This window comes from Rhinolophus sinicus, chromosome 3 (genome assembly GCF_057876585.1).
Source record: "Rhinolophus sinicus isolate RSI-liver-muscle chromosome 3, RSI-T2T, whole genome shotgun sequence".
Lineage (NCBI taxonomy): Eukaryota > Metazoa > Chordata > Mammalia > Chiroptera > Rhinolophidae > Rhinolophus > Rhinolophus sinicus.
In genome coordinates, this window is record NC_142503.1 from 6,524,834 (window position 1) to 6,669,012 (window position 144,179).

General features: G+C 43.9%; 2 protein-coding genes across 3 annotated transcripts; both read left to right on the forward strand.

Moving 5' to 3' along the window:
- Positions 1-32,543: 32,543 nt before the first annotated feature.
- MARCHF6 (membrane associated ring-CH-type finger 6) lies at positions 32,544-93,046 on the forward strand. Its single transcript, XM_074329077.2, has 26 exons — positions 32,544-32,792; positions 46,791-46,887; positions 48,552-48,625; positions 50,014-50,157; positions 54,823-54,895; positions 58,932-59,100; positions 60,560-60,749; positions 62,131-62,192; positions 62,826-62,858; positions 65,261-65,312; positions 69,297-69,355; positions 70,572-70,652; positions 70,903-70,971; positions 71,051-71,125; positions 71,973-72,107; positions 73,870-73,989; positions 74,750-74,850; positions 75,863-76,000; positions 77,191-77,395; positions 79,343-79,412; positions 82,646-82,827; positions 84,172-84,306; positions 86,556-86,645; positions 88,610-88,742; positions 89,716-89,851; positions 92,640-93,046. Exons 1-26 carry the CDS (start codon positions 32,774-32,776, stop codon positions 92,728-92,730), a joined length of 2,733 nt encoding a protein of 910 aa, XP_074185178.1. The 5' UTR covers positions 32,544-32,773; the 3' UTR covers positions 92,731-93,046.
- A 9,007-nt stretch (positions 93,047-102,053) lies between these two features.
- On the forward strand, positions 102,054-117,420 carry ROPN1L (rhophilin associated tail protein 1 like). Of its 2 annotated transcripts, XM_019746029.3 has the most exons (5): positions 102,054-102,184; positions 106,570-106,693; positions 107,888-108,049; positions 115,403-115,578; positions 116,554-117,420. In XM_019746029.3, the coding sequence occupies exons 1-5, from the start codon at positions 102,054-102,056 to the stop codon at positions 116,612-116,614; spliced, it is 654 nt and encodes a 217-aa protein (XP_019601588.1). In that variant the 3' UTR covers positions 116,615-117,420. The 2 variants fall into 2 exon arrangements, with proteins under 2 accessions (XP_019601588.1, XP_088652557.1); XM_088796431.1 differs by lacking the exon at positions 107,888-108,049 and having other exon boundaries at positions 116,554-116,721.
- The last annotated feature ends 26,759 nt before the right edge of the window (positions 117,421-144,179 follow it).

A 144,179-nucleotide genomic window follows, 5' to 3' on the forward strand; every position in this document is an offset into this window, starting at 1 on the left:
ATACGTTAGAATCAAAGGAGGAGATGTAAGAAGGGGGGTTACATGAAATCCATTGCTGGTAGATTTAAGGGGGCTGAAGAAAGCAAAGGGGGTGGGAACCTGTGGTGTTGGATGAAAGGAAAATGGAGAAATATATGCTTCCTTTACATTTGTAGGTACAGGATAGTTAATAATTAACATTTACAGCACATAGAGATGGTATCCCGGGGACAAGATAGCAATGAGGGGTTCTGTGGGCTTGTGCTCTGGTGTTCAGCGGTTGTGGCTTGAGGGGTCGGGAAAAGAAGGTTACCCTGACACTTCAAAGGTGTGCTACCTTAGATGCACAAAGACAAGAGACAGGCTCACTGAGGTAAAGATGGACCTTTGTCAAGGACGCTACAGGCCTACACAATTACCCACCATAACCCGCTCTTAGTTAGGAATTTTTATGTTTAGACCACCCTATATGATGACTTTTGTTCTCTACGAGTTTGTAGCATCCACCAAGCAGGCCTTTCCTGAGCTTGTCAGGTTTAGTATGTGGCCCCTTTTTCGTCCACGTAACCAATTCAATTGGCTACAAAAGAAGGTTAAGAAAGAAAATAAGAAGAGATGTGATTAGGAAAATAAGTGACAGCAGGAAAAGGAATAGCACCTTTCTGATGCCACAAGGATTTAATTTAAAAACTTAGGACCCCAGCAGTAGAAACTTATGAATTTAGATGCTTCTGTGGATGGAAAAAAGGGTTCTGTGGAAAGTAACCTCACCAGGAGATCTGAGCATGGCTTCCTAACTGGGCAGGTCACGGTGGGTGGTCACGCCCCAGGCCTGTAACTTCTTTACTGAAAGGTTAAGCCAGCGCTGTCCTTGTTCTTGTGTGTTCAGGTGGACACACCGTTGACATGCCAGCTGTGAGTGTTCTCCCCTGAAAACACCAAAGCCCAATGGGTGGGCTTTGCCCCCTATCCCTGTCAATTTTCGTCAACCCCAAGACAAGTTCCTTCTTTTTGGACTCAGTTTCCTTAACTATAAAATGAGGGAGTAGAAGAGATTTGGTTCTCTAACTTTAGCCATCAGAGTCCCCTGAAAGGCTTGTTAAAGCACAGAGTGCTAGCCCCAATCACAGAGCCTCTGGTCCAGTATGTCCAGGGTGGACCCCAGGAATTTGCATGTCTGTTAAGATTCCAGGTGACAAGGCAGAAGCTCCTGGTCCAAGGACAACACTTTGAGAGCCACTAGACCAGAATCACAGTGACTAATAGACCCACTTGACTGATCTAGGAAACTTGCAAAGTTCAGGTGTCCTGGGCTCAGACCAACTGAACCAGAATCTTCAGGGAGGCACTGTATTTCAAAAAAGTTCCCTAGATGACTCTTATGGTGGACCAAGTTTAAGACTCAGTTGAACGAGATAATCTGTACAGGACATGTCAATGTCAGCCTTCCACAATTTTACGTTATAGATCCAGTAAGAAAGGCCCAGCTGAGGGGGGCAGGTACAACTCTCAGGATGGAATACTTCTTGTAGCTCACTCAAACTGGAAACATACAAGAAAAGGGAATTCTGGGAAAAATAGCTCAGCCTGGCCAAGTGGGCACATTACCAAACCATTGCAGCATAGTGGGTGCTCTCCAGCTTTCCCCACTGCAGAGGTGTTGTCCTGGGGAGATACAGGTTTTACCATCATATAGATCCCTTCACATCTGTGGGGACAGAACCAGGAGTGCAGTTTCCAGGCTCTCGGCCTCACATGGAAAGGTGCTGGCTCAGGTAGTAGTAGATGGCTATCAGCCGTGATCAGATGGCCATCAGCTGTGACCAGTTAGCCATCAGCCACTGAAATAACTGCTGTGGCTAAGCTAGCAAGGGCAGATTGCAGTTAGCAAGGGGTTTGGTTGGTTGGCAGAGAAGCAGAAGGCAGGCTGCGGATCATGTGGCTCCTGCTTCCTGTGTCTCCAACTCAGCCGCCAGCGAGACTATAGTGGTATGAACCCCCATCCACGGCTCCATTGGTGTTCCTATTTGGCCTCACCATATCCTGCGTTCTTGTGCAGGGAGTGGGACCAGAGACCCCGCATGCCACCCCGCGTGACAGCGTCCCACTCTGAAACATCTGCAATCAAATTATTTCACTGCCTTCAGATTTTTCCAAAATAATGGGTAGGTGGTTTTTGTTTTTGTTTTTGTTTTGTTTTTTTATATTTGAATAATTAAAAGAAGTCACCAGAGTGTTATTACCCAGAGAAAACTGAGGACCTGAACGTAAATTCTTGTTTCTATCCTAAAGCATACAGACTACTTGCAACACCCAAAATGGCAGTTTTTGCAGCTTCATCAGTTTTAGTTCCAAAGTCCTCTGGAAAATTTATCACACAAGATAATATTTAACCCAGTCTCCAAAAAAAAAAAAAAAAAATTAAAGTTACATTCTTATAGAAACTCTTCTTGTAAGGAAATACTAGGATTTCATGGAGTTCCTTAATAAATGTAAGAGCTATGACTCAGCAATCACAGCTGGTTATCCCTCCAAAGTTGTTTTATTTTTCATTATGAAATAAGGAACTACATTCCAGGGACTGAGTGAGCCCAAGCTGAATTAACAAAGAGAGCAAAGGAGAAGTTAAACAAAACTGTTGACTCTGTGATTCGCACTGTGATTTCACACTGACCTTGAAGGCAAGGTCAGGAAAAGTATTCCATGGAACTGCTCCTCTAAAGAAATTTTGGATCAAAATCAGAAAAAGTGCTGGTGTGTTTCAGAACATCTCAGCAGAATACCTGAGGGAGAACCTGAATCCAGGTCATCTGTTACCGTTTATGGGACCTGTTGCTGACTCAGCCCCCAGACTTTGAATGCAGCCATAGTTCGTAGGTCCTACTGAGTTTTGTGTGAGGGGCAGACATTCCTGGTGAAGACAGGTCAGAGGCTGGGTAGAAAAGCAAGTAGCTAGCTGGTTTCTAGAAGATTCTTGAACCAATAAGCCATCACCTCGACAGACAGAAAGCCGAAATTCGCGTTTTTAACTTTTCATTGTGAAGAGTCACAAATATGTAAAAACTAGAAAGAAGAGTACAATAAACTCCTACATACCCCAGACCTACATATAATTGTTGTTCATAGTTTGCTAAATTTGCTTCATCAATTTCTTTTTTTGCTGGAGTATGCACATTATAGACACATGACATTTTGCCCCTAAATGATTTTGTGCTTATCAGCCTCCAAGATGATTCCTGCCTCTGAGAATTCATACCCTTGTGTCGTCCCCTCCCACGCTGTCCCAGGGTTGGTCTGTGGGGCCAGTGGAATCCAGAAATGGTGATGGTGTGTCTCTTCTGCTGTGCGGTTATGAACGACACTGTGGCTTCCATCTTGCATTTCTCTCTCTCTCTCTCTCTCTCTCTCTCTCTCTCTATCTCTCGTTACTTGCTCTGGGGGAAGTCAGCTCCCATGTCATGAGTAGCACCATGGAAAGGTCCATGTGACAAAGAAAGCTTCTGACCTACAGCCATGTGCCTGGGCCAGGCCATCGTGGACAAGGATCCTGCAGCCCAGGAAAGTTCCAGATGACCGCAACCCCAGCTCACATCTTGACGGTAACCTCCCGAGAAACTCTGGGCCAGAACCACGTGGCTGAGTCACTTTCAGATTCCTGACCCTCAGAAACTGTGCTTGATAATAATTTCTATTGTTTTAAGCTGCTAAGTTTGAGGCTACATTGCTACACAGCAACATATAGTTAATACACATTTTGATACTTGCAAGTGGAGAGCTCTGTGACCAAAAAACCTACAATGTGGGAATGACTTTGAAAGCGGGCAGTGGCATTGTTGAGAGTGTGAGTGAAAGCATGAAGTGCCTCGAAGAAAATGTGAATAAAAGAGTCAAGGTCTTTAAAGATTCGGGTAAGAGCTGTTAAGTCAGGCAAATGCTGTTAAGAACCGAAGTAGGGGGATTCTGGTAGTGTTGTTGCCTGCAGTTTGTGGGCAGAAGGAAGCGGGCCTAATGGACACACGGCAGGTTAAGGAGATTGGGGGTCAGCGTGTTGAAAGTGCTGCCTAGTTTTTCCTAATTGTTTAGTGTTTTCTAAGGTGCTAGAGGAGAGAGATACATGAAAGGAAGGGCCGTTAATCAGAAAGAAGTTATGACTGGATGCTTTTGAAATTCTGTCTTTACAAAAGGCAAATTATGCTAGAATTAAGGAGTGGCTTCCAAGCAAAGATCAAATGCAGGGCCCTGCCAGAAAAATGGTGGTCCAGAGATAAATCCTACAGTGTACCTGTAGAATCATTTCTTTCTAATTTTTTATTATTTTTTTCATTTTTATTGGGGAACAGTGTGTTTTTCCAGGACCCATCAGTCATTGTCCTTCAATCTAGTTGTGGAGGGCGCAGCTCAGCTCCAAGTCCAGTCACTGTCTTCAATCTTAGTTGCAGGGGGCACAGCCCACCATCCCATGCGGGATTGAACTGGCAACTTTGCTGTTGAGAGCTCGCGCTCTAACCAACTGAGCCGCCCCTCTGGCAGCTCGTTGTCTTCAATGTACCGTGTTTCCCCGAAAATAAGACCTAACTGGAAAATAAGCCCTAGCATGATTTTATTTTAGGGAAAACATGGTACTTGTGGAGGGCGCAGCTCAATGGCCCATGTGGGAATTGAACAGGCAACCGTGTTGTTAAGCGCTCACGCTCTAACCAACTGAGCCATCTGGCTGCCCCTGTAAAATCATTTTTAAGAGATTCAGGAAGATATAAGGTGGTACCCCAGAGTATTATTCAGTCAGACAAAAGGGCCTCTAAGGAGATTAGAGGTGTGCCTCACTGGCATGGTCTGAATGTTTGCATCCCCCCAAATTCCTGTGTTCAAATCCTAATCCCCAGTGTGATGGTTTTAGGAGGTGGGGACTTTGGGGAGCTGGTTAGGTTAAGAGGATGGAACACCTCTGAATGGGACTAGAGTTTTTATAAAAGAAACCCCATACAGCTCCCTGGTCCTTTGCACCATGTGAAGACACAAAAAGTCTGCAACTCAGAAGACGGCCCTCACCCGACCACGCTGGCACCCTCCAGAACTGTGAGAAAGAAATTTCTGTGTATAAACTGCCCAGCCTGTGGTGTTTTGTTATAGCAGCCTGAATGGACTAAGACTTTCACAGACCCTGTCAATCAAAGGATGGTACTCCTAGGACGCTCAGCTGTATTGTCCCTCAGCTGTTTGCAGAAACCCCACACGGAGAAGGGCATAGCTCCAAAAGATCTGTGGGTGTGGCCTTTGTCTAATGGAGTGGGTTCCTGTGAGATTCACAGAAAATTCATGAAGATTTTAAGAGAACTATACATACAGAATCATCACCAGCTTGGACTGAAAGGCACCACGCAGTACCAGATAAAAAGAGGCCTGAGTACTCTCAAAATTCTCCTTGCAGGAAGCAGTCTGAGACTATGACTCAGCTGAACCCGTGATACCTTTCGTGAAAAAAGAAGGAAGGTCGCAGGGAAGAACCAAGAGCCCAGAGGACAGGCAGAGGCGGGAGCCTTGGAGTATAGTTCCCAAGCCTTGAGACAAGTAAGGGATTCACATTTGTTTGCCTGGCTAGATTCTAGAATCTATATGGACCAGCAACTTCTGACAGGCTCTCATCTTCTCCCTTTTTGAGCAGGAGTGCCTGGAGTGGTTATTCCACGTCTGTCCCATTGTACGTTCAGTGAGCAAGGATGCTATTTACTGAACGTTTGTGTCTCCTCAAAATTCATATATTGAAGCCCTAACGCCCAAGGTGCTAAACTTGGAGATGGAGGCTTCAGAAGTAATTAGGTTTAGGTGAGGCCACGAAAGTGCGGTCTTCATGGTGGGATTAGTGCCCTTATAAGGAGACAGCAGAGAGCCAGCTCTCGCTTTGCCATGTGAAGATACATCAAGTAGGCGGCCATCTCCAAGCCAGGAAGACAGTCCTCACCAGAATTGACCGTGCTGGCACCCTGACCTTGGACTTTCAGACTCCAGAGCCATGAGAAATAAATGTCTGTTGTTTAAGCCCCCAAGTCTATGGTATTGCGTTATAGCAGATCAAGCTGACTAATGCAGAAGGGACATGGGGGGCAGATCACTTGTCAAGAACTGTTCTGGAGGAACTGTATTTAAGGAAATATAATCACACCTGGACCCGGTTTAGATTATGAGAGTCGGGACATTGAACAGATACCATAATGAGATGAGACTTTGGGGAACTTTGGGAGGGGTTGACTATCTTTGGCATGTGGGAAGGGTATGAATCTTTGGTGGATTTTGGTAGTCTGCAAGTGGCCCACACTGATCCCACCTCCTGGTATTCATGCCCTCACATGGTTAGTCAGTGTGACCAACAGCATACAGCAAAAGTGATGCTATGTCATTGTGATGTTAAGTAATTCTCATACGTGTGGCTTACCTCTCTCTGTCAGATTGCTTGCTTTGGCAGAAGCCAGCCGCCCTGTGAGGAGGCCAACGTGGGGAAGAACTGAGGCTGCTGGCCAGAGTCAGCAATGAGTGGAGGCTTCTTTCCCACAGCCGTGTCCCTGGGCCACCTTGGACACAGATCCATAGACCCAGTCAAGGCTCAGAGGACTGCAGTTCTGCCTGGTGTCTGCATAGGGAGCTCCTGAGAAACCCTGAGCCAGAACCACCTTCTGGCTAAGCCACTCCCAGATTCCTGACTCTCAGAAAACGTATGAAATACTTAAAAGATTTTGTCACTATCTGTATTAACCATGCAATTCTGATGCTTTGACATCTGGGGCCTTGCTGACCCTGGAGAGCTGGGGCCTCTCAGGGCTGGCCAATTCCAGAGATAGCACTCGCCTTTCATAGGCAAACTTGCTAATCCAGAGCCCAACCACCTCCTTTGTGGGACTCTCACACTCTGGGCTGCTATCTGCCTGCACTAATCACCCGGGGCCAAGTACCAGATACCTAGAAATAGCACCTGTGCCCCAGAGCCACTGACATTATTCAGACTAGCCGATCCTAAGCCTGCCTACCCTCCCTCACCGCTCCTCCCTGTGGAAACCACATTAAAGTCTCTTGCCCACATTCCGCCTCCCCTCCCCGCACCCCGCACCCCGCTCCTTCTGCCTCTGGATTGACCCTGGCTTCACCTGTGGCATGGTGTGCCCACTTCTCTTGGGATGTATAACAAACTATCTTTTCAATGGCAGTCAACTCCTGATCTGTTGAACTTGCCTTATCTAAATAATAGTAAAACTTACATTTAAAATACTGGAGTGATTTGTTACATAACACTAGGTAACTAATGCATTAAACATATGTGTATGTATATACTGTTCCTTCATACCACAATGTCATCTTCACACCTAACAAAATTAACAAGTATTTCTCAATAGCATCTAATGTTTTGACGATCTGATAAATGTTCTCCATCTCTCCCAAAATGTCTTTACAATTGGTTTGTTGGAGAACAGGATCAAATAAGGCTCACATATTACGTTTGATGTTATGGTTTTCAAGTTTCTTTCTAAAGCAGAATTTTATAAAAGGCAAAACCTGAGTATCACATAAACATAAAGGAACTAGGTATCTAACATCTCATTGACTCACTAATGAAGGACGCAGCAGGATGGCTAAGTTGTTTAAAAGAAACTTGGAGAAACTGAGTATAGATAGACATTGGGAAATGACTGCTAAGCTAGGTTTTAAAAAAAAAAACACAAAAAACTGGTGAATAACCTCCAAGGCAATAAAACTGATAATCAAAACCTTTTTGATTTTTGCTACCAGACAGGCATCTCTACCAGACAATATTAATCGCAGGTAAGACTCATTTGCACCACTATCAGTTTTGTACATGATACCAGCTTCCCTCACAGAATTGTAAAATATCCTAATTAATCTTAAATAGTCTGAAATAAATAGTCCAACACCCTAGAGTGATAGACGGTGCCCCAGCATGACACTGAGGGACAGAACTTAAGTCATCTGTTTTCTATTTCCAAGTTTTGAGGGTTTTTTTTCTCTTAACACTGTTTTAATCTAGAATAGTCTTTCCATTGGGTCGTTATCCTATAGAAAGTCCCACATCTAACTTTATTTGCTTGCTTCCTTCTGGTGTACTTCCATCAAATGTGATTTTTAAAATCAATATCTAGTTGCTAAAACTAACACATATTATTAAATAGATAACAATGTTTTTGTGTGTCAACAAGATTTATTAAGTCATTATGGGATGTTGAAACAATGTTTTGTTAGTTTGTTCATTTTATCATTAACCTCAAATTCTAACACATAAGATTCCCTTTGGGTACTCTCAAGAAGGGCAAGTGGGCTTGCTTTTGAGGGCATGATCCTGGTCTTGATTCAATTGTGGACCTCAGACACGGTTCTCCCCTCATGTTCACCCAGGAATCCGTCAGCACTTAACAGATGGAGGTTTCCTGGTGGATTTCTTTGAAGCCCTGGGCTGGACGTTTGAGGGGCTCTCTGTCCCCACCGTTATAGCTCACTCTTCTGCCTCCTCAGACTTTCATGACAGTCATGGAAGTTCTGCTTTTTGTGAAGTACATTGGTTTTTTTCCCTCGATACCAATTTCTGATTTGTTCTGCTCTTTCCTGTGCCTTTAAGGTCTTCAACAGGGCTTTGTTGCCCAGTTTAGGAGAGGGATCCCCACAAGTACACCGGGTCTGTGTACACAGTTCCTGTGTCTCCTTCGTGAAGAGAGTCCCGTGAAGCTCGTGTGTCACCCACTTGCGAGGAATATTAGCTAAAAGGAGAGCATTTACTAAGAAATAGAGGTTCTTATTTCCCTTGTGACAGCCTAATTCCTCAGTCTTGAATTTGAAAACTTCACCCTGAATTGGACTCCAAATTATCCTAATGTATTTATCTACTTTTGATTTTGAAAGTATAAAAAAGTTAAGAATTAGTGCAATGAACACATTTATATTCTCCACGGAGATTCAAGTGTTACTGTTGTGCTTCATTTGTTTTCTCTTTTTTTCTAACCTGTTTGAAAATAAGTTGCAAATATCATGACATTTCACTGCTAATTACTTCCGTCTGCATCCTCTAAGTATAAGGACCTTTTCCCACATTGCCACTATCACATCTACGAAAATGATCAATAATTCCATAATTCATCTAACATTTACTTCATATTCAAGTTTCCCCAATTGTCCCCAAAATGATTTTTATGGCTTTAAAAAATAAAATCCAGAATCCAGTCAGGATTCACACATTGCTTTTGGTTCTTTTATCTCTTTTAACCGAAAATCACCCCGGTGGTGATTTTAAAATTATGTCCGCAGATTCTTTGATTCTCTCTATTCAAAAGATGGAACTTCCTCTTGCGTGTGAGCTGTACTTAGTGACTCATTTCTACTAAACAGAATGTGCCGGGAGGGCCAGCTTGGACCTTCTAAGACCAGGTCATGGGTGGCATTGTGCCTTTCTCCTTGCTCTCTTTGGACCACTGTGTGAGATAATGTTCATTGTTAAGTAGCTACTTTGGGAGCCATTTGTTCCTCAGTCACTGAGAACTGATACAGTGTCCATTTAACTAATTCCTCTACCACCCCCTGTATTTCCTGTGAACCAGAATTTAAGTTTAGAGGGTTGATGAGGTTCTGGTTAAACATTTTTGGCAAGAATCTTTACAGGTTGTGTTAAGAACTTTGTGCCCTTGTACATCAGGACGTACGTAATGTTCGATGCCCCCCACGGAGTGAAGCGTGATGACTTGGCCCCATTACTAAAGATCTTGTACCATGTGGTAGATTATTGTTCAGACGTCCTCTCCCACCCACCCTACTTCCATAAGAGGAAGAAGTGTACTTCCCAGCTCCGCTGATGCTGGGCTTGGCCGTGTGACATGCTTTGGCCAGTAGGATGCTAGCACACATGATGCAAGTAAAAGCTTGAAACATGCTTGCAAGTGTGGGCCTGCCCTCCTGTGCTTCTGCCATCACCATAAGCAGAGCTTCGCACAGGTATCTGTGAAACTGAGCCCCAGACAGTCAGCCCGTAAAGCAGGACCATCCAGCCAACCCCAGCCTAGATCAGTTGGCCTGTAGATCTGTGAAAATAAATAACTGTTGTTTTCAGCTACTTCATTTTGGGTTCTTTTAGGCAGCATTTTTGAGGGGACACTAGCTAACTAATATACAACACAGACAAACAAGACTGCTATTGCTAGTAGACATTGTTCAACACCAGCTTTTCTGGGAGAATCAGCTTCGTGAGGCACAGACATAGCATCTGCAGACATGTTTAGATTGCAAGATCCTGTCCCCAGGCCATGATGGGCCAAACCAGGGTGGGCGCCTGACCCAATGAAGGCCTTAGTTTGAGGGTGAGTGAAAACTAGGTGGTTGCTCTATGTGGAATAGTAACACATAAGTGCAGGAGCTATGGGGGTAGCCATATTCTCCATGGAAGCCAGTCTAAAGTGAGAAAAAACAATGAAGCAGACCCAAGACAAATAGGGAGCGTCCTGCCAATTCTGGGTCTCATCCCTTTCTCAGGCCCAGATCCTTTCTTTCTTCTCTCTCTCTCTCTCTCTCTCTCTCTCTCTCTCTCTCTCTCTCTCTCTCATTAATTGGGGAACATTTGGGGACAGTGTGTTTCTCCAGGGCCCATCAGCTCCAAGTCGTCCATCAATCTAGTTGTGGAGGGCGCAGCTCAGTTCCAAGTGCAGTCGCCGTTTTCAATCTTTTGTTGCAGGGGGCGCAATCCACCATCCCATATAGGAATTGAACCAGCTCATGCTCTGACCAACTGACAGCCATCCGGCTGCTCCTCAGATCCTTTCTTGACCTTCAGTCCTCTTATTCTTACAAGTGCCCATTTTATGCAAGAGATAGTGTCACTGAGTTCCCATACTTGCAACTCAAAAGTCTTAATACACGTGCCTAAACCTATCTCACCCAGGTGTGCCCCTGGACACACCTGTGTTAGTTTCCTGGGCCTGCCATAGCTAATACCACAAACTTGATGGCTTAACACAACAGAAATGTGGTCTCTCCCAGTCCTGAAGACCAGAAGTCTGGTGGGGCCGTGCTCTCTCTGAGGTCACTAGGGAAGAGACTTTCCTTGTCTCATCTAGCTTCTGGAGGCTGCAGGCGTTCCTTGGCTTGTGGCTACACCACTCCAGTCCCTGCCTCCATCTTTCCATGTCCTGCTCCTCTGTGTCTGCGTCTTCTCCCCTTCGGTCACTTGTAAGGACACTGTCATTGGATTTAGGGCCCACCCAGATTATCCAGGAAGATCTAATCCCAAAATCCTTAACTTAATTACATCTACAAAGGCTCTTTTTTTCAAATAAAGTCACATACGTGCACAAGGTCTGAGTATTAGGACATGGGTCTCATACCTCATGTAGGCGTCTCAGCTGGCTAGTTGAATAACCTCATAAATCGGTACCTGTATGGTATCCAGGATCCAACTAGATAACATGTTAAATACCCATGAAAATGGTGTGTGGTCTTAAAAAATAAGAGAAAGCAAGATTCCAACAATTATAACATTCTTTTTTTAAAAAAAAAAAAAAGATTTTTTATTGGGGAAGGGGAACAGGACTTCATTGGGGAACAGTGTGTACCTCCAGGACTTTTTTCCAAGTCAAGTTGTTGTCCTTTCAGTCTTAGTTGTGGAGGGCACAGCTCAGCTCCACGTCCAGTTGCCGTTTCTAGTTGCAGGGGGCACAGCCCACCATTTCTTGCGGGAGTTGAACTGGCAACCTTGTGGTTGAGAGCCCACTGGCCCGTGTGGGAATCGAACCGGCAGCCTATGGAGTTAGGAGCACGGAGCTCCAACCGCCTGAGCCACCGGTTCGGCCCCTATAACATTCTTTCATGTTGAGAGGACCTGGCATATACATAGTTTAGGATCCCACTTAAAGTCAATAGTGTTTGAATTAGCAACGTGTTTAAGGGGAGCATAGGAATATGGGCCGCACCCACCCATGTGCCTTCTTCAGGTCATGGAATCATTGAAAAAACAGTTGTGGAAAGGTCTGCGTGTGACTGTCAAGGAGTGAGAGGTCCACTTGAGATCTCAGCTGTGTCCGGACTCATGTTTGCCTGCAGCCCCTGCCCTGAATAGCCTGTTTACTGGGGCTAGCATCTATTGTGTGTAAACATCTCTTAGTCAGGGAAGATTTATAACTAAATATCAAAAACTTTGAAAATCAAAACCATAGTACTGATATAAAATTTGTTAAGTAGGATGTGTGCATACTTGTTGTTTCATGTTCTTGGAAGAGTTAAGAGAATTCGACCTACCAGAAGGTCAGCCATGTAACAACAATTTAAGATGTGCAACTAGCAATTTAGACTTCTGATTCGAGGATGAAGTCTTCCCAAGTTGACAGTGTAGAAATGATTATGAGAACTTAAGTTTTGCTTCCTTTGTAAATTTAATTTATTAGATTTCCTATAATTATTTAGCATTCAGGAATGTTTTTTTGTTGTTGAAAAAATAACAAAAAAATGAAACACTGAAAATACTGTAAAAGGAAATGAATCACATTCCATTTGCAAATGCAGTTAAAAAGATTTGAAGACGGTTAATTAACGAGGTTAGTAAATGGGTTCAAGTATTATCCAAAGACCTCTTAAAAGTGCTGCCTCAGATTTGTTAGATGTGTAATAAGAAAAATGAGATCTGTAATCTCGAATTTAATAAGTAATAAGAGAATAAGGATTTAGGATTTGTAACTTTCATATATTGAAAATTAAAACGTAAAGCCAAAATAAGCATCTGACAGCTCTTTCTGTACCCAAAGCTACCCTCAAGAATTGTGTGCCAAAAACACGTCAGCAAATCCACAGCATTTCTTGTCCATCTCTAGCTGCCAATATACTAAGTACTTTCTAAGGTCAAAACAAAATGTATCAAGTTAAAACAAAATTTTGTTTCCATCTCTCCATCTTCAGATCATGTATAAAGCTGCCCTGCTTCAAACCACTACTTTATCGTATTTCTATCTATTATATGGACTTGATCTTACTTTTTGTCTTGAGTTGTCCTAATTTCTGGGGACATATTAAGTCGTGGTAGTTATTTTATAAAAAGGTATTTATCTAATAAAAGTGATGATGCAAAGGAAATGCTTATTTAACCCCCTCAAAAAACCTACTAAAATAAACACTTTAAATAAATATCAAAGTATCATAAACTACAGTTGAATATTTCTGTTGATAAAGTTGTTTTGAAATAGACAGCATTACAGTTTTATGAATTAAAATAAAGAGACATTTGTAGCAGCTCTGTTTATAACTGCTCCAAACTGGAAGCAACCTAAACATCTTTCAATGAGTGAATGGATAAACAAACGGTGATACATCCATACAATAGAATACTATTCAGCTACTCAGATATAAAAAGGAGCAAACTATTTGTACACCCAAAAACATGGATAGATGCCTGAAAGAAGGCAGACTTAAAAAGCTACATACTACATGATTGCATTTATATGACCTTCTGGAAAGGCAAAACTGTAGGAAGAGAGAACAGGGTGCTTGGGGTTGGGGGTTGGGGGTTGGCAACAAAAGGGCACACAAGGGAGCTTTCTGGGGGGATGGAAAGGTTCTTGATCCCGAGTGTGATGCTGGATACACGCATGTCCACATATGTTAGGACACACAGAACGGTGCACCACAAGAAAAACTTGACAGTATCTAAATTTAAAACAATTTAAAATGCATAAAGAGACAAGTATCAAAAGATCTAAACAGTAATTTCATAACTCATTCTTTTTCTGTAGTATTTGTTGTCCAGTGTTCTGGCAAACAGAGAAATAAATTCTGTTATGAAATTCCTTAATTTCAAGAGAACCCATGAAAGGAACATTGTCCAGTCATGTGTTTCTTTTTCAATAAAAGAGCAAAGAGGTCCTTCCTGAAATCCTGATATTGGGAGATAAGTTTTAATTTAAATTCCTGCAAGAGAGAAAGGTCGTGATGCCAGGGTGAGAGCACAGTGTATACTTGTGTGGCGAGAGCTGCGGTGAAGGAAGTATTAGTCTGGAAAGGGGGTAGAAAGGAAAGCACAATTTTGCTAATTCCAAGCCAAGGGCAAAGGAGGACAAATTCAAACTCCTTTGAATTAGAAGTCAGCGAAGCCCCGGGTAAGGACGTGGAGAAGCAATCACTGATCCCACTTATCAATTTCTTTCTCTTTCTCCCTAACTAACTCTTAATCTGAATATTAAAACTCCTCAGGTTTTTTTTTTTTTTTTTTTTTTTTCCAATGGGTAAACAGTATTGGCATTCAAACCTAAATTCACAGACTTTCTGGAACAACTCTTTCTTTATTTCAAAAGTGAAAACCCTACCTGACTGCTCTGAAAAATGGGGAAATGTCTCATTTGTTTTTAGCGATGAGGTCTATTTTTATAGAAAAAGACTTCGTTCTGTCACCATATAGGGTACTACTTGTATTGGTTACCTATTGCTGCATAACAATCGTCCCTAAAATGTTGTGGCTTAAAGTAACAATGTATTATTTCTCAAGCTTCTATGGACCTCCCCTGGGTTCAGACAGCTGGTGGAAATGCTGAGGCTGGACAGTCTAAAATGGCCTTATGTCTTGGTCAGACTGTCCGCTGGGCTTCTCTCTCCACATGGTTTCTGGGTATTCCAAGAGACTGAACTAGGAACATACATTACCTCTTAAGGCCTAGCCTCAGAGGTTGCACAGCGTCACTTCTGCTGTGTTCTATAGGTTCAAGCAAGCCCAGAGTCAAGGGGTGGAGAAATAGATGTCACCTCGATTTAAGGAGGAGCACGAAGTCCCATTGCAAAGGGTGAGGGCACAGGGACACCATGCTTTGGGGGCCCATGACTGTAACAGTGCTATTATTAATGATGTTTAACGCTTATATAAACATTAATTACATTAGCGCTTGGCTCTGAAACTGTAAGCAGAAGGAAATCAGGCTAAAGATATATTTTGGATCAGGAGCTCGAATTCATTCCAGCTTTGATGTAATGAATCCTTGTTTTAAAACTATTAGAAACCACTTACAGATGAGTCAGAGAAATTGGACCCTGTGGTTTTTATGGGGATTTTAACCATTAACTAAGAGGAAAGTAACATGGAATCCATTAGCTATTTTAAAATGCACTATTATTATCTGATTGTATGTCAATGCCCACAGGTTTCCTGATGTCTAAACATTTCAAAATGTTGTAGAATTATGAAAGGATCCAATTCCCAAGAGGATGTAGGCAAACCTGAACTTAAATGTGAACTAGAGCTGGAATGCTGGTCGGTCTCTGGAGCAGAAGGCAGAGAAAGGCCAGGATAACGACCCTGGTGCCCGCAGCTCAGACTTGGCCCTCTGCCACCACCGCGGGCTGCCAAACCTGCCACATTCTGGCAATAAGGAAGGATGCTTGGATGGGGACCAGGGCCATGCTGATGTCTGATCACGTTTGCAATCTGGGCTAATTCCAAGAATTCCCTGGGAAGAAAGTGCCTATAGGTTCAAGTCCAAATGCCCTGGCATTGAAGTCAAGCCTCAGTTTACCCTCCTGGGCCTGCCTTCCCCACTCCCATCCTTCTCCTTTCACCACTGCCAAGTGCACCAAGCACTCCCCCGGGGCTGGGCTTTACCCCGTGCTGTTCTCCCTCCCTCCTGCAGTCTCTTGGAGGTGGAGGTAAACATTATTTCAGCTGTAAAGCCATGCTCCTACCCATCCCCCACCCCAAGCAGCCACCGATGGGTGTTCCTGTGCTCTGCTCTCTGTGTAAAGCCTCAGGAGTGGGTTAGAGCTGGGCGTTGGGACGTCTGTCTCCCTTCTCCCTGGGAGGAGGATGTGCTCACTGGACCCAGCCCTCCCTGAGCTTTGTCTTATTCTTCTGAGTACACTGAGCAATTCCTCTCATAGGTCTCCACAGAGTAGGCTTTCGGTATAGAAGGTTCTCCGTCAACACCTGGGAGGTCGTTTATCCAGTGCCGCTGCAGGCACATTCAATTGCTTTTTGAACTGGCCCTACCTCCCTCTTCCCAAAATATCTAATATTAGGTCTTAGACGGTTCCTTCAAATATAAGGCTTCCGGTGGCCATATAACCCAGCATTCCATTCCCAGGTATATCGCCAAGAGAATTGAAAACATACGTCCATGGAAAAAAAAGTATACATCAATGTTCACAGCAGCATTATTCACAATAGCCAAAAAGTGAAAACAACCCAAACATCCATCAAGTAACAAATTGAGAAATAAAATGTGCTAAATCCCTATAATGGAGTATTATTTGGTGATAAAAAGGAATGAAGTATTGATATATGCTACAGCGTAGATGAACTGTGAAAACACTGCGCTGAGTGAAAGAAAGAAGCCACAAAAGATCTTATATGGTTTCGTTCATATATGTGTGTGTATATATATATATATATATATATATATAGAGAGAGAGAGAGAGAGAGAGAGAGAGAGAGAGACAGAGACAGAGAGAGAGAGAGAGAGAGAGACAGAGACAGAGAGACAGAGACAGAGAGACAGAGAGACAGAGAGAGACAGAGAGAGAGACAGAGAGAGAGAGAGAGAGTAAATTAGAGGTTGCCAGGGGCTGGTGGGGGAGGCAGAATGGGGAATGACAGCGAACCGGTACAGGTTTCTTTTTACAGGGGGGAAATGTTCTAAAATTGATTGGGGTGATGATTACACGCCTCTGAATATACCAAACCACTGGATTGTACACATTAAGTGGATGAATGGTATGTATGGTGAGTTATAGCTCAATAAAGAGATGTTTCCCCATTTTTCAGAACAGTAAGGTAGGGTTAAAAATAAATGTCGTTTGAACACTGTCCAGGGGTATCTAGGCCTTAAAGGATCGCATGTTCTATATCATTTCTGCTCCAAGCACAAGCACATCGCCTTCGCCACTCGGCCCTTGGGCCCTTCGCCTCTTCTGTGGGCCTCCATTTCCCTTTCCTCTTCCTTCTTCCCCTCTCCGATGGGGTGGGTCGGGCAGAGTTGTCAGCGCCGCAAGGATTGGCGAGGAGCCTCTGGTCCACGTCCAGGGGAGGCCAGGGAGGACCCCCCCCCCCGGCGACCCTGAAAGACGCCGGGTGGGCCTGCACCCCTGCCAGCCCCCAGAGGCTGCGATCCCGGAAAAGGCTGGCACCTAACACTAATAGACCTCTTTGTGCCAGACGCTCGCCCGCGGCCCCGGGAGATCCGGAAACCAACTAGAGCCCCAGTCGAGAGAGGGCGTTTGAGAGGGCGCGCGGGTGGCGGCCACCAACGCTGTCGGCCACCGGGCACCCGGCACCTGGGTCCCGTCACTGCGGGGTAGCTGCCGACCTCAGGCTGCGGGGAGGAAGACGAAGAGCAGGCGCCGTCGGGGGCCAAGACCGGAGATATTCTTGGGTGGGCGCGATGCCCCTCGAGAACCATCCGGGTTGGGGTTGGGGGGCCGGAGAGGGAAACGCGGGGCAATAATACGGGGTGCAGAGTCAGCGGAATCCGCCCTGACTCTCCCAGAGAGACCTGACTCAGAATCAAAGGGACGGCAGGGGGCAGCAGGTTTGGAAAAACAGCAGTGTTTGTACTAGGGAGAAAAGCAAATAGGAGTGTCCGAGCAGCAGGGATTCGGGGGCGGGAGTCGCCGAGAAAGCAGAAAGGAGGCAGCTAAGAGCTAGCGTGGGCGGCGGGGGCTCGGCGGAATCTCGAGGGACCCCTGTCGGGCCTGGGGGCACAGTGGGCAGGACAGGCTGGGCACAGGCCAAGAAGCCGCAGGAGTGCGAAGGGAGACGGTGGTGTAGACGAAGCGTGCAGACCCGTAAGATGCACGGACGCGGGTTAAACACTACCGTCGTGTGCTTGCAATCCATCTACTGGGATGGAAGCCGCGTCCCAGGCGCCCAGGGTGTCTGGGTTTTGCCTCTACGATGCGTGTCAGCTGCAGAAATCGCAGAGACTGGCAACGTGGGGACGTCCTGTTCTTTGCCGTCTGGCGCCATTCACCCGGGAGGCTTGCCTTTAGGGCCTCCTTGGGCCACTTTGTCACATGTTGCTTCCTCTGCTGCCCTTGGGACAAAGTGGCAAGGATGTTTGTTAATGCTCCAGGAGCCCGTGGCAGATGCCTGCAAGAGGTGTGCAAGAGGACGGCTGTCCACCTGGGCCTTCTGTCTTAGCGCCTGTTTATTGCCAAAATAATTTCTGTCCATTATTTAACAACATGCAAAATACACTGTGATAGAATAATGACCCTCCAAAGTTGTCCACCCCCAAGTTCCCAGAACCTGTATATGTCATGTGGCCGAAAAAGCGGAGCTAATGGTGCGTGTGTAGCTGGAGGGAACAATGAGGGAATCTCAACGGCTGTAGCGATGAGTGAAATAAGTCAGATGCTATAAAGGTCCTACTGTCTGATTCCATTCATATGAAGTTCAAAAGCAGAACAAACTGATGGTGATGGAAGTTGCATTCCTGCCCATGGGGAATGAGTGAGCATTGGGTGGGAACGGCAGGAGGGAATTCTGTGCGGTCCTGGAAATACTATCTTGATCTGGGTGTCGTCACATTTTTAGCAAGATGTGCACTTAAGTTTTGTGCACTTGTTACTGTATATGCTTATCCTCCGTTTAAAAAGGTTAAGACCCGCCCCCCATCCCCACCTTGGCGCAGCTGCACTGAGACTGCGTCCCTGTTAACACGGCATATACACACATTCAATAGATTCGATTTACGTTGTTTGTTATTTCGTTGCTAAGCAACACTGTCCAAGCTGCCCAACCAAGTGATGCCAACCGTTAGCAGCCGACGTGGTGGATATGCTTAAGCCAAGGATCGGAGAGCGATCGACCTTTCTGCTCTGAGGGGACGGGCTGGGGGCGAGGGGGGTGGGGCGGGGGTTGCGCAGCGGGACGCGGCAGCAGGCGCGGCCCCGCGTGACGTGGGCTGGCTGCAGTGAGCCACTCGCCAGCCTGCTGCATCTATCCCTATGGCAACTGCTCCCCAGTACTGGGACTAAAATGAGGCTCTGCGAGTCACGGCAGCGATTGGAGGGCTCACCTGCCGTGGAATCCAGTGGCCTGATGAGGAAATAATGAGTCAGTCACTGCAGGAAAAAGCTGATGCTTGTTGCACAGGGTCATTCTGGTGGAAACGGGACAGATATGAGGCTGAGGGACAGGCCTCGGAGAGAGTGGTGAAGTTTATCTGAAGGGCAGAGGTGGGCAGGGCACTAACAGAAAGATCTAAGGACCAGTTACAACTAAAACGATGTGGAACGAAAGATCACCCAAAACGAGAAAAGCACAAATTGTTTACTCAGTTTGTTATACAAAAGGAGCCGGCGCCTCCCGGGTTTGGCGGAGACTCAGAGGAAGGCAGAGGAGCGGGGAGCTTCCCAGTGGAAAAAGGCAGCGCTTCAGACGTGCTCTGATTGGTGGCTGTTGGCAGCTGGAGGAGGGCTAACTAGAAGGGAACGTCCCATGTAATTGGTTAGGGGAGCACATTTGGCTCTCTCTGGTTGGTCCTAAATGGAAACGGGGCCAGAAATTAAGGAAGCCGGACAGTCATTGATCATGTGCTGAGGTTCTGGGCCAATTGCTGCAGAGGTGTGTTCTGGCTTCCTGGGCTGGTTGCTGCCAGTGTGGGGCAGAGATCTGTTGTCATACATGGTCTGGCTTTGGCCCTTTTGAATATTCAGCCTCTCAGGAGCTACCAGAAGTTAGACAGGTCACGAGAGTGGTCCCCACCGTCTTATTAATAAGGAGGTGAGGCATTGTGCAGTGTAAGGACACAGCTGTGAGGGTCTCCCTGGGAGAAATGGGACAGAGCATCAGAAGGAGGGAAGTAAGGGGGGTAGGTGAGGTTAAACTCCCGTTGAACTCAGAAATATGGGGAGCAGGGCCACCTCTGATGGAGACTCACAGAGTTTCTCTTGAGAGCCTGGGCTGTGTTCCCAGCACAGCCCTGGAGCCAGACGCTGAGGGCAGCCACTTCGGAGGTGTGTGTGGGAGCTGGGAACTCACTGAACCTGTGTTCTCTTCAGCTCCTACCTCATCCGACTGCTGAGAATCGAATGTGTTAACCAGCATCAAGTTTGTTGGACAGTGCCTGGCACTCAGCTAGTACTCAGTCAATGTTAGATACATTATTTCAGAGCATCTGAATAACTGGTCCAAGTTTAAATTAAAACATCATTAGAATCAATGTCAGACTGTTGATGTAACTGAACTAAAGTGTCGGAAGCCTTCACACAGAGAGCGATGGAGAAGGGTAGTGAGTGGATTGCAGGAAGTAAAGCACAGCACCGAGGGGACATTGGGTCCAGCCCAGATTGCATGTCCTCCCAGGGGTGGGGGAGGAAGAGGGGATGGGCTAGTGTGTGTGTGGGGGGCTGCAGCACCCCTAGAACTCTGCATTTGGACTGAGGGAGGAGCCGCTCTCTAAGAGAGAGACAGGTGGTGTTACCAGAAGAACCGGGGTGGAGAACGTCACAAACAAATATAACACCTACCAGTACGTGTGTTCATCCGCATCAATGTTTGTGGTCCAAAAGAAAACTTAAACCTAGGAAATCCAGAAATTCTAGTTAGGCTTCAAGTTCAATCTAAGCAATCAGAATGGTGATTATCACATGGGGTCTCCAAGTGAGGCTGTAAAAAAGCTTCTTTCTTGTAAAACTAGGCAGTCGTCCCTTCTTCAATGGTGGCCTTCTCTGAGGACAGGAATCAGGCCTTGGACCTCTGTGACCTGCTTATCTCCAGGTCTAACACAGCATATTCCATAGAATAAGCACTCAGTAAATATTTGATGATAAAGAAGACATACAGGAGCATAACAAAAGCAATGCAGCTTCCGAGCATAACGGTCTCCATAAATACAGGGGTGGAAGGTGCCAGATAATCCCTACAGGTTCCTTTGGGTTCCATGAGTCTAAGAGAGAATCTGCAGGGAAGAGCTTCCCGTTAGGGCAACTACACAGTTTCAGGTTAGGAGCCAAAATATCAGCTGGAAATGTGCATTTCAAGAGACTCATTTGTCAGTTAGCGAAAGAAGCCCTCTGGGCCTGGAGCTGTCCTTGACCACTGCGTGTAGCGGTGAGTGGGTTGAAACTAGAGACTGGGCCACAGCCTCTGGAGTGTACATGTCCATGTTGAAGTCTAAACTGCTGGTGAGCGTTAGTTTTCTGTGGCTGCTGTGACCAATTGCCACAAACTGGGTGGCTTCAGACAGCAGAATGTGTTCTCTCACAGTTCTGGAGGCGGGAAGTCTGAAGTCAAGGTGAGTGCAGGGCCACGTTTCCTGCAGCAGCTCTGAGGAGAACTGGTGGAGGAGAACTCTGAGGAGAATTGGTGAGGAATGGTCCTCACCAAGTCAGCTTCCAGTGGCTGCCACCATTCTGTGGCCTGTGGCTGCATCATTCCAGTCTCTGCCTCCGTCCACACATGACTTTCTGTGTGTCTCAAATCTCGCTTTGCCTCCCACTTGTAAGGGCACCTGTCATTGGATTGCTGGTCCACCTGGCTAATGTAGGATGATCTCATCCTTAATTTAATTGCATCTGCAAAGACCGGTTTTTCAAATCAGGTCATGTTCACAGGTTTCAGGGATTAGGACATGGGCAAATCTTTTTTGGGGGCGGGGTGGGGGGCACCATTTAGCCTACTACACCACATCCCAAAGGGACATTAGGAAGTTCGCTCCTGAAAATGCTTGACTATCTGGAGCTGAGCCCACGAGCACACACTGGTCAGCCTGGCACCCACTCTCGGAGGTGGGCATCCTTGCTGGCGTGGGGTGATCTGACTTAGCTTGGGAAATCCAACACAGCTTCAAGGAATTCCTGGGCTAGGATCCTCTGGGTATGGAAGGTTCCACAGGTGATCTACATGCTTTTCTACTCTCAAGGGTGGACCTCTTGGTTCATTTATCCTGGGGGTCCACGGGGATTGTGTAGTTCAGCATTTTGTGGAGTGGATGCTCAGGCACTCCAGCTCTGTGAGATGGCCCCTTAAGAAAGGGTTCAGTGGCCCTTTTATAAATTTTAATACAGTAAAGGCACCCAGAAATCCTATTGTAGCAAAGTCTAGTATTTCCCAACTTGCTGGCAGCTCCTTACAACTCATAAATCACATTTTGCTTTGGAAGGGAGGTCTCCAAACAGGAAATGCATGGGCCTGTGTTTCCACTGTTTCCTCTGGGTTGACAGAATGAGGGAGTGTCAGATTATGCCTCTTTCTGACCCTATTTGCACTACCAGGGCTGGTGCCAACTGCTGACTCTAATGGGCTCTGTTCCCTGCTAGGCACGCACTCACCTGCTGGGGTTTTGCCTCATTGCAGGGCTCAGCCGTGTTTGTCCAGGGCTTATTGATCTGGCTCATCGAGGTGGCAGCCGAGAGCAGAATGCTCAGTTAGGCTGAGTCCCCCGCCGCCCTCCCCAGACTCTGACTTTTCACAGTCCTTAGGGAACATGCCCTGTTTGTGGGCGAGCTTTTGCATATGTGTGCACTAAATAAAGCATCTCTTTTATCTGGCTTCATTCAGTAATGAGGCCAGAAATGTGGCAACTCGATCAGAATTTATTTGTGGCTCACAAAGGGGTTTCCAGCTTCTCTTTTTTCCTCCTGGGGTCTCTTCAGAAGGAATTCTCAAGACCTGCTCTACATCATATGGATGGACGCTGTCACTCAGGAAGAACTGTAGTAGTCAATCGTGATTTGTCTTTCTTTTATTCCTTTTATATTTATTTATTTATTTATTTATTTATTTATTTATTTATTTATTTATTTATTGCAAGAATGAGGGCATTGACACAAACAGAACAAGGTTTTATTTCACTGGAAAAATCATGGAAGAATTTTGTAACAAAGAGCTTAGAAGGTTTTGTAAGATACGCATCATTATGAATATCAACAAGGATGTTTTTAATGATGACATGCAATTTCAAATTTTAACATTTGGCCGTCCTTAATGGAGAAGGTATGAATGACAGCATGGGAAGGACTGCGGCGTTTCTGTGTTACTGCACGTATTATTAATAAATGGTAGCCATCACCGTAACTCAGCAATCAAACTCAGCAACACTAGCAGTGGTCCAACCTGACTTTCTGGCCTCCTAATCTGCTGCCATATGAAAAACACAATGTCATCTCTGAAATAGTCTTGCCAAAAAAAGTTTAACTTGAATCATATCAAGCCTCTCAGCTAACTTCTGGTTTCTAGGAAATACAGGGGCTAAAGGAACATGTTAAATGACACCAGGAGAAATCAGGACAAATCTAGAATAAGGGATAGTGTATAAAACGATTGTCCTGTGGTCTTCTAACAGGTACTGTCATCAGAAAACTAAAGATACAGTGACTGTTTTAGAATGAGGGAGACTATATACAGACTTATACCAGCGGCAATGCATGAAGCTAGATTGGATCATTGTTCAAAAAATAAAATTCAAAACAAAACTATAAAAGACATTCTTGTGATGATTATAGAAACTTCAGATTCTAGATATTATTATGGGGTTGGTAATGGTTACAAAGAAGATTATTCCAACTCTAGGATATACGTGCTCCAATGCTTAGGGGTAAAGATGTTCAGACACATATTTCCAAATGATACAGAAAAGGAAAACTATAGTTAAAATACATATGGCTAAATGTTCGCAATTGTTGAATCCAGGTTAAGAGCGTATAGGAGTTAACTGTACTATTCCTTCAACTTTTCTGTGTATCTGAAAATGTTCGTAATAAAAGTTTGGAGAAAAAAGAACTGTGATCTTAAAGGCCTTCATCTCAGCAACATTTTGGCTTAAATTATAAGTAATTTACATGTGAACAATGTCTGTGGAAACGTTAGGAATAAGAAATAGTTGGGACTCTATTTTGATAATTTGATTTGACTGTACATTTTTGTTGAGAACATCTGCATGAAGTATTGAAATTGAATTTATTACAACCAAGAAATGCAGATACGAAAGTACAGACACACTAAAATTAATGTATCATTGTTGCTCAATTGATATTTCAGCTACCATATGAATAAATGCCAAGGGAGGCATTTACACCTGTTGCTTTTTCAGCAATAAAAGTATCTCCTGGAAAAATATAGTTTATCGATTCAGCCTTTATTCACATGCTACACAGGTCAAGGCCTGTGTTGGCCTTAGGGAAATATCAGTAAATGGAAAGTGGCCACGGCCAGAGGAACCACAGGCCACAGACCCCCCCCCCCCCCCCCGTGCACACGGACAGATGTAGCTTCATTCATGCTACCAAGCCAAGTTCTCTAAGGATTTTACTTGCATGTCCCCTAAAACATTATATACACTTTTAATTCTTGATAAATAACATTTTCCACTTTATGTTTAAATGGTGGCAAAAGATAATATTCTGGTATAAAATTGATATTTTAAAATAAAATTGTTTTATCACTGTCGCGTCCAGCGCAGCACGGGCAGTGAGGGTGCGAGAAGGGGCGGTTTGGGTTAAGTTTTTAAGAAAGAAACAAACAGAGACTTAATGCAGTTAAATCTCTCCGAAGGCCAGGGGTCTCTCAGTCTCAGAGGACTGGAGCCCAGAATAAGGCCGACTGGGGGTTTTTATTGAATAGGTATACAAAAACAAGAGAAAGCAATATTGTTTCTTACAAGGTTTCTGAAACTCACACATCACAACAGAGAAATATTTATCTCAATCACCCTTTGTCAGTCAACAGCTGAAGCACAAAGCCGACAACAGCTTTTCCCAGGCAGGGGGAAGGGGAGGCAAGGCCCCTTCCCATATTTTTCTAAGGCAGCTCATTGGGGGTCCCCACTCGGTTCCGCCTGGCTTAGGTTGTATCTCCCGTGAGATATCTTACCCGTCTTTGGCTGCAAACCTTCTTTTGGGGACCAGACAGAGAGACATAAGGTGTAAACATAAGGATGGAACAAAGTCCCAGAAAGGCACAGTCTCACAGACTCTTCTTTCCTTAAGGAAAGACATGGAGGGACAGTTGGCTAGGCTGTTGTGTGACTACATATCACTTTTTAAAAACAATCATAAATCTAGTTTCTTTATAATCTGTCTGGTAATTTCCATACCCAAGGTGTCTTTGTGGGATGGTTTCAGCACCTGTCGTCTGTTAGTTCTTGTTCAGGTACCATGTTTATCCTGGTACATATTTGGTTATGTTTATTGTGTGAAGCTTATTCTCCCTGTGAATTTATTTGTGGAGGTTACCTTGAGGGCTAGTGTTATGAACTATGTTCCTCTAACATTCATTTGTGGAAGCCCTGGCCCCCAAAGTGACTATATTTGAAGACAGGGTCTTTAAAGAATTAAGGTTAAGTGAGGTCTAAGTGTGGGGTCCCAATCTGCTGGGACTGGTGTCCTTAAAAGAAGAGGAAGAGACACCAGGGATGCACGTGCACAAAGGACTGGCCATGTGAGGTCACAGTGAAAAGGCCCATCCACAAGCCAAGGAGCGAGTCTCAGGAGAAACCAACGCTGACGCTACCTTGATCATGGACCCGTGAGAAAACTAATTTCTGTTGTTTGAGCCACCCAGACTGTGGTGCTCTGTTATGGCAGCCCGGCTAAGATGGCTGGGAAGCAAGGACATTCCTCTAGAAGGAATGTGTGCTTGCTTCTGCCAGATGCTTACAGGTCCTAGCAGTCCAAGATCATTTTGAACTAAATTCACTGGGATATTTTTGTCACTAGAGTGACATGAATTTGGGGTACAATCCATGCCAGGGCTGGTTCATGGGTACAATTTTTCACTAAGTTGCAGCTGAAGACAACTTTTCATAGCAGTTGGAGAGGGGTCAGGTTTACTTCTGGCTCATCTTTCCTCTGAGAGAGCAGTCCTGTGGGCCTTGGGGAGGACCATGGAGGAAAGTCTCTTAACAAATGCCTCACCTTGGGCAGGCTTTGGGCTTGGATAGCCATTCTTTTGGCCTCTAGAAACTGTTCAAACCCAAGTTGAAGTTTGCCTGGATCAGTAGAGCAAAAGGAACTTCCACATTTTTGGAACTCCTCTTGTCCTCAGGTTTTGGCCTGGTAGTTATTATACTACCTTTTTTTTTTTTTTCTTTTTTTTTTTAACTTTATTGGGGAAGGGGAACAGGACTTTATTGGGGAATAGTGTGTACTTCCAGGACATTTTCCGAATCAAGTTGTTGTCCTTTCAATCTTAGTTGTGGAGGGCGCAGCTCAGCTCCAGGTCCAGTTGCCGTTGTTAGTTGCAGGGGGCACCGCCCACCATCCCTTGTGGATGTTGAGGAGTGGAACCGACAACCTTGTGGTTGAGAGCCCACTAGCCCATGTGGGAATTGAACTGGCAGCCTTTGGCGTTAGGAGCATGGAGCTCCAACCGCCTGAGCCACTGGGTCCGCCCCTGCTATACTACTTTTGTGCTTTTAAGAATATGCTTTTTATATTTTATCAGGTATTTTCAGTTGTTGGTCTAAATAACCTAGCCTGCTATATTCTTGGAAAGGAAAGTGAACATCATCATTTTTATCAATACTTGAACTGAGAGGTTCTTTGAACCTGGGGTTTGTGCATGGACTTCAAGGCACCCATGAATTCCCCTGAAATTGTGTGCACATTTTGTGCTTATGGAATTCTTCTGGGAAAAAAGTCCTTAGATCTCATCAGACTGTCAAAGGTGTTTATGACTGATCCTGTAAATTTGAGACCATTGCTTTGGAGTTCCATCAGCATTTAGCAATTTTAATTTTAAAGAATGATTTCAGAATAATTTCAAGCTCATAGAAAAGTTGCAAGTACAGTACAAAAACACCTCCATATTAACCACCCCCACAATTCACCAACTTATAACTTTCTCCCCTGCCTACCATACACACATACTTAGTCTTTTTCTGAACCACTTGTCTACAAGCTTCAGACCTGATTTTGCATCACCTAAATAAGCACTCCCAAGAAGTCAGGAAATCATCATTGATACAACACTATTGATACAACTAATAGGGCCATTCAAAGGCAAGATTCAAATTTCAATTTTGACAATTGTCCCCCAAAATTCTTTTTTAATTTTCTGGTCCAGGATCTCATCCAAAGACATACAAGGTCAGACAATTAAGTTCACAGACTCATCCTAGAAAAAGTGCTACACACCTCATTGCTGAGTATCACTATGGTCACCTTCAAAATACTCCCCTTGGGAAGCTATGCACCGACACCAGTGCCTAGTCCACCTTTCAAAGTAATTTTGGAACTCTTTCTCTGGAATGGCCATCAGAGCTGTCGTCGTAGTATTACCCTTGACGTCCTGAATGTCATCAAAATGTCTTCCTTTCAATATTTCCTTTATCTTCGGGTAAAGAAAGAAGTCATTGGGGGCCAGATCAGGTGAGCAGGGAGAATGTTCCAATACAGTGATTTGTTTACTGGCTAAAAACTCCCTCACAGACAGTGCCATGTGAGCTGGTGCATTGTCGTGATGCAAGAGCCATGAACTATTGGTGAAAAGTTCAGTTCAGGTCGTCTAACTTTTTCACTCAGCCTTTTCAGCACTTCCAAATAACAAATTTGGTTAACTGTTTGTCTAGTTGGTACAAATTCATAATGAGTAATCCTGTTAATATAAAAAAAATGTTAACAACATTGTTGCAACAAGTTCGGGAACTTAATTGTCAGACCTTGTACATTGCATTCAGTTGTCAGGTCTCTTTGGTCTCCTTCAATCAGGAACAGTTCTTCGGTCATTCTCTATTATGCCCTTGAGAGTTTAAAGGGATACAGGCCTTATATTCTGTAGGATGACCCTCCACCTGAGTCCTTCTGATGTTTCTTCATGCCCAGACTCAGGCATGCATTCTTGGTAAGCTTTGCTTTTCTCATGTCAATCTTTTCATCACTGGTGATGTTAACCTTGACCATTTGGCTATGCTGATGTCTTCACTGTAGAGTTACTATTATTCTTTTGTAACTGTTGGAAAATATGTCAATAATATGCAAAAATCCTGTTCTTTTTCGAATTTCACCCAATCTTAGCCTCCATTGACAACTCCAGCCTGAAGCGCTATATGTTTGGCAAATGATTTTCTATTTATATCATACCTTTTACATTTATTGGTTGGCATTATACTGCAAAGGAAGAGCCTTTTCTTTCTCTCCACTTATTTATTTGTATCACTATCAGCTTATAGATTTCTATTTTATTTGATACATTATAACCTGTAACTGTAAATATTTATTTTCATGCTCAAATTTTCCCCAATTGGGGGAAGGAGAGCCCATTTGAGCTGGTTTCTGTATCCTTTAAGCTGTTCCTATTAGTCTTTGAGCACTTCCTTAATTTTTGTCACAGGATGTTCTAGGCTCATCTTGTAGTTTTTCTACTCTAGCCCTAAGATCTGGTATTTCCTCAAAGAGTCTTTGTTCCTTTTCTTCCATATAAATACTTAAAAAATATACCAGACTTTATTTATTTATTTATTGAGCAGTTTAGGATTCACGGCAGGTTTGAGAGGAAGGTACAGAGATCTCCATACACCCCTGGCTCCCCCACAGGCACAGCCCCTCTCCCCCATTATCAACATGCCCCCTTAACAGTGGGACATTTGTTACAATTGATGAAACCATACTGATACATCAAAATCATCCAAATTCATAGTTTACATTATGGCTCACTCTTGGTGTTTACAGTCTGTGGGTTTGGACCAATGTGTAATGACATGTTTCCATCATTATGGTATCATACGGACTTGGTTCCTTTTAGTGGAGCATGGTTTTAGAAACCAAAATCCATATACTCAGTGTACTCAAAGCCACTGGGATATTACTGCATATAGACCTCGTCAGAGGACAGAATTAGGAAACGCATGTAATTCCCAGTTTTAATATCTAATATCTAACATTTTAATATCTAATATATATTACATGTAATATATAGACTCACATGTGTATATATATATACAGAGGGTGCCAAAAAATGTATACACATTTTAAGAAAGGAAAAAATGGTACCAAAATTGTAATATTCAATATATACCAATAACAAAAGAGTACAAGTCGTGTGCATACCTTTTCTTTTGGCACCCCTGGTATTTCTATGTTTGTTTATATATTTTTAAGTGAGTCCATAGTGATACCTACATCTCTAATCCAACACGTCAGCGTTGTTTCTAGCTTTCGCCCTTTCCATCTTAGTATTTTCTCCAACGATGGGAAATCTGCCCTTCATTGTTATCAATACCTTTACTCATTTGCTCACCATAATCAATTGTCCAACCACATCAGTCTTCTTCTCTCTCTGCCACCTGCATGCTTCTCCCTTTAGCACCCATGTTCTCGCCCTGTTGTGCCTCACTGCAGGAAGGGAAGAGAAATAGAAAAGATGGAAAGAAAAGGAAGGTAGGATGGGAAGGGAAGATAGGAAGGAAGGGAAGATGAAAAGGCAAGAGAAAATAGGAGGGAAGAGTTTAAGATAATGCCGTAAATCACCTGCAATAATTTGTTTATGGTAGTAATTTTAAGCTTATAGTAAGGCCCTTTGCCTAATTCACATATCTATGCTTGTTCAGCAGCAATTCTGTGCAACTGTTGCAAAGTCACGAGTTTCTGTATAAATATGGGCTCACAGTAGAAAGTTGCGAGTTCAATGGCAGTGTTAAGAGGGTGGCTGCTAATGGCAAATTGGTGAGGTTTAACACTCAGAGAGGCATGGAGTTGGACAGCCCTGTGCTTTAATTCTGGTTCCTCCTATATGCGTATGGCCCAGAGTTAGCTACCGATTAGCTGTCAGGCTCACATTACTCACCTGTGGAATGGGTACCATATGTACTTCACAGTTTTGCTATTGATGTTCATTGGACATAATAGGGAGTTTGGTTAATTATTGTTATTGTTAGTTTGTTATAGTTAGTGCTCAAAAAATTATACTGTGTCTTCTTACACATCTCTTCTTACTCATTTTATTGCTGTATGAAAACCCAGCATTACTAGACTATAGTACCCTTATGGCACAGTAAACACACACACACACACACACACACACACACACACAAATGAGGCTAGAACATGTGAATGCTATACCTTTAAATGTGTCTTTTAATCAAAATAACACTTTTTTTTTCCAGAGTGAAATTCTGTACCAATTCTAACATTGGTTTCCTTGGATAAAAGTGTGGCAGATGAAAATATTTCTATGTAATATTGGTGTTCTCATTTGAAAACAAGGAGAATTCTAATACAATGGACATCTATTGTTTTGTCTTTGCCTTTCTTGTGGGAAATGCTCTTTCCTCACCTGAATAATATAGTTCAGTGGCAGTGTCCATGTTCTTACACATCCTAGTTCTTTGGTACCGTCATTTGGTTCAGGGGTGGGCACCTAGCTGGACCCATTAACTATCCTTCCCTGGGAATTTTTAACTTGGGACAAGAAGTTACAATCCTCAGCCTGTCTGATGGTGAGGCTGAAGATGTGACCTTGAGAGCTATCCATGGGCTTGTCTCCAGCCACTTGGAGGAAGCTGGTCTGACAGCATAAAGCTAATGTGAAGACAGAAGCAGAGCTTCGGGATGGGGTAGAGAGGGGGACTCTGGCAGAGAGCAGTCCCTGAGGCCCCGTGGACCACTATTGTCCCAGTTTATTCATAGCAACAATATATTCCTCCCGTTTGCCTACCAGTTTAGTTGGGTTCCTGTCAATGGCAACCAAGAGAGGTGTGACTGACTTATGTAATCTGTCATGCGGGACGGCCTGCGGGGTCTCAGCTCCTGCTCCCCACATAAGAACGCAGGACATGGTGAGGCCAAAAAGGAACACCCACGGAGCCATAGGTAGGGGACTCATACCACTATAGTCTCACTGGCAGCTGGATTCACATGACTTGCGACCTGCTGTCCACTATTCTGCCAACCGACGGACTCGACTCTCGACTCCACTCCCCGGCGCAGCTGCGGCAGTTATATTAGTGGCCAATGGCTCAAGGGTTACAGCTGACAGCCATCTACTACCCGAGCCAGCACCTTTCCACGTGAGGCCAAGAGCCTGGAAACTGCTCTCTGGGGCTCTGTCCCCACAGTATCTCAAAGGGCTGTCGTGAGGACCGGTGCCTGGCCATGCAGGGACTCAACAAATGTTGGTTTATACTCTTATATTCAACCTTCAAAGGCTGAATGAAAAACGTGTGGGGCAATTCTCAATTCTAGAAGGAGCTTTCCTTCGAGCATCACTAAGGAAGACACCTAAAGACGAAAGGAAGGAACCCTCCATCCCCACTCCATAAGTATACACACTCCCCTCCAATCCTAAAGTGATTTGGCTGCGTGGAGGTTCACATACCTGCCCTGAAATACTAGTGCTTCCTTCAGCAAATCTCGAACTCCGTCTCCCTCTCTCAGAATCCTTCCCCGTTTTGCTATAGGACATGAGACTGGGTCTGGGGGTCCTGAACTGTGTCTCTGGCCTGAGGTGATAGCAAGTGCTCTGCCATTGGCTTTACAGGGGTGTGAGCACATGGGTGTGTGTAAGCTCATGGGGGGTGAACTCAAGTTGGGGTTGCCTTGGGAGATTGGGGAATGAGCCTCCTTCAGATTCAACATCAAAGCCTTAAATAAGCTCATTTCTCTAGGTCAGAAGCCATTGAAATCAGTGGCTTTATTGTGTCAAGAATGTGCTTTCAGCCTTGGGTAACATGAGTGACATTCGTCAAATTCTGAGTCTCATTCGGATTGAGAAGGCCTTGGGGGAGGGGTCGTCCGAATGCCTTCACTCCCGCCGCCGGCATTCTCGAGTCTATCTCTGCAAGTCACCTGCATATTGTTCAAAATATTTTTTATTGGTGTTGGAACATCTTTACTTCTGCTCAGGCAATTCTAAGGTGGTGGCCTTTCTAGCTGTCCTTTCTAACCAGTTCTTCATTTACAAAGCCAAGATGAGGAGGAAAAGCGGTGTATGGCGGCGGCGGAGCCAAACCTCCCCTCCGGCCGAGCCGCTCCGGCCGTGGAAGCGTCCACAACGTGGTGTATCAAGCTCTGTCCGCATACGAATCGGTTTCTTCGGTTCGTGTTTCACCCCCCAACCTAAGCAGTTTAGTGCAGTCGCCCTGCCACCCAAATGCAGAAGTGTCCCTGGGCGGAACCTCGGCCGAGTTAGTGCTTGTCTTGTGTTCGGCGACGTTTCAGTGCTTCCTTTCACAGTTAGTGCTTCCTCAAAACGTGCATCAGAGCTACTCGGGACCCGGCACCAGCGCACCTTCCGGGCGGGGGTGGGGTCGCGTATTTCCACCGGCGCCCGGAGAAGTCTGAAGCCCCCCAGGATCCGCCTCCGTCGTGCACCGCGGCCGGGGCCGGCGCTGGGGTCGCCGCCTCGCCTCAGGCGCCCGCGCACGCTGCTCTCCCCTCGCGTTCTCTGTCGCCTTCTATGGGGCCACCAGAGCTCAGCCCCGGCTTAGGTTCCAAGCCCACAGCTGTGCACAGCCCTCGGGACAGGCCCTGAAAGCCCGGCGCGCTCGCAGGAACGCCGTTCCAGCCCGGGTCCTGCCCTCACAGCGCCCAAGGCCGCCACCGGAAATGACGGCACCGGTCGTTGGGGTGTTCCCGCCCCTTCCGGCCCGCGCCCCGCCCAGGCCTCGCCCCGCCCTCCCCCGCCCCTCCCCCTCCCAGCTCTCGCCCGCTTTCTGTCAGCCTCTCTCCCTCTCCCTCTCCCCCTCTCTCCTTCCTCTCGCTTCCTCGTTCACACCTGAGCCCACGCACCTGCCGGGGCCCGGCCCAGCTCCCTCCTCCCTCCTCCCCTCCCACCCTCCCCGCCCCGGCCGGAAGGCTCCGGCCTCGGCCGCGGGAGCCTCGCGGCTGCGTCACCACCGCCCCCCCAGACAAGATGGACACCGCGGAGGAAGGTAAGTCGGTAGCGCCCGCGCCCTTGCACCAGCGCCGGGGTTCGGGCCCGGCCCCTGCCCGGTCCGCGGCGCTCGAGGCGGGCGGCGGGGCCCGGGCGGCGCGGCGGGGCGCCTCCCTCGGGCAGGGGCGCGCAGTGACAGTGGCTGGGCCGGAGCCCGAGCCGTTTGCCCGCCGAGCAGCCGGCGCGAGGGGCGGTGGGCCGCGGGGCGGGGGGAAGGTGACCCCTCGGCGCCCCCCCGCTGTTTCCCGCCCGCGCGCGCGGAGGGCGGGGACCCTGCCCGGCGGGGGCGTCCGCGCTGCGGGACCTCGGCTGGCCCGGCCCCTCGCCCCCCGCGTTCGCCAGGCCCGGGGACGGGGCTGTCGCCGCCGCTCTGAGTCGGGGGGCGGTGTCCACACCCTCCCCCGCTCGGTTTTGCCTTTCTTTCTGTCGCGTTGCCCGTCGCTGTGCAGGCCCTACCCCCTCGCCGCGGAACTTCTTTGTTGACTCTGAAACTTCGCGCAGAATCCCCGCCAGGTGACGGCCGGTGACTGCGCTGACCCCTGTTGAAAACCTTGCACCCTGTTTGTTTGCGCCCCGAGAGAGTGTGTTTACCGGCCGCAGAGGAGGAAGGTCCAGCGAGGTTACTCGGGAGGGAGGCTCCGCAGAATCCTTTTGTTTTGGTTGGTTTTGTGTTTAATCCTTGACACGGAGACACGGGTGTGTGTGTGTGTGTGTGTGTGTGTGTGTGTGTGTGTGTGTGTGTGAGTGAGTGCGTGTGTGTGGACACGGTGTTTTGGAACAAGCCTACCCGGGTAAACTGAATACATAAGGTAGAAACATCTGTGGGTATCGAAATGCGTTTGCTTATCCGGAGACTGAAGGGGGTTGGTTATTTTTAAGCAGTTTTATCTTTTTACAGTCTAGCAAGTAATTTAGTGAGTCTATGGAAGAAATCACTAAATTAATACTGTTTCTTGATGTTTTGGTCATCAGTGAAGATACATTTATGCTTTGGGTATATTTATATGGGGAAGTGATAAGCAGCCTTCAACCTTATCGGTTGCAATTTTGGTGGTTTTAGATGAAAATCACGGAGCACTGACATGGCGTGCAATAATGAGTGATAAAAAGCTTGATGTTGTCTATATATGTGATGAGGTGACAGAACTTGATTTATCATTTTCTAAAGCCTTTGGTAATCAGTAAGAACCTCACCTGGAATGACATTTGCGTGTGACACTTGGCGGCTTTCAAAGCATACTCAGATGCATTCACATTTGATCTTCACAAGAACCCTGCAAAGTAGCTAGGTATTATCTTTTATAGGTGTGGAAATGCAGGCTTAGTTGTATTAATAGCTTGTCCAAGTTTCACACACTGGTAAGAGACAGATTTGAATCTAGGCATTCTGGTTATAAATAAGTTTTCCTTTCATGATGCCTCAGTTGTTTTGACAGAATATTATTTTGCATTTGTTTTATGAAACTACTAATCATGAAGTGAAAATGAATTTTAATACTCCTCATGCCTACTTTTGCGAAATTCCAAATTAGAAGTCTTCTGAAATTTTCAAAATTAATTTAAATTTAACTTGAAAAAACACTGCAAGGAAAGGGAGGGTTACAGAGAATTTCATGTTAAAAGTGATAAAGTCAAGATGCCAGAAAACTTAGAAACAACTTCTGTTTGCTACATTAGTTACTACAGATTTCTTAAGTTTAAAAAAAATGCAATTGGGTTTTTATCTGACTACCAAAGAAAACATTTTTGTAGGAGACTTGGAAAATAAAGTTAAACATAAAGAAAATTAAATTGGAAAAATTTTTAATCCTATCACCCCTTATTGAAAACACTGATATTTTTTTATTTTCTCTTTAATATGTTAATCTGAGCAAACAGACTAAGAATGGTGCTAAAATACCAACCATGCAGAGTGTAACTCTTACCTCTTTTAAAAATAGCATGTTGCTTTCCTCTAGTGGTACCATATATGATGTTGTAATGCTCAGGTTGTTTTGTATTTGTAGTAAACAATACTGAATTTTGTTAGAAAGTTGGTTATTTGCCACATGGATTTTGGCCATTCATATTAAATGTTTGCTAGAGTTTAAAGATCTCTTAAGTGTTCAGTGTATTAAGTTTTATTTTTGTAAAATCAACAGGTTTATAGTCTATTTTCATAATACCAGAGGATGGATGAATTATTGTTAGTATGTAATTTGTATGAGTGCAGACGTGTTACATAAACTGTTACCCATCATCAGACCTTTAAACTTCAGACCTGGAGGAGACCATAGATACAGTAACAGCTTTCTCATTTTATGGATTAAGAGTGATCCTACAATGCACTGAGATTTTTCAGTTTCAGGGAAAAAAACACACCTGTCCTTTGCTCAAGAATATGTGTTTTTTAAAAGGAAAAGCACCACACTATTGGAATAGACGTTGCAAGCAAGTATTGATGTGTGAAAGTCTCGAAAGATATTAAACATTTTGCCATAGTAGAGTGCTCTCATTTCAGCCCAGTGATACGTAGAGAGCTGATTTTTATTTTCGTTTTGCCAAATTACTGCTTACACTAGCAGAGCATAATACAAAATCTTACCAGCAGTTTTTTTATGGAGTGCCAAAGCAGTTGTTCTTTATGAAACTTGTTCATTGAGAAGGTATGAAGCTGAAGTGTATTGCAGTTGATCATGTTTTATTTACTGTGACAAAATTTGAGGTGACTTAGATTTGGAAGAAATGAGCTAGAAGGATGAGATGTTGTCAGGATCAGACACAAAATACACAATTTCCCCCTTAAGCACCCCCCGCACAAAAAGTAAGAAATTATAAGTCACAACTAGAAGTTATAAGTGCTGTGGAGAACAGTAGCTGGCGAGGGAATACAGAGGATATGAGGACCAGGTTACAGTTTTAAATATGGCAGTAAAGGAAGGCCTCATTGAGAAGGAGCGAAGGAGGAGAGGGAGTCAGACATGCAAATAAATGCTCTGTGGGCAGAGCATTCTAGGTAGAGGGAAGAGCCAATGTGATGGGAGTATGCCAGGAATGGTCACGAAACAACCGGGAGACTGATGTCAATGCAATGGAGTGAATGAGTTGGTAGAAGAGTAGGTAAGGTGAGGTCAGAGAGAGATCATTGACCCAGTGGAGAGTGGAGAGAGGGGGTGCGAATGTGTAGGACTTACATTGACTTTTACTTTCGTGAGGTAGGGAGCCCTGGGAGGATTGTGAGCATAAATTGTCTTGCCACTCTGTCACTGGCTACTTTCCTGAACCTTTTCCTGCTCAACTCTTAAACCCAAATTTCTGGGAGCTAGAATCTGTTTGGCCCGACTTTGGTCAGGTGCCTGCCTCTGATCCAGGTAGTTGGGTGGTGGTGAGAAAGACAATGTAAGAATAAAAATCATGTCCAAAGGTACAAACTTCCAGTTATAAAATACAGCCTAGGGATCTAATGTACAGCATAGTGACTGTAGTTACTATTACATTATGTATTTGAAAATTGCTAAGAGTAGGTCTTAAAGGTTGTCGTAACAAGAAATATAATTTGTAACTGTGGTGATGAATTTGACTAGACTTATTGCACAGCATGTATATGTAGTGAATCTTTATGCTGTACACTTGAAACTAATATAACATTATGTCAATTATGTTTCAATGAAAAAACACAAAAGAACAAGAATAAAATCATGGCTGGCTGTGTCCATTCTTGATCTGGGCAGACATCCCAAAAGTCGTCTGCTGCATTGTTGAAGACCTTCTAGGCTGGAGTGCTGTGAGTGATTAATCCTGGGCTGCCCTGTGTCCTCTTCCAGACCAGGCTGATTTTAGTGGGTGTTACTTTTCTCCTGGAAGGACATGAAGAGCGTTTATTTTTAGTGTAATACAGGTAGACTGGACAGAGTTCTTAAGGGAACAGGAAGTAAGACCCTAAGGAAAAACGTATTAATTCAGACTACATTTTAGAATGCTATTGCAGTGAGGTAGGCAAGATATTACAGGCAGACCTTGGGGATGTTGCAGGATCGGTTCCAGACCACGGCAATAACGCGAGTCTTGCAGTAAAGCGAGTTGTAATCTTTTTGCTGGTGGAGGGTCTTGCCTTCAATTTGTAAAAAGCACATCTGTGAAGTGCAATAAAACGAGGTATGCCTGTATAGAAGTTTAAATTAGGATAGTGGGAATGGGAAGAATGAGAAAGAAGAAGCAGATCAGGGTGGAATTAACAGAATAGTGATCGATGAGGTGATGTAAAGGGGAGGAGCATTTTAAAATGGTTGATTTCTAGTGTAGTTTCATCAACTGAATGGGAAGAGAGACGTTCAGTTTTGAACATTGTATAGTTTGCAAGGGTTGCCATAACAAAGTACCACAGACTGGGTGGCTTAAGCAGCAGAAAGTTATTTTATCACAGTTCTGAAGGCTGGAAGTTTGAGATCAAGTTGTCAGCAGGATTGGTTTCTTCTGAGGCTTTTCTCTTTTGCTTGCAGATACTCGTTTTATCCCTGGGTCTTCACCTGGTTTGCCCTCTGTGCATGTCTATGTCCTAATCTCTCTTTGTAAAGGCACCAGTCATATTGGATTAGGGCCCACCCTAATTACGTCATTTTAACTTAATTACCTCTTTAAAGACCTTGTCTTAAGTGCAGTCATTCTGAGGTACTAGGGGTTAAGACTTCAACATACGAATTTTGCTGGAGGTTGGGGGAACAACACAGTTCACTCCATAACACATGTGATGAGTTCTGGGAGGCGTGGAAGACATTGAAGCATTTTTGTCCATTTATTTCTTCTTTCTTAATTTCATTATAATATCCTTTTTCCTTTCCTGTCTCTCTTCTTCCCTATTCCCACCTGACTGTATTCTTCAATGATAAGTTAATAAAATATAGTTTACACACAGTAGAATTTACACTTTTTAATGTGCAGTTATGTTCATAGTACTTCTGGGATGCAACATTTAGAGATTGCTTGTCTTTTTTCCCTTCTCTTCTCCATTTACCAGATATTGAGTGCCTGCTGTGGACTTAGGGCCCTGCCAACAGTGTGTGAATTTCACTCCCCCCCCCCCCCCCCCCCAGACATTGCAGAGTTCCTTAGAGTCACTTTTATTGAATGGAACAGTTTGAAGACCATTGGTCTTAGGATTCCTTTACATTCTTAAAAATTGAGGATCCAAAGGACTTGTGTGTGTGTGTGTGTGTGTGTGTGTGTAGTTTTAGAAATGAAAACAACTTTAAATGTAATACATGTGTTAAAAATAACTGATAAATGTATCTTTTTGAGACACAAAACTAATGAGAAGAATAGTACTGTTTAAATTTTGCAAATCTTTTTCATGTCTGGATTATTAAAAGACTGTTGGATTTTCACCTCTGCTTCTGCAGTTACTCTGTTGTCATATGTTTTAGTTAAAGTATATGAAGAAGGTTTGGCCTCAACAGTTTGAAAAGGGAGACATATTTTCAGATAATTTTGGATAGTCTTATATTATGCCCAAACTTGACAAGTAATAGTTTCTTAAGCAGCAGTATATCTGAAAACACATCAATCAACTTTTTAAATATAAATTGACTTAAATTAAAATCCACTGGTCTGATGGTTCAAGATAGAGCCCAGAAAGAGAACCATACATATATATAGATGTGATAAAAAAATTTGGTGAATGTTTAAATTTTTAAAAAGTACAGTAAAAGACACATTGTCATTAATCCCCCTCGCTCCGAACACACTTATCCCATCATTCTTGCCACTTTCTGAAGCAGTTCTTGAAGTCCTCTTTCATAAGTGTCGTTAGTTGCACTGTCGTTGGTGCCTCGATGTTCTGAATCGTTTCAAAACGTTTACCTTTCATTGGTCATTTTGACTGGGAAAGAGCCAGAAGTCACATGGTACCAGATAAGGTGATTGAGGACACACTGTAATGTTTTTATTTGTCAGAAATTGCGGTACCAGAAGCAATGTGTGACATGAAACATCATGATAGAAACTGTCCATTTCTCAGGCCATTTTCTACGCACATTGTTTCTTAAATGCTTGTAAAGACACTCACGAAAGAGGACTTGCAGAAGTGTTTCAGAAAGTGGCAAGAACGATGGGATAAGTGTGTTCCAAGCGAGGGAGAGTATTTTGAGGGAGATGAATGGCAATGTATCTTTTACTGTAACAAATTTTCTTATTTTAAACATTCACCATGTTTGTTGATCACCCTCGTATAGACAATTGATTTTTGACTAAGGCACAAAAGCAATTAAATGGAGCAAGTACAGTTTTTCAACAAATGGTGCTGGAATAATTGAATATCCATAGGCAAAAGTGAACTTTGACAATACCTTGCACCATATACCAAAATTAACTCAAAGGGATACTAGACCTAAATGAAAAACCTAAAACTGTGAAACTTCTAGAAGAAATATAGGAGAACATTTTTGTGATCTTGGTTAGGCCAAGATTTCTTAGGTACAACAAACACTAAAAGCATGAGCCATAAAAGAAGAAATTGATAAATTGTATGGCATAAAAATTCATAATGTCTGCTCTTTAAAAGACACTGTTAAGATAATGGAAGACAGGGCACAGCAAGTGTTTGCTTGCAAAATACGTATCTGATGAAGGACACATTTAGAGTATATAAAAAGTCTCAAAACTCAATAAGAAAATGAATAACCCAGTTTAAGAAATGGTCCAAAGATTTGGACATACACTTCACCAAAGAATATATGCGCATGGCTAATAAGCACATGAAAAGATTCGAAAGCATTATTAGTCATTAGGTACATGCAAATCAAAACCACAGTGAGATAAGGCACACCATCAGCATGTAGCTTTTTTCTTTTAATTATGGTTAGCAATGGTTAACTATAATCCTAGGTTTTTGTTTTGTTTTGTTTTTTTTAACGGCGGGCACAACTCACAGTGGTCCATTCGGGAATGGAACCTACAGTCTTGGTGTTATCAGCCCCATGCTGGAACCAACTAACCAGCCATCCAGGATGTAGCTTTTTGAGTCTGGCTTCTTAACAGGATGCTTTTGGGATTTACTCACATTATTGCATGTATCAGTAGTTCCTTCCTTTTTAATTGCTTTTTAGTGTTCTCTTGTAGGGTTGTACCACAGTTTGTTTATCCATTCCCTGGTTATAGAATACTTGGGTTGATTGTTTCCAGTTTGGGGTAATTATGAATGAAACCATTATACATATTCACATAGATTTTTTTATGTGAACGCAAGTTTTCATTTTACTAGGTTAAATACCTAGGAATAGAATTGCTGGATCAAATGCTAAGAGTTTTTTTCTTTTTGTCATTTAATAGGTATGTAGTGGTACTTAACAGTGATTTAAATTTTTCTTTTTTTTTTTAAAGATTTTATTGGGGAAGGGGAACAGGACTTCACTGGGGAACAGTGTGTACCTCCAGGACTTTTTTTCCAAGTCAAGTTGTTGTCCTTTCAGTCTTAGTTGTGGAGGGCGCAGCTCAGCTCTAGGTCCAGTTGCCATTGATAGTTGCAGAGGACAGAGCCCACCATCCCTTGCAGGAGTTGAGGAATCGAACTGGCAACCTTGTGGTTGAGAGCCCACTGGCCCATGTGGGAATCGACCCAGCATCTTTCGGAGTTAAGAGCATGGAGCTCTAACCGCCTGAGCCACCGGTCCTGCCCTAAAATTTTTTATTGTGGTAAAATATGCGTAACAGAATTTACCATTCTAACCATTTTAAGTGTACAAGTCAATGGCATTAAATGTAGTTACATTGTTGTGCAACTATCACCATCTCACTGTGATTTTAATTTGCACTTCCATAATGACGTCAGCATTTTTTCATTTGTATACCTTCTTTGGTAAAGTACCTGTTCAAATCTTTTTTTTTTTTTTTTCCTTAAGACACAAATTAGTAAGCTGGACAAAGGACTTGAACAGATAATTCACAAAGAAAATTTAGTAAAATGTGGAACTGTCCAGCTTCATTAGTGATAAAATTACTTTTTAATTAACTACTGTATTACCTAATTATTTTTATCCTTATATTTCAATAATATAATGTATTTTGCAAGAGGGAATAGTCTACTGTTCCAATGGGAGACTATAATAAAGTTGGAGGAGTAGATAGTGAAATTATATAGAATACTGACATTAAATTGTGGGGAAAAAACATTCAAGAAAACTTGATCACACAACCAAGGTGGTTGGGGAGGAAGTAAATAAAGTCAAAATCATTATTCTCTTGGAACTGGGGCTTAGGTTAGAATCCTCATTCCCTCATTAACGTTGTTGATAATTTAGTTAGGTCTCAGTAACTGAAATAGAGTTTAGCGAATCTAAGACTACTCTCCACTTGGCCTTGGCTGGCAGAGATGGTGTTGGGGCCGCATTTATTTCCTGTGATGTTTGCCTGGGGTAAAGTTTTCTGTTTTGGTAGGTTGTCTCTTTCCTGGTTCTTTGGCTAGAGAGAGCAGACTTTTGGGGGAAAATTTTCTGTCCTCATTGGTGTTTGTAGGTTGCCAGCTTCTCCACCTTCGCCACCAGTCCAGGCTACAAGAAGCAAAACGCAAACCCAGAGAACTGCCATATGGGCAGTTCTTGGGCCCCCAGCTGCCTTGTTGGTCTGCGTTCTTGTTGCCTTTTAGAGTCTCTTACGTTTGTTTTATGTATAATGTGTTGGGTTTTTAGCTGTAGTTGGCAGGAGGAATAGGGAGAAGTGCATCTTATTTCATCTTGGTTTGGAACCTTACGTCCTCTTCATCTCTTCTTGTGGTCTTTACTCTCCCTCCCTTAGATGGAACCACTATCTAGTGATACATGTTAGTGTTCCCTGTGTTTGAGCTTTTTACATGTGGGATTGTAGTGTAGGGTTCTGTGTGTCTGGGTTCTTTATCACTCAACATCTCTGTGTGATAAATCCAAATTGTGGTTTATTGTTTTAATTGGTTTATTATCATTGTCATACAGTATTGTGTGAATATACGAAGATTTATTTATCCATTCGTACTGTTGATAAGCAATTTGGGTATTCCATTTTGGAGGTATTATGAATAGTGCTGCTATGAACTTTTTGTACATATCTTTGAAGGTAAGTATATAGGAAACTATTGATTTTAAAAGTTAAGATACTAGCAAAATACCACACAATTATATACTATAGATGCAACACATACAAAATAAGGAAGAGAGTTCTTTTCCCCAACCCTGATCCATCAAAGGTAGCAGTAGTTTCTGATATATAGCAACAGTTCCTTATGTATTCTTCCAGAATAAATGTTTAGCTCTGTAAATTTATGCCTTGTTTCAGATTTTTTTCTGCTGAAACGTGGATTGTTAGGGAAGCTTCCATTCCTTCCAGATTACACACAGATTAGCTGAAGAAATTTAGCTGAAGATATAGAGCAAGAGTAGGTGCAGCCTATCTTTGGCAGCTTTTCTTGGCCTCTAGTTCCCTAATAAGGTGTGGATATGCCCATGACACAGGCTGAGCAGGGCTCAGAGCTTGCTAAACAGCCAAGTGTTTGCTTTACAAGTGTTTTATAGCTAGGGCTTATCACCGTTCTAGTTGATTTATACCAACAATCTTTGCCTTTCCATTTAGGGGAATATTTATACATAATGTGCTCTTGTGCAAAACTCATTTAGTTACATCTTCATCATGTGGGAAAAAACAGTTGATACTACAAAAGAGATTTGTGATACTATTTTTTAGAACAAATTCCATATTAGACTTTTAGATTAAATTGTTTTCAATTGGAATTGAGTTGTTGGTTGCACAGACATGGGCTTTTAAGACTGTTGAAACATATATTTAAATCTGATTCTGCTTTCTTACCCTGATGAAGATACAGCCAGTTTAATTTTTATCACATTTTTAAAAACATGACCAATGAAATAAGAAAATTGCTAACATGAGTTTTCAAATTTGTGTGTGTATTATATAAATCACACGCTAAGCCCTCTTGCTAAAGCACTTCATTGATAAAATCAGACTTGGTAGTGTCAGTAAAACAAAAGTTCAGCTGTGATATTTGCAAATTAGACATTTAACCTTTGCTTATTTTTTTTAAAGTTTTAGTATGTAAAATTTCCAACACTCACAACATAGACTAATTTAATAAACCTCCATGTAACCACCATCTAGATTCAAAAGATACAAACTGATAATTCTTTCATCTTAAACATTTCCCTCCCCCCTTTCACACTTGGATTATTTTAAAGCACATCCCAGATAAGATCTTTTCATCCATAAATACTTGTATATTCTAATAAATAACTTCTTAAAAAACACATAGCCACATTTCCACTATCATACTACTTATTGCCTTTATCCTCCAAGTACTAAAATGACTACTGATGTATTGCTATTAGTACAATGATTACTGAGGTTTACAATTTTCTTTGCAGTTCCTTCTTTCTTAAGATACGGCCTACTGGGGATGTACGATCAATCATAAAGTCTGTAGAATAATTCTTTTCTGTGGTTTAGGTTGATACACATAGGTTCATGTGTTTGATTTATTTTTGATTTAGGGGTTGCTTATTTTTCATTTTGATACAATTTTGTTTTATAATTATGTAAAAGATTTCTGTGCTTCTAAAACAAGGTAATTCAGATGTCTAATGTTCCCTTCTCTTTCCTTTTATAGAATCAATGGAGGCTTCTGAAGCCACTGATAAAATAATGAAAATATTGTATATATGTGTATTCTGAGAGAACCATAGTTTTTCTCTGATTTTTCCCCCAATGGTTCCGTGAGCAAATACACACACACACACACACACACACACACACACACACAGGAGCCACTACTATCAAGCAGTGGTTGTCTTACATTTTTAGTTTCAGGATCCCTTTACACTCTTAAAACCATGAAAACTGACATCTTTTATTTATGAATTCTTTTTAAAATTGAAAATATTCACTTAACATACCCATTACGTCTTAACATAATTTTCTTTCATGAAAATAACTATATACTCTAAACCCAGGATATTGGTGAGAAGAGTGAATTTGTTTTATACTTACAAATCTCTTAAGTGTCTGGTTTAATGGGAGGCCCCTGGGTTTTTTCATGTATGGCTGCATTTAGTCAGTTGTCTCATAGCATCTGGAAAACTCCCACCATACACTGGCAAGACAATGAGAGTAAAAGACAATGTCTTAGTGTTACAATGAAAATAGTTTTCATCTTGCAGAGGCTGGGTGAGTCCCAGTTCTCTAAGCTGGGTTCTGTGTTAAGCAGAGCCTTGGGGCTTTAGATTTGTTGTTTGCTTAGGTTTGTGTTTGTTGGTTTGTCATTCAGAAGGACGGGGGGTCTTCTTAAAATCTGTGTCCTGTTATTCAGGTGTGTTTCTCAGTCTTGTCCGCCACCCCCCACCCCAAGCTGGCCGCTGCATGGTTGTTGCCACAGCTCATTCGTGCCTCTTGAGGCTGGTGCATATCGCAGGACGAGGCCACCAGAATATGGTTCCTACCCATGTGGATGTCACCCCAATGTAGTTCCTGCGTCCTGGTGGCAGTAGTGTATCCACAAGGTCATCCCTGCCTTATGCCAGCCCATTGCTGCGTGTGCGGTGGCCCACTGGGTACCATGTTTTTGGAGGGCTACTAGGTGACTCATTCGCCTGAGCGCGGTGCCCCCAGCGCCTCCCTCTGCACTGTGTTCTGCCCACAGGACACCCCTTGCTACTGCTGCTGCACCCCATTTCCTACATCCGCAGCTTCCTGAGAGCTGCTGGGGAGACCACCTCACTCTTTTTCTGACCATCTCACCCACATTTGCACCCAGCGGACTCTGCCTGGGTGATGCTGCGGTAGCATGTGCCTGTGGCTAAAGTTACCTCGGGGATCCAAACACTTGAGGCTTACGTTGTGAATGGCTTTGAGCTCTTGTTCCACGCCTACCGGGATAACTGATAATTCTAGAATTAATCCATGCCCACGGGCACCAGCGGCTCAGATGATTCTAGATAACCTAGATGGATTGCGCATCCCATGGCCCTATCACCCACTTTCGGGAGAGGTCTAGTGCCTTAACGTGATGGGTGATGACGGCGGCAACTGGGGATCTGGGTTCGGTTCCACAGAGGGAGCCTCATGGACTTGCCCGACCACGGAAGGCTGCAGACATGTGTTCTCCCTCCTCGCGACCCAGGAGAGAATGATACAAACAGTGCTAGACTCTCTCAAGATCCTGTCATTGGAATGAGCCCCCTTTTAAGGAGGACCTGCTGCTCTGAAAGTCTGGTGCTGGCAGCTGCGGTAATCCCGTCTTCGGCGCCAGGTGTTGAACTCGGTGCAGTGGTTTGAACACTGCTTGGCTTTCTGGCGCGAGGCCGCCGCAGGGGAGCCTCCTCCACGCCCGGCCTCGGCTGAGGTGTACGCTTGGAGAAAGTTACAGTGCTCAAAGCGGGCGCCAGCTGCCCGCTGGGAACCGGGGACGGGGAGCGTGAGTCTATTGTTTGTGCCTGAGCTTTGCGGACGCCGCATGGCTGGGGCGTTAGTGTTGCACTCAGAGTCTTAGACCCGTGCAAGACCCACCAGGGCGAAAGCTTTTTGCCAGAAATGCTTTCGTGAAGGATGAAGGTGAAAGTGGGAGGTTTGAAGAGGTGCAGCTCTCCTGTAGTTCTCTGACTACAAATGATGCAAACCGCCAGCGTTGTTCCCATGACTTGCCGGCAGCTTCTGGGAAACCAGACCTTCGGGTGGTGGTAGCTGGAGGGTTTGGTTCCAAAGCTGAAACTGAAAGGCATGGCAAATGGAGTCTGTGCTTAATTTAAATCACTCCAAACAACCCGACCCCACTTAGGCACGGAGGAGATTGGCACATCTGTAGCTCTTCCGTAGGCAGTGGTTGGCGTGTCGCTTGTGGAGTACTTGTCTGGGTCATCCGTAAGCAGGGGCGGAGTAGCATGCCGTAAGCATTTAGGCCATCCTTAGCGCTCAGTATCCTTCAGCTTGGACCAGTGGCGTTCAGCTGCCCGAGATTGAGCCGTCCTAAATCTGTGATGCTCTTAAATGTCCAGGACCATGTGCCACACCACTCAGCGCGTGCGCGCCCCAGTCCAGCGGCTGCCAGGGACCCGTGAAGCCATTAGTGGTGGGCTTGGATTGCAGTTATTTCACATCAAGGAGGAATTCCTGTAAGAGTAGATCAAAACGTTGCGTTTAAGTCTCCTCCCCTTGTACGCACTGCCTGTTGCCCCTCAGATTGCCTACTTGGGGTTGGCACTTGGTCTAAATGAAAGTTGCAACCAGGTTTGAGTGGGTGGTTCTGCAAGAGGAACATTAAGGAAGGAGTGAGCAGGATGGATCTGTTGCGGCTCCTCCTTCACCCGTGTGGGGCCACCCCAGGCCAGAAGATGTACACATGTGCCCCAGAGCGGGGTGGGATGGTGAGGGGTGAGCTGCTGCCCACTGGCCACGGATCTGATAGCCCTGGGTTCCGGTAGCTTCTGCTTAACGTGGCCCCTGGCTCAGCTTCTCCCTGGCCTGGCATCTTTGTGGTCTGTCCCCTCCCCCCCATTGTATGTGTCTGTCTCTCTCTCTGTCTCTCTGTCTCTCTCTGTCTGTCTTTCTCTCTCTCTCCCTCTCCCTCTTGTGGAGTACAGTAAAGCTAAAGGACATCCATTTCTGCCCACTGTTACTGTTAAGTCCTTAGGTCTGTTTTTGTAGAGTGTAAACTGTTAGGACACTAACAGTGACCTGATTCAGCGTGTTTCTACTTAGCATGTGTTAGTTATGGAACAGTGCAGTTTTAAATAAAAACCTGTTATTTTCAAATCTAATATACTTACAGAGCTCTTGTAAAAAAGAACAGTTGACCTCATTATATATTAGAAGTTTTTTAGTTATGATATATAGTATTTGATTATTATCCGAATCACGTTCTAGTTCTGTGCTGTTCATTAATGTTTTACCAAGTGAGTCTTGCTTTAACATGCAATATTTTAGTTTTTGATGGTCTATTATTTTTTCTTAAATTATAACCAAACATAATTCAATTTTTCTTTTTAATTAACAGACATATGTCGGGTGTGTCGGTCAGAAGGGACACCTGAGAAGCCTCTTTATCATCCGTGTGTATGTACGGGCAGTATTAAGTTCATCCATCAAGAATGGTGAGTCATCCTTTTAGAAAATGTTCTGTCTGAGCTTCAGTTTTGTCAGCTATGCAAGGGGGATTGTTTTAGTGAACTTCCTCTATAATTAGTTACTTTTTTAAATTTTTGTGAAAATTTGGAAATGACCCATATTCCTTATTACCATGCTTTGTTATGGGGTATATTGTCTTCCAGGTGCATGAGTACCATTTGTTTATTTCTACTGTGAAGAGATTATTTTGTTCACTGGAAGGGTTAATTAAGGTTTCTAGTTTCACTTGGCATAATAATAGCTTACATTCTCAAATGCTTTGTTCCGTGTACTGAGTGTTCAGTGCTTCCGCACATTTTAATCCTTACAAAAACCATGAGGTGGAGTAATTGTTGTTGTTATTGTTATTCAGATGAGGAAACTGAATAATTCAGATGAGAATAGAAAGGTTAAGTCACACAGCCAGCAAGTTAGGGACAGAACCAGGATTCAGACCTCGCCCCCTGGGTGGCAGTATTATCAGACCAGTGATAGAACTGATGTTGATGTCTGAAGAGATTCTTCCTATTCAGTTAGCTTTGAGGAGATTACAATTTAGATTAATCAAACCTTTTTAATAGGAATACATACAGAGGGTGCCCAAAAAATGTATACACCTTTTAAGAAAGGAAAAAACAAAATTGTAATACTCAATATATACCAATAACAAAAGATGAATACAAGTCACGTTTGACTTCTGCGACTACAAGAGGAGCTCAGAGTGTGTACCATCAGCATCCAGACACTTCTGATGACGGTGAACTGCTTGAGCAACGTTCACCAAAGTGTCCACTTGTATCACTGCGCATGCTGTTTCAATTTCTTCCAGAAGTACCACCAGTGTAGCCGGTTTTCTACCATACACTGCATCCTTTAAGGTCCCCATAGGTGGAGGTCAGGGGGTGTTAACTTGGAGGTTCTGGTGCATACTCATGCCTCTATCTATTGTTGTCGTACTTCCACAACGTTCTTTTTTTTTTTTTAATTTTTTAATTTTTATTTTATTAAATTTATTGGGGTGACAATTGTTAGTAAAATTACATAGATTTCAGGTGTACAATTCTGTATTACATCATCTATAAATCCCATTGTGTGTTCATCACCCAGAGTCAGTTCTCCTTCCATTACCATATATTCGATCCCCCTTACCCTCATTTCCCACCCCCCACCCCCCCCGCCCCCCTTACCCTCTGGCAACAACGTTCTTGAATTTCAAATACCACTACAAAATGGACTTGCGCTCCTCGGACGACAACCATGCTTTCGCCATTTTCGTTGACTGTCCTGCCTGTCGCATGGTGACGCTAGCATTCATTTGATTAACGCCATCTTTTGAGCAACCATCATACTACACATTGGTACTGTAATTCAATTCAACTTTGAAAAGTAATACATAGATAACATCTCTTAAAATATGTATACATTTTTTGGCACCCCCCCCCTGGTATTTTTATCTTTATTGTAAGTTATTGTTTTGTGCTCTTAGAAGGCATCTGTTATAAAAAGTTCGGAATAGTCTAAATTTGAAATTGTCAATTGTAGAAGCTCTATGATTTGTAAACTTTTAATGGAATAGAACATTAGTCTTCAGTCAGACCTTAAAGTTGCCTTGTTATAAATACTGTACTTATGAATGTATTTGTAATTGCAGCTTAGTTCAGTGGCTGAAACACAGTCGAAAAGAATACTGTGAATTATGCAAGCACAGATTTGCTTTCACACCAAGTAAGTATTTTAGTTTTCACTGTATTTTGGGGCTATAACTTGGCCACATGAAGTTGTTCAACAAGTGTAAAATATTTTCAACATAGTTTGTCTTTAATAGTGGGACGTATTGCTATAACATTTTAGAATATATCTTTCAAAAATACATGTCAGCTTTTAACATACATATGAGAGAGATTGATTTAATTTGTGGGATTTTTTTCATTTTTTTATTATGGACAAGTTCAAATATATGCAAAAGTATAATGAGCCCACATGCACACATCAATCAGTTTGACCCATTTTCAACTCATGGCCTTTACATGGCATTAATTATGCTCTTGAATATCTTTATGAAGTTTGATTCATTAGAAATATTCGCGTGAGCCTTTTGACTTGGAGCCCAATAAAAGCTTGTGTTTATACATTTTAGTTTGCATTTATCAGTCATAGGTTGTTTTCTTCATGTTTCTCAAAATCTATTTACTGGTTTAATGACTTGTTCTTATGTATCAAGTATCTTCTTAAAGTAAGTGATCTCTGTGGGTATGTTGTAAAACGTTGCTGTTTGTTAATTGTTTATTCCTTCATGTTTGTAGCTAGAAATCATTGTGTGATAGTGCTCTCATAAACTTTAGGCATTGATTTTAAAACTTTATATATCATAATTCCTTGTTTTGGCCTCACTGGAGAAAGACGTTTATTCCTCCTCTTTCTTTGGGAGGTAACCTGTGGTAGAGCAGTGGTTTTCATTGGAACCATTTAAAAAAGGAAATCTTTGTAAAACATGGCAAACCCTCTTTCTCTGAATGTATTGAACCACATCTTGCAGAGAGTAGGAAAGACCTGAATTTACCATTTGGAACGTTGATTATTACGTTAAAATTAGGGGATGGTGGCTAACAAATGCCAGTGGGCTGTTTGCTCCCGCATACAATGGCTCCACTGGAGACTGTTGTGCTTTTTGAGTGCTGTGTCTAAGGCTTGTATTTGAAGGAAGGTTTGTTATTAATGATTTGTCATTAGCTTCACCTTTTATTCCTTTTTCTGTATCTGATCTTTTATAATTTGGGAAACCAGATGATGACATTTTTGAATGCTAAAGTATATGTAAATTGGTTTTGCATGAAGTTCATGGCTATGAGTGAGGGAGGTGGACTTCCCTTGAATCTTTTTCCTGCTCAAAGGCCGTTTGTATTGGCTTCTACATTTCACATGATTTGCTCTATAAATGACTTCTCGGTAAATGTGGTATTATTATAAGTATTTGGTTGACTTTTTAAATAAAATATATTTAAGTGTAATACAAATATTGAAAGTTAAGATAGCTCTACATGCCTGTTTTATATTTAGGAATTAGGCTATTTTTAAATCTTCATGAAATTATATGCACTTTTTTCCTTTAATAGTTTATTCTCCAGATATGCCTTCACGGCTTCCAATCCAAGATATATTTGCTGGGCTGGTTACAAGTATTGGCACTGCAATACGATATTGGTTTCATTATACACTTGTGGCCTTCGCATGGTTGGGAGTTGTTCCTCTTACAGCATGTGAGTATTATTTCTTCTCTGGTTAGAGTTATTTAAACATTGTGTAACTATTTAGTATTATACAGTAATATTGCATTGTATTTCTGTTTGAATGATATTTAATTCTTTGATGTTACAATGTCGTATGTTAGGAAAGCCTCACTTACAAAACATTCATCTGAATTAAGAAGTATTTTTCAACAGGTCAGTTTCTTGAATGGATGTAGGAAAGAAAAATACAGCGTACAGGGCTGGCCTGCTGGCTCAGGTGGTTGGAGTGCCGTGCTCCTAACGCTACCACTAAGATTGTGAACAGTGGCTCTCCCTGGAGCTGGACTGCTGTGAGCAGCTGGAGGTCGTGAGCTGCTGCGGGCTGCTGTGCTGCCGTGGGCTACTGTGTGTTGCCCGGAGCAGCCAGTGACCAGTGTGAGTGGCCGGCAGCCGGCGACAGCTGCTGTGAGACGCTGTGGGCAGCTGACTGACTACCAGCGACCTACTGCATCAGCTGGGGAAGCACAAGGCTCATAATACCAGTATGGGCCAGGGAGCTGTGTTCTACACAACTAGGCTGAGAAACAACTGGCTTAAACCGGAGTGGCGGGGCGGGGGGGGAGCAAAAAAGGGGGGAAAATACAGTATACAGAGGTTAATAATGAAAGAAATGAAAAAGCAAAATCAAACCATAATTGAAAGGAACTTGAACTTTATTGCTTGGAGTGTGCTAGAGCTTTCAAGGATTGCAAAAGATGAATTCTTTTGAGATTCCGCGCCCCCCCCCCCCCCTTTTAGGAGTCACTCACATATATAATGGACCTGAATAATTGGGAGGCTTATCTTTCAAATACATGCGCTCTTGGGGAAGTTGGTGCACTAACCCTTGGTTGATAACCTTTTGGGTTCTTTGTTGTTCTTAAAGGCATGGATGGGAATATATGGTGCCAGAGTATATAGATAGGATTCTTAGGAGTTAAAAGCAAACAAGATTTTTGAATACATGTAAATATAAGTAATGCCCTCATGTTTCCTTAAAATAAAATAAACTTGATCATTTATAAAAATGAAATCTTGGGCGATACACCAAATAGCACAATATAGGTACTTAGAAGAGTGAATTAGTGAGCTAGAAGATTGAGCAAGTTCTCTAGGATGTAACTCAGAGACAAGAAGCTGTAAATATGAGGGGAAAAGTTGAGAGATGGAGGCTGCACTGAGGTCTAGTAAGTAGCTCCAGAAGATAAAAGAGATAATGCAGATGAGGATATAATAGGAGTTATTAGATTGAAAGAGAGAGGGAGCTGATCATGATAAAGGAAAGAGACTCAAGAGACCTAGAGACATTCTAAAGTTTTCCAGTGCTTGGTAGAGTGGTGTATAGGTGCTACGCTTCCAGATTATCCCACAAAGTAATGAAAATCAGATTAGTGTCAGACTTATAATCAGCTTTGGTTTTTTCTTTGCTGAAACTAGAAAACAGCAGAAACTTCAAATTGAATATTAGAAGACAGAAACCTGAGAATTTGACAAAATTTTTGAACCTGAAATCTTTCACCCGTCAATCATTCTCAGATGGAAGGACAAAATACAGACATTTCAATAGATGCAAGGGCTTAGAAAGTTTACCACTTCAAACTATGAAATAAAACATTTGAGAATATGTTTTACTAAAATGAGCAAGGAATCAGAGAGAAAGATGTGAGCTACAAAGAAAAAGAACAAATACTTATAGCTAAGTCACAGTTGTTAATCTACAGTAATCAGTAATTTTTAGTTAATAACAACCTCGACAGTCTTAACATGGGAGAAATTGTAAGGTGAGGATAGAAATGAGAGCTTTTTAAGCAGAGGCCACTGCTGCTCAGTGGAGGAAAGATGGGCTTTTCAATAAATGGTCCACTGTCAACTGGATGTCCATATGGGGAAGTATAAACCATATCATTATCTCATACCTCACACAAAAATTTATTCAAGATGGATCAGAAGCGTGATCTATGAATGTTAAGACTAAAAAGTTCTAAAAGAAAATGTAGAATTACCATAAAAAATACTGATCAGTTGGACTTAATTACAATTAAAAACTTTTATTCATGCTCAATACCTTTAAGAGAAAGGCATACCATGTTGTGAAAGAAGATATTTGCCGTACACATATCGAGCAAAAGACTTGTTTCTAGAGTATATAAAGAACTCTTATAAAGCAGAAAAAGGCAAACAAGTTAAAAAGTGGACAGAAAGTTCTGTCCAGTTAAAAAGTGGACAGAAGATTTGAACAGGTGTTTCTGGAAAAAAGATTAAATGGCTAATAAGGACATGAAAAGATGCTCAGTTCTACAGGCCATAAGGGAAATAAATGCACAAGAAGATATGCTGTATATGCAGCAGAATGGCTCAAATTAAGACAAGACAGAGCCACATGTCTCTTAAGGTTGGAGCTCTGGACACACATACACGATGGTGGGAGTAGCCACTTTGGAAAACTGTTTGGGTAGTACCTGCCAGTGATGAACTAAATACTACAAATACCTTATGCTGCAGCTGTTCCGTTCCTGGGAATGTAGCTAACAGAACCCAGAGCCTGGTGTCCCCTAAAAGACGTGTGTATCAGAATCATCACAGCAGCTCTGCTAATAGTGTTAAACACTGGAACCGCCTAAGTGCCTGCCACCAGCAGTAGAGTGGATACATTGTTGTTTGTCCATACAGTGGGTACTACGCACCAGTGGGAAAAGCTGACTCTTGTGACATGGGATAACATGGATGATTTTCACTTTTTTGAAAAAAGGAAGCCAGGTACAAGAGTATGGATTGTATTATTGCAATTATGTGATATTTAAAAATAGGCCACATTGGTCTATGGTAATAGAGATCAGAATAGTGGTTACCTTTGCCAGAGATACTGACTGGGAAAGGGTGTGAGGGAGCCTTCTGGGGAGCGAGAAACAGTGATTTGGTGGCAGTTATCTGAATATATACATATATAAAAATTTACTTATACACTGAAGATTCATGTAAATTTTACGTTAATAAAAAGTAACACAACAAAACTTAAAGGTAACTGCTGGAAGAATAGAAATAAGACAATTGGTTTTATCCTGGAGAGTAAGAGTAGGACACAAATAAAATTTGGAAAGTCCAACAAAAGAGGAAAGATAGGAGCGGGGGACAGGAGGAGGGAAGTAAAAGAGAGGAAAGGATAAGGTTATAACATCTGTCATCATAAGGGATTAGATGTCTCTATTGCAAGACAAAGCCTCACAGTTATGAATGTTTAAAAGTGTTGCACTATGAGAGATAAGTACAAAGCAGCCCAGATTCGTGATAGAAGGATTTGTTAGCAAATGCTAACAAAACACAGGGATGGTCTTACTAGGAGGCATTCAAGATGAAAAGCTTTAAATGGAGGAAAAGCATTATATTTCATATTAATAAAAGGTACAGTCTACTGAGAAAATAATACTTAAGAACTTTTATGTATCAAAAAATAGGACTTAGAAATATGGAGAGCATTCACAGTCGTAGTGGAAGACTAACACACCTCTCCGAAATCAGTTGATCAAATGATCAAAAACTAAGTAAGGACTCAGAACATTTAAGTAACATAGTTAACAAGCTTGATTTCTGTTCTGACTTGTTCATACTCATACAAACACACACACACACACACACACACACACACACACACAATCTACATTATGTTGCACAATACATATTCTGTAACTTTTTAAGTTAGCAATGTACCATGTCTGTTTTCATGTAAGTACATGGTGAGTTACCTTATTTTTTAATGGATGTATAGCACTCTGTAGTAAGGAGGCCGATAATTTATGAGCTCATTTTTCTATCTACAAACATGGTTTGTTGTCAGTTTTACTTTGTTACAAACATACTTGCTTTGAATATTTTGTATACAGATGTAAGTAATTTGTATTACATAGAATCTTTTCCTACCATCCCATTTTGAGTTGGCATTTGAACACAGCCACTGAAGTCACTGAAAAGTTCTGATACAAGGCTACTGGGAAAACTTAAACTAATATATACAAGCTCTGGTTTGAAAGAAAATTTCGGCTGTTTCCTCTTGGTCCTCATTTCCAAATCTCTTTCTGCCTTGTCTGAGGTTAAGGGGACAGTGGCTGTGTGTTCACCCACACTTCATTTTTCCTTTCCTGGCCAGATTTAAGATTTTCTCTTTCTGAGGATCCTTGAATTTGTTTTTTAAAACAATGGTTGTTAGTTTACTATTCATGGCATTGGAACATATACTCTCTTGGTAAGTCCTCTTTGTTGCAAAAATGTATACCCCCTAAACTGAAAACCTTTATTTCCGTGAGCAGATGCAATGGATTTTAGAATTCTAGCTTAAAAAAATTCTCCATGTTATAACTTTGGAGATATCTTTACTTTAGATTTCTTTTCCTTTTTAGACATCTAACCTCTTTCAATAAAAACAAGCAAGTGAATCTAGAGAGAATCTAAACTTTAAACATTACTGTGTAAAATTGACTGTTCACTGTCACTATATTCATGACCATTTTGTTTTAAATTTAGTGTTTTGAGACTCAGCCTTGTGAAGACTGAAGGTTTATTTCCATGCCAATCATGGTGTTCTGCTCACCTCTGTTAATTGAGCGACTGTATGAGTTCTTGGTGAGAGTCATGACCGTGAGCTGTCTTGTCCTTTTTTGGCAGGCCGCATCTACAAGTGCTTGTTTACTGGCTCCGTGAGCTCACTACTGACACTGCCACTGGACATGCTGTCCACGTGAGTATGGAACCTTGGGACATAGGCGGGCTCGTTTTTCCTCCACATGTTTATTTTTGTTGTATTTTGAAAAGTCCTATTCCAAGGACAAATAATAATTTGTATCTCTTATTCTCAGTTATAGCAGAAGTAGCTGACATACATATGCATGATGTTTGTTATAAATCATACCTGTCTTAACTGTTTTGTAATGGAGGGACAGCTTGTCGTTCTACTGTATCTTAGTTTGACATTAAGCACTGTAATTCCATTTTCTTGGGAAAGACATACATGTGTTTTATTTACCACTGATGTCAGAATTAGAAATGCTATAAAAAAGTAACTATATCAAGATTATTAGCGTATTAAGCCTGCAAAAGATTGCACCTGTATTTGCTAAACCTTATTCTGTGCCCAGCTGCCCTGAGGTTTTTGGACCCTGTGTCAGTCAAGGCAAGTGGAACAGAAGCGCTCAGGGTGTACCACCGTCAGAGTAAGCCAGCTGGCCCAGAAGTGAGCCGGAGAGCACACTACCTTCCTGATAGATTAGGACTTTAGGCGGGGATTTGAAGTCTCGGTATCTTCACCGGTATTTTTAATCATGGTTGAAAATACTTAGAAGCATTAGATGTGTCTGTGACTTGGTTTTTCTACTTGCTGGTTATATATCTTTTTTTTTTTTTTTTTTTTTTGATAGAACAGGTGAGTTATTTATGTCTGTTGCTTTGGCATTGTAGGGCATAGATAAAATAAAAGGTTTTGAATTTGAACCTTATTTATGTTGGAATTGTTTTTTCTTTTCATTATTGAAGAACAGCTTTGACTAAGTAATGTTTAGAAGTAGACAAGGGCCTTGAAATTAGGGCACTATGACAAAAAGGAGAAGCAGTGATTTGACACACTTGAAAGTTTGGAAATGGTGTAAGAAGATAATCTGTTGTATAAAAATATAGACCTTCTGAGAAGTTGTGGAGTAGAAAGAAATAGGACAGTATTCCTACTTCTAGACATCAGATGTTGATCTCAGCCATCCAGAACACAGTCTTAGTATAGAAGCAAGGAAATCAGAACTCAATGGCTCAGCCGTCATTCATTGAGTCTCTGTATATGACAGTTCACCTCTGGCTTTTATTTAGGAATCGTATGTAAAATAAAGATGCATATTAGAAGTAGTGAGGGTGGTCAGAAAAAAGCAAGGGTGACTGCTAAGAGTGATGAAAGTTATTTTTTAACATCTGTAAAAAAATAAAAGATTGTTAAACAGGACAATCCTGTTCCATTTTGTTCAGGGCTGAAATTCCAAATGTCATTGAAGTTTTTCAGAGTACAGAGTAGCAGCAAGTCAGTATCTCAGTTGTCTAGAAAAGGTGACTTGATTTCCGATCTGTGCAGTTTAATAAAGCAGAGTAATACTCCTTTTTAAATAGTTTCTGTTGTTAATGGCTAAATATGATAATATTTACCAAATCTTACATTGGTAGGCTTTGGCTATATGAAAACAGGTGTTCATGGAAGCCATGTAAGCGAAAATGCTGGACAAACAAGGTAGTACTCCACTTGCCTACCACCTTTACTTCTCGTTGGTGGAACCATTGAACACGGTTGTTTGGCAGATGTGATCACTTAGGTGATCACTGAAGCAGCTGGCTTGTAACAGAAGGAACCCTGGCATTGGAATAAATAAGTTCCTGCATCTGCTAGTTTTTGGGTGAACTTGCGCACATTATTGACCTTTCCGAACCCGTTTCCTCATCCATAAAATGAGAAAGATTATGCTGCAGGGATTTGAGTGGGCCGTTCAAAGATGAAATTCACAAATCTATGTAAAAACTACATGTGAATTTTGAGCACTATGTTAGTGGATGATAAGATTATCACCGAAGCTCGTCATTGCTTGCCTTATGTTGGCAGGCTCCCCTTTTCTCTCTGACCTGGTTGGTTAGTGTGTCACCTGAATTGCCTTCATGAGACTGACTGCTCAGTGACATGGGAGGGATGCCAGAGGCATGTTGGGGACAGTCAAAATAAATTGTAAACATGGCTTGGTCTTCTAATCCCATGCTGCCTTTTACAATTTGGAGAATTGAGCCAGTTTTTCTGAAAATACTTAATACTAACCTATTTTTTCCTGAGTAATGTTTTATTTTCCCTATAGTATTAATTTTATTTCTGAAAATTTACTTCCAATTCTTAATATTGTCATAGCTACTACATGTTCTGTAGCTCACTTCTTCCGGTCATTTCTAGGCACAGCATATCAGTTGACTATTGCTTTAAAACATACGGTCCTCCAAAGCTTAATGGCTTCAAACAGTGAGCTTTTTTTTTTGCTCATAATTCTGGGAGGTCAGCACCTTGGGCTGAGCTCGGCTTGTCAGTTCATCTGTTGGGCTTTCCTCAGTTTCTCATGTGTTTCACTGGTGTTGGATGCCTAAGACAGCCCCAGCGGGGGTGCTGTGGTTCTCTTCCATGTGACCTCTCATCTTCCAGAAGGCTAGCGGGGTTTTTTTACATGGTGGTCTCAGGGCAGCATCCTAAAAGGGTGAGAGTGGAAGCCAGCAAGCTCTTCTGGGCTCTAGGACTTAGGCGACATCATCACTGGTCCAGGCAGTTCACAATACCGGCCAGATTCAAGGTGAGGGAAAAGGACTCTACAAAGAGTTTGTCACCATTTAAAGTCCCCAACTAGTAGTCGTTATTACAGCTGATGACGAGGAGGAGAGGAAGTTTTAACCCTGTAAAAGTGTTAGTATCCGGAGGGTTCCTTAGCAAGAGCGTGGTTAGGATTCCTCTTAATCAGGGTGTGTTTCAGGTAATATCCCAGGGCCACATCAATTCAGTTGAGTTTGGAGCTACTAGGCCGCGAGCTCCCAAATTGACCCTTCCTCAGGTTTTCCATGGAGGAAAAAAGTCATTCCATAATGACAGTGGATTTCCAAAGGCCACTAAGATTCTTGAGTTATCTTTGAATTATTCTGAACTCAGACATAGACTAGGGAAGAATAAGCTCCTCCAGAGAGAAAGAGAACAAAGGAGGTCTTCAGTATTATAATACTGCATGTATCGTCATGTACGATTATAAAGGAACCATACTTTGTCTATCTGAGCTTGTTGAGGAGCTGACGTACACTTTTGGTGTATTTGCATCTAGCATCAAAATTTAATCTGCTTGCTTTTTTTTATTAAATTTATTGGGGTGACAATTGTTAGTAAAATTACATAGATTTCAGGTGTACAATTCTGTATTACATCATCTATAAATCCCATTGTGTGTTCATCACCCAGAGTCAGTTCTCCTTCCATCACCATATATTCAATCCCCCGTACCCTCATCTCCCACCCCCCTTACCCTCTGGCAACCACTAAACTATTATCTGTGTCTATGAGTTTCTGTTTCTCATTTGTTTGTCTTGTTCTTTTGTTGTTTTTGGTTTATATTTTAATCTGCTTTCTAAGTGACAGGTCTCTGAAGTATGTTACACTTGGTCTTACACATCACATACTGAGTATTTCTCGGCCATCTTTTTACGTTGTCGTCAGGTCTTTCTGGAAGTGCTTTTCCACCTTTCTGATTTGTTGATTCTGTTCATTTGTTGGGGTCACGTATCAACTAACCAAGTTTGTTAAACTTGTGTGTAAAATAAAGACAAGGAGATTCTTAGTAAGGATTGACTAGAGTTGCTCTCTTTTAGTAAATTGTATATATAGTTGGCCTTTTTTGGCTGTTTTTGGTTGTTTGCTTACCTTCCTGTTTCTAAGCTGTGTTCAAAGAGAGACGATGCAAAGCTAATTTCTGTATAGTTCTGATGTTATTCATTGCCCACTAAAATATAAACACATATAATACAAATGGATAAAATATATTTGGCCAGCTTATAATATAAATAGAATTTCATCGTCCTTAGAAATAATTCTTTTTGAGAAACTGGTTTTAATCCAGAGAATTATGAGTTTTCTGGCTGTCTTTTCTGAGGTTTTACTGTAAAATGAAATATTACCTGTGGTTTCTTAATTTTAGGTGTTCTTTGGAGTAATGTATATAATTTTTTTTTAATAGGGACAATTTATTGGCGGATTGTTTGCAGGGTTGCTTTGTGGTGACGTGCACACTGTGCGCCTTCATCAGCCTGGTGTGGCTGCGCGAACAGATTGTCCACGGGGGAGCGCCGGTGTGGCTGGAGCACGCCGCTCCGCCCTTCAATGCTGCTGGGCACCCCCAGAACGAGGTAACGCCCTCACCCCAGCTCACGTTGTGTGGGCAGCACACGGAGTTACTGTCACCCTCCAGGACCCTTGACTCTTGTGTCCCTCATTACAAAGCAGGATAGTGAAAAGGTTTGGAAGGAAATAAGGGGTGTGTGAAAACTCAAAAGAATGCTACTGTGACTTTGCCTCTTCATTTTCTGGTGAGACTGGGAATAATATTGAGGGAATAGTGAGGTGCCCTTTCCTTCCCTCTGCCTGGGTTAACTGCTTAATTCAGGCCTGGACGATCAGATACAGACTTCTGCACATGCTCCTGTCACACTGGGTAACATTAAGGAGGCTGCCTACCTTTTTGTTTATCAGTTTCTTTGTGAGTAAAATGCCCACCTTCGCTTCTCCCAGGAGGAATAGTCCTCAAAGTCGAAAAATTGGAACCCTGTTGATAACAGTCTTGTGCAGTTTTATTTTTTCTTTATGAGATGACATGCTTAGATGCAAGAGCATTTGCTAGAGACATTAAGATGATATAAATGATGTTAGTATTTTGCTTGCTGAGAAATTATGGGGCTGAAAATGTCAAATATTAGCTACTTACATATGAAAACAGTGTACACTTCATAAAATTTTATTATGAAAAAATTGACTGTGATATACCCAAAATGATAATTCACGACTTAATTTTTCATTTTATGACCTACTTTTGTAAGGGTGTAGATTGAGTTCATCAAATTTTGCCATACCTTTTTCTCTACAGAATTTAGAGTGCAACTTCTCCTTTGAAAACTACACATAAAAAATGGGACTATAAGGAAAGGATACTGTTCTTATCCAGCATGAATACTTTTATCGTTGTACTGCATGTTTTGAAGCATTTAGTGCAGTTCTTTTAGAAGGTTCAACTCCATGGGAGTTGAGTATTTGAATGAAGTACAGCTATGTCTTTGCTGTGTAGGTAGGAGAGCTCAGGAAGAGCCAGAGAAGAGGCATGTGGGAACTAGAAAGTCTGTCTGGGCAGCTTACCTGCTGAGCAGAAGTTAGATGTGTTTTCCTCAAATGCTTAACTGATAACTGAGAATTAAGTTACGTATCTGTATGTATGTAACCAAATAGATGCATAAATAAACACATGTTCATTCCTGAAGCAGTCGTTAAAGACCGGGGATGTCTTACAAAGAGGGAGTATAGAATGACGTATTCAAGATAGCCCGATTTGTTAAGCAGTCTTCTACAATGCTTTATGAAATGGTAATCCCCAGATTATGCTGAGTGGCTATAGACGCTGAAGGGATTCATATCTTTATATGCCAGGTTGGTGCAAGGTCAGGTGCCTTTAGAAAAAATGAGAAGTGTTTTTTTGAATTTTAATAGTTTGTGCTTGATAGCTAATTTTTTTTCCCTTTTTTTTAAGAAAGCAGAGCACAATTTGGAAATAGAGTGAGACTGAGACACGTTAGTTCGTTAGCTCTTCTGTCATTTTAGGCTCCAGCAGGAGGAAATGGTGCTGAAAATGTTGCCCCCGAGCAGCCTGCTGACCCAGCAGCCGAGAACGCGGTGGTGGGAGAGAACCCGGATGCCCAGGATGGACAGGCCGAAGAGGAGGAGGAGGAGAACGAGGAGGAAGATGAGGCTGGTGGGGAGGACGCCGCCGATGCCAACCCCGGGGCCCAGGGTAAAGGCTGCCTGTCCTCGCCCTCCCCTCTGGGCCAGGCGCCCACCCCCAGCTTGCCTGGGGAGAAGGGCTGAGCTTTCAAAATTTAATGGGTTTGAAGTTCTGTTTTTAGCCTGTTTTCACTTTATTTTGGCAAACTTGCATTTATGACTATACATATGCATTCATTTTGTTTTTCTGTGAAGCACAACACATTTTCTGTTTTAAAATCCTACTCGATACAGGACTTTTGTAGGATGGATGAGAAGAAATTATTTGTAAGTTGGAGTAGACCCTAGTTTTTTTAAAAAAACGGAATTTGATACAGATTTGCCTTATTATTTTGCCATTTCTATGGAGTCAGTACAGCTTTTAATATGAAAGAAGAATTCTCGGAGTGTATGGTATAGGGCGGAAACCACCTAAAGAAAGCAGTTGCTCCTCTTCTGGCCGTGAACTCCACAGTGCCAGAGGAGATCGAGACTGGCCCTCAGGACTGTCAGTAGCTCAGAACCTCCTTTTCTGTCCTCTCACCCCAGAGTTTAAGTGCTACCCTGTCTCCGGGTCCACTTGACATTGCTAACATCTGTGCTCCAGGCCCTCGCACCAGGGGCCTGCCTTCATGGCGTTTCTGGCCTAGTGAAGAAGTAGGAAAAGCCAAGTGAGCAAAGTTAGCAGTACACATTGATCGTTGTTATGCAGGTTTCTGAGGGTGCCACTGGGAGACACCTGTTTTAAACAAGAGTCCTCAGGTAGCTCAGAGTAAGTGCTATTTGAGCTGAGACCTGAAGGATGAGAAGGCGCGAGTTGTGTCGGGGGAGCAAGGGACCTTTGCAGGGAGACGCGAGTCTGTGTCCAGAGGCTCTGAGAGAGCAGCTTGCTGCCTGCGAGCCTGGTGCCGGCCATCAGCTCTATGTCTTGGTCCAGTGCAGTAGCTTCCGTTCTTGCTCCACATTGTATTTCTATTGCTCTCCTGCCTTTAAAATCTTTCAGTGTTGTTTCCATGATACTACAGAACAAAATGAAATCCACGCTTCACGTTCCTCCTGTGTGAGCGGATCCCTGTCTGTTTGTCATCTGTACCTTCTGCCTCCTCCTCACCCAGCGAACTCCAGCCCCCTGGCTTCCTTACTTTTCTCATCCACCACCAGAGTCATTCCTGATTCAGAGCTGTTGAATTCCTCTCTCACAAAACCCTATTTATTTCCTTTGTAGCACTTACCACAATCTAGAATCACGTATTCTTACTTACTGGCTAACAAGCACATACTCTTACGGAAAAGTTTTAAATGTGGTTTAGCTTCTCAACAACAGTTTACAAAACACCGAATTAAGAGAGTGCATTTTATCATTTATAGTTCAGGTTCCGCCAGTAATCTTTAAACTACAATTATGTTTCCAGACGACATGAACTGGAATGCATTAGAATGGGACCGAGCCGCAGAAGAGCTGACGTGGGAAAGAGTGAGTCGGACTTCTTTCTGTCAAGCATCCTAGGGTTTTAATTCTAAAGTGTTTTCTAAAGTTGGGCATATTTAGATGTGTACACTAATTTTGTAGTTATTAATAACATTTGATGAAAACTTGAATAGAACTTTAATTTCTAGAAAAAATTAGGTGATGTTTTGTTTATGGCGACAGTATTAAAAATATTAAGATGAATATTTATTGATGACTGTTTTTCTGTCTTCTGGACTTTTAATACAAATCTTGCTCTACCAAGAGAATGTTTAACCTGAAATTGTGGACTTTTCAAAAAATTAAGTAACAGTTTAAATTTGAGTATTATTCTGTTGCTTCAGTTGACATTGTAATGTATCATGAAATCTTGACTGGCTTCGTATCTAATGTCAGAGTAAATCCCAAAATGCAATTTTTTTGACTTTATAATCGTGATTTGGAATAAAAGGAGACCAGAAATATAAAAATCCCATAAACAGAAATTTCTTACTCTCTGAAAATGATAGGCCATATTGGAAAGTAGTGGGTAAGGATTATGTTTAAAGATCTTGAAAAGAGAAGGAGCCTTTCTCATAAATTAAAACCTATTTTATCTTGAATTAATTATTAATTAATGCATATTATTATTTATTTTAGATGCTAGGACTTGATGGATCACTAGTTTTTCTAGTAAGTAAAGCTATTTTTTTAATAATAGAATTTTGACTTATTTGTCTTAGTGATTCAGTGATTTAAGATTTGCAATATGTGCTAGCTCTTAATACTAAAGCTCAAAATGCCCTTTGATTTTTTTATTACTTGATACGTTGAAAAAAGTTTGTATGTATTGAAAATATTGGCAAAGTGTAAAGGTAATACTATTTTAAAAGGAAATTACTAAATATTTGATTTTTAGAAAAGAAAACGAAATACAAAATGAATGGTAGTTAGGAAGAACTTGGTCTTGTAACGTTCCCCCTTGCGTGTTTAATGCATGATCTGGTGGGAGTGGAGCAGCGTGGTGTTCACAGCGGAGCCTCGGGCTCATAGGTTTCCACTTCTTGCTGAACCCACTTTACCTTGTTAGTAAAGAGTACAACTCAAAGGCGAGGGGACAGTTCTTCAAAGAACCTGTTCTTTAAAGGAGAAATGATTTTTTTTCCTTTGTTTTTTTTTTTAAGGTTCTGTATTATAAAATCTCTTACCATTTTGGATTTTTAAATGGCTTTGGCTATCAAGATGACTTTGGCTGCTGGTTGCAGAAACCTTAGTGACCGAAACAATAACATAAAAAGTTCAGAGGAAGGATGGGCTTGAGGGGTCCTTGATCCAGAGGCCCAACAATGTCATCAAAAACCCAAATAATTTCCATCCATCCCCTCTCCTGTTCACAGTGTTGGCTTCCTCCTTGGGCTGGCTCCAGATGGGAGCCAGACTACTATTTCCCCAAAAGTAACAGTATTCCCCTAGCCGGACCAGAAGTTCTAATGCATCTTTTGGATTAAAAATTAATATAAGACCTGGCTTATATTATGTGAGATCCGGTCCTATGTTATATTAAAATGAGACCAGGTCTTATATTAATTTTGCTCCAAAAGACACATTAGAGCTGATGGTCCGGCTAGGTCTTGTTTTGGGGGAAACACGGTAGGAAGTTGAGGTGAATAGTTATACTGAGGAATGTATCTGGTTACCACCAGATAATTCACAGATTAGCGAGCTCCTATTCAAGGTTTGATCATGGTCATTGTAGAAAGTATTATTTGGCTACATACTCATTTAGTATGTCTCATGCCTCGGCAATTCCTCATAGATGAGTGACAGAAGTCATTGAGGCAGTGGTGTTGACTCAAACCCATTCTCTTGACTGCAAAAAACCATTTACAGAATGCCGTCATTCATTCATAGAAAATTATTTTTAGTATCTACCGTGTCCCTGCCATTGTGATAGTTCCTGGAGATTCAGAGGTGAATGAAATAGGGTCCCTTTTCTCAAAGATGCTTTATAGTTTAGTCAAGAGAAATGAACGAGTGAATACAGAACTTTAGAGGTACTGTGTGTTAAAGACGCAGGAGAGAAGGTGTGCATAGGACTCACGAGGTACAGAAGAGGGCCTGATCAGGTGTTTCGCGGGGATTTGTCAGCAGAGAATTTTTAGAGAAGGTAACTTAGAGGTTGAGGTACAAAAGATGCTGGGGATAAAAGGACAGTTTCGGAGCCCTTAAGGCAGAGAAGCTGAAAAAATTGAAGGGCTATGAGACGGCGTGGGGAGTAGGAATGTGGCAGTTGGCCATCTCTTAGACAAGCTAACCACCCTTCCTGCCCCTTGGGTTTGCGGCACGTTGGGGACCTGATCAGAACAGTCTTTCTAGAAAGAAAATCTCACAATGGTGGCCCCTTTGGGAAGGGTCATTTAACTCGCTATTTGGGGTGCTGGGGAGGTGGTGGACCTAGACAAATGAGCTTGGACATTCTGGTGTCAGCATAGAGCACGACTAAAGTGTATGACGTGGCTGGAGGAATAGATGGTAGCGGTCATCTTGGAGGTGGTGACACATAACTGGAAGTGGACCGATGGCCCAGTGAGAATGAGCATTCTGAGGCATGGACAAAGACAGCCAGGGTACCATGGGGAGACACGGGGCCAGAGAAGATCGAGTGACCTTGTCAAAGTCACGAGAACAAAGTGGACATCGAAAGAAGCACTGTGCAGTTTACTTTCCTATGTTTTTAAGAATTAATGTGGTTTTCAAATTTTTTCCATTTGGAGTTTTTCAGTGTCATTTGAGTTAGTTTAATCTGGCAGTTATTTATGAGAATCTGTGTAGTTTGTGGTGGATTATTAATTTCTGAAGAGGAAATGTTTAGTGGATTGATTCCTTTGATTTGTTTTCTACATGTAACATGAACTTTGAGTTTTATTAGGTTTAGTTTTATAAGCTATCTAATGAAAAATGTAAAGTTGCATATAATTTTTGGAATGAAATCTTAATTATACAGTGACAATTTCAGTCTTCTAACTATGTGGAGCTGTCTAAACATAATATCAGATAGGAATTTAATATGTTTTATTAATGCTCTTTTCCTTTAGGAACATGTCTTCTGGGTGGTGTCTTTAAACACACTGTTCATTCTTGTTTTTGGTAAGTGGTGTTTATGCTTTTGTTTATGGTATTACGGTAGGAGTTTAGTTTTCTAGAAGCCTTCTTATGTGTAGGTTCTTGTTTTGTTTGTAAACAGGAATATGTGTAACGATTTTAGGTAGGAATCCTGTGCAGATCTTTTGTAAGCCGCACGGACTTCAGCAGCCTGTAGTTACCTGCTGTCTCTGCTTCTGTTGAGTATTTCTGCCTCTTTGTAGAAGCCGATTTTAGACTGATCTGAGAATATACAATATCCCATGTGGGGAATTAATTTTGCGCTGATTACCTGTGTGCTCCTTCATATGGCAGAAGATGTTGTTGCCATCTGTCAAAATCCTGACCAAGGCCTTACCAGAGACCCTGGCTTGGGACCTGTCACCAGAAATGGATGTGGGCTTGAGGGACGGCAGTGAACCTTCCCCAAGTGTGAATTCCCCTTAGAACCAGATCTCAGTGAATGCAAAGTCTCTTCCAAACAGTTTCACAACTGCAGCTGTGAGGATTCTGTGACAACACACGGGTCCCTCCCACTGGGAGTAATTAGAGAAAGGAAGGAGGATTGAGGAGACTCAGTGGACAGACTCTTCTGCTTTGGGAAAGATAGGTAAACTGAGTCAAGTAAACCAAGGCCTTCGAATTCCATTCCTGCTTCTCTCAAGGAAGAGCAGGTGGAGTCTGATGGAATCAGGTTATGGTTGGGCTGTGCTATGACTGTGTCTCAGAGAGAGAACTCAGGCTCCAGATCTTGATGGTCTTTGAGAAGTCCCTTCCTTTAATGCAGGTGAGTTACTTCAGTTCTGCTGAGGAGGAAGGAGTAGATTTCCCAAGATTCCTCCTCTGAATTCAAACGGCTTTGCTTCCTGTTGAGGACCACATTGTGACCCAGAAAATAGTGTCTTTAGCAAGAAGCCACGTGGTCGAAAAGACATGGAATATGTAGATTGAGAATGAGACAAAAGTTAATATCTGAGTATTATGTGTACAGAGCAAAAGAAAGTTACAGGTAACTTGCTGAAATAAAATATCTTGAAAAAAAGATGGTGCAAATTAACAAGAAGCTCATTCTTTGTTTCCCCTTGCATATGGGGGTGAAAATGTGTTTGCAGATTATTCTGTATTTATTTTTCATTATGTAAAATAATTGGTATATAGAGTATGAAACTGTTTTGATCTTGACCAAGTTTTATTTGAGAGAAAAAATGATATGATCTATTGAATTTAGTCTTTGCTCTTGCAAGAATAGCTTAATACTAAATTAATGTTTGGAGGAACAAGTCACCTTTAAAACATGAATTATAGACGTAAGAACTCTATTTAAAGTAAATCTCACCTAAATAAATTTTTTTCTAATCTAATTTCCTTAGCTTATATAAACTTATATGAAAAAAATTTGTCTTAGCAAACTTACATACATTATACTTAGGAGGTCTTGAAGTGAAACAAGAAGTTTTCTTCCTTTTAGGGATATAGGTGAACACAGTCATCGGGATTGTGCATAGTCATGTTTCTCTTTCCTACTTGAGTTGCTCTACTGCAATTTTCCTCTGGCAGTTTTTGGACTCTTGTGGTCATGTACTTTGCAGAAATAAACCCTTACAACACTACTGTCTTCCAGTAGAAGAGAATGACCCTGAGAAACTGACCTTAGTGTCAGGATACCTCTCTGGTAGTTACTGTGTAATGGGATAGAAACTGATTGTTACAGCTGGTGCTCAGGTTAATATTTAATCAACCTATTAATTACTGTAATGATTAATAATACGTATGTAAATAGAGTTAAAATTTGGAGGCCTTTCCCAGGGGCCTTTTTGCGTTATCCTGAGTAGGGTGTGAGAACAAAATAGGAAAAATTATGCATATGTTTTCTTATTTCCGTTTAAAAATTTCTTGTGCTTTATAATACACATAATATATATTAGTAAAATAATGCATGTGTCTAATTTATAATTAAATTCTAAATAAATTTTAGACCCATAAATAAATTTCCACCCATCGAATGCTTGATCACAATTGTTTGGTGGTAGATCCCTATAGGTTCACTCTAACTTTTGTCTTACTGTTTGAGACCCCCTCCTCCCTTCCTTAGTAATCTATGCCGTTCAGTTTTTTGGCAATAAATAAAAGGTAATTAAATTTTATTAAGAACAAATTTAAATTTTATTAACAGGGCAAGAAAGACTTGAGGAAAATAAACTGAAAATGCTTACTATAAAAATTTTAAGGATATTTTCTTATTTAACCTTAACATCATTATCACACCTTACAAAATTACCGGAATTTAATATTTCCTAGTAATCCAACATATTAAAAATTCCCAGATTGTTTCCTTAAATGTCATTTTATAATTGGTTTGTTTTAATGAGGATCCAAATGAGGTCCACAAGTTATTTTTGGTTGTTAATCCTTTTCATCTAGAGTATTCTTTTGCGCCTCCACCACATTTTGCCATTGATTTGTTGAAGAGACTTAGGTCAGCTGTCCTGTTAGTGCCTGACAGTCTACATTTGTCCACCTGCTGCCTGATGATGTCAGCTACCTTGTCCCCTTTTTCTCCGTGTTTCCTTTAAACTGGAAGGTAGATTCAAGGGCCTGATTAGAATCAGGTTCAGTAGGTTTGGGACAAATCCTTCATTGGTCATACTTTGCCTATTAATACAACATACCAGGAGGTAGATGATGTTTCGTTCTCCACCTTTATCTGTGGTTCATGTGATATCATTTTGAAGCCTATACTGGTAGCTTTCATTTTTCTCTTACCCATCAGAAAGTGATCTGTGTGGGTATTGATCCGTGTGATCTGAGTATTTTATTTTATTTTATTATTATTATTATTATTATTATTATTATTTATTGGGGAAGGGGAACAGGACTTTATCGGGGAACAGTGTGTACTTCCAGAACTTTTTTTTTTTTTTCCAAGTCAAGTTGTTGTCCTTTCAGTCTTAGTTGTGGAGGGCACAGCTCAGCTCCAGGTCCAGTTGCCGTTGCTAGTTGCAGGGGGCACAGCCCACCATCCCTTGCGGGAGTCGAGGAATTGAACTGGCAACCTTGTGGTTGAGAGCCCGCGCTCCAACCAACAACTGAGCCATCCATGAGGCAGCTCAGCTCAAGGTGCCGTGTTCAATCTTAGTTGCAGGGGGCACAGCCCACCATCCCTTGCGGGACTCGAGGAATTGAACTGGCAACCTTGTGGTTGAGAGCCTACTGGCCCATGTGGGAATCAAACCGGCAGCCTTCGGAGTTAGGAGCACGGAGCTCTAACTGCCGGAGCCACCGGGCTGGCCTGATCTGAGTATTTTAGTATCATGCAAATGTCTAGTGTTCCATCAGCATCTCACCTAATGATTTTATTATCCTTTGATGATAATTGCCTGAAATTATTAGGCACTGCAAAATGATTTTTATCAAATTCTGTCATTTTTTACGTTTATTGGCTGGCTTTTCTGTCAAGAACTGATTTTTATCAGCTCGAGCTACTTAGTTAATCCAAACTTGTTAGTTCAGATGGAGCAGGACAGATGCACACTTCTTCCCCTTTAATTACTAGTTTTCAGGGTAAGGAGTTGGTGCACTAACTACTTCATTGGTGATAAAAGTGTTTTTTGTTATGTTGGTTTTACTCCCTTTTGTTTTTGTTTTTGGCCTGCCACATTTTGAGTATTATGATTCTCATGGATTTGTATGTGTCCAGTGTGTTTCCATCAGTTTTGGCTACTACTGTTATTTTTGATACTCATCTCATCTTTCGCCTGTGACACCCTCTTCACAGTGATTTCTGTGTTCTTTTGCCATGAGCTTATTAGACCTTGATAACTTTGTTGTTCTCTAGTTATAGAGAATGTCCCAGGAAGTGTGTTTTTGACCCCAGCTCTGGAATGTTCCATTTGCTTAAGAAGCTCTGGTTCCTTTTAGTGGTTGATGGTATTAGAAGTTTTCATTGTTTTGATTTTGAAGTTTTCATTGAGTTTTTTTCCTCCCTTTTAGCATTTTGTCCTTACCACATTGGTCATTTCTCTCTTGTTGGTTTGGGATTTGAAGAACATGTGAGTATAATACTTTTACAAACTTACTTTCATTACCCTCCCCCCCAATGTGATATTGTCGAGCAGCAGTAATGTTGTGAAGAGTTACTGATTTCTCAGTTGGCCTCATACAAAGAACAGTCAGCCAACACGTCTTGTTCTTTTAAAACTGACAGTAGGTCATGACACGGTAGGTCATGTTGCCAGTTAAGAAGATGTGCTCAGTCTCCCCTCCCGTTGGGTGGGCCAGGGGCACACCGGGACATCTTTCTCGCAGGCTGACGTGGACCAGTTCCGTGAATTTATGTGGCCCTTCTCTCCCTCTTCTCCTCAGTGAATTTAGGAAAGTAACAGTGTATCAGTCAGTTTGAAAAATGGTTTGTCTTGGAATGATGGACTGGAGTGTTTTCTAAACAGTTTGCTTTAATTTTGACATTTTATCATTGTTTTTTAGAAGTAGTTAAATATTTGGATGTACGACTACTATTTTGGGGTGGCACAGAAAGAGTTCAATCTTAAGGATGATCTAGCATGTCTGAGATACTGTGTTCAATTTGTGCTGTGAATCCTAAGAGATCACATTCTGGTGTTCTGAAAGCGCAAAGAGAGATGTCCCGGTATTTAACATAGCTCTCTGAATTCTTACTAGTAGAATGCAGGAACTTGAAAAGTTAGGATAAATTCTTTGATAAATTTTGACTTTCCAAGCGATAGCCACGTGCTATCTGAAATTCAGGAACCAAAAAGATAGGCAGTATTTGTCACTATCAAACTATTACCCTGTTGATTGAGAATGGGCCAGATTTGGAGAGCAAGGGAAACAGCTCTCCGGTCACTTCTAGTGGCAGAAAGTGAGGCCCTGGGATGCACTGGGCAGGTGGCCAGCTTGCCACCGCGCTGCTGCTTATAGCTCAGCCGTGAGTACGTCCGCTCCAGGCTGGAGTCGAGTGCAGACGAGTATTACTGCCTGATTCCTGTAAAATTTAATTTACTCTTTGTCGGCTTAAATAAAGTGTTATTCTCTAGTTTTTCCTTGTCCTTTCACAGTACATAGCAGTCAGTGGGAGAGTCTTGTTTAGAGAAAGATCATCCAAAGGGGATTTTTACTGTTGTTTTCTAGTTATACATTGCATAGCTGGTTTACTTGTAGTCTACTTGGATTGTTTAATACACTGTTAAACGGGGGTATAGGTTGTGTGGTACAATTAAAGTTTGTTTATTTTTTTCTTATTTCCAGGTCCAAGCATCTCATTTTGAAGGCCTAATCACAACTATAGTTGGGTATATTCTTTTAGCAATAACACTGATAATTTGTCATGTATCCTTTAATAAACCAATTTGGGTCTTTAGTAATAATTCATAACAAAGAGTTGTTCCTATTAATGACAAACTATTTCTCTCCCCTTGTCCTTTTCGTAGAAGTTGTAGTATTTGTAGTGATGATAAGGGCAGACAAAATATGAAACAAATTAATTTTGTTTGCCAAGTAATACTAAGTATTGCCTAAATTATTATAGGTGTTTACTGTACTTTGAAATGCTCAGTTTTTCCTTGACCAGATGCTGTAGGGCTTGGCCACTCTTGTTAAATTTCATAGGTCTCGTCGCTTGCTTGGAGTCTGCTATATTGTTGTTAAGGTAATTCCTGTCATAAATTAAAACTGGAAAACAGTTTATCCTCATTTGGGTGATATTGATCACCTATATTTTTACTTAGGTCTCTTTGCTAGTAGTGGTGGAAATTGGAGTGTTCCCTCTCATTTGTGGCTGGTGGCTGGATATCTGTTCCCTGGTGAGTTTATTATTTATTATCATAACAATCTAATAATTTGAAGGCTTCAGAAAAGACATCTTTAGAATGGGCTCCTTTTAAAGGAGAGTCAATATTGGATAATTGCTTATTTTTTTCTAAGAATATCATTGTGGAGTCTTAATGTTACTAATTTTTCTTGAGTGCCTGCTTTTTTTGAGGCCTTGTGCAGATTTTCGATGCCATGGTATTTTGACTAGAATCTTTCTGATAACCAACAAAGAATATTCTTACTCATTTTACTTTTCTAAATTTCACGGTAATGCCAAGACATAGACATAAAAAGAGCAATCTGATAAGAAGACTGTCTTTGTAGTAATAAATTCGACCCTAAACCATTTGTTTTAACTAAGATGCTGCTCGGTTTTGATTATAATTTTCATGGGTGTCAGAGATAATCAGGTTTTGACTTTTCAAAAACATTTTATATGTAGAAAAGCTGCCTTTGGTTCTGAGGTAACATTATGCCCAAACCTTACTATTAAAACTTGTCATGAATGCAGACCTGTAACCAAGAAAAGAAGGTATCACGTTAAGCAAAAATGGTTCTTTTATAGCAGTAGTATTGTAAAGTTCTTACTTACCAATTGGTTTATCAGCCTTGCTTCTTATATTTAAAAATTTTTAAGTGTCATTACATATTTGAAATAGCGTCCAGCCTCATAACATTTATATTTCTGTGACACCATGAAACGGCATTAAGAGAACTGTGTTCTAGGACATCAGAGCCCACATGCACAGCCATGTTACTCACTTCCCAGAAGATGGACGTGTGAATTTGGCAGATGTCTGTGCTCCCACCCTGGCTCACCTGTTCTGTCTGCCGTAGGAAATGTTTGATGCCACTCTGAAAGACCGCGAGCTGAGCTTCCAGTCAGCCCCGGGCACCACCATGTTTCTGCACTGGCTCGTGGGGATGGTGTATGTGTTCTACTTCGCCTCCTTCATCCTGCTCCTGCGCGAGGTGAGTGCCACGGGGAAGTGCCCACGCCCGCATTCATGAAGTGGATTGCGCTTCAGGATGTTAGGATTCCCTGCCTAAATCATCTCTATTCTGTTCTAAGGGACATAACTAATAGGCAGATTTAGCTTAATTGCTTTAAACTGTTTTCAGTCATTTGTCTCAAAAATTGACTAGTTTTAATATTTTTGACTATACTTATGAGTTTCAAAGATGAGTAGACTGAGGGGAAAAAAAGAAAAGCACTTGCTTTACTTGGTATATATTGTGGCCATACTCTAATACAAATTCTTGGAGTTTTATGTGATGTGAGCCTGTCTTGGACTTCATTCAAGGAAATGTAATGCTGGAAATACCCAAAGGGTATGATTTTGTAGAATCAAATATGTCCAATGATCTTGAAGCCGGAACCTTAAGTGCAGAATTAGAGTGCAGGTCCTTTATGATTCCAGTTCACTTCCAGATGGGTACCTTCCTAATCCTATTTTTGGAATATAATCCTTGCTAATAAGAAGACAGAGAGGAGGGCCAGTATCTAATTAGTATACCTCTCATGCTCGGTCACTGGTGCAGCAGGAAGTACGTAGTTCTGATAGCTGCGCATGCCGTCTCTGTGTTAGTCACCGTGCTCTCTGCCAGGGTGACAGTGAGAAACAGACACGACCCCGTGTCCTTGGTTTGACACCCTTGAAAGGAGTACAGCCTTTGACAAGTCAGCTGACTGCTGTGTGAGTGCTGATGGATCTGTGCAGGGCCCGAGGCGCAGGCCGACTCATCGGTGTAATGGAATAGGAAAGCCCAGGGACTCCATGCTGGTCATGGTGTGTAGTGCTGGTCATGGTGTGTAGTGCTGCTCGAGAGGCTTGAGGAAGGGCGTGGGGGTGGGGACCAGCGTGTTCTTCTGAGTCATGCAGTGGAAGGTCAGCAATTCTGTTTGCAAACAAAGCTTGTATTCTTTCCTTGAAGCCAGTGATCAAGACTAATATGTTTTTTAAAATTATAACTATATATGCATTCTAAACGTTGTTAAGCAGTCAACATTGTTTAGGTTAACATTGTTTAAACACTTAACATTGTTAAGTGATTAAAAAGTTTCATATGAATTTTTTCAATTTATCTGTGTGTTTTATTGTTGATACAGAATCCTAGTATTTGGGAGTTAGGTCTTGTATTATAACTTCCTTGTTTGGGAGAGGAGAAATAGACTTTGGGCAGATGAGATGCTTTACTCAGTGAGTTTGGAGCACCCAGAACTAATATCCAGACTCATCCATTGCCCCATCACCCACATCTTCTTGGGTTGATGATTTCCACTGAGAGAGGGAAAAAGATGTGGGTAGTGAAATGAAGATATGTACTGAGAAGCTATAGGGCTTCTTAAGATAAGTTCTCTCAGGAGTGTAAGACTGAAATAAGATCTTCTACTTAGGACAATTATAAATTGCAACCTAATTCTTTCACCAAATGGTACAATAGTCATAATTTAAAAAAATACATGTTTCATCTTGGAGATATCAAACTGTCCTTAATAATTTTTTTTTTTCATGAAATGATTAAAAGCATCAAAGGACATCAAACACAGGATGGTTTTCATAAAGATTCTGATTTAGGAACTGCTTTTCCCAAGAAAGCCATATGAATTTTCTGGGGCCCATTTTATAAGATGCCAGACTAATTTTAAGAGCTTATTTTTCTGTTAATGTTACAGCGCATATACGGAGCCTTGAAGACATTGGTGTCTATAGCATTTAAAATCTATTTGCAGGTACTTCGACCTGGTGTCTTATGGTTTCTAAGGAATTTGAATGATCCAGATTTTAACCCAGTACAAGAAATGATCCATTTGCCCATCTATAGGCATCTCCGAAGATTTATTTTGTCTGTGGTAAGCAGACCTTTTTATTGTTTTGGAAGTAAAGTGTGCTACTTTAGATTTATTTTTTTTTGGTCAGGAGTACTGGTAGCGAGGATTGGATAATTTTCTGTTTACATAAGCCTGTGGAACTTGGTTGTTAAGTCGCTGTTTTATTGGTTATGTTGCTAAAACAAATACAATGTCTACTAACACAAAAATACCTTCTATTAAATACTTTAGTAGTATAATTGATTGCCAAATTATGAGTTTCTGAATTACATTTAACTTACATTAAAGCAATGGAGACTTGCTACTAGCTTCTAAATTAAACTCAGCAGTAGAGTCTTTTCCCTGCCTGGAAGAAGAAATTACCTAGTTAAATCTAAATTTTTCCAAAATAAAATTCTAAAAACAGTATTGCACCCTTTGGAAAGTTTTGTAGCCATTAATATGGGTCATGTCTTATAGTTAATTACAGGTGACTTATTAAGTTGCAGACAGTCCTGATCATTCATTCTGAGTTTAGAGCTCTCTCCTCACATACCATGCAGTGATTATACTTTGTGGCTCCGTTTGAGCCCTGGTGTCCTAGAGGGAGAAGAGAAGCCATCACAGGAACACATTCTATACACAGAGTGACCCAAGTATAGTGTGCCAAGGGTCAAGTATAGTGACCCAAGTATCGAGGCCCTGGGGGGGACTTGGATTGCCCATTGGTTGGGTCTGTTCAGAAGCCTGCCTGCCTCTCACAGGACTGATTTGCAGAGGTTTGCCTTGTTCTTTCCTGCAGATTGTTTTTGGCTCCATTGTCCTCCTGATGCTTTGGCTTCCTATACGAATAATTAAGAGTCTGCTGCCGAATTTTCTTCCATACAATGTCATGCTCTACAGGTATGTTTTTGAAATTGGGAGGCTTTACTAATTTAGCTCTGTTAGGGATTTGATATGCATAGTACATACATTTAAAACATGCATTTCTTACAGATACTGAAAATCATCTGACGTTAAATATGGTCATGTCATAGGTCACATAAACATTAGTTCAGCAGTTACGTTTCCCAAAGGACAGACTTACTGTGCTGCAAATGAAGTTTGCCTTTGTTCACCATTGAAATGTTCACCATTCCCAACGAGAGTGTGTTGGTAGAATCATCCTTATAAGAAAAGCACATCATAAGAAATGTAGCCATAGTTGCCCATTGAGTTATGGATTAAAAATAGGATATAAGCCTTATAGATGGAAAATCTTTTTTGAAGTTAAAACATAAGTCACCTGGAAACCTAGTCTCACTCTTCCTATATTCCCTTTTCAGTGATATGCATTATCCCGTCAGTCACTTAAACCAGAAATTTGCCAGGCAAACTGGATTTCTGCCTCAATTTGACGTCTCATTAGTCTTTAAATCTTGTCAATTCTAATTCTTTAAGGTCTCTTATCTACTCAATTTACTACTCACTACCTTAGTTTAGGCCTCCTCCTTGTTCTCCATTTATAATCCATCCTTAACCCCATTCCCTTTCCTCCATAATCTACGTGAAAATCTGGGTCAGGATGATAAGGGAACCCATGAGTCTTGGAAAGACGTTCAAGGAGGTGTTTTGAGGAGCGAGAAGTGACCAGTCATGTAATGTGCTACTAATATAGCAAGTGAGGTGAGGACCAAGACCTGTCCATTGGATTTAACCCCATGAAGGTCATTGGTACCCTTGCCAGGAACTGTTTTGAGGGGGTTTGAGGGAGAAGCCGTTTTGGCTCAAGAGAGAACGGAGGAGAGGTGATAAAGACAGTGGGTTCATTCAGCTCTTAAGGGAGTTGGCTGGCATCCCATTAAGTTTAATATGATACGGTCTTTGTGGGAAATGGAATGCACGTTGTAAATTATGGCTCTTTGTCGTTGCCTAGTGATGCTCCAGTGAGTGAACTGTCCCTTGAGCTGCTTCTGCTTCAGGTTGTCTTGCCAGCGTTGCTTGAACAGGGACACACGCGGCAGTGGCTGAAGGGGCTTGTGCGAGCGTGGACTGTCACCGCTGGATACTTGCTGTAAGTACAGGCAGGTGTCACACAGTACATGTGTCGGTGTAATAACCTTTCTGAAAAAGAAGGATCCATGCCCCACTGTGGAAAACTTTGTTTTAGTAAGAGACCATTTAGTGATATCTGCAGGTATATATAATACGTATTTCTAAAAATTCTTCTCTAATCATTGTGCATCATTTTCTGGAGAATATATACACGTTTTTACCCTCTTATAGAGGTTTCCTGCTGGCCCAAGTTCTTTCTTTCATTACACAGGTAAAACATATAATTTGGGGTTTTTTAGTGCATTAAAAACAAACCAACTTACCCTTGTTTTAGAAGTCTTAACCTGATACCTATTTCCCCGAAAATAAGACCTAGCCAGAAAATCAGCTCTAATGCATCTTTTAGAGCAAAAAAATAAGTAAGACCCGGTCTTACTTTGCTATGAGACCAGGTATTATATAATGTAATGTAATGTAATATAATATATCTAATATAAGACTGGGTCTTATATTAATTTTTGCTCCAAAAGACGCATTAGAATTGATTGTCTGGCTAGGTCTTATTTTCGGGGAAACGTGGTATGAGCTCCTCTCAGATTGGGTTTCTCAGTCATTCAGTCAGCACATTGCATTTATTTTTTTCAAACTTTATGCATTATATACTTATTTAAAAGTTGAATCTTTGTGATTTAAATTTTTTTTTCCAGAAAATATGTGGCATGCTTAATGTGACATGTATTTGGTTGTTTTTGATTATTTGTCCTTCTCTATCTGCCCCAAGCCCCACCCTGAGCCTCCTCCCCCAACTCAGTTTTGCCTGAACTGATTTTGGATTGGAGGTTTTAGTTGAGGTAATGTCACAGCAGACACAGTTAGCTCTCTGTAGAGAAGAAAATAAGTTGTTTCTTCCTGAGGATCTTCACATAGAGTATCTTGTATCTTTTTCAGCTACGATTTCTTCTCAGATGCTGGCTGAAGAAAACATAAAATAGATTGAATTTATGGGGTATTCTATATGTTAATTAACATTAAATTTAGAAAGGTCTAATTTAAAGCAGGTAACAACATTTAGACTGGGTTGAGGTCATAGTGCCACGTAGAGAGTCTACTTAGCATTTTCTACCCTAAATAATTAAGAAAGTAAATCTCTTGTCTGCTGTTTTATTCGAATCTGAAGTGAGAATTTTCACTGATACAATTTTTACATAGGGACCTTCATTCCTATTTATTGGGAGACCAGGAAGAAAACGAGAACAGTGCAAACCAACAAGTTAACCATAACCAGCATGCTCGGAATAACAACGCTATTCCCGTGGTGGGGGAAGGCCTGCACGCAGCCCACCAAGCCATACTCCAGCAGGGAGGGCCTGTCGGCTTTCAGCCTTACCGCCGGCCTTTAAATTTCCCGCTCAGGGTAGGTACTGTACAGACTAACCAAAGGTCTAGTGTTCTCAGATTTCTGTTGAGAAATTTTGGTGCTGTTGTTATTGTTGTTGTTAGTGGGTAGTCCTCTGTGGAGACATGTCCTACGGTCTCCTGACAAGAACTCATGTTTAGTTCTCTCATTGTGCAGCATAATGTATGTTAATGTCAGCTAAGTTTATCTAATTTAGAGATGGGTCATAGAGTTGGGAATCCATGTGCTGTTCCTCCTTGCTGTTTGAAAGGGCTAATATGAAACACTCTTGAGCAAAAATGAAATGAACGTTGTTGATACCTTTCAACTACGTGTCAGGAACTGGAGTGGGCATTTTAATGTTTTTCTCCCTTTTAATTCTCATCCAAATACTGCAAGACATGAATGGTAATCTCTTATATCTGTCTTATATCTGATGAAACTGAAGACCATATTGTTTAAGGAAGAGCCTATCTGGGTGAGAATTGCCCCCCAGACTCCAACAAAATGGTTCCTGGCAAGGGTACCAGTGACCTTCGTGTAGTTAAACCTGATGGACAGGTCTTGGTCCTCACCTCGCTTCATTAGTAGCATGTTACACGACTGGTCACTCCTTGTTCCACATAGTTCTCTTTTTGGAAGGTGTTCCGGAATCTTAGTGGAGGTGATGCCTGAACTAAGTGTTTAAAGCTCGGAGGCCAGGCAGAGAGCAAGATGGAAAGTGGGAAGGGCATTCTACACAGGTGCCAGGACGAGAGGCAAGTGAGACATGGTAGATTTGGAACTGCAGGGAATTGAGTGTATCTTGAGGGTGGGGGGTGAGTGGTGAGAGGTGGGGGTGCCAGGAGAGCTGGGGGGAGCTGTGAGAGATGAGGGAGGGGGATCCGAGCCGAGCCAGGAGAGAAGACAGGGAGCGGGGAGAGATGAGGCTCTTGGATTGGCAAAAAGTCCTTCCTGGCCCAGATCAGAGAGTCATTAATGGGTTTCTCAAGCCGTGAAGGCTGACAGCCCTACAGCCTTCTCTCGGAGAACTGACAAATGTCCCTTTCAGTCTTTCCATCAGAGCTCTGCCCTCTGGGCTCAGGAAGCTTGTGCCCAGTCAGGTGGAAGGCAAGCAGCAGTCAATACCTTTCTGCCCAGGTTGCCGCTTCCTTCCTCTCTTCTCGTGCTCTTTTTGTCTTCTCAGTATAGGAGCCAGTAGCTACACGTGGCTATTTCCATTTAAATCTAATTAAAAGTAAATACAGTTTGTAAACATGCATGGTGATAGATGTGCTGATTATCTCAGTGGTGGAAATGCCCTCACAATGTATACATGTATCAGGTCATGTTGTGCACTTAAATATATTACAGTTTTATTAGTCATACTGCCATAAAGCTGAAAAAAGGAAGAATACATTTCTTGTAGGCAGCAGGCATGCACACACGCACACGAGTAAATACAACGTAAAATTGCATTACTCATGCACACTGACCCCATGTCACATGCTCAGTGGCCAGGTGCCAATGGCTCCTTTGTCAGGCAGCGCAGATGTAGGCATTTCTTCCATTGTCACAGAAAGTTCTAATTGGACGGTACAGTTAGAGAGTAAGTTTTCCCTTCATGAGTAGTAGTTTTTGAGAATTTCATTTTAAAAAATGAATATTTCTACTTTTAATTAATAGTAAGGGAAAATTTAAGCTAATTATATTTTATTGTTGTGCTCTGATTAAAAAATATGTTTACGTGTTACTTGCTGATTTATCTGATTATCTGAAAATGGACATTTATTTTCCTGTTGGTTGAATTTCCTTATAGGTAATTTTACCAAAATAATTTCCTTTTTATGTAAAATGGGAGGAAACCTGGAAATACCAGTTCAGACCATTTGTTTTCACTAGGAGAATTTGTGTTGATTCTTTGGTGTCATAAGATACACTGAGCTCACATGAACCATTTACACACTCGCGTGTTTTGCCTTGCAGATATTTCTGTTGATTGTCTTCATGTGTATAACCCTGCTGATCGCCAGCCTCATCTGCCTTACTCTCCCAGGTAGGAGCTTCTCCTAGCTCTGCTAGTGACGTCATGAGAAGGTGCTTTGTTCTAAAGGGTATATCTTGCTGAGATGTGATCTTCCATCAGATACAAACTCAGAATCATTTTACCCCTACTTTTGATTGAATAGGGATATTAACTTATTTAGGCTTGGTTCTCCTTCTCATTGAATTTCTTTGTATTGGAGCAGAGGGGGACAAAGTCAAGATTTATGATTTGTGTTTGGAAGTTAAAGTACTGTGGCCACTCAATTTCCATGGACGTTGTCTGATTACAGTATGGGTTTCCAAAAAGTCGTCTGTGTGGCTTAAGTCATTTTTTCAAGCCGGTCTTTTGATGCTGATTATAATTGCCCTTGTTATGTAATTATCTTTCCAATCCATGGCACGCCTGTTGCTAGAGACCTTTATGAAGCCAGACTGTTTCCCTTTTTCGTCTGGTATTCACAGATACTTATCTTTAGATTTCAGTTAAACAACATTTCTGAATCTGACAAATAAGCTGTGAATGAATATAGTAGTTTGTCATCTTCTCCAGAGGTCAGGGATAAATGGGGGTGGAGTCCAAAGCTGATGACAAAGTGGCAGGAACAGCTTTCTGCCCTTCACACGCCCTCCAGGTTAGTGTTTATAGTGAGCCAGAAAGTTCTAAATCGTACTGATGTGTATTAACCACTTAATCAGTAAGATAATTTTAAGCTCTTACAAAGCATATAAATGTGTATTTGGTTAGTGTCTTGATTATAACACTAACTCAATATAATTTTATAAATCAAGTTTGTATTAAGTACTTGAGTTTTTCTGTAAGGACTAAAGATTGTTTTTTACTGTTTCTGCATAATAATTGTTGACCTTTAGAACTTTGCTCTTTGGCTCACTACTCATCACAGCTGTTAAATGACAAAGTCTAATTAACCATTGGATGCGATGTATGTAGTAAACATATTGCTGAGAACACTTAATTTGTGAACTTTGGACAGTTTTGCATTTATGGTTTTTATGTTCCATTTTCATGTTTTTACAAATACTAAGAAAAAGTTAATGAAAGAAACCTAGATATAGTACTTGAATTTGGCAATAAAAGTACTTTTAATTTCATTGAAGATTATTAACTAAATATTTCTCTGTTAATCCAGTCCCACCATCTGGTAGAAAGAATTCCATTATGTTTAATCATGGAAATGTTGAGTAGCATCGTGCACATTTAAGGTGGCGAGGATGCTGTTCTCCCATAGGGTACTGTTCTGCAGCTACAATTTACCTGAGGATAAGTTACTGCAAACGAAACCCTAATCCAGTCCTCTCAAAAACACTTCTAATTAGAAGTATGTGAAGTATGGCATAGAAAGTGGCTTTTACATTTTTAAAAACCAACCAAAGAAACAAAACCCAAAAAAACCCACAAGAAAACGTGGCGTAGAGATATATATAGATATATGAGTATACACACACACACACACAGCCAAAAACATGTATACAGATTTTAAGAAAGGAAGAAACTGTATTAAAACTGTAATACTCAATATATATCAATAACAAAAGATGAATACAAGTCGTGTGTATACATTTTTTGGCACCCTCGAGATATATATGTAGATAGATATACATACACATAAACACGCACATATATATATATATATATATATATATATATATATACACACACACACACATATATGTGTATATATGACACGACATTTCTACAGAATGCGTTGATGATTTTTATATCTTCAAATTAACATGCACGTGTTATGTCATGTAACATTTACATATATTTGTCTTTAAAAATGAAATTTATCTTCTCACCCAAGCTATTTTGTAATGCTGCAAAGAAGTCTGTGCTTGTCAGCATTATATCTTGTAAGACTTGAGAGTTGAGCTGGGTTGTTTGGTTGGAGGCAGTGTGGTTTCAGCAGTTAAGAGCATCAGCTTTGTCATGTAGACAGGAGTTGATATTTTGCCTCCACCCTTGTGTGATCTTGATTGGGTAAGCTTCTACCTGACCCTGGGTTTCTTAATCTTCAAAATGAAGGTAATAGTGGGGGACTGGGTAAAAATAGTGAAAGGATTAAGAAGCACAAATTGATACTTATAAAATAGTCACAGAGATGTAAGTAAGTAACGCATAGGAAATATAGTCAATAATACTGTAATAATGAAATATAGCGCCAGGTGAGTACTGGACTAACCGGAGGGATAATTCATAAATCATATGTCTAACCACTATGCAGTACACCTGAAACTAGTATAAAATAATGCTGAATGTCGGCTGTAACTGAAAAAAAACCCCACAAAAAACCAGGCAGTAGCTACTGTAGAGGTTTGGCGAGGATTGATGAGGTAACATTATGTGAAGTGCTCAAGAGGCGACTGGCCGCTTGTAGGTGCTAGGAAGTAACAGGCAGTTTTGTACTAAGGAGAAGTCAGCTCAGAGAGAAACGCACTGGAGATTTGGGTCTTGCTGTTCTCTTTAGCCTTACTAAGAAGTAACCATGTAAAGAAAGTTACTAAATTAATGCTCTGCAATGAGTTAGGTTTTTTTTTGTGTGAGTATTGTAAATTTATTTGTAGTAACTCTGTGTGAGGCTGTTTCTTAGACAACTTTAAAATCTGTTTCCTAAGTTTCATTATATTTAGATCCTAATTTTTTTCCAAGAAAGTTATGATATTCTCTGGTTATTGTGCATTAAAATGTTACAGTGCCTACTTATTAAAATAAGCTTAATTTTCTGTCTTGACAAACAAGTCAAATGAAAGAAAATGATTCTAAATTATTTGTAATGTTCCTAAATATTAAAAGTATTGTCAGCACAAATAATAGAAGATAAATTCTCTACTTTTGTCCTATTACATGCATAACGATTTCATTTGGTGATAAAAACAGTGAAAACAGCAATTCCCTCAAGGTTTTTTAGTCCCCAAGAACAAGTAATTGGCATGGCAAGTTGGAGTGCATGTCACGGGAGGGCTTGCTCCTAATGACTTGGTGGGTTTTGGTTGCGTGTTAATCAAATAATTGCATTCTTTAGAGTTTGGGGGTTGGTTGTTTTTTGTTTGTTTGTTTTTTGGGTTTTTTTTCGCTTTTAATGAAGACAGTGATATATCAAAATGTGATATCTTTTGACTAATTATGTAAAATGATTGAAAGTACTAATAGAACAACATTAATACAAAGATTGCAGTTCTCCTTATGTAGTCACGTGTCTCATTTATCAGCTTTTCTATTTTCAGTATTTGCTGGGCGCTGGTTAATGTCATTTTGGACCGGGACTGCCAAAATCCATGAGCTCTACACCGCTGCTTGTGGTCTCTATGTTTGCTGGCTGACCATAAGGGCAGTGACGGTGCTGGTAGCGTGGATGCCCCAGGGACGCAGAGTGATCTTCCAAAAGGTTAAAGAGTGGTCCCTCATGGTAGGTTTTCCTAAGAAAGACGGATCTTGTCTGACAGGAGTAGTAGATGTTTTTCCAGTCAGTTCTTTAAATCTTTTCACTTTTGTTTCTTTATTATGCTGATAGTGTCGAGAGAGTTGATTTTTTGAATTAGAAGGAATATTGCTCTCAGATAGTAGATTTCTGGTTCTTTGTGAGAACCACAGTCAAATGTATTTGAGAGATAAAAGAAAAATCATGTTATTAAGTGATCCAGTAAGGCTCTTGAGTAAATATAATCAGAAAACTTATTTTGGAGATTGATTATATTTTAAGGAGTAAGATATTCTGTAAAATTTAAAATCAGTTTGTTTAAGTAGAAATTTCCTTTAATGATATTTTTTCTAAAATTTCATTTTCTGATCTGTTTGCATATGTAAAATCTTGACTTCACGATCGAGTCAGTGTTTTTCATATAATTAATTGCTATTTAATCCATAAGATGAGACAACTATATTTAAAATACATAAAGCAGCTAATTTTTTTTATATTGCTGTTCTTCCGTATCATCAAATTGCCATGTAAAGGAGCAAGAAATGTGTCTTCATGCACACCATGTTCGTTTCTTGTTGTTGAAACAAATGTACTCGCTGAGGCTACCTTGGGAAAAGGGGAGGTCATCAGACATTGAGGCCACTTGAAAGACTGATTCCTTTGTCAGGATTTCATAGTGGTTCTTTCATACATCTTTTCTTTTCACTTTGTGTATGCTTTATGTTCATCTGATGCCTCTGTCCAAATTCTAGAGCCGCACTGCCTAATACAGTAGCCATGTGGCCAATGGCCACCATATTGGACAATACAGATATAGGACGTTCCTATTATCATAGCAAGTTCTGTTGGATCACACTATTCTACCAGGAGCCAATTTGATCAGCTTGATCAATTACCTTAATTAGGGCTATGCAGAGCCCTTCTCCTATACCAGTCCACCTCAAGGGTCATAAGCCAGCCTGTGGATGGGTCACCATTGGATCAGGGGCCTGGGGCAATGAGTTGCTTTTCGTAGACAAACAGAAACCTAGTACTGAGAATGAGATTGTGAAAGACAGCACAGCCACCTGGTTAATATATGTAATTAAATTAAATTTCTGTAATTTTATAGCAGTAATGCATGGTAATATGTTTTCATTATGGCTTGAGCTTTTAGTTATATATTCAGATCTCATTTAAACATGAAACATAAAGTGTGTGTAAGTTGTTTTAAGTAATATATTTATTCTGTTAGAGGTCAAACAAGAAAAGTAAACTTTCTGATGGAATGAAGAGCTTGGCTAGAAGTCAGAAAGACTCTCTTTGATGACCTGGTCTCTCATTTCCTAATAGATCATGAAGACTTTGATAGTTGCAGTGCTGCTGGCGGGAGTTGTCCCACTGCTCCTGGGGCTCCTGTTTGAGCTGGTTATTGTTGCTCCCCTGAGGGTCCCCTTGGATCAGACTCCTCTTTTTTACCCATGGCAGGTAAGTACGTGTCTTCAGTCATGATATGTCTTTATACATTTAGCATCAGAAAAGTCCTTAATTTTTTAAAGTGATTTTAAGCTGTTTGGAAAGACTCCCTAATTTTTTCTGTTGCAGGAATTGTTGTAAAATCAATTAAATAATGCATTTTAATCTATAGCTTTCAAAATATGCAGGTCATATAAGTCTTTTAGACCTTATAGATTAAATTGTCACTCACTATTCACTTAGGATTCACCAATATTTAAAGATACAAACTAACATGTGTTGATCTTTTCACCTTTTAGTTAGGGTACGATATCTTGCTCCTTTGGCTTTCATACTTTAAGGAGTATCTTCTACTTTGCAATAATTACAGCGTGTTATCCCACAAAGTCATAGGGTGTCATCTCAGAAGTCCTACAGCCTCACTTTTCACTGTATTCTACTGGGTACAAGGAAGTCAGAGATGGGCCCAGATTCAGGGAAGGAGATGTAGACCCCCTACCACTCGATGGGAGAAGTATTGGCTGGCATGCTTTGACACCACCACAATGCAGAAGTGAAGATTTGCATGGTGGCAAAGTGTCACCTTACAGATGACTTGATAGTCTCAAAGGGAAACAAACAGCTTTACAGGGAGAGGTCAGATGATGTGCCTTAACCCAGTGGTCACTGCACATCCAGTGCAGTGTGTGTGCAGCACTCAGAGAGCTGAACTGGCCTGGCACTGCCCCCTAGGCCTCTGTGTTCTCCTGTTGGCATAAACGGTGTCACAGGACATCAGCATTACACAGGGCCCCTCTGACCACGATGGATCAAGGCAACCCCTTCCCCCCCACCCCCCCAGCCCCCGGCCCTGTAATCATGTCTGAACACAGGCAAACGTGAGTATTGTCCAGACCACAAAAATGACCAAATACCCCGTCCTAGCAAACATGGTTGACTGCTGCTTCATAACCAATAGAGTTTCAGCCTCACTCTACCCCTTCTGTAAGATTTATTACAAAACCCAGTTTTAGATTTCCTCTGCTTTCTAATAGCATCTGGCACAGAATAAAGCCTGTTTCCTGAAATCCTCCCCCAGTCACTTCACACAAACCTCAATCCTATAATCCCTTTGTAGCACTCTCAGCACCCCACATTCCTTGTAGGGTGTGTTCTGCTCACTGTAGTGAGTAGCAAGTGCCGCTTATTCGGTTATACGTGTGTTCTCGGTGGTCTTGACAGTACCCAGCATTGTTGCCTTGGAGAATTATCTGAAATGGTCCAGTTTTAAGAATGCTTATATATTGTGACCCTGCAGTTTCACTTTTCAGAATCTGCTGTAAAGAAACATTTACACACGTGCACAAGGAGTCAGAACAAGGCTGTTTCTGCTATTGTGTCATTTTTATAGTGTGAAAAAAATAAGCAGCAACCCAGATGCCCATCAGGAGAGAGTAACTAAATAAATGTGCGCGAGCTTTCTTTAGAATGTAGTGCAGCAGTTTAAAAGGATGGAGTAGAGCTGCATGTTTTCACAGAGATCTGTCTCAGACATGTTTGAGAGGCGTGAAACACAAGTTGCAGACTGATACTTGCAGCATGTGTCCTTAATGTTTGGATAAAACCCTGAACTTTGGAAGCAGAACAGGTTGCTTTTTCACCATTCCTGACTTCGAGCTACCTGCCTTGCCTGCGTCAAGTGGTTGCAGATCTATGGGAGACTGGGCTGTTTGGAATTCTAGCCGTGGTGTGTGTGGTATGTCCTGCCTGTGGGACGAGACTAGAAAGCAGGGGAACTTGAAAGAGCTTGAACCCCAGCGACCGGTGGGCCTCCACAGTGAGGCAGGTGCCTTGCCCAGTGAGGAGCCTGGCGTGGCTGACGGAGTGCAGCACGCCAGAAAGAGCTCTCTGTGAGCCTTCGGGGCAGTTTCTGCAGGCCAGACATGACTCCACAGTCGTACTTTGACAGTCAGCTCAGCTGAAACCGATAAAACAGCTTAATATGTTTTGATGAAATAAAATCATGGCACTGGTTTATTTATTTGCTCCTTGAGATCTTCATTAATGTCCATAAGATATAAGAATGACTTTTGATAGAAACATTGAACTTGAGCTGTTGAGGAAAAACATCCCCTGGATTTTCCAGCATACCTCAGTCTTCTATAAAACTGTTGCTAACCCTGCAGGACTTACGTTTTGAAATGAAATAATTAAGAAAATTTTAAGCTTCTATGTTGTGTATTGCTAATGACACAATCTGCTAAATGCCTTTTATTACCCAGGACTGGGCACTTGGAGTCCTGCACGCCAAAATCATTGCAGCTATAACATTGATGGGTCCTCAGTGGTGGCTGAAAACTGTGATTGAGCAGGTAAGCAAGGCCACTTTTCAGAAAAACGGGGAGTAGTAGTGATGACATTTAGCTGATGGGACTCATTTTCCTGCTTTTCTGAGTTTTCTGTATTTTCTTTAATGAGCGTATATAACTTTTTTTTTTAAGGAGAAGGCAGTTTGCTCTCTTATCACCATGAGTTTTTATTAACCACTCTTAAGACTTCCCTTATCTGATGGTTAACCAGTAGCTTAAACTACCTAGAACCCTATCTAATGTAAAGGCAAAAATTAGCGTATGTGCCTCTTTTCAGGGCAGCTTGTTATTTTTGATGGATGCTTGTTATTCAGGTTTCTAAACCTACAGTAGAGAAAAAAGTTACTGCTCAAGCAGTAAATAAAAGAACGGGCAGAAAAAAATAATAGATTAAGAAAGCAGAGCTGTTTGGGAATATTCTAGCTATATAGAACCTAAGAGTGTTATAGTATTAAGAAACCATCAGATAGTTTGATCATTGTGGTGACAGCCTTGAGAAAGATAGGTTGTGCTTCTATATCTGATGATAATGCTTGGAAATACGATGATTCATTTTCGGAAGATACCTATCCAAAATAGCCAACATAACAGATTTTGATACTTGTTGAAGTTTTGGTTACCGAGGGCATGTTCTTTACGTTTTAGTTACCTACAGCATGTTCTCGTGGGCAGTCTTTTTGTCCTTAGGTCAGCACCAGGTAAATAAGGTGGGACAGTTGTGTAGTAGGAAAGACACACCTCCTTTTGATGGATAGGAAATACAGACAGTAGTTTTTAGCACAAGAAAATGGTCAAAAAAATTCCTGTACCTGGAGGTTTGTGGGCCTGGAGAGCCCGGGAATTGCTGTGTGTTGGCCTGCTTGTCCCGTGTGGGCTGATTCTGAAAGTGTGCCCGAGTGAGGTGGCTGTGGGGTGCAGGCAGCACGTCGTCCATGATAGGAGACTCCGCTCTAGAGTCCGCAGGAAAGACTCCTTTGCCCTCGCAAAGGAGTGTGGAGAAAAGGGTTTAATCCCAGTTGGAGGCTATGACGTTGTTGATCTTTGTAATATTTTGCTCTCTGATGCGTTCTTGCCTCAGACATGTGTGTAAGTTTAAATAAAATGGTTGAGTCACTGGGATGCCTTGCTGTGTGAATACACATGCATGTAGGTACCAGGCTTCTCTGGGACCAGAAGCTGCCTCGGGGGTTCAGCCCATTGGCATTCCTACCCGAGTGCTCTGGGTGCTCCTCAGGGAGTGGGCTGAGTTGTCCCAGGGGGGCCTGGGGGCCAGGTGAGGTTCAAGTGCTGGAGGAAAACAAGAACGACACTCTTCCTGTTTTAGCTCCCTTTCCACGCCATTTCTATTTTCCGTTATTCCCGAGGTTTCCCCACTTGCATCCATTCTTTCCTCTGCAATACTATCTATAGAACTTTCTGGATAAATTGATGGAATTTCTTGAATTTGAAAAAATATTCACTGTAGAAGTCTTTTGTACTAAATTTTTACATAAAATACCTTTTGGGTTGTTAAAATTTGATTTATACAAGGTTTTCAGGAACATGTTTACTGTTTATAATGTTTTCTTACCATATTCAGATAAAATGAATGCAATCTTGAGTAGTAACACTGATCACTCTTACGAAGTTACTTCCAGTTAATGTGGTCTTAAACTAACACTACTGGTGTTGCATAGATTGTGTAGTGCAAGGCTAGTGTAATTATGGTTCTAGATTATGTCTTATTATTTCATCCCTTAGGAGAGTTAGCTGCCAAGTGTAAGGAGGTAAATGCATTTCTTTAGAAACGCATGGGTACCATGTTTAGGTTTGTGTTCCAGAATTTGCCTTGACGTCGAGAAAAATAACCAGTTTGAATCCTTGGGGGCTGGTAGCTTCGGTTCCTTGCAGCTTGGATTCGCAGAGTGCTGTGTTTACCAGGAGGGATGTCTCGTATCCTTGTTCTGATATTTTCCTGTATGTTTCAGGTTTACGCAAATGGCATCCGGAACATTGATCTCCACTACATCATTCGTAAACTGGCAGCGCCTGTGATCTCTGTGCTCTTGCTTTCCCTGTGTGTGCCTTATGTCATAGCGTCTGGCGTCGTTCCTTTACTAGGTGAGTAATGCTGGCTGCGGGGCTTGAGAGAGCACATTTACTGGCTTTGTCTCATTGTTGTCATTTCCAGTATCATAGACTGGCCGGCCCCAAGTGCTTTATTTGTGAATATAAAGCCAGCTCAAACAATGAGCTCAGAATACCATTTTTCTTAGACTTGACCTCAGGGCAAGATTCAGAGGATCCCAAAGCCCTTTGATACAGTTTTTATCTGTAAGCAGGTGAGACCGTATTGACTTGTACTCTGTCCCCCAAATAGGCAGGAACAGATTTCCTTCTCCTGACTATAAGTGCTGTGGTCACATACTTACAAAATTAAACAAAAGTAATATAATTAATTTTTAAAATGTTCTTCAGCATAAAAGGAAAACCAAATTTGTGACACTTCGGCAGCTAGAATTATCAGTTTTGTACTGTGGAACCCTCACAGGACCTTAAACCCAGCTTATGTTCAAAAGTATAAGCACTGCGTTTCCCCCCCAAATCTTTCCCTGGATTTCCTCTGTGACCAGCATTGTTATCCAACAAGTTGCTTGAGGGTCCTCCATGTCACCTGAGGCTCTCTGCTCTCCACACGCAAATCGTCTCCACGTCCCACTGATCTATCGTCCCTCTGGGACCCATTCTCTCGTCTCCGGCACCCTTACCTGGGCTCTCATTGGCACCGTAATGTCAACAGCCCCCTTTCTGGTTTCCCTGCTCTGACCACTAATTCATTCTCCACACTGCAGCCTGCCATGATGACCTTTCAAAAGGATGAGTCATTGTTTCTCTTTGGTGGCATTTGAAGCATGACCTGCTCCCCCCCTTTCTGTCTCCGGCACCCGTTTGACCTCACTTACTGCCTCACTCCATTTCATCTGCCATGAGTGTCAGCTACGCACCACCAGCCAGCCCCCTCTTTTTACTGAAAGCACATCCGTTCATTCCACTGCCATTCCATACTCACTTAGAGTTTCCTGTGGTTTTACAGGTGTGACTGCGGAAATGCAAAACCTGGTCCACCGGCGGATTTACCCGTTCCTGCTGATGGTCGTGGTGTTGATGGCCGTCCTGTCCTTCCAGGTCCGCCAGTTCAAGCGTCTTTATGAGCATATTAAAAACGACAAGTAAGTCTAGACTTCCATCCGTCTAGCCACTCTTGGTATGATGTCTCATTGCTTCATTTTTGTGTCTACTGTGATAAATCACAGGATGGAAAAGTGCTCAGATTCTGGATGTATTTTGAAGTACAATTAATACGATTTGCTAACAGATTGGCCACAGGATATTATTAGGGACACAGTGGGGCCGAGCGACTGGGAATGTGGAGTTGTCACTTGTGGAAATGGGCAGACTGGGAGAATCTGGTTGGGAGGAGGATCTTCTAGTGCCCATCCCAGGTAGTGTTCAGTCTGTTTTCAAATACATTGATCTGACAGTACACTAACTAGTTGGAGAGAAAAAGAAGCCTGTTAGCGATTAGCAGTACCTGCTAAGCGCTGGCTGCAGTCGGGGCCCAATAAGTTCCTCTGACCACTGCTGAGAGAGACTGCAAAGTACTGCCAAGTGCTGGCGCCCTCTGCTCTGTGGGCACCGACCTGACCTGAGAGTGAGGGCAGCCAGAATAACAGCTTTTGGGGGTCATGGCCATTTGACCATCCATGTCTGTATGGAAGACTGGGTCCTGCCCAGCTTCACTGGTATCTGAGGGAGGAAGTGCGTTTATTGGTGCTGGTTTACCGGGGAGAGTTTATACATGCTACCTTCGCGTCGTTATTAACAGCAGCCCCGTACTCAGTGCCGAGTTCCCCGCTTTGGGCACGATATTATATGGCCACCTTATTTACTCTGAGGACTCGTAAGAGTAATATTTTTAAGAATGACATTTATTAGCGTGTTCACGGCTTCTCCAGAGCATGTACTACTGACGGTAGAAAATACAAGTACACTTTCAGGTGGTCGGAAATTTCTGTCAAACATGAAAGAGGGGGAAGGGACTGCAGTGAGGAAAGTCAGGTTTTCTCACTTCCCTTTTTTTGGCAGAGGAGTAGATCCTGCAGACAGAAAGGCAAACGAGACAGGCCCTTGGGAGCTTTCTGCTGCTTTCTTCTTCACACCTGTCACCTGTCCTTCCCAGGCTTCATCAGTGAGCCTTTCCTACCCATCTCATTTCTTACCACTTTCTGCTCTTGTCCTGCAGCCCAATATACTCTCTGACCCTTCCCCACGTGCTCCTTCATGCAGGAAACTATTGCACTGCAGACTCTGTTGAGGGCCCATTTTGTTTGCCTTTGCACATCTGCCCTCCAGCAGTATTTGGTCCATGTGGGAGGGGCTGGGTGAGCGTGTGTGCATGCGTGGTGGGCTGGGGTGACAGAGAGTCTCGTTTTTCTGCCACTGAGTTACTTTTTGGTCCTGGGCAAGTCAATTAAATCACCTTTCTCTCTGCTTTTTATTGCATTTTCATTGCCACAGTGCTAACCCCATTCTTGGCATATCTTGATATGTTTTATGATTATGTGTTTCAGGTATATATTATGTGTATATATTATGTTACATGTTGCTCAGTTGTCATTATTTAAAACGTACAAAATCCTCATCGTTTAAAAAAAACACTGCTTGGCTGGAAAACAGTGGGGGTCAGGAATGTTTAACTTTAGGAAAAGTATTAGTGAGACAAAAAGGGTTAGACAGTGAGAGCATGGATGAAGAAGCAGTAGGATTAGAGAAATGTTTTAAAAGGTGAACTTGGCACAAACTGCTAAAATAGCTCGTCAGGCTTATGTGTGTTGACAAAAAAGGGATAGATGAAAGTTGGTGAAAAGGAAAAGTTACCACACAGAGCCCCTCAACACGTGCCAGGCGTTTGTATGCTTCCTGTTTCTCACAGCAGTCATGGGGCACAGGCCGTGTTCTCCTTTCATTGATGAGTGAGCTGGGTCTCGGAGAACTCCGGCCCTGGCCACCCTGGTGCACAGGTCCCCCGCTCCCACTCTTAGACCCGGTGTGCCAGGTCTTACCGGGCGCTCCTTGCTCTGCATCCATCCTTCCGAGGCACCCCTGTGCCCCGATCTTCTCTAGTTCACTGCCATCGGCTTTGTCACCCACTGCCCTCCCGGGGTCAAGCTCCAGGCCATTCCCCCATTTCACGTCACTGCTTTTCCTTTGCAACTCCTGCCATTGTCATGGGATCCTGGTGTCCTGGGGGCAGACCTTCAGTCTTGTCATTTCAGCCACAATGGCTTCTGTCTCTGTTCCTGCGGTCCTGCGTTCTTTGCCCTAACCGTGTCATCACATCCCCTGAGTTTGGAGCCCTTCGTATTCTGTTCTTGGACCGTGACCCCTACCTTGCTCACTCGTGAACACTCACTCCTCTGCGGTCTCTCTTTGACCTCACTGAAATCTGTCCTTTGATTTCTCCCCTTTTCTCTAGAACTAGAGCTGTTCAGGTCCGACTGAAAAGAGTAGGCTAGGTCCTGTCTTCCCAGCTTTCTGATAATGTACTTCTAGACCATTCCTTCAGATCTGTCCACTAGGCTGTTTCATAAAATACAGTCCATGCCGGTAAATCCCGGGCATAAGCTTGCTCTGCCTTGCCCTCCTCTGGCCTCTGAGTGTCTCAGTTCACGAGAAGCCCTGACCTGCGGACACTGCATACAGCCGAGGCCTCGTGACCTTCGCTGCTCACGTACCTTCCCCCTCCCCCCGGCCTTCCTCGCTGTAAGTGCCGCTTTCGCACCTTTGGCAGGTGTCCATTCTAGACTCCCCTTCTGCCTGCCTAACCATGGAACGGTTTTAAGTAGAAGTGAAGTGATCTGATGCGCATTCTAAAACAAGTGTCACCGCGGCTCGTAGGAAGAGTGTTTTCATATGTAGGATCATATAAGAGAGTAACCACCTGCTTTTACAACCCAGGTACCTCGTGGGCCAGCGCCTTGTGAACTATGAACGGAAATCGGGCAAACAAGGCACATCTACGCCACCTCCGCAGTCGTCCCAAGAATAAAGTGCTGTCTCAGCCACCTGACCTTCCCCTTGCCTCTCCGTGTCCTTTTTTGTGGACTTCTCTCTTTGGAGATTCCCCCCGTGATCTCCCAGCATTGTTTTTAAGTTAAATGTATTTGACTTGTGTTCTCAGCATTCGGAGAGCAGCCCTTTCAGCTCTGCTGCCCGTCCGCACCTTCTGACCTCGCCGCTGCCTGAGGTCTGTACATGTGTAAATAGGAGCTCCTGGATACCCCCAAGCCTTGGATTAAACAGAATGTGCATTGTACATCTTTAAACAAATGTATATTAATTTATTAAATCTAGTTGTCACTTTATTTTGGACCTGCTGTGATCTTGACAGGAAACGTGCCGCAGAACCACAGTGCAGAGGCGACACTTGGAACGACGTCCTGGGACACAGTGTCACGTGTCCCTAGCAGTTCTTACTAAGTAAACTGTATGTTCTGTCTGTCTTGGCTGTTGAGCCTTTACCAAGAACAGAAAAGGAGACAAATAGAAGCCAGCAGTGGAGTGTCTGTGGTAAGAAAACATGAACTTTGTGCTTCACTGTCAGTCATTTCTGGAAGTTGTTTTGTATAACACCAAAGCTGTTGTACATTTTTTACTGCCTGATTTTTTTTCATGTGTCTGTGTTTGTAATATTGTATAGTATCTTGTGCTAGGTGAGGAAATTATTTTTAATTTTGATAATTTAATATTCCTAGTGATGAGCATTGGGAGTTGGGTGTTTGTGCTTGTTGGGGGCATGCCTATACTTAGAGGGAAAAAAGTCTAAAAGATTTTCATTAGTCCCCCCACCTCCCTTTTTCCTACACACAGCTATCTTTTTTTCCTTTTTGGCAGCAGTGGCCACAAGTCATGCAGGAGCGTAAGTCTTACAGAATAATGTCACCAATGACACTGCATCTTACTGGAATTAGAACATACTGAGATAGTCACTAAATGTAGATGTATGTGGTTTGTGGTCTTAGATTGACAGCATTAGAAGAGTTTGGTGAGAACACCTACTCCTTCTGGGTAGTGCATCATTTTGTGAGGATCAGCTTTTCCATGAGTAAATCCCAAAGTTTCCAAAGCTTTCTGTTTACAGAATAAAACTACAAATAAAACCAACTTGATTCATTCATCCAGAAGGAACCTGGCTGAGCTGGCCTTTTAACATAAGAGTGCAAAATGCGTTTTACACCCTGTAAAATCTCAGAGAACTGAACACTTACAAACTTGGTTTTCCCTTACAACCAAAGCTTCAAGTTAGAACTTTAGAGACCTAGAACGGTTGGACACACCATCCAAGTATTTATGGCAACAGTATATTATAAGGGTAGCGTATGTTCGTTAATGATAACCTAAAAGTTCTCAGAGAAAATAGGTCTTCAGAAACTGTACAAGGATTTCCGTATAGTATTAAAACCCATAAACTCAAATCTGAAGATTTTTTAAATATGAAAGTCAGCCAAACATGCTACTAAAATCAAAGCAACATGTTGTGGTTGTTTTATAGTTCAATGAGTTTTCCCAAAGTGGTGATTACTTTAAAATATATTTTAAAACATCAGTATCAAATAAAAGCTTGACATAGGATTCAGTGTTACACTTTTTGGCACTTTGTAGTAGGCCTTTCTCTTGTATTGAAACAAGGATTTTGCAAGCCCTACCTTCACTTAGAAATTTAGTCCAACTATAAAAAATTAGGAGTATTTTAAAATGTAATGCCACCTGTCATGGTATATGTCTATATAAGTTATTCTCTTTGGGAGAAACATACTCTCAAATTGGGCATATAACTTGACTATATCAATTTAGGTTTTTGAAAAAATTTTTCAGGGAATTTGTAGATCTTATATAAAAAGTCATTGGAACACATTTATCTGTTTTACCAGAAGGACAGAGGCAGAGGATGCAAAAGATTAAAAATTGTTATTCTGCAAAATTTTAAATCTTATCAGATATTTTGTAAAATATATATATATATATATATATACACACACACACATACATATATATATGTGTATGTATGTGCGTGTATATATATGTATATATATACATATATACATATATACACATATATGTATATATATATATATATATATATATATATGAATGGCCAAAATGTTGCCCTCCATTTCACTTGCAGATAACTTGATCTTGTCTTACGTAATGATTTTCCCTGTTTTCCATTTGTGCTTTGTCCTGTTGTTTTTATGAATACTTCCATAAGGAAAGCATCTGCTGGCATACTCTTTACTTGGGTAGCATCAAGATTTTATTAACCAATGGTCTTATAAATATTTAAAATCTCTAGTTCAGAAAGTGTTAGTGTTGCTGCCCTTCATGTAGAATTAAAAAAAAAATAATAGTGTTGTTTTGCTTCATTTTACATTGGGCTAAAAGAGTCTTCAAGGAAAAGTTAATTAGCAAAGACCTTTTTGCTTTATTTTTACTGTTTATAAGTTGAAGACAAATCAACATTTAGGTTTAGATTAACATGACCAGTTACCAAACGGTCATAGTATGAGGTGTGCAGTTGTTCACTTTTAGCAAATTATGTTTGATTTTTAAACTATTAAGTACTAATAGTTGAGGTGAAAACTGAAGAAAAATGCCAATGTGAAGTTTGTGTATCGCTAGCTTTAAAAAAGCTCTGTGTTTTTAGGTGATCTTCCCTGTTAGTTCCCTGGAGAAACAGTGGGGACTGGACGTCTCAATTCCAGATGTAAACAAAGAGTAATTTTTATTTCAACATTTAATATAACTTATTACTGTGGATTCTTGTCTTGTGTTTTTTCTTCCCCTTATTCAAGTAATAGAGAATAACTTTTTCTCAAATGATTTGATCTTAGATATGTCATTTCTGTATTTGCACAATGCCATTATTAAAAGTGTAATTCTTAAATGTAGGTTGAATTGATTACTTTTTAAAACAATGCAAAGGAGTACTGGATATTTCTACATTGTATTGCGTTTACACACACACACACACACACACACACACAGTAGCTAGCACCAGTATACAAACATCTCTCTTTTTTTTTTTTAATAATTTTTTTATTGGGGGACAGTGTTTTTTTTTCCCCCCGGGCCCATCAGTTCCCTGTCAAGTCATTGTTTTCAATCTAGTTGTGGGGGGCACAGCTCAGCTCCAAGTTAAGTCGTCGTTTGTTTATTTTCAATATAGTGGAGGGAGCAGCTCACTGGCCCATGTGGGAATCGAACCAGGGACCTTGGTGTTACAAGCACTGTGCTCTAACCACTGAGTCAACCGGCCGCCCACCGGCAGCTCAGCTCTAAGCTCAAGCCATTCAAACGTGCACTTTCTTAAACTTTACAAGTTAGCTACTTATTCTAATTTTCAAGATTCAGTATTTTAAGCTCTTTACTTACTGTGATAGTTTTTTTACATTGTAAAATTAAATGATTATGTTTAAAATTCTCCTTTAGAATGGTACCTATTCAACTGCAATCAAGAAAAGACCAAAGTAAAATGTCCTAGGGCCGGCCGGTGGCTCAGGTGGTTAGAGCTCCATGCTCCTAACTCCGAAGGCTGCCGGTTCGATTCCCACATGGGCCAGTGGGCTGTCAACCACAAGGTTGTCAGTTCAATTCCTCAAGTCCCACAAAGGATGGTGGGCTCCACCCCCCGCAACTAAGATTGAACACGGCACTTTGAGCTGAGCTGCCGCTGAGCTCCCGGATGGCTCGGTTGGAATGAATCCTCTCAACCACAAGGTTGCCGGTTTGACTCCTGCAAGGGATGGTGGGCTGTGCCCCCTGCAACTAGAAACGGCAACGGAGCTGAGCTGTGCCCTCCACAACTAAGACGGAAAGGACAACAACTTGAAGCTGAACGGCACCCTCCACAACTAAGATTGAAAGGACAACTTGACTTGGAAAGAAAGTCCTGGAAGTACACACTGTTCCCCAATAAAGTCCTGTTCTCCTTCCCCAATAAAAATCTTTAAAATAAAATGTCCTATTACTAAAGTATTATTAAAAGCCTCATTTGTGGAGATTCTCTAACTTCCTTCCTGGAGCTTTCTTGTATGTCCTTACTTAATATGCCCCCTTAATCAGATGTTTCCCCTTCAGCCTTTTTACTTTCCTGTGTCATTTTTTAAAACAGTTGTCATGTGAAAGGGATTCTTTCAAATAACTTCTGACAACATCTCAGCATTAATACAACCTAAAGCTAAGACAGTCTGTATCTATTTTCATTCCCGTCTGTTTCATATTGAGTGGTTCCTTTTGTGTTCATGAAGGTAATATACCTGAAATGAACCTGTAATGACTATGAGCGTAGACATGACTGCTGTAGAAGCTACATAGAATCCATAGTTATTTGGGATGTCAATTTTCCAGTAAGCAAACACCTTAGCTATTCCCAGGCCAATTTTATGTGTGTATATATAAACACACACTCACACTAAAGTGCTCCCTTTTTTTTATGTGGTTGGTTGTTGCCTTCTGAGTTGAGAGAACAAAATCGAATAAAGTGAATGTTAGTTGTAGCCTAGTTTTTTTTGGTTGGTTTTTGCTGTATTAATATGTAAGAAAAAGAATTTATTGAGGTTACGTGTGATTACAGGCCCTCCTTTCTAAATATAAATGTAAAATTAGAGGACACATCCCTCCCCTTCCCTGCCCCCACTGTCACTAGGAGGAGTGAAGCCCTCATCTTGTGCCCCCCACCTCTTCCTCTCCTACAGGATCCCAGCCTCAGAGCTTCAAAAGTTGCCTCTATTAGGTGGATACTTGGATAGAATAAAGCCAAGCAAATCCATGTGACGTAATTGACCATGTGTCAGAGAACAAGGAAATGAGTGCATGAGGATTTTTTCCTCCTAAGTGGCCTATGTAAAGAGATCCTTTGTTTCCAGTTTTTCTGTTTCTAGGTTCAGTTTTTTTCCATGCTTTTTAAATCAAGTGTATTTTTATTTATTTTAAATGCAGTGGTGGTAGGCAAAGTGCTATTTGAACCATAGAGCATCTTTAATCTGTGAAGTTGAAATTTTACAGCAAAGGAAATAGCACGCTGAATGTCAGAAGGTGGCTGTTAGTTACTCCATCCCACGCAGCAGTTTGCAGCTCCTCATGTTGCAAATATAGAACCGATATCACAAGTGGGTTAATGATCTAAGGAGGTAACATTCTCCCCTTCCCCCATGTTTTTTGGGTGTCAGATTTCCTGCACTGTACTTGGTCTATAGTTAAATGAGGCATGGGGTCTGCTTTCAAGGAGCTTAGTTAGAGTGGAAAGGAACAGGAAAAGGAGCAAAATGTTCTATTAGAGATAGGAATAAAGTGTCACGAGGAACACACAAGACCCACCTGGGGGGACTCTGTGATGCCCTATTTTGTGTGTATGGGCACCCTCCCCCCACCCCCCACAATTCCTCATCCAGCCTCCTTCAGTCCCCTCCCACTCAGCCCCACACTTCACTAAAACTACCCATATGTCAACAGCTAGTAACCTGGGTGGGGGTCTCTCTTTGCACCATTTTACATACCCGTCTTTTTGAAGTTTCTTCCTTTTACATATGTAACAGTATCATGTCTTTTTGCTTCTCCACGTTTGTTCAGTAACTCTTCTTTGGAGCAAGAAGTTTTGTGCCAGGAACCCCATTCATTACTTCTCTGTTCTTTGATGAAACATGAATCCGGATGGCTGCACAGATCCATTGGTCTGATGGAGCAGAACAGAGAGCCCAGAAATAGACCCACATGTATATGGACATACGTGGCTTTTGTCAAAGGTGAAGAAGTCGAACAAATGCTGCTGGAATAATTGGACATCCTGATGCAAAATTAAAAATTGATCCATGTCTCAACATATGCAAAAATTAACTCAAAATGGATTATAGTCCTAAATGTAAAACTCCAAACTGCATAATATCTAGAAGAAAACAGGAAAATGTTCAGCCTTGGGTTAGGTACAGGTTTAGATTAGATACAACCCCAAAAGCACAATCCATAGAAGAAAAATTTGACGAATTGGACTTCATCAAAATTGAAAACATCTGCTCTTTGAAATAACATATTTAGAGAACAAAAAGACAAGCCATGGAGTGGCAGAAAATATTTGCAAAGCATTTCTGATAAAGGACTTGCATTTAGAATAAAGAAGTCTCAAAATGCAATAATAAGAAAACCTATTTGGCGATTTAAAAAATGGGCAAAGAATGTAAACACTAAAGGTGATCTACAGATGGCAAGTATGCACCTGAAAAGCTGTTCATCATTAGTCATTACGATAGGAAAATGCACATTAAAACCACGGAGCAATACCACCACATATCTGTTAGAAAGGCTAAAATTAAAAATACCATGTTGGTGAGGGTGGAAGAGCGGGAACGCCCAGACTGCTGGAGAGAATGTAAAATGGTACAACTACTTTGGAAAATAGTTGGGCATTTCTTAAAAGGTACTTACCACTCCCAGTTATTTACCAAGAGAAAAGAAAGCATAAGTCCATATGAAGACTTGTATATGAGTGTTGATAGTAGCTTTGTTTGTAATAGTCCAAAACTGGAGACAACCCATGTGCCCATCAACAGGTGAATGGACAAATGATTATCCGTACAATGAAATAGTGCTTAGCAATAAAAAGCAATTAACTATTGGTATATGCAACATGGACAAATCTTAATTATGCTGGGTGAAAGTAGACCAAAACTGTATGCGTTCATTTATATAAAATTCTGGAAAATACAAAGTAACCCACAGAAATCGATAGAAAGATTAGTGGGAGTGGGGGGTGGAGAGGAGGGACTTGAGGGATTTCAAAGGGGTATGAAGATACGGGGGTGTTGGATGTGTTCATTATCTTTTGTGTGTGTGTGTGTGTGCGTGTTCATTGTCTTGATGGGGTTCTGGTTTGACGTGTGCATATGTCAAAACTTACCAAATTGTACACTTTAAATTGGTGCAATTTATTGGCATGCTAATTACATCTCAATTTTAAAAAGCAATACTGTGTTCATACAGGCTGTCTAATAGACCAGTTCATACCTTCTTTCCTCAAAGTGCCACTTTCTTCTCCCCCTTCCTCATGTTTGGCTGATAACTTTTATTCCTATTTCACTGAGAAGATAGAAACGATCAGAACGGAAGTTTTCACAAGTTCAAACCCTCTCTGACCCATGACACTCTGTGTTTACTGTGCTCCAGGCAGCCTGTAGACCTCAGGGCCTTTGCACTTGCTGTTTGCTGTGTCTTAATGTTCTTCCAGGCTTTCCCCAACCTCATTCTTTACTGAAGTGTCATTCTAAGTGAGGCTTACCTAAAATGGTAGCTACTGGAGGATTCTGTCTTTTGTATTTTTCTTTCATGCTTACTAACATTCTATAGGGTTTACCTATCTTATAGATATTTGTGTGTTTTCCCTTACTTGGATGTAAGCGCCAGAGAGTCTTTTAAAAAACTATTTGAGGATTAGTACTGTGTTCCAGAACAGTCCTTGGGACAAATTTGACATCCAGTAAATATTGTTAAGTAAATAAATGAATTGGAATCAAAATAACGTACATGTGGTTAAAATGCAACCTGAAAGCCTTGTGCCATTCTGCAGAGGTAACCTCACCACTGTCAGTCGTTTAGTACGTGCGTCCAGACAGCGCTGCATAAACACGCTCACAGACCCTTGCATCCCATGCAGGAGCTGTGCTCCCCAGACTGCCCTGCCGGCTGCTTTCTCTCAGTTTGTACTTCATGGACGTGTTTCATGTCAGTACAAAAGTAGCTACGCCGTCTTTAAATTCTATTTCATTGTGCAGATAAGACTCAAGTTTTCTGACGGTTAACCCATTTTATTATATGCTATCATAAACATTTTTGTCCACATTTTATATACTCAAGCTAGTATTTCTATAGGATAAATCCCTAGAAGATTGCTAAGTCATCGAAAGTATTTAAAGTGCCAACTTGCCACCAAAATGTACTAATGTATACTCAACGCCTCTCTCATCGGTGTATGAGATTCCTTGTTTTCCCGTTGCATCAAATTAGTGACTTTTCAGTTTTTGTTAATGCTGTGAATTTGGAAATGTGTGTATCTTCCTTTGGTGGGTGAGTTGCCTAAGTAGTGGAGTCATGATTGGGGCCTGATGCCTCGGGAGGGAAGAAGGGCTTGTCATTGGCCCCTCCTGGAAATAGCTCGTTCTAGCTTTCCATCTTGTCTAGAGGTGCGCGAGGGGGAGGTGGGTTGTTAAGGCAGTTGCCCAGCCAGCTAGGATACTCCCTAAACCAGGGCTCACAGCTCGCATGCTGCCCCGCTGTCAGCATCCACCAGGATGGAACAGTTTCTTCCACCCAAAGCTACTGTATCAGAAGAGAGGGCTTATTTTCTCCTTTACCCAATCAAATTGGCTAAACCACCCTATCTACCTTAGGAAAACAAGTTACATAGAATCTGTTTAGCTGAAAACTCCCCACAGTCTAGGTGGCTTTTCAAACTCAGATCTGAAGAGGGAGTTCGCTAGGGAAACGACTGAGCAATGGGAACCGTATGTGCAGGCGCCGAGGCCGCACACCAGCTGCCCGGGGCCGGTGCAGGATGAACGAGGCAGCTGCGGAAGGCAGGGCTTCGTATTCCTTCAGGGAGGCTCCTGCAGCCTGCACGATCAGCCCCCGTGACTTCACGGCTTCCAGCCTGAGTCCCCTCGTCCCTAACGTAGCCGGAGCGAGGAGAAGGGTGCTCCTTTGTGAGTTCGCCGCTCACAATCGACAGTGGGAAAGCGACCCAAAGGCCTTTTCTAAGGGAAACGTGCAGCTCTTGCAGCTCTAAACTGTCAGGGGCAAAGGGTGGGGCGGGGGTGGTGGTGGTGTGTGTCTGTCTGCACACCCGCGGCACAAGCGCACCGCCTCCGGGACGCCCGCTGGAGACAGCCCACTTCGGCCGGAAGCGTGCGCGCGGGGCTGGGGGCGGGGCGCGCGTCCCGGTTGCCTGGATACCGCTGCGCAACAGTGGAGGCCGCTGGAGGTCCTGAGGCGCTAGGTCTGCGCTGTGGCTGGACGGGGCGGTTGGCCCCCATTCTCCGCGGAGCCCGAGGAGAAGCGAGTAAGAGCCCGAGCCCGCGGCCCTGGCCCCGCGAAGCCGGCCGCTTGGCCTGCCCCAAACCTGGGATCCCGGCCGGGACCGGATCCCGGTCCCCGGTCCCACCCCAAACCCAGTACCTCGGCCGGCCCCGCTCCAAACTCCGGACCCTGACCTGTCCCCAAACCTGGGGAGGGAGGCGGAGGGGCGACCTTCCCGAGACCGACGCACCACCCTTCCTCCCCCACAGCACACCTTGGCCTCCGTAGCCTGGTCCTGGTTTTTGGAGAGCGATGCCGCTTCCCGACACCCTGTTCTGCGCGCAGCAGATCCACATCCCGCCGGAGCTGCCGGACATCCTGAAGCAGTTCACCAAGGCTGCGATCCTCACGCAGCCCGCCGACGTGCTGCAGTGGTCCGCGGGGTAAGCGCCGGGCCCCGCGCCTGGGCCAGCCGGGCACCGCCGGGCCGCGTGCGTGCGTCCTCCTTCCTGCAGCGCTGGCCCAACGCTCAGGACACAGTGTGGGCCAGGCTTTCGCTTTAGCACCGGTGCTTAGCTACCTAAGTATCGAGGAAGCGTCACGGTTTATTGACCCTGGGACCAGAAATTACTGCAAAATGCTCACTTACCTACAAACTAACGACACCTCCGTCGTCGGGGAGGGGTATTTATGCAGACAGACTAAAACCTAGGAAGCAGTTGCGTTGGGTATAAAGTTTCTGCGTTGTGTTATAAAACCAAACCATCACAGTCCCTGCATTTGTAAGTGATTTTTATTAGGAGTAATCTTACATCTCTGTGCCTCCTCCGAGGGGAGTCCTCCCGGGGTTAGGTACTGGCTGAATTTATTAGAACAGATGCACTGGCACCATGCTGGGTGCGATTGGGCTAAAATCTGCCCAGCTTCGTTCACAGCAAATATGCCTTCACCGTTTCCAGACATTCATACTTTTAAAGTTCCAAGTCGACAGGCCTTAGAACCATTAAAATAAACCCTTTTGATTTTACAGGAAAACCCTTTGCCCCTTTTCAATAAACAGACTTAGAAGCTTACTTTTATGATCACAAGAATCAGTATAAATTTAATTAAAATGTGTTAGTAACTACCATGTCAGATTTCACTGATCTTCTCTAAACTGTATAACCAAGGCAAACTAGTTTCCCATGACTGTGCTAACAAAACCCCACAAAAACTTGATAGCTTAAAACAACAGACGTTTATTCTGTTTCAGTTCTGGTGGCCAAATGTCCAAAATCGGTGTCGCGAGGCTCAAGTCAAGTTGTTGGCAGGGCTTTGCTCTCTCTGGCAGTTCTAGGGAGAATCTGATCCATTTCCTTGCCGTTTCCCTCTTCTGGAGCTGCATTCCTTGTGCTCTTGGGTTTATGGCCCCTTCCTCCATCGTTAAAGCCAGTGGGGTGGTATCGTCTAGTGCCCCTCGACCTTCCTGTTCTAAGGACACTGTGATGGCATGCAGGCCCCAGCCAGGTATTCCAGGATGATTTTCCCATCTCAGAATCCTTAGGCTAACTCCCTATTACCTTTCCAAATAAGATCCACAGTTTCCATGAGGTCCAGATGACGACCTGGGTGTCCCTGGGGCCCTGACTGAACCTACCACATGAGGCTACTTATTCATGCAGTGCTTTGCCTTCTGGCAAACCTTTCTGTCAGTTGCTTTTGAAATATTCTCTCAGGGTTCTTGCCCAAAAAATTATGGCCTCTGGTTTTAACCATTATTCAAGCCTAAATAGATAGGACATGTAAGAGTTTATTTGTACTCTACAAAACATTCCAAGATTTTACCTTGTTTTTTTCTTGGAACATTATATGTGGTAACACTTGAGAGACAACTTTTTTTTCTTTTAATTTTAATTAAAGTTTATTGGGGAGACAATGGTGAGTAAAGTTACATAGGTTTCAAGAGTACAATTCTGTAATACATCATCTGTATACCACATTGTGTGCTCACCACCCAGAGTCAGTTCTTCCATCACCATATATTTGATCCCATTACTGTTTTTTAAAAAAGTAGTTTTTTTTCTATATCCAGTGAAAATATACTTCTTTTTTTTTTTAGTTTATTGGGGTGACAATTGTTAGTAAAATTACATAGGTTTCAGGTGTACAATTGTGTATTACATCATCTATAAATCCCATTGTGTGTTCACCACCCAGAGTCAGTTCTCCTTCCATCACCACATATTTGATCCCCCTTACCCTCATCTCCCACCCCCCACCCCCCTTACCCTCTGGTAACCACTAAACTATTGTCTGTGTCTACGAGTTTTTGTTTCTCATTTGTTTGTCTTGTTCTTTTGTTGTTTTTGGTTTATATACCACATATCAGTGAAATCATATGGTTCTCTGCTTTTTCTGTCTGCCTTATTTCGCTTAGCATCATACTCTCAAGATCCATCCATGTTGTCACAAATGGTCCTATTTCATCTTTTCTTACCGCCGAATAGTATTCCATTGTGTATATATACCACAACTTCTTTATCCATTCATCTACCGAAGGACATTTTGGTTGTTTCCATGTCTTGGCCACCGTAAACAAAGCTGCAATGAACATTGGAGCACACATGTCTTTATGTATAAATGTTTTCAGATTTTTTTGGTAGATACCCAGGAGAGGGATTGCTGGGTCATATGGCAATTCTATTCGTAATTCTTTGAGGAACCTCCACACTCCCTTCCATAACGGCTGCACCAGTCTGCATTCCCACCAACAGTGTATGAGGGTTCCTTTTTCTCCACAGCCTCTCCAACACTTGTTACTATTTGGAGAGACAACTATTTTAAGCTTCACTTTCATTTAAAAGGCTTAATCGAGAACTTTCTGAATGTTCCATGCAACCAATTTCTCTCAAGAATGATTTTGGAGTTGAGGAGAAAAACCAATTCATTAAGCAGGGTGTGTATGGCAAATCTCTCAGAACAGAACCGAGATGTTGCTCAGAAGAGGGTGAATTATAGTCTTTGAAAGATTTTGTAGGCAGAGATTGGGGTTAAGATAAGGCAGAGGGTATTCCAGGAAGAGGAAATGACGTCAGGAAGGAAAAAAGAAAAACTGAAAACAAAGCAGAAACCCAGGATGCATTTGGCGGTAATTCTGCTGTGGAAGACTCAAGTAGACGGTCAGGAAAGACGTTCAGACGTTCTTTCCAAATGAGGCCTTAAGGTGGCAGAGGCGAGTCAGCCTCCCTTCCCGAGCCTGTGTCCTCTGCTGTGTCCTCCCGCTGGTCACTATGCCTTATGATGCCCTTGAGCAGCTGTGCATCATGCATTATGGTGGAAGTGCCTTCGCTCACATGTGCCTCCAGGGAGCTAGCAGAGCATAACACAGGTGGTGTTGCCAGTAATACAGGCTTTCTCAGCCTCTCCTCAACTGACTCTGGCCAGGACAATTCTTTGGGTGGTACATGGGGGGAGGTCGGGGTGTGGTGATGTCCTGTGCATTGTAGGCTCCTTAGCAGCATCCTGGCCTGTACCCACTAGATGCCAGCAGCACCATCCACCCCCTGGTGTGACACCCAGAATGTCTCTGGAAATTGCCAGTGCCTTCATGGGAAGGGGCAGAACCCAAACTGCCCACCGTTGAGAACCCCTGCTCTACAGGCTGTATCAACCATGGTGATGGGTTTGAGGGGTTATGAGGAATAAAGTCCATGAAATAATTAGGAACACTGTGGCAAAACTAAGCACCCATCTTTCAGCCTGCTGGCACTTTACACCTTCCCGTCCTCATTGGTCTCACTGCTGCCTTCTTTGACTCTCCCTCAAACCATTAAGTTAACAAAATATGGCCAGAGTTGTCTTAAAAGCTTGAAAGCAAAGTCGAATTTGAGGGGATGAGACATGAAGTTTCTTTTAGCCTGTCAAATACCTATGTACATTTTGTAACACATTCAGAGATGTTTCTAATTACTTGTCTTTTAAATGATTACCTGTGGCCCTAGTGGATGATGTGCTGTCCCTTTGCCTGGGTATGTCGTTTCTTGTGGTGGTGTTAGTCATCCGAGCAGCATAAGATGTGGCCCAGCGGCCGGCCACCTCTGGCACGTGTGCCCGAGGGGAGTGAGTTTTGCGGAACACTGGGTCTGGCACCTGCTCCCTCTCCCCACCAGCCAGAGGCCCGGGGTGTGCCCCCTCTTGACTTGTTGCCTCAAACCATTTCTCTGCCCCCAATGTAAGTAACAACGTCTGGGGTCTAGTAAGGAACAATTAAGGGAAAAATACTAAAACCAAACCAAAACAAAACCAAACAAAAAAACACACACCCCAGGCGGGAGCAATGAAGGGTGGAGGAGGGGTGGTCTCTGCCTCAGTGGAGGGGTGCTGCCCATTCCCTGATCCTGGCAGGTTACCATTACAGAGATGCTTGGGATGAAGCCCCTGCAAAAGCCACAAGGCCAAGAAAAGGGAAGACAAAGCCCAGCTGCCAGAGTGGAATGACTGGACCATGACATTGCCCTTGGGTCACTGAGGCCCGTATCCTCCACCTCCTCTGGCAGCATTTCACGACCACTCATGACATTTGTTTGATAAGAACAGCGTGCGTTTTGTCCATTCAGTGCTTGGAGGAGCCCTAGGACAGGGACTGTTGTCCCCACTTTGCAGACGAACATACTGAGGCAGCAGAAAGGGTTAAGTGGGTAGAATGGGACCTGACTCAGGCCTTTAGACTCTAGAGCTCTCCCTCCTCCCTAATGTCTGTCACGCTCAGGGGTCGTTTAAGAAAGCACTTTAATTCTTAATTGATTGGGTTTTGTATATTGATGCCTTCTGTGATGCCTGTTGTTGTCAGGTATTTTTCAGCTCTGTCAAGAGGAGATCCACTTCCTGTAAAGGACCGAATTGAAATGCCTGTGGCCACTCAGAAAACAGACACAGGCCTCACTCAAGGACTGCTTAAAGTTTTGCACAAGCAGGTAGGAGAGGGCTTAAGTGATCTCAAGTGAACCTGAGATAAAGCCCAGCCGCCTGCTTACTGCCTGACAGAAACCTCCAGGGTCACCCTCGAAAGTCCTTGCAGGTCCGCTTTCCCTGCAATCAACCTTCAAGGTTCATTCAAAGAGGAATCTGTTGTATCCAGTGCCTTTCTCTAGTTTAAAGAACCCAAAATAGCTATTCATGATGAGGCTGCAGAAAAGTGAAATGTAATTTCTTTTAAATACCAAATTAAGATGTTTAGAGGCTACTAGACTAAAAAAAAAAAAAAAAAGTCTAATGAAAGTATGATATTTTAGACGTGGGAGTTGTAAGTCCCTTCTTGAAATATGTGTTAATGAAAGCTGTGTATATGCTGAGAAAATGATCATCTGAAAGATGTATCGCCCTTGGGCGTCTGGCCGCCGACCCTCCAGAGAGCCTGGGCCTGGCGCTGCCCCAACAGGTTCGTCTTCCAACCCACCATCTCGCATGAGGATTGGGTCTTATTGCTAAAAACAGCACCGGTGCTATGACCTTGATGTTTAAAGTGACTGGTCCCCATTGTGCATTTTGAGGTACTGTGCTTCTATGCAGGATACGTAGACTTCTGAAAATAGGATTTTTCTATGGCTATTTTAAGTGAAAATGAATAACCATTGAAAGGGTAGCTAGGAAAACACATGCTACCATTGCTCTAACCTTTTCACATGAATACTGCTGGCTGATGGCAGAAATCCATTTTCACAGATTGTTTTAAAATCGGAGAAAGAATACATTTATTTTCAGTTTTAAGATTTCTCCCATTTTAACTGTTCATAGGTGCACGGGGTTGGATTTTAAATGTTTTTATTTATTGAAGTTAATTTTTTTACTGGGAAGTAGTTCAGACAGACAATAGAGAATCATATACCATCAGCATGCCCATTTTATTTTTGCCATATTTGCTTCACAGTCCTTATTTAAGAAGTGAAATGTCAATATCTAGCTCCCCGCCCCTCTCCTTGCCTGTGTGCCCCTCACAGAGCACACATCGCCCCTTCCCTCCCCAGGGGTACCTGGGTCATGAACTCAGGGTTCACCTGTCCCTGCAGGGGGTGGGGTACTTGGTATATGTTTAAGGATTCACAACCTGACATTATTTCATGGGCTTTTTAAAACTATATAAATTGTATCATATTGTGTTTCCTAAACAGTGTGGCCACAAGCAATATGTGGAATTAGCCGACCTTGAGCAGAAATGGAAAAATTTGTGCCTGCCAGTAGAAAAATTCAGAGCTGTCTTGCAGCTGGACCCTTGTGAGCACAACATGGAGTGGATAAAATTTTTAGCACTTGGATGTAGCATGCTTGGTGGGGTATGTACCTAGAAATAGCATATTGATAATTCTATGTAATCATAGGCCTGGCTGAAAAAAATTTAGGTATTTCAGGAACTGAAGGAAACACTTTCGTTACTTTAGTAACTTTGTCACAGAAAAGCAAATTTTTTTTTCAGATGCCTGTTGTATTATCAGGCTTATGGTTATTTTATTTTACAAAAGTTACTTATGTATACCTCAATTTAAAAGGTGTTGACAGTACATAAAATTATGGATACTATTAAAATATATTTAGGTTTTAGAAGAGAATTCATCAATGACTTTTTATTAAAATGCACATCATTTGGTAAATGGATAATATCTGTTTTCTTAATCTGCCGGAAGGGGCATAACATATATTCCATACTTTAGTTAAAATCTATTATTAGTGACTAGCAGAGACAGTCCAGCTTTGCTGATGTTAAAGAATGACCCAAGCAACTTAGTACCGAGGACCCAGACGACCCTCCGTTTCTGAGGTGAGAGCGATGGTGAGCCCAGGAGGCCGGGGTGCGAGGGCAGGTTGGAGCTGGAGGACACTGAGGGCAGAATTCCCTTGGGAAGTCGAGAACCTCTCTCTTCAGCTCCCTCAGTGAGACACCTGGTCAGGTGAAGGGAGACTTACCATGTTAAGCACTGAAGAACGGGGGTTGAGAAAAGGCAACTACCTTTACAGCAGAGATGGGCTTTTTTTTTTACCCCCTCCCTTCAATCTTTGGACCCCAGAGTGTGTAACTGTATAATTCATAACCCTCGCTTCATGGCACACACTTATCTTAGGGCCATGCATGAGCCTCTTTGATTCAATTTGAATTTTTAAAAATTACTTTATGTAATACTTCCCTACATGATCACTAACACTGGCAATAACCTGCAGCTAAACTTCCTGTGTTCCCCCCTTCCATCCTGGCCCCCGCCGGCTGCGTCTGAAGGAAGCAGGCTGTCCTGAATCGCATGCTCCCCTTTGATCACATCTGTACCCCCAAGAAATACCTTATTTAATGGTAGTTGGTTTTATCTTTTTCTGGGGGGGGGGAAGGGGAACAGGACTTTATTGGGGAACAGTGTGTACTTCCAGGCCTTTTTTCCAAGTCAAGTTGTTGTCCTTTCAATCTTAGTTGTGGAGGGTGCAGCTCAGCTCCAGGTCCAGTTGTCGTTGTTAGTTGCAGGGGGCGGAGCCCACCATCCCTTGTAGGCGTGGAACCGACAACGTTGTGGTTGAGAGCCCACTGACCCATGTGGGAATCTAACCGGCAGCCTTCCACGTTAAAAGCACGGAGCTCCAACCGCCTGAGCCACCGGGTCGGCCCCAGGTTTTATCTTTATGGAAAGTTAATTATGTTGTTAGTAATCTTCCAGGACGTTTTTTCATTCCCAGTTTGATTTCTGTTTATTCATCTGTATCATTCAAGACTGCTGTAGATAGCTTCCTCTGCTGCGTAATGCCCACTGTGGGGACATACTGTAATTTCCTGCCTACTAATGGCCCCCGTGAGAAACTCTGAAAGCCCAGTAAGGTCAGGTGTCAGGCTGCTCACTGCCTAATGTTTTGCTTGCTTTCGTTGTGTTCCGGGTCAGTCACAGAGAGGGCTGCCAGCCCTGGGCTGACTGTGCCGGGGGCTGGCCACTGGCTGACCACATAGCAAAGACAGGCTCAGGAGTCACCAGTGGGGTACCTCAGTGGGGTGCTGTCAGGAAGGACACAGACAGTTTTCATTTTAATTAAATTTAATTATTGAAGAAAATTTTACGTTGCTTTTTTCCTTTGGAACTTTGTGAAATCAAGATTTTAATAATATAAAATTAGTATCTAATGTTTGAATTCATGATTATAGTCTGTGCCTCTAAACTTAGTTGTGAAATTTAGATTTTAATAATGATGAGAAAGTAGAATATTTCGAAAATCTTTGGGGATCTAGCTTTGTAATTTCTACTTGCCTAATGGTGAAAATAAAGCACTAGATTGAAAACCAAACAGAAGCTGTTTTGGAAGATGAGGTCTCTTATGCATGTGTAGTGTGTGACACTAGATGGAGACATTTTATCAAGGATGGAGCCTCACCTTCTAAGCTACGTACTGAGTGAGGAAGGGAACCGAAAAAGAGCAGACAGGCTTCTCTTTTCTTCCTGTAACGGGTTACTTATCCCGTCGGCCAATGTGGGGTCCCGTCCTGTCCCCTCACTAAGCCACCTCAGCAGTACTGTTGGCCCATGACTCTGGGGACGAGGCTCAGGTGGAGAAGACCCCTCCTCCGCCAGCCACCCGGCCTGGGTACCTTCACTGCGGCTTCGACTCTGCCCGGCCCGGCCCCGCCCACAGAGCAGGGGTTCAAACAGCCTTGGGAGGCAGGGTTCCTGCGGAGACTGGCCTTATTGACGCCACTGTATGCCCACGTTGGCGGGGTGGCTTGGAGGTGTGTCAACGCGAAGCTGTGACGTCCAGGGGTGATTCTTGGTGTAGTTTGGCATCTTAGCATTTATCTTTATGCTTAAAAACAAAAACCAAAAAAACAGAACTTTCAAAAAGGAGGAAATGAAGAAGTGAAGCGAGATGATGAGGAGGAATTTAGAATGGATTGTTGCCTCTTCACTTTTCTAGGTAGGATTTCGCTAAACTTGGAATCTAGTCGCTCTGCTTCAACACGATGGACGCTATTCTGGCAGCTGTGTGGCTTCTGGCAGATACAGTCTCCGTGCTATTGAATTTTTCTTAAAAATTACTTAAAAATTACTCTAGCACCATGAATGGAAGACCAGAACGCAGTCTTTCATTCCTTTGTTCCTTCACAAATGTTTATGGCGCCGCCGTGTGCTGGGCCCTGCTCTGGATGGAAGGTTCTGGAGTGAAAGCGAGAGGCCCGCGCCCTGCATGCAGCCTTGGAGCTGGCGTCCTGTTACCTCCCTGGAGCGTTGAGCTCCGCTCTGGCCATTGCATTGAAAGCTGCAGGTGGGGGCCAGGGACACGGTGGGGTGCCCCAGGCAGGTCAGGTGTGGGGTGTAAATGCCCGCCTTGGTGTGGTGCTGGTTCCTGGCCCCCGCCACGGTGCACGGTGTGCTTACCTGGGGAAATGATCACGTCTCCACGTCGATGACGTAAGCATTAAAGTGGTGGATAGAATTGTTTTATGTTTTTTTAAGCTTAGGGATCATTTTTATGGCATCAAAAACTTGTGAGGCAAAACCCCCACCCCTGCGCACACTGAGTAAGAAGGTCCATAATGGCAAACCAGCCAACCCCAGTTAGGCTTGGAAAAAGCATTTGAGCCTTAGTAATTGAGACAGCATCTGTGTTTGCCATGGCAGTGACGCATGTGTGTGACATCGGTTTTCCGTGGGAACAGCAGTGGTCGTTTGTAGGGTTCTCAGCAGGGGTGGGGATGCCCAGAGCCCTTTGTATTCTCTTTACTCCCCGCAGCACCCCTTTGAGGAAGGCCCTGGAATCATAGGATGGTGAGCTGTGGAGACAGAGGCTCTATAGGTTGAAGTGGTGGAGCGGTATTTGAACTCAGAGCACAGGTTCAGACCTGCCGCTACCAACGCGTGAGCACAGGGGTACCAGGACCCCTCTGAGTGACTCTGTAGCCCAAGAGGTGTGCCAGCCACAGGTTGGGGCCACCATATGAGAGCCCAGAATTTCCTGTCTCAGAGAACAGCTAAAGATTGTCATCAGTATCGTTTTATGATCTAAAATGATTCACACCCGAAAAGTCTTTCAGTGTCACCTCCCACCAGCGCTCACTGTGGAGTCCTTCGCACACTCTCCGCCCACGGCTGTGCTTCCGCATGCCGGATTTGGTGTCTCTGACCTGTCCCAGGGCCCTTGTGGCCCACGGTGGAGGCGGCGTCCTGGCCTACTCTCCTACTGCTTTCAATTCAGGTTTCTGCAGTGGCCTCTAAAGCCCGTTCTGAGATTGCCAAGAAGATTCCTCACGCTCCGAGGCCAGTGACAAGATACAGCCGCCGCCATGATGAGGCCTCCGGCCTGGGCCTGGACGTGTTCCCCAGAGGCAGGGGCCGCTCTGGGCCCCTGGGCTCACCTGCCCACAATGCCACCGGCCTCACTGCCGAGTGCCTCCTCTGTGGGGAAGAGAGGAGAGGTGGGGTGCGCTTCCCACTGGGTTGTCACCGTGCTCACATCCCATCCACACTCATCGGAAGGTGCTGGACGTGGGGGCCCCTCCATCGCCTTCCAGGACAATGCCACAGGCAGCGTCCGGCCGGCCTGGATGGGCTTCACCCTAAGGCCCTGTCCCAGCCTCCTGCACAAGGCGGGTGTCCCCCATCACCTACCACAAGCCCCAGAACCGCGTTTTAAATGAGAAACCCTGTGAGGATCAGAAAAAGAAATGAAAAGGATCGCAGGCTTATAGAACATTAGGTCTGGGGGTTAATACCACTGCTTGAGCACCGTCAGGAGTCAGGACACACCTCAGGGAGCGAGAACGTCTCTGTTCTTACTCTGTTTGAAGGGGCCAGTCAAGATATTGTTCTCATTTTTATTTCCTCGCCTGCTAAAAGGGACACTTTGGGAGCATGTGTGAGGGGGCTCTGTGTGTCATCATGATAGCAGCTAAAATTCTGAAATTGAAAAAGTCCACAGATTTGGCAAGCCGAAGACGCTGAGGAAGTAGCAGGTGCCTCCACGCCTGTTTCTCACACGTCTGCCCTTTAATTTCAGATGATGGCTCAGGCATGCGTGCGTGCGTGGCTGATAATGTGCTGCTGGCCAGTCACCCTCCCGGGAAGTCTTAGGTACTGGAGAGGAAGCCGTGGCAGGAGGTTGGGGGAGGCTGCCTGCCGAGGGGGTGAGCAAGCAGCCTTCCTTCCTACCACCCTGTGGAGTGGAGAAATCTGCTTCTGAGTAACACAACGCTCGGTGCAAACTGTGCTAGTTGCTTTATGAACGCTTTTGGATGTGAAAATGGCTGCAAGTCTGACCGTGAGAAATGTTAACACCTGTAATGTCATTGCGCCTTTGCAGAAGGCGGTGATGCTTGGATGTTTTGATGTATCTTTTCCATAAATACCTGTTCCTCAGAAGTGTCTGGACATCCCGTCACCACGCAGACCCCACTGCCTGCTCCTTGCCAGCGGCTGCCCCCCCCATCCTTGCCGGCCCTGCAGGTCGGCACTCAGCACTCAGTGCGGACTTCCACGCGTGTCAGATAAAAAAGCAGAATCAAGCGTTATGACATGTCTTTGCAACGTTTCAAGCAAGGCACACATACTGTAAAACTTCAGTTTTACACAACTTTAGTTTTACCAAGTCCTCATTCAAGGACAACCTTGTAGGGGGTGGCCGCGCAGTTCCCTGAAGAAGTTCAGAAAACAATCTGTTTTTCAAACTGAGCATCGTTTCGCTGCTCCCTCCACCCCCCAGAGTCAGGCCAATGTCAGGACTGTGCTCTGTACCCCAGTATTCCATCACAGCCAGCGAGAGTAGGAAGTGGCTTTCCAGATGCCCTGAGTCCCAGCCAATGGTGATGGGAGAGTTTGTCCTGCTCAGACTTCGTCTCCTCCAGCTGCGTGTCTGGAACCTCGAATATGGCAGCCTGTCTGCCCTTGTCACTTGCTCCTGAGCCAGCCCGGCAGCTGTCAGCGGTGGGGGAATGTGGTGTCAGCAGGCCGACTCCTGCACTCCAGTCCCGCTGGCTTACACTGGGCCAGTGACAGCCTCCCCGGGCCCCACCGCCCTTATCTCACACGGTTACTGTGAGGAGCACAGGACCTGCCTAATGAAGCTCTCAGCGGGGCCCGGCGCATGGCAAGGCCGGCCAGTTCTGTGAGAGAACCTCACTTCTGTCCTGCGGCCTTTCTCCTCCCCCCACCAGAAGCACAAGGTGACTTTTCTCTGATACTTACTCCCTGTGAGAACCTGCTGGAGCCCCTGGAGCATTGAGGAAGCAAGCGCCGTGTTGTGCTGTGCGAGGGCCACATAGCAGGGCCCCGCAGGCAGCCCGAAGGGCATTGGGCGGCCTCCAGCCAGCAGGGAGCAAGAAGCGAGGCCCGCCAGTCCTAGAGCCACAAGGAAGTGAGTTCTGCCAGCAGCCTGAGTGGGGGTGGAAGGGGGCCTGAGCCCCGAGCTTCTGATGAAGGCCAGGCTCACACCTTGACTGGAGCCTGACAGGACCAGCTAAGCTATGTCCAGACTCCAGACCCACGGACACAGCAAGATAAGAAATGTGTGTCATAAAAAAAAAAAAAAAAAAAAAAAAAGCCTGGCTCCAGCCCTGTACATGTCCCTACGGACGTCAGAGTGCTGTCTCCACACCGTCACTGTTCCGGTCCGGCAAGTCTGTGTGTGACTGCCTACACCTGCAGCTTTCCCCTGGGGATTGTCCTTGGTGTCCGGCCCACTGTTTGTTTTTTTTCTTGCTCTTTCCTCCTAAGTGCAGCCCAGATTCATTCCTGCAGGAGCTCCCCTGGGGGAAGGCCCTGATTTGCAGCATTTGCCCATGAAGGTGGTGTAAATACGCCCACCACAGCTGATTACAGCCTACCAACATGTGATCGACCTTCTCATAAAATTCCTGGGGGTTTCACAGCCGGTCTGCAGGAGCTGCTCCCACCCCTCACTGCTGTCGCCCTCCCACCTACACAGGCTTCAGACCCTGCCACTTAAGTCACCAGGAATGGACAAGATCTAGTGTGGAAACCAGCTCTCGCCTGTGACACAGGCGATGGCTCCCCCAGCCTGGGTGCGCCTCCCCGCACCCTGGTGGCGTGAAGGGAGGATGGACTGGAGCAGCATGCCCTGGAAGCTGATGTCAGTGGGGTGGGAGGTTTCCCTAAGAAGGACCGGCATTCAGGCTGAAGTCCAGGATGTCGGCCAGGGAGGGCTGGGCGTGACTGAGGGCGAGAGAATGAGCCAGACGCACAGTGCACAGGGGGAGAGGCGTGCTTCCCAGAACAAGACAAGACCCAGAGCGAGGGCAGGCCCTGCAGCAGGACCATGCACCCCACTCTCCAGAGGTGACACCTCTAGTTGGTGACAGTTTGTTTAGTCCCTAGGTGTGTCGTGGGGCCAAAGGGGCTGGAAGGTTCTTGTGTTGGCTTAGGAGGTCCATCTTACGGAGATCAATGCTTCCTCTTGTCCGTAACAGTTACTCCCAGTTCAGTACAAAGTCTGTGGATTAAATTTTTTTTTCACACCCATTGCATCCTGATCAAACCTTCCCTTTTTCTTTCTTTCTTTTATGGCGATTACAGCTTCACCTAGTTCTTAATTTAGGTGGAGAATGTACTTGTTGGAGAATTTCTGTAAAGGATCGTGGAGTGTTTATTCTGCTGGGTCTTTGCTTCCCACGTTAGCAAACCTGACAGTAATTGTCCCATTTGTGCTGTTTCTAGAGCCTGACCAGCGCGATGAAGCATCTGTGCGAGATCCTGACCGCTGACCCCGAGGGTGGGCCCGCACGCATCCCGTTTGAGACTTTCTGCTACGTCTACCGCTACTTGTCCAAACTGGACGCGGAGATCCCTGTCGCGGATACAGAAGTGTACCTCGCCTCTCTAAAGGACAGCGTGTGAGTATAAGCACCCCAGGCACGCAGGCATGTTGGTCATTAGACATCGCCCTTTCTCTTGCTCTTTTCTCTGCTACCTTGGTCCCAGCTAGTCCTGCTGTGTCAGGAGGGACCCACACTGAGAAGTTTCTGAGTCCTGCTCAGGGAGCTGGTAGTGGTTCTTCCCTAACTGTGAATGTGAGTTCCCGCTGGCCTTCATTTGGAATTAACACAATGAGGGCAGTGACCACACGTTATCCTGCAGCTCAAGGAGCATAGCGGGGGGTCAGGGTGACAGGCGTCATCGTCCAGCCTCCCTCTCTTTCTCTAAGTGTCCACGTGACAGTCACTTCCACAATGCAATGCCCCTGCGCCTGTAAGAGATGGTTGAGTTTTATGGTAAAATACAGTTTAGAACCACTACCAACTTGTGTTCCTTTTACTTTTCAAATATGAGCCCTAGAGACAGATCTCACTTTCCCCATTGACATTGAAAGTCAACACTGTTGCAGTTCAGTATTTTTACACTACATTGACTGACAGCAGTTGACTAATAGTCACCATCATTCAAGAAATAAAAATGTCTATAAAGAGAAGACTCGAAAGCTATACTATATAGTCAACACCAAAGCCTCATAGACTCAAGAAGACAGTCCTTTGAATTTTAGTAGACCAACTTTTTAAATAAAAGGGTAATTTTGTTACCTAGTGACTAAAATTTGAATTGTCAATAAAGAAAAATCTTTAAATATCATCTGATTTTTTCACCTAGAAATAAATGCCCATTTTTGTACAAGAAAATAGAATGCTTTATATTTAGAGGTAAAAATTACTGATTAGAGACCATAAATATTCAATTGTTTAAGGTAAAACTTTAAATTATTTAACTTATATTTAATTTACACTTAAATTATACTAAACCATATTGTTTCATAAAATTTGTTTTGTGTGCTGTGAGAAATTACTAATAAGTATCTTTATCTGTTTCTAATTTAGAGAATCTAGAAAGAATGGCATGATAGGAATTTCAGATTTCTTCGTTCTAAGAAAACCTTGAAAAGAAAACTCAGATGTACGCCATCAATACAGAGGAGACCATATTTTAATGTCAAAAGAGGTGCTCTGTAAAACCTTGGCACCAATTACAATCTGTCGTTAACCATATACATGAGACTGTGTGAGTTTTTCTGGTCATAATGGGAACTTAGTGTAACTGATGGGTGTCCTGGGGGCCTAATTGAATGCTTGCTCTTCACTGCGTTCTTGTAAGAACCTTAAAGGTAAACCACTCGTAGCAGTGAAATGATCCATTTGAGTCAAACAATCTCCTTGGATGCAACAGAGCACAGAGGGGATTGTTCAAAGGGGCTGTTCTTTCTCTTCGTTGGAAACCCTTGACCAGCAGGAAGCAGACGTGTTGCTCCCTGGCAGCCGTACCTGAGACTTGCTGGGAAGAGCATCTTCTGCCGAAGCTGGCTCTTCTCTGGGAAAAGCAGGCCTGGGCACTTGTGCCCTTTTCAAGAGCAGCTGTGGCTGCGAAGCAAACCGGACAAGCAGTGTGGACCAGCGCGTGGTCCACTGAACCAGGAATGAGCGTCCAGGGTCCTTCATTTGCTTTGCTCATATACAGTCTTCAAAATGACAACGCCAGTTAGTACCTCGTAAGTCGTTTTCTGAGAGCTTGGGGATGGTTTGGCTTGTTGGCTCTCTGCAGATTGACCGTCATGCTAATGTTTTCAGTGTTCCAAGACTTACGAAAGCCTGAAGTTGTGAGAAGTGTTTTGCTGTTATCTAAAAAAGTATTTAGTTTTTCGCACTGAAATGCGTAAAGTATATTTTCCATTAAACTGGATATTAAACTACCTTATTTGGGATGATCATTTGCTTGGACTTTTTGGTCACCTTCCCCATGAATAGACAGCATGCAGAGAGTATTCAAAAATTTACAAGTAACTTTTCAGAGTTGGAGTTTTTAAAAGCTTTTACAATTTTTAAATTGCTTTAAACCTTCTAAAAACTTGACTTCCCCAAAGAATTTAAATATGTTTTTCCCCTAATTATAATGCCTCACTATATGGAGATCAGAAGAAAAGAAACCTTCGAGTTTTCTAAAGAGCACTTATAAGTCCCACAGAGTGAATAAGCGTGCCGAGGGCAAGAATGCTGCCGCAGAAAGGGCTGCACGAAAGAACACAGAACAGCAATGGCTCCCAAACTTCTGTCCACTTGCCCCAGACCTGACAAAAGGCACATCACAGGTTTTGTGTTTTTTTTAAAGCCGGAAAATCAGCCACCTCAGGAGAGCACACGTGCAATAGAGAGTACACAGGATAAGTGCATTTTATGAAGAGACGCTGGCCTCCTATCAGGAGACTGAAGAGGGAAATTTTAATACACTGAGTGAACAGCTGTCCCTCAGGAGACAGTGAAGGGACCGAGGACTGGGCCTGGGCTCCACAGGCTGTGATACTGATCTCTAGAAGGGGTTTGCATGGGTTGAGCTGCCCAGAGCGCCTCTGGGTACTGAGACGCCCTCAGAGGTCTGCTGGGTTCCCAGGTGAACAAAAAGTGAGGCCAGAAGCTGAAAGGGACATGTGTTTTGCCCCTGTCCCCTTGGATGTCCCTCCAGTGCTAGATTGTTGCCAAAATCAAGCATGGAGCTAGTGGGCAAGGAACTCTGAGCGATGACAGGCACAGAGAAGCTTGTTGGAAAGACATGAAGGAAACTTACATGCATGTTACTTAGTGAAAGAAGCCAATCTGAAAAGGCTCCACAGTGTATGGTTCCAATGACATGACATTCTGGAAAGGGCAAACTGATGACAGTAAAAAGATCAGTGGTTGTGGGATGGGGGGGATGAATAGATGTATCACAGAGGATTTGGGGGGCACTGAAAATAGTCTGCATGATGCTATACTGATGGGTACATGTCATTATACATTGTCTAAATCCATAGAAGGGACAAGCCCAGGGTGAACTCTAAGGTTAGCTTGGGTGACACTGACATGTCAATGCAGTTTCATCGATTGGACCGGATGTGCCGCTCTGGTGGGGAGGCTGGCAGTGTGGGGGCTGTGCCTCTGTCTGTGCAGGGGGCGGGGTGTGGGATGAAGTACTGAACACACACTATGCCATGGGTGTGAGGAAACCTGCTCTGGCCTTGGTCCCTTGTCTCAGAAGGTGGGTCTTTCTAAGGATGACTTTGTCATGGAACTGCAAATGGCATTTCCTTTGAAAGAATTGTTTTGGTCTGATTTGAGGCCCCAAAGTTCAAACAAAAAGAACTTGAAACAGAAACATGAACTGACCTTTGTCTAGTTGATGCCTCCTGAACACATACAACATGGAGAGTGGGGGGTGGGACGTGACCAAAATGCAAATTCGGCTTCTGAGGGTAAACACACATCTCAACAGCCAGATCCAAGCTGGGTTTCCAGAATATTCTTTAGAGTTGATTTGGGATCAGCAGAATCAGAGTTGGTTGTCCACCCAGATCCTGTCCCCTTACTGCTGGCCCCCGGGCTGTCCCAGTGAGGAATGAGTGAAGAAACAATGTGCTGTCCATACAGCTATGCTGACTGAACATGGAGTCTGGAAGCCGAGCTGCCACAACTGGCTCAGAGTACCTGGGCTGAAGCACGAGGAAATGCTTTTACTTTCACTAGCCTGAGGACTCAAACTTTTGAACTTTTCAGTTGGGTGTCAATGCCTGGCCAAAGTCCTGGAGAGGGTTACCCCTGGAGGACTTAGGGAAGACTGTCCAGAGTCCACATTGCCTGACATCCATTACCCAGACCACCAAGCCTCTGGAAGTTCACCATCTTGGACCACTCCGGGGGCTAAGAAGGCAGAACTGATTCTTCCCGAGAATTCGTTTTGCTCTAAGAACCCTCACCTTTTTTCTTCAGAACACTCTGGGTGATACTTGGTAGCAAATTTAATTTGCAAATCCTAAGACCCTTGAATAAAACACTGTCATTATGGAGTTTAGCAAAGACTCCTGGTTCGTTTATACTTAGTGGACACCAGCAAAGCGGCCCCTTAGATCTGACACCACAGTGAGAGCTTGGTGTTCTGTCCCCACCCTTCCCACAAGGTCCCAGAGGTTGTACCCCTGTATTGACTGCCGCCACTGGGGCCTCAAGTGCCCCGAGAGGCTGGGCTCCATCACGGTGGAAAAGGAACGAGTTTTGTAACCAGACAAAAAGGGGGAGGCACACTTCTGTCCCATGTTTGTCCAGGAGCCCCCAGTATCTTGATATAGCACCTAATTAAGGTACCATGCTGCTCTGTGCCCACAGTGGATGGTTTGCTCTCAACTAGATTTTCAGTATTCAGACAGATGACCTCATCTCATTAAAGAGAACACTTTTCCTGCTCTCATGCTGAGTTGGACTCTTTCTGTGACATAGTGGAATCATGTTTATTCTCCTTCAGACACTGCAGTTATTTCTTTTTAAAATAGCCATAGGAAGTTTGGCTTTCAATCAGGTTGTTAACCATTTTTGGGGAGTTCACTCAAATTGTTTAATCAATAACTACAGGATTTGCTGCAAGTATCATTAACTAATCAATGTGTTGGGTAAAATAAACTGTTCAAGTGACTGGAATGTTTGAACAAAGCTTGAGAGGGACACCAGTGAATACATGCCTTACCTGTGTGGAGACTGGGGCGGGGTCCCCGAGGACCCGACGGGACTCTTAGGGGTTCAGGCATGAGGGACCATGTTCTGTGCGTACGCCGAGGGGAGGCAGATGGCCCCGTGTGGATTTGTCACCTCAGGAGACAAGATTTTTCCAACTAAAGCCACTTCAAAATAGGCTTTGACAGTGATGGAGACTGAGCATTAAAACAAAAAACCCTGGTATTTGTGAGGCGTGGGTTTGGAAATATCTACTTTCTCTTGATTCAGGGGAGTGAGTTGGGGGGAATCAGGATTGGAAATGCCACAAGATGCAAATCAGCTGATGGGGACTTGGGCCTCATGGCTACAGGACGTGTCTGTCCCGTGGAGAGTCACGTCAGTAGTTTTTGTCGCTGCAGCAGTAGTAACCAGCGAATTACTTGGTTTTCAGCCTCACTGTGTTTGTCGGCTTCTGTAGTTTTCACTTTAAAGAAAGTGGCTTTTGTCTTGTTTTGCTTGATGTTCATGATGTGTAAGGAAGAGAAAAGGTGGAAGTAGAGACGATTCTAGAAGTCTGTGGTCACCTAGCACGACGGGATTCTCGGGGGGCTGGGCAGGGCCAGTAATTTTGTTCATAAAATGACTTAGATACAAGTCGCCCATTTAATTTATAATTAGCTGTTATTTCCTGGCAATCACTGGCATACTTATGAATTCTTGTAATGTGAGAAAATCTGCCTCTACAAATGGTTTTCAAATGTAGTGAGATTTTTATATATGCTCAATTTAACAGTTAATATAGAAGAAATATATAAATTATTTGTTGAATTTGATTTTGCTATCTCTATAATTTACGAACTATGATTGTTTTCAAGCCTTAAATGTTTTCACAGGGCCTTGGAGCACTCAGTGGGCTGGGGGCTCTGTGCCTTAGCATCTAAGGGATGAAAGGCATTCAGACACTCCCTGAGTAAAATCCTAACTCTATTATGCTGCTTTGCAGAATTCGTTCTCCTTGTTTATCAGAGTGGATTCTCACCAGAGGCCCAGGAGGTGGGCTGCAGAAGTATACTCAACCCCCTTTTCTAGAGGATTGAACCAGAACTAAGAGGCTCTGGGTCCTTCCGCTGCCTCTGCGTCCTGAGCTCTGGGTCCTTCCCTTGCCCCAGCGCTCAGGCCCGCCCACCTAACCTCACACTTCTGTCCCTCCTGACACTTTCCACATTCAACCACATTTCTAGTATCTGCCACATTTCCCTGGTGCTGGCTCTCCATGAGGTCAGAAGGCCCAATAGGTAAAGTAACCTGAATTGGGTGTTGCTGGGTTAAGGTACAGTCTGCCCTGGAAGGGGTGGGTTTTTCCAGAAGCCTCATGGACAGTTGGTGTGTGACCCACCTGAGATGGAGCAGGAATCCCATACTTTCCCGTGCTGAGATGGAGCCAGTCCACCTGGGATGGAGAATGGCTCCCCCTGGGCACCAGCTCCACGTAGTCACCACCTCACAGCCCAACCCCACGTTTGGATCCAACATGGAGTGGCGTTAACAGGGACTAAGACGGCCAGATGGGACAAAACGTGCCCTGGCAAACGCTGTTCGGGGGCCCAGGGACATTTGGGTTGGGCTGACGGTCCAGCTTAGACGAAAATGCATTTATGCAGCACCATTAAGCCTGGGCCCTGTGCCAAAGGCTTTAGAGCTCATTCAGTTCTCACACCAAGTGCACACCAGAGGTGGGCACTGTCATTACATTTTACAGGACAGGACAAGTACCTTGCCCAAGGTCACTCAGGGAGAAAGTGGTGGAGCTGTCACTGGACCCTGGCAGTCTGGCCGCAGAGCCTGGGAAGACTCTCCTCTAAACGGAAGACAAAGAGGAATGTGGCTCTTGGGGAGGAGACAGTAAAGAGGGGGAGAATTCGTTTCTTGATTCACAAGTGGAAAAGTGTATAGAGGGGGCCACCTGTTAGGGACACCTGAGCAGGGTTTGAGAGGAAGATGTTGTAGAATATGGTGTGGGGAGAGATAGGGGACCCCACAAGAGCTCTATAACCCTAGGTCTGAAAGGGCAGGTGGGGAGTTGTCACTGGAGTTCAGAGAGATGGCTGGACTGGGGACCTGGTAGAGGGGTAGACACCCCTGGAGCCCCATAGGGATGCGGCTGGGGGATTAACTACCCCACTCTCATTTGCCTCCCACCCTCTGATCTTCTGCCAGAAGATCAAGCACATTGACCAAGCACAACTAGAAGCCCGCAGGTAGGTAGCTCATGAGACAGAGGTCAGCTGCCTTGGGCTTGCAGCAGGGTGGAGCAAGGAGAAGAATGCTGGAGACAAAGAAGGGGAAAATATTCAGCACACAATCGTTTGTGTGAAAAACAGGTGGGGGAGATTCGTATCTGTATTTCTACATATTCATATGCACTCTTATAGATGCATAAGTTATTTCTGGAATGATGTGCACACCAGAAAAACTGGCAGAAACTTCTGAGAAGACGTGGCCTACTTTCCACTGTGTAACTTTATCTACTGTTTGATCTTTCCCTTGTGCATTCATTATAGATTCAACCCATCCATCCACCAATCATTATCAAGAATTGGTGTTTTTGAATCCTTTGGGCTTAGGATGTAGCCAGTGGGGCATGCATGTGACCTAGGCTAGACCAATCATAGTGCTCCCCCTCCTGGCCACAGCGATTCATTGACAGGGTTGGTACATGACCCACATTCAGCCAATCAGAGCCTTCCTTGAGCTTTTCAGCCCGGAGCTGGGAGGAAGAGGGGTTCTTTTCCTTTGCTGGGGTTGAGGAGCCATCAGGATGTGGGTCTAGAGCTGTACGTGGTCATAGTAGATAATGATTATGATACTTACCTTCTGATACTTACCTTCCATTGAAACACATAAGTTACTGTTAGACTCCATTTTTCATCCCCAAGTGGCAATTTTATCTAGTTCAATCTAATACACACCAGGCCCTCAAAGAGAGAGGATTATGCAGGGTGTGTTCACCAGAGGGGTGGGAATTTGGGGGTGTCTTAGAATTCGACTGCTTTATGTACCTTAACTCACCAAATCTTCAAAATGACCCCATAAAGTGGGTATTATTATTAACTTCATACTATAACTGTGACAACTGAGGAAGAGGGAATTTAAGCAACTTGTCCAACATTGCACAGTGGGCTCCAGAGGCCATCAGTGCTCACCTGGGTACCCCTCTGATGTGTGCCCCAGTGTGGTAATTTGTTACAGCAGCCCTCAGAGACTAATGTACCCCATTACCTCTCTTCTTGCAAACTGTATACAAAGGGGCATCCAACATGGAGTAGAGCTCTAGTCTGATCGGAAACACGGTCTGCATTGAGTTTTCTCTTGATCCCAAAGAAGAAAGCCTTTTAAGGATTCCAGAGGTGGGGAGGGCAGGGTTGAGAGTGGTGGCAGTTGAAAGCAAGTGAGGGAATCTTGGCTCATTTAGAAGATCAGAGAGTTTTCTAGAATAGGAAGAAGATAGACTTGCTTTAGATACATTTTCTAATTTTCCCAGACTTTCTGAGGGTCTGTGGCAGGCGGAATTCTGAGCTGGCTTCCAGGATTCTGCCCCCTGCTATATGCAACCTGCATAACCTTCTGTCCTCGAGTGTGGCTAGACATGTGACTACAGTGGGAGAGCTTCCCCTCCCTTGATGGTGTGACATTATATAAGGTTCCACATTTGCAGACTAGGGAGAGATTCTTCTGCTGGCTCTGAAGAACTTAGCTGTCATCGTGAGAGGGCCAGGTGTCAAGGACCTGGGTGTCTTCTGGGAGTTAAGAGCCACCTCCAGCTGACAGCCAGCAAAAAAATAGAGATGTCAGCTTAATGACTGCAAGGAACTGAATTCTGCCAACAGCCTGGAGGATTTGGAAGGGAACCCTGAGTGTCAGACGAAATTGCAGCCTCGGCCCACACCTTGATGAGGTATGTCTGCCAGGGAGCAGAGAACTCAGCTTGGACTCCCAACCCACAGAAAGTTTGAGATAACGAATGTGGACTGTTTTAAGTCACTACGTTTTTGATAATGTGTTATGCAGCAGTTTCTGACCAAAGTTTCTCAGCTGGAGCCTTAGATTTTGTGGGGCTTTGTTTAAATGACCCAATATTAAAAATAAATGTATATTTGAAAGTTGCATTTTTAGATGAATCACATATTAGTTTAAAATGTTTGAAAGTCTCTGAAGAAAATAGAGAAAAGATAAACAAAAGTTGATCATTGTGTGCACATAAATGTGTTCTAAATGTCCTTGGGAAAGGCATGCTCATGGGTCCTTGTGTGGCCGGCAGCTTCCCCCATAAACCCTTTAGGTGTTTTCATGTCTCCCCATGAACAGCTTTTCCTAACACCCTAGAGGGCAGATTTCCAGCAAGTTCTGCTGGCATGGCACCACAGTCACTTCTGTGACATTCTATTAACCACAGCCACACCCTCTCCAATAAAACCTGGGTCTCGGCCCTGGGGGGGTGTCTATTTTGGGTGTGCCACCTCAGTTCTCAGAAGTCATGGCTGCTTCTTATATATCTATTCATATATTCTTTAGAGTTCTCTTTCCTCCTTACCAGCCAATTCCTCATATCCCAGCCCTGTTACAGTTACTGATTCTTACATTGAACTTTCACTGTGTGACTCACTGTGTGGTTTCTCTCTTGTGACTAGACGCAGATGGAGGCACTGTTCTCCCAGGATCATATGGGCACCAAGAGCTAAGCACTGGGTGGCTTGATTCAGAAACCTGAGATGACACGGGACTACCTCCAAAAAGCAAACATGATGCCCATGTAACATGGACAGAGCACAGAGCTCTGAGGTGAGGGGCTGGTTCTAGACCTGCAGCTGAATATGGCGTTGGGGGGATCACCCAGTCAGTCAGTTCCCTCACCTGTGACCAAAGGTAGTGAACTGCATAGCCTTGTGTTAGTTAAGGTACAAGCTAAGCTGCTATGAGGAAATGACCTAAAGAACACAGATGTTCACTCTCTCTTAAATGAAAGTCCTTCCATGAGGGGTCCAGAGTGATGGGCTGCTCTGCTCCATATGGTCATTCATGGACCCAGGTTCTATCTATCTTGTTGCTTTGCCGTTTCTTACGGTGTCACCCTCATCCACATGGTTGCAGTTCATGGGAAGGTGGAGGCAGGGAGGAGAGCACACTCAAGGCCTTAAGGCCCAGACTCAGAAGAGATGCTTGCCACTCCATTTGCATTCCAGCTGGGTGCACTTAGTCACATGACCATGCTGAACTGCGCAGGCAATTGGGATATGGAGTCATGCCCAGCCAAACTCGATTACATGGAAGAAGTGAGAGGATGGTGGGGAATGACTATCAATGTTCACCATGCCTGTTCCAGCTCTACCAGACTCCTCCACAAGTCACCCCAGCCGCTGGCAGTTAAAAAAGGAAAACATCCTCGTCCACATGGGAAATTGTTCTGCGTTTGCTTTTAGAGTCAAGATTCGTAGAGCTTGCAAAAATGTCTTTTAATGCCGAAAAGTAAGGAGGTGGCAGATGTGACTAACAAAACAGTCCTTGTGCATCTGCTAGGGAATACAGGTTGTTTTTTTTTTTCCTCCAACATAACAAATTAGAACCCAGATGGATTTGAGAAGCCTGAGCTAAGGTTTCTTGGATCTGTTTGCATATGGAGCAATAATGAAAAGTGAAGGAAATGAACAAAAGCAAAGAAAATGATAAGTTTAAAGAACTCTTGTATGTCAAGTAGGATGAAGGCTTGTGAATTTTTATGCATTTTACTCTGGTGTAGGACGGTGGCGTTTAAAGATTTAGGGAGTCAAGATTAAAATAAAGACCCAAAAATAATTTAATCTATCTATAGTTCTTCTATGTGCCAGGCACTGTTCTAAGACCTTAAAAATGATAATTCATTTAATCCTCACAAAAATATTTTGAAACAAGGACTATTCTGCCCATTTTAAAGCTATGGAAACGGAAGCAGAGAGGAGAAATAACTTGCCTCAAGTCACACTGCTCGTGGGTAGTGGATCTAGAATTTGAAGTTAGATAATTTGACGCCAGCGTCTATGCCAGTGGCCAGCAAACTTTTTCTGTAAAGCATCAGCTAGTACATATTTTAGGCTCTGTGGCTCATTCAGTCTCTATCACAGCTACTCAGCTCTGCTGTTGAAGGGTGAAGGCAGCACTCACCCTTCAGTGTAGAAATGACAGTGTGGAAATGAATGGGTGTGGTATGTTCCAGTAAGATCTGATATGGACACTGAACTTTGAATGTCAAGTCATTTTCACACATCACAAAATATTCTTCTTTGTCTATTTTGTTCCAACTATTTAAAATGTAAAAACTATTCTTAGCTTGCCGGCTGTTTGCAGGCCCATAGTCTGTGCAATTGAGCTTGACCTTCTACAGATTCTTAAAGATGTGAAGCATTCCCTGAGTGCTGACTGTGCCAGGTGCTGCATGAAGGGCTTTCCATGCCCCGTTCCCTGTTTCCAGAACAGCATCTATAGGGAAGGTCCTCCTACTGTATTTCACACTTGGTAGACGAAGAAAGGGAAGTGTCCTTACAATACGGCAGGACAAGGACATGCAGCTGGTGAGGACCAGCTGAGACTTGTTGATGGGCTGGTGGGAAGGATTTGGGTTGTCGATCAAGGCACTCACTGGACCTGAGACGAATGATGGAAAATTCACTGGATGAGTCTTGTGGGAGTGAGGAGAAAGGGAGGGCATATGGTCCAGAAGGATGGGAGGAAAGGACACGTGTGCCTAATGTCTAGATAATTTCCTGTCGAAGGAACTCACAGCTGAAGGTAGCTTTGGTCCAACGTGAGCACGTGGAGAACACGCTGCACTGTGTTTCCTCACTGGGGCCTTTCATCAGTTTGGCCAGATGATGCTTCTTCTTCCATAGGTACAAATGGAGATGTGGGGGTGCTGGCTTGTTGGGATGGGGTGGGCAGAGAGGATGGAGTCATGCTGACTCATGACTGTGCAGTTTGGGTCAGAGGGGGCCCGAGTCTTCTCCAGATGCCTGATGGCAGCCCCTGAGTGTTCTCACAGCCTCTGTGAGTTCCCGTCTGGGCCTCTGGTTCCCAGCTCCTAGTTCCCCTTCTGTGTTAGTGTCTGAGGGCTGTCATAACAAAGAACCACAAAGTAACAGAAATACATTCTTTCACAGTTCGGAGGCAGGAAGTCCAAACCAAGGTGTCTGCAGGGCTGGGCTCCCTGCCAAGGGAAGAGTCTTTCCTCGTCTCTTGCAGAATCTGATGGCTAATAGCAGGTTCCTTGGCTTGTGGCTGCATCGCTCGAATCTCCAGCAATGTCTCTCTGTGTGTTCCCCCTCTTCTTACAAGGACACCAGTCATTGGATTAGGACCCACCCTACTGCAGGATGACCTCATCTTTACTAATTACATCTGCAATGACCCTGTTTCCAAATAAGGTCCCGTTCACAGGTTCTGGCTGCAGGTGCATTTGTGGAGTAGGGGCCACCATTCAATTCACTATTCCTCCCTACCCAAATACCATTAGGTTTTCATTCCTAAAAAAAGAAAAAAAGTATTAATTGGGAAAAATAAGAATAGTTTCTCTATTTATTTTAGGAGTGAGGAAAGATGGTAAAATGACATTTTCCGTTGTGGAAAGACTACACAGTGCACATTGAAGATACATCACGATGATATTTACACTAATATTAGCCACCTCCTGTCCCCACAGAAGCATTAAGAAGATTAACGCCTTGGAAATCTGCTACATTCTAGGACTGTATTATTATTGCTCTTGTTAGAATGATCCTGGTGTTTCCATTTTTGAGGTGGCTGCTGTAATTCTGGTAACTTGTGTGGGTACATTAGATTTCACGAGTGATTACGCTATAAATTAGTCACTCAGAGTGGGCACCGGCTCTTGCAAGTTCCGGGAGTACAGTGCGGGTGGGCATGTGTCTGCACTTACTATTCCCACGTCATTCACGGAGAAATGGCGGCGCAGAGAATCCAGACACGCTCCTGTGCTCCCAGTGAGTCAGTGCCAGAAAAATCTTGATCCCAGCACCCAGTTGCGTCGACTGTCCTCTTTCAGATATTTTGACGAGATTACCGGGGAGTTCATGCTCAGTTCACGTGCCCCACATTTTTCAGTGAGTGGTCTAAACACTGGCATTTGGTCCAGTTCTCTTGGCAGAGCTGCGAAGGCAGGGACGAGACTCCCGAGTCAGCATCACACGCCCCCCTCCGGCGGCGGAGAGAAAACAAAATGCGTGCAGGTGGGGCCCTTCCCCGGGCTGCCTGGACAGCACGGAGAACAGAGTCCTCAGAGGCCAAGGCACTGGGGTTTGGCGGGAAGGCTGCCTCAGGACAGCCCGCTGTCCCTCCAGGGCCGCTCTTGCCTGCCGTTCCTGCCCTGTGAGTGTTTCCTGGGGGCGGAGGGAGGAGGCGTCCTCCCCGAGCTGCCACCCGCACTGTCTCCTCCTGTTGAGTGTACTCCTATGACACGATAGGACAGGACTTTGCAGTTTAAGAGTGGGAAATGTCAACCTTTGACGAGAGCTTGAAGAGGAAAACCAATCCATGCTGGAGTATGGGCGCTACTAAAAATAAACACTTCCCAGCTTCTAGACGAGCAGATAAATGAGCCAATAGGCCATAAACAATGTGGTTATTTTGGCTGGGCGTTGTCTTTTCTTTCATTTGTCCCCCAGAGCTACAAAATAAACAGATGCAGAGTGATAGATTTTTTCCATTAATGCAGCAAACGTCTCCTGGACCCCATCTATGCCATCTATGTGAAGGCAGTTGACGCAGCAGCCAGATTCTGGGAGGTTGGAGGCCGCTTGAGGCACGTCCTCTTGGGGATGTTAGGAAGGGAATGGAGACCAGGGCCGTTCTGAGAACTCCATCTTCTGTTCCGGAAAGTTCCTGAGGTCCCCGGGGAGTCAGAGCCTCCAGTGTCCCATTGTGGTTGCTGAATTAGTCCACACTTCAGAGTTGAGGCTGTGTGTGGGCATGGGGTGGGGGTGGGGGGCCAGTAGGAAGCAACATGGGACAGGGTGGGGCCGGCGCCAGCCTGAGGAGGTCCTCGCCCCCACCCCCCAGGCTCACCAGTAAATCTGCGCCTTGTGTTGAGCTGTCCCCAGCCCCCGTGTCCCAAGCGTGGTCTGAGGACTAGCGGCACTAGCACCCCCGGCCGGAGCTTGTGCGAAGTGCAGACTCTCAGCCCAGCCAGACCTCCTGAATCAGATCTGCCTCTTCACAAGCCCCTGGCGGTTCCAGTGAGGACCTGCTCTAGCTAAGACTCCACAGCTGTGACTGACAAACCCCCTCAAACTTCCCTCTGCCTTTTGGAGAAGCCAGAGGACCCGGTTCCCCACACACCAACCTTTCAATACTGCGCCCAGTTGGATACAAGGCTGGGGTGGGTGTCTTCTTTGCTTCCAGACGTTCTGTTTCTTCCCTCAGACACCACAGCTGCTGTAACACCCAGCGTGTACCACGCCCGGGTCTTGTCTGAACTGTGAAACGTCTGGTGTTTAGCCTGGTCCCGGGCTCACAAGGTGGCCTAGCGTGTCACGATCACGGATGCTGACAAATGCCACGACTCCCGGCCAGCTTCGGAGGACATTATCCCTCATCGCACAGCAGCAGCCTGAGCTCTGCTGTGCAATGTGACATAGTAACAGAAAATCTGAGGTATAGCGAGGCCAACAGCCCGGAAGATAGTTAGTTATTCACAGTTCCCAGGGGTGGGGAGCACACCATGTCACATGAGCCTCACGGGGAAGCACCACGGTCGGAATCGAGGGAAAAAGGTGACAAGAGCATTGTTGTGGCTTCTGTGGGAAGGGACAAGTTAAGCAGGGTAAGCATCTTTAGGACCCGCTGGTCTGAATAACGCCCATGGGCTGCGGGCCACAGGCACTGTCCCCAGTTGTCTGGCACCTGGCTCTGGGTGATTAGGGCAGGCAGACAGTGGCCCTGAGTGTAAGAGCCCCATAAAAGAGAGGGTTGGGGAGTCAGCTCTGGATTGGTGGGTTTGTATTTGAAAGGCACACTCGCAGGAGGGGTATTTGCTATGTCTAGGAATTGGCTAGCCCTGGGAGGTCCCTCCATGGTCAGCAAGGCCCCGGATGTCAAAGCCTCAGAATCCTGAAAATACCACCCGTGGTGAATACATGCTTAGCCACTACATTCATTCCCTTGTCCCCAAGGCCCACGGGGTGGTATGGAGGGCTCAGGGGAGGCTGCCACGCAGTGGGTCTGTACCACGACTGGGAGCCCTGAGTTCAGGAAACATGCTACTAAATAGGCAGTTAGCAAACGCACAAGCCTCTGCCCCAGACAGAGACATTACCTGTCTCCTACTGGACAGTCCCCTCTCTGCAGGGAGATACCACATGGCTGCTCCTCCATCTGCTGTACGCACGTCCTTGGAAGGTCATCTGAAACAAAAGGGCAGTTAGCACTTCTGCTCTCAAGATGAGCAGGAATGCAGACCATGGGGACCACCTTCCACAGGCGTCACCAGTGCCGGCCCCGCTCACCACCCACCTCCCCTTTAACGATGGAGAAGCCAAGACTCAGAGCCGTGGGGTGGCCCAGGCCAGTCCCTCAGGATTGCAGGCTACAAGGGCACGGCGGGAAGGGAACAAAAACACAAGTGCTAGAAGTCCTGTGATTCGTCCTTGTGGTAAACTGACACAAAACTGAGATTTTACTCAACAATTGTACAGTTCTGAGAAAATGTGGTTGCTGAAAAGGTTTTGTTTCCTAATTCAGCAATTCTTGGGCTCTGCTTGCAGGACCTGGGCCTCCTTTCTTCCGGGAATATGGGCTTCAGTGGGAGCGAAGAGGCAGGGAGGGCTGCTCTGTCCCGGTGCTGTGGTTCTGGCCATGGAGCCAGACGCCACGGCCCTGGGACACCCACAGACTTGTCCTGAGCTCGGCCGTCTCCTGTGGAAACCAACACTACTAGTTCAAACCAGTTCAGCTTGAAGTCAATCCAGTGTCTCCTTGCTTGCTTTTGCTAGTATTTCTGTAAACTGTACATTTGCAGTGTGAGATGTTTTTTTTCTCTCCCCTTTTGTGAGATTTGAAACTGATGCTTCACCTTTCCTTTAATAAACTACTTAGAAAAACAGTTCTGGAAGCTGCCCTTGGAGGTCAGCCTGTCTTGTAGTCAAAAGCACAGGTTTTAGAAAGAGCTGGATGTGAATGCAGGCTCTTGCTTGAACTCACAGTTTAATTCTCTGATGCTGGTCCCTACGTCCCCAAAATGGAAGGATAAGAACACTCGCCCACAGGGTCGTGTGAGGACTGACCGACGGGCACAGCAGAACCTGCCACACAGTGGCAGCCAGTTGATAGTAGCTGTGGTTTCACCTCCCACCCTTGCTCCCCCCCACCCCGCACCCAATATCACGTCCACATCACCGGCCTCCTGAGCTCACATCAACTGGGCAGCCCTGACCTTCCTGAAGGGGGCCTTGACGCTCACTACCCCCACCCGGGGTGACTGTTCTTTCGGGTCTGCATGTCCCAATGCTCTGTTCTCTGCAGGTTTTGCTGAAATGCCATGTCCACCAGCAGCCTGCCGCGGGCCCTGTCAGAGCTCACTGCTAACTCATGGCCGTGAGACTGGGGTTGTTCTTGGTGCAGGCTGTCCCGTGCAAACCTGGAGCTTGGGGTGCAGGGCTCACCACGCTGGTACCCCTGGAGGGCCAGGCACACAGAGGCAGTGGGTGTCCCTCCACCCCTAGGATGGTCACAGTGAAAGAAGATGACAATAGCAAGTGCTGGCATGGATGTGGAGAAAATGCAGCCCTTGGGTGCTGTTGGTAGGAACATGAAATGGTGCAGCCACTGTGGAAAGCGAGTTGGTCGTTCCTCAAAAATATTAAAACATAGCATTACTATATGATCCAGACAATCCACTCCTGGGTACATGTGCAGAAGCACTGAAAGCAGGGTCTCAAAGAGATATTTGCACCCATGTTCTTGGCAGCACTACTCACAGTAGCCAGCAAGATGGTGTTCAAGCAGCCCACGCGTCCAGCTGTGGGTGAAAGGAGAAACAAAATGTCGTCTCTACACACAATGGAATGCTATGTGGCCTCAAAAAGGAAGGTAGTGCTGACGCTTGCTACAACACCGCTGAACCCTGAGGACATTATGCTCAGTGAAAGTGGCCAGTCACAAAAGGACAAATATTACGTGAGTCCAACTAACAAAGGTACCGGGCGGAGTCAAATTCATAGACACGGAAAGTAGAAGGGTGGTTGCTAGGGGTTGGGTGGTGACGGGAGGGATGGGCGTTAGTGTTTGCTGGGGACAGACTTTCAGTTCGGGAAGATGGAAAAGTGCTGGAGAGGGATGGGGGTGATGGTTGCACAGCAGTGTGAAAGGACTGAATGACCTGCACCCTTAAAAGTGGTTAAAATGGTAAATTTTAGGTTAGGTGTATTTTACCATAATTAAAAATAAAAACAAAACAAAACAGGTACTTTTTTGAATGCTCTGTTTTTCTCTTCTGCTGTCTCCTATCAAGGCCTTTCTGGTATATTAAAGACCTGTTCCAAAGGGGGGAAAAGGAAATGGGTGTCACTTCCTGACCTTTGATAACATCAGCATTACATGCATTTCTTTCCCATCAATTCTGGGAACTTTTCAGTGGTATATGGGAGTCCTTGGCATGGGAGATCAGATGTTGGGGGTGCAGGGACCCTGAACCAAACGGGCGTGAGCTCCAGGGTCCTTGCAGGGCATGAAGGCAAAGTTGGGGGATTCGCAGGACCAGGATCCTGGGGTTATAGGGAGGAATGGATCATCGCAGTGGGTTGCACAGCGTCCCCTCAAAACTCATGTCCACCTGGAGCCTGCGAATGGGACCTCATGTGGAAATAGGGTCTTTGCAGATGCCATTAGTAAAGGATCTCAATTTAAAATCATGTCCTTATAAGAGGAGGAGAGCACACCGAGAGACACACACAGGGGAGGGGTCCAGGTGAAGAGGGAACCAGACTTCAGAGTGACACCGCCCCAAACCAAGGAACACCTGGAGCCCCCAGGAGCTGGCGGAGGCGGGAAGGACCCTCCCCTGGAGCCTTCAGAGGGAGCACTGCCTGCTGACGCCTTGATTTCAGAGTCTGGTCTCCAGACAGTAAAAGAAGAAACCCTGCTCTTTGAAGCCCCCGTCTGTGGTAATTTGCTAGGGCGGCCCTAGGAGACTAATGCAGGCCAATGGGCAAAGGTGCAGACTATGGGCGAGGATCCTGGGGCGACAGGAAGGGATGAAGGGTTGAAGGAGGGTGTTCAGAGTCTCCTGGTTGCAGGGTCAGAACCCCAGCCTAAGCAGCTGAGCAAAACAGAGCATTTAATGGTTCTTGTACCGGAAATGGACAGCGGGTGGCAGCTTCAGAAGCGGCAGGATCTGGTCATTCAGAAAAAGTCATCTAGCACCTTCCTTTCTCCGTCTCTCGGCTCAGCTTGGCATTCTGGTAAGCTCAGGAGCCTCTGGCTTTGGGGACCTGTTCATCCAAGGTGATCACAGCAGGCAGGGAGGTAAGGCCTTCCGAGTGGCCAGGCCGGGGTCCCACTCACACTCTTGGACTGACGTCAAGGACAGGGGGACTCCCCAAGGAAAACTAGGGTGCAGTTACTGAGAGAAGCAGACAGGGATAAGGACAGGCACAAGTACCAGGAACATGCCGAGTGCCTCCCGATGGCATCTGTCGCCTGAGTGGCAGCACTCAGTGTCATTTTGAATGCCCAGTGTGATGAGACCCACCTGTCCGATTCTCAGACACCGAGCGCAGCTGTCAAGTGTCTGCCGCAGGGGTCTTAGGCCTGCCCATCCCAGGGGATAAACCGAGGATGATGTCTAGAGGATAAGGGCATCGGTGCCCTGGGTCACCTGGCTGGAAATACCATGTTTCCCCAAAAATCAGACCCAGCCGGACCATCAACTCTAATGCGTCTTTTGGAGCAAAAATTAATATAAGACCCGATCTATAATATAATATAATATAATATAATATAATATAATATAATATAATATAATATATAATATTGGGTCTTATATTAATTTTTGCTCCAAAAGACGCATTAGAGCTGATGGTCTGCCTAGGTCTTATATTCAGGGAAACACGGTAGGCTCTAAATTGGGGGTGGTGAAGTGGGGATGGATGGAAGCAAGTGGAATGGACAGATGGAGTTGCAGGGGTACATTTTTCTATTTGAGGAGCATCTCAGCTGCCAAAAAGCCGGCCCCCCACATTTCCCCACAACAGGGGCAGGGAAGTAGTAACAGGTGGTATATAGTAACCCCTTCTGCTGAGAGACAGGGAAGCGGTGTGAAGAAATGCTGGGAGAAGGTGAGAGAAAGGAAGAGGAAGTGGGGGAGGAGAGAAAACGTGACCAACCAAGCAAATCCCCTGAGATGCTAACTGGATGCCAGACACTGTCCTAAATGCTTCCTGAGCACAGAGACTCCTCCTGACAAGCCCCTGAGGCAGGAGCTACGATTTCCCCCTTTTAACAGATTGGAGACCGAAGCACAGAGATGGTTCACAGCCTTCCTGATAGTTTTCATGAACATTGACAGAAACACAATGTGCTCATCAACAGGGAGGTCAACAGCCACACATGGAGTGTGGACGCTCCGTCCATGGTGTGTGCCAATCATGTTCTGTGATTCCGAAATCCACTGGCCAGCCCCCAGGGCTGCAAGACCCCACAGCCCTCAGGGCTGCCCATGGCCTGGTGAGCAAACACAGGTGCAAATTATTGCAGTGCAGTGGGATGATGCTGTGGTCCCCCTGCAGACACGGAGATGTCGGGAGGAAACAAAGGGAGGGCCTGCAATTTCCCTGCAGGTGCCCACACCTTTGACGAGTTCCCAGCACAGGAGCTTAGCTTCTGTGGGAGGAAGTGACAGACATGGAGTGAGATGGGAAGACCTCTGAAAGCCAACATGAGAGGTGTGACCCTGTCCCCCAGCATGGCGGCCATGGAAAGGTTTCAAGATGGGTAGGTTAGCACTTTTTCAGTTACAAAGAACAGAAACCAAATTCAAACTAGTTTAGACAGAAAAAGGGAATGCAGTAGAAGGACCCTGGGGAAGTGACTTCATAACCTCAGGACTAGAAGGGGGCTTTGGAGGAAGCCAGGAATCTCTCTTCTGTTCTGATGCTGATCTAATGTCTCTGTGCCTGCTACCATTCCCTCACGGCCGATGGCATGCTCCATGTGGCAGGGAACATCTGTGGGGCAGGGTACTTTGAGGTGCGCACATCCACGTGGCAGTACCACGAGAGAGTACCGTGGTGTGGCAGTACCAGCTAACATCATTCCACTGCAAAGACCCCCGAAGAACAAAGAGGAACTCCATTTCCCAGCTTCAGTATGAAGAGCCCCAGGGAAGAACTCTGATTGGTCTAGTTTCAGTCACATGACTAATTCGGGTCCAATCACTGTGGCCAGGGGCACAGAGTACTTTACATAGATGACCACCATGTGACCTGGGTCATGTAGCGGGTGGAGGGAGGGAGGTGAGCATGCTGTGATTGGCAGCCCCCTCCCACTGGGAGAACACCTTTGCCAGAGAAAAGGAAAGAGATGCTGGTAGATAAACAACAGATGTTCAGGGTAAGTAGAGCCCAAATCAGATTTGTTTTAGAGATTACTGGGCAGGCTGCCACGGAGAGGCTGGGCCTGCTGCTCTGAGAGCCTGAATGTGGGTACTCAGTCAGGACAAATGTCACTCAATTTTGTTAAACACATGCTTACCTGTCCCCGCCCCCCTGCCCCCCATAAGAATAACAACCCAAGCCAAGTTTTAGAATGTTATTTGAAATTCAAAAAAGATTAAGTGTCAGGAAGAGAAATAGAGCAAATGAGTGAGCACTGCTTTGCTTCCAAACCACACACCCCTTCCCAGGGGGCCATTCGGCCTACCCTCTCCAACTAGGAGAGAAAAGACCGGAACTTGAATGGAGCAAGCAGTTGTACTGGTGAGAAAGGAACAATCCTAGACCAGTGCTTCTCTTACTGTAACGTGCCCAGGAGTCCGCTGGGGATCCTGTTACAATGCAGGTTCTGATTCAGGCATTCTGGAGCAGGGCCTGAGATTCTGCTTTTCCATCAAGCTCCCAGGTGGTGGTCCCCACACCCAGCTTTGAACCACGAGGACTTAGAGTATAGAGTCATGGGGACTGGATGAGAGTTGGATGAAGCTGAGAGCTGGCTGTCATGGAAGCCAAGATGGTCAGCTCGTGGTTCAGCTCCGACAGGTGGAGCTGGCAGTGCTGGAGCCAGGCAGATGGAAGGACTTCCTCTGGGCCCGCACCAGTCTGAGTTCTCTGGGCCACTTGGACCCCCTCCGGGACACACGGAGAACTTGTGGTGAGCCAGCAGGGAAGGGTGATCGGCTCTCTCTTGGATTAGAGCCTCAGTGAGTCCCCCCTGGGGCTGCCTTTGGGGGATGAGAAGGGGAGGAGCTAAGCAGCTCCAGCTGCTGCCTATGGGCTCTTCCTGGCAACAAGGATGGGTGGCCCAGCCCTGCGGGAGGGTGAGTAATGACCCCCAGAGGTATCAGGTTTTAATCCCTGACACCTGCAAATGTGACTATAGACGGCAAACTCTTTGCAGATGCAAGTAAGGATCTGAAATGGGGAGATTAGCTGGGATTATCCAGGTGGGCCCGAAATGCAATCACGTGTGTCCTTATAAGAGGGAAGCAGGGAAATTTGACTCAGAGGAGAAGGTGATGTGATTGTGAAGGCAGAGATCAGTGTGGTTGCCATAAGCCAAGGAGGGCAGGCGGCCACCCAAAGCTGGAGGAGGCAAAGAACATGTCCTCTCCCAGAGCCTCTGAAGGGACTGCGGCCCTCTGACACCTCATTTCCGATTTCTGGCCTCCAGAAAGGTGAGACTATATTTCTGTCGTTTGAAGCCCCCAGTCTGTGGTGCTTTGTTATTGTGGCCCCAGGAAATGAATGCAGGTAGTGTTGGCCCTTTCCTTGGCTGGCCCTCCGCCACCTGCCATAGCCAGCACCCAGGTGGGGGAGGTGACCCTCTCTTCCTCCTTGGCACCCACAACAGCCACCTGTCCTGTGTCTGAAAATGGGTGAGCACCGTTAGTGAGCCAGTGAGGGTGGGAGTTAGAGGACCTGCCTTTCGACAGAACCCCCTTGCCCTTCAAAGGAGGTACCTGAGACGCTCCAGGCTTTTCCCAGTGCTGCTGTCCCTGCTCAAAGCCAAGTTGGGACTTTGCAGGGAACTGCGAGTGGAACCAGGTGACAAGCTATATGAAGAAACCAGGAATGTCACCCCATGGCCACATTTTGCATTTGTCTCCTGAAATGGAACTGAAATTGGTCATCCACCTCAATCATCTGACTTAATTCGGAGTAACTTGACCACTTCCAAAAATCAGCACCAAACTGCCCTTTAAAAGGTCTGCCTTTAAAAGTGAAGGGCTGCCCTTTAAAAGGCATTGAATAAGTCGTCACATTCCTCTGGCGGCTCCTCCCGTCTGGGCCACCCCCTCTGACTAGTCGTCTCATCCTGCACCTCTTTGTGGTCCAAGAATGAGAGGAAATGGCCCTTCCCTTTGGTAAACGCCTTTCTCACTACTAGGCTGAAACGTGCCCGTCCTGAGGGAGGGAAAGGAAGCATACACTGTTTTCCTGGGCTGAACTAACTTCCTGATGATTTTTCCAACAGGAATGATCCCAAACTTCCCACTGAGCTTCCCCACCTGTGTTTCTGGAGTCACCACACCGGCAGGCTTCCAGCTGATGGAGCTTTGTGACCAAAGAACAGGTGAAAAAGACACCTTACTTGTGTCTTGTTTTTGTATCTTCCTCATCCTTGTTTCTGCTCTTCTTCCATGTTTGGCGTTTTGTTTGGTTTTGTGCCTGAAGTCAGTGCAATAGGAGAGGGAAATGTCATCCATTGCCTGAAAATCATCATTGTCAGAGAAATAAATGCTCCTTACTGAGACCATCAAAGGATGTGAAGAGATTTGAACGGCAGTCAGGGACGAGTCTCTAGAACTTGTGCTGTGGGCTGCTGGGCCCTGCAGCTGGGCCCTGCCCTTGTCTTCTGTTCCTCGTTTCCTTATTGACAAATAAAGGCTTTGGGTTGGAGCAGAGCCTCTCAGCCTTGAACGTGCACTTGACTCGCCTGGGCCTCGTTGAAATGCAGTTTCTGATTTGTATGTAGGTCCTGGGCAGGTCTAACCAGCTCCCAGGTGATGGCATCCAAGCTGGGCTCGGAATCTTGCCCGATACACAGTCTCAGGACCATCCCAACCTCCCATTTCAGGTCTGCGTTTTCACTAGACCCCGGGCTGCTGGAATGCACATTAGAATGTGGGACAGGGCAGTAGGTCGCAGAGGGAGGGGCCTGCTGCACGTCGCCTCACTGGGGAGTTTTAAAGTGGTCATGCCTGCCCCCCGCCCCCAGGGGCCTAATGTAATCGGTGGGGCGTGGCTTGGGCATCAGGAATTGTCCCAGCTCCCAAGTGATTGTAAAGGGCAGCGCAGTTTGGGCCACTGGAAGGTCCACTTGGAAGGTCCTTAGACTGCAACCCATGATGCCATCGATTTTTGGGGGGTGATTCTGCCTCGCCGAAACAAGCCATGAAAAGCACTGACTGATGCAGAAACATCTATGGAGTGGTACTTCTGAATTGTTCCAGCTCTCTCAAAATGGGACCTGGTTTACACCAAATAAAGGGCCAGTTTTCACAGCATCGTGAAATACACATGCACTGTCCCCAGATGCTCTGTCTGTAGTTCCCTTAAGCCTCCAGGGGTCCAGTGGTCTCTGCTCTAGTGGGAGAGGGTCTCATGTCATCCATTTACAAGACAGTGAAAATTTAAGCCAGTGGGTTACCCTTCTCAGGGTGGGGGGGGTTGCCACATTTTATTGTCCCTAATTGTAGAATTAAAGAGGGCAGAGTAGGAAGCAAGTAGGCTCTGAATCCCGCCAAGCTGGATTTACAGCTTGGATAATGACAACTTACATGGCCCTCAGAATGTCACATGGACCCGAGGGGACACTCAGTGTCCTCACGACTTATGCCAACCTCTGGCTTTGGGGAAGATCGACCCAGTGGACAGTAGGCCCTTTAACAGAGAGCCCCAGGACAGTCAGGTGCCCATGTGGGAAGGCCCTGAAATGGCCTGGTTGAGCACCTGTGCTTATGCAGTACATACAGGCAGTGGTCCTCCAGGGAGCCCGGCAACACTCAGTTAGGGTACAGAAGGAAGGTATTAGAACTTCCCGTCATCAGGGTTTAAACAAGCTCCAGGCTTTCCCACCACTCCCTGCGCGACACTTCCTCCCACAGTGTTCAAAAGAGGGAGGCTGCTCCATATGGACCAACTCAGAGGAACGCAAGGCATGTCGGTGGGGAATGGAGGTTCAGAGCAGTGTGCGTGGGGGCGGCCCCTGAGTAAGAGGCAGAGCGAGTCCTTTCCAGGCTGCCCATGAAACTGGGGGCGGCAGGGGCTTGGAAACAAGGCATGGGGTGGGCAAGACACAGAGGTAGGCAGGTGGGTATAGGTTATTCTTGACTGACTGCCCAGTCTTGGAGATACCCCCACTGGAGGGTTGCCAGACGAAATGCAGGATGTCAAGTTAAATTTGAATTCCAGATCATCAATTATGTTCCAGATGAACCATGAATTTTTGGTATAAGTACATCCAAAATATTGTATGGGACATACGCAAAAAATTTTCGTTGTTGATCTGAAATTCACACTTAACGGGTGTGTTTCTGGCTGCTAAATCTGACACCTCTACCCACTGGGCATTCCCCCTGCACACAGGCCTCCTCAGCCAGGCTGCCCAGGCCCAGGGCATGCGCACATGGAAAGAGGGAAGAATCTGTGTCTGGAGGAGCAGCTAGTGTCCGGGTGAGTCTCTGGGGCTCTGGCTTCCTGGCTGTGTCGGGTCTGCTCACAAAGGTCGCTGGGGCTGGGAACCAGAGAGACTGTTTAGTTGAATCCTGGGAGGTACTCCTGTTTCCTTTCCAATTTTCCCAATTTCTGTACAGTGGGAAACATCACATAATACTGAAGAAAATGTGCCAGGATCTTGTGCAAACGATCTGCTTTCTAACCTCAGAACACGTTATGTCATCCATGTCATGGTGACAATACAGGGGTCCAATCCCTTATCCACAATTCTGAAATCCCAAACACTCTAAAGTGACTTTTTTTTTTTTTTTTTTTTTTTTTTTTTTTTGGTGAGATTGGAGACAAAACTCATAATTGGAGGTAAAAGTGATCTAAACTGGCATGGAGCTATTTCCACACTTTTATTCCCAGTGGTGTAAGTAGTAACACTGTTTACTGTGGGGCACTGTCTGACTCTGTGGGGTGGTAAGTGATATTCAGGATATGCCCCTAAGGCCCCCCCAAACTCAAATGTCGAAACAACCAAAGCACATTGGATAAGGAATTGCACAATTGTAACAGCAGAGTCACCGAGCTCTTAAAGTGTGAGAACCATTGTGCTAAAAGCTTTCTAAGTCTTATCTTGTTTAATCCTCACAGTCTATGAAATGGACACTTTTATTTTCATTTTTCGTAATTTTTTTAAATTGACGTATAACACCCCCACAGAAAAGCACGGGCCTCTGGTGCACAGCTAGAATTGTTACAGAGGGAGCGCATGCCTGTAGCCACCACTCAGCCCCACGCAGCACCTGCACCCAGAGCCCTCCTGACGCCCCACCCCAAAGGTGACTGCTCTTCCATCACCAAAGATTCATTTGGCCTAGTTTAAAGAAATGCTGTTATCTATTGATCAGTTATTATGTACCTGGAGCTCTATTTACACTATTTCTTGCATCGACTCTCAGAGTGAGAACTTCAGGGTCGAGAACACTTTTGACCTCTTCCCTTGTCGGTTCTTTGGCTGGTCTAATAATTTAATTGACATTAAGACAGATTAACAGGAGAAAAACACATCTAATTTTGTACGTATGGGAGCGCCCAAGGTAGGTTCCAAGAAGTAAGCAAGGCAGACCGCTTTTATACTTTTTAGAAAAAGAAACAATTATTTGTGAAGATTTGACAAAACAAAGGGGTTTGGGTTTAGGGAAATAACAAAGAAGTAACAAAGTTTGCTCATGCAACCTGCAGCCTTGACTCGCCTATCTCTGGCAACAAGGATGTCGTCTACCCTTATTTTTCCAGGGGGACAAAAGACAGTAAGAGTCCTTGCACCAGCTGTTTCTCAAATAACTTTAATTCAAAATAATCAATATGCCAAAATGGCATATTTTGGGGCAGCGTATTCTGCTCCCCCTCAGTATTCTTACAATTTCATTTTACAAGTGGAAAGAAACCAGACTTTAATGATGTTGTAGAACTGGCCCTAAATCTTGGTGCTAGTAATTAATAGAGATGAGGTATGCTTATTGAACGTTCCATTGAGCATAATATACATACAAAAAAGCACATGTATAGTAAATTCAGCTAAATGAATGTGCGCAAATTGACCACATGCTCACAACCAGCGGCCACGCGGAGAATCAGAACATCATAGCAACAGATAAACCATTCCCCCAATCCCATGTGTCCCCTAGCACCCCACCCCAAGGGTAACCACTGTCCTGACACCTGACACCTGATACCTTTGCTGGGTTTCCAACTGTATGTAAATGGAATGAAACAGTAGATTCTCTCTGGTGTCTGACTTTTCCAGTCTACACTGGGTCCATCTGTATTGTTAGCGAGGCTGGAGTTCACCCCACTTTACTGCTGAGAAGAGTTCCACTGCTTGGGAACCCACAGTGTGTTCTCCCATTCTCCTGTTGGCGGGCATGGGGGGTGTTTTCAGGTTCTGATGATCACCATGAATGCTGCGATCTAGGTTCGGGTACCGGTGTTTGGGTGAGCGTGCCCCCTCTCTCCGCTCACTGTCTGTCTTGGAGTGGATTCAGGATCACAGACGGCATCTCTTTAGCTCTTTAGAAACTTTCAGTTTTCTGAAGTGGTTGTACCAATGGATAGTTTTATACCCAATTTTACTGTTACGTATATTACACCTGCTTCCAACAGACCCAATGTATTAAGGTGCAGGTTTTATGGAGGTGAATTGTGTTCCCCTCTACCCCAGGTCACATGTTGGAATCCTAACCCCCCCCATCCTATACCTCAAAATGTGACCTTATTAATATCATTGCAGATGTCATTAGTTAAGATTAGGTCATACAGGAATAGAGTGGCCCAACTACAATATGACTGGGGTCCTTATAAAAAGTGGAAAGTTGTCATAGACACTCATGCAGGCAGAATGCCATGTAAAGATGGGAGCGATGCGTCTATAAACCAAGAAATGCCAACGATGGCTAGTGGGCCACCAGAAGCCAGAAGAGAGGCCAGGAACAGAGTCTCCCTCATGACCCATAGGCAGGAGGAATCAATCCTGCCGTGCCGACACCTTGACCTTGAACTTCTAGCCTGAAGGGCTGGGAGACAGTTAATTTCTGTTCTTTAAGCCACTCTGTTTATGGTGCTTTATTACGGCAGCCCTAGCAAACTAGCATACGGAGGGATTATTCCCTTTGCAAGAGCTGCCTATTTGGTAAAGGACGCTCATCATAGCATTTCTTGAGGTTGTCTGATTAGCCATTGTGCTGACAATATGTTTTGCCGTTTAGACTTTGATTCAGGGAGCCATCGAATGCATGATGTGTGGTACCTCTGAATGCTTGGAATGAAGGTAAAATGGCTAGGATGAGAATGAAAGGCCAGTTGGTTCTGATTCTGGTCGGCCTCGATACATGCATGGCCCGGGCGGATGAGTGGGTTCTAGAAGCAGCCCCAGCGAGGAAGAGCAGGGAGTGTGTCCGCACTTTCCTGGAGTTCATCCACCAGTCCAGTCCGCATTGCCCGTCACCACACGGCACAGACCACTGCAGAGGACAGCCACGTCATCTCCGAGGGCAGTAAGGCCTTGGCTGGTAGCCTGAAGACCCATAATTTTCCATGGCCAGAGCTTGCCTGCTCTGGAGGTCTCCAGGCAACACAACCCCAAGGGGATTTCTCTGGAAGGTTGAGAGGAGGAGGAGTCTGTGCACACATCCTCCAGCTGGAAATATAAACTATAAGAATGGCGCAGAACTGGGCTAAAAATAGTACAATTTCTTAAAATTGCGCCAGGCTTTGATTACAGAGTATCTTAGTTTCCTGTGGCTGCTGTAACAAAGTACTACAAACTGGGGGGAAGAGGGGGGCCTAAAACAACAGGTACTTCTTCTGGCACAGTTCTGGAGGCGACATGTCCCAAACCAAGGTGTCGGCAAAGCCACACTCCCTCTGAAGGCTCCCAGAAACATCCTCCCTTCCCGTCTTATTTCTGGTGGCCGCCCACAATCCTTGATGTACTCTGATTTAACCAGCATCTCGCCTGTGCTTTCATGTGGCCTGTGCTCTGTGTGTCTGTGTCTCCGTGTCCAAATTTCTCTCTTTTCATAAGGGCACCAGTCACATGTCTTGCCAAGGTGTGCAATCAAAACCATCTTAAAGCCACCAGTTTATGTAGAAGGATGTGAAAGTAATGATGTAAACACACCATGGACGTGATCACGACGATGGTCTAGGTTTCAGAAAGGCTTCATGGGTCACGGCTGGAGAGATGGTGTGATGATGAGGACGCTGGCCTGGGTTTGAATCGTGGCCCAACCACATACGCCCTGGGACGTGCTTGAGAAGCTCATTTCCCTGAGCTTCCATGTTCTCATCTGTAAAATGTGCTAAAGAACTGCCTTGAGGAGAAGGAGGAAGATGAGACAGCTACTCACATTCATTGAGCGCTTCCCATCCCAGGCCTTGTTCTGAGCATCTGTGCGTGTATTTCCTCAGTGCTTCTCTACAAGATCTCTCTGATTCAGGACTAGTGTCACTGGGTTTATTTCTACAGACAAGGAAACTGAGGCACAGAGAGGCCAAGTATCCCGCCCAAGTGACTTA

Coding starts and splice junctions, on each gene's coding strand:
- ROPN1L (XM_019746029.3), top strand. CDS start 102,054: ATGCCGCTTCCCGACACCCTGTTCTGCGCGCAGCAGATCCACATCCCG. Junction 102,185..106,569: donor GTGCTGCAGTGGTCCGCGGG/GTAAGCGCCGGG, acceptor TGTTGTTGTCAG/GTATTTTTCAGCTCTGTCAA. Junction 115,579..116,553: donor GCCTCTCTAAAGGACAGCGT/GTGAGTATAAGC, acceptor TTTCTAATTTAG/AGAATCTAGAAAGAATGGCA.
- MARCHF6 (XM_074329077.2), top strand. Junction 48,626..50,013: donor CAGATTTGCTTTCACACCAA/GTAAGTATTTTA, acceptor TTCCTTTAATAG/TTTATTCTCCAGATATGCCT. Junction 50,158..54,822: donor AGTTGTTCCTCTTACAGCAT/GTGAGTATTATT, acceptor CTTTTTTGGCAG/GCCGCATCTACAAGTGCTTG.